Raw genomic sequence first — 144179 nt, 5'->3', positions numbered from 1 at the left:
CATCAAGAAGTCTTTAACACTCTCTCAAGCACATCCAGAATATAGGGGAAAAGTGGACTTACGTTTAGACAACACATTATTTAGGGTAACTCACAGCTTTTGGATGGCGTTTTGTTAGGATGTTCACGTTGTTGTCCTTAGATAGGGTGTAGTCTCTCAGCTGACTTCCAGTCTTGCATCTCCAACTTTCAGACTTCTTGAATTGCTGTCCAGTAGACATCTTAAACTCAGTATATCCTAAACAAGGACTCAATATCTTTCTCCTTATGCCCTTCTCCTCTCCTACCTTCCATATTAGTGCAGAAGACAAGACTCAGGTTCACAGTCTAGGAGTCATTCTGGACTCCTCAACATCTTTAGCCCCGCCCCCATCCCCATATACAAGTTGTTGCCAAGGCCTTTGATTTCACCTTTTCTCAAATACACCTCTTTCTCTCTTCTGACATTGCCACCACTTAGTATAGGCCCTTATCACCTCATGCCTTGATTACTGCAATATCCTGCCAGTGAATCTGCCTTCCTCAAGTCTCTCCTCATTCCGTTCCATCCTCCATTCAACCACTAAAGTGATTATCCTAAAACAAAGGTCCAACCATATTACCCCCCTACTCAGTAGGCTTCTCTGGCTTCCTATTGCTTCCAGGAGCAAATACAAAATGGTCTGTATAGCATTCAAAACCCTTCATAACCTAGCCCTCTCCTACCTTACCCACTTTCTTCCATCTTACTTCCTGCTACATATTCGGTAATCCAGTGACACTGGCTTCCTGACTGTTTCATGAACAAAACACTTCATCTCTTAGCTCCAGGCATTTTCACTGGTTTATCTGCATTTCCTTCTACCACCCTTTCTTCCTTGAGAGGGAAAAAAAAACTTAGAGGCTCAAGAAGAGATTTGAGCAGCTGTAGTTCTTTGGCTTTAGGGAACTCCTTGTCAATGAAATAGCTTAAATCTGTTTCAATTCAGCCAAGAAACCAATCTGAAAAACTACAGACCTCTCAGACTTTGAGTTATTTTACCGAAAGAGTACAATACTCCTGCTTCAGTGATCCCAGAATAGCAGAAAAATGACTTCATTCAACAAGAGAGGTTCAGAACACGAGCTGGTAACATATGGTACAGATTGTTTCTTAGAGGAATCCATTGGAAGGAAACAAGCATTTGTTAAGTACTTATTTATAGCAGGAACTATGCTGAGCACTGGGGGAAACCAAAACAGGTAAAAAGATAGTCCCTGCCTTCAAGTTGCTTACAGTCTGATGAGAGGAAGACAGCACACAAAAGGGGATTGAAAGAGATGGGGGAGATGAAGAAGACAGAAGGGCAGAAAGTGGCCAAGAACTTAAGTTCATGAACTCCTTTCAGTACCCCTGGGCAAGAATAGGTGGTGTTCCATGTGTATCTTCCTTCTAGCAGTTACCATTACTATATTGTTTTTAGTGAGTAGGTATTTCTCACACTCTAGTTAGATTTCTGCCTTCTCCTCACGCCTTACTATATTTGATCTGGCAGGAAAGGGAAGTTATCACTTCACCTCTCCTTTACATAACATGGAACAAAGGCACCTCTTTTGTCAAGAGCCTGTCTCCTCTAACTCTTCATTGGCAGTCGTCTTGGAGGTGGTCAGTCATTGAGGCACCTCAGGACTTACTTTACATGTAAATTTTCTCATTTTATTCTCACAACAGCCTCACAATTCTCAGTTACCTAGGTAAGAAACTGAAACTCAGAGACAAAGTGAATCACCTGTGTTCACACAGCTAGTAATAGGATAACTTGGACTCATGACAGAGATGTTCTCTACCTGCAATTGATTTGATCAGTGTTAATAAAACTTCATTCTTCTTGATTTGATCTGAAACATTTTGGTTGCTACAATTAATTGTTGTTCAATTGTGGATAACTCTTTGTGGTCCTGTATGAAGTTTTCCTGACAAAAATACTGGAATGGTTTGCCGTTTCCTTTTCCAGTAGATTGAGACAAACCAAGGTTACATGATTTGCCCAGGGATATGCAGTGAGCGTTTGAGGCTGGATTTGAACTCAGGTCTTCCTGACTCTAGGTCCTGCTCTTTATTCATTGTGCCACCTAGCTACCATAATAAATATACTTGAATATCTGTCATTTCATTTGTGTAGGGGACTTGAGGGAACTCCAAGTACAGGACTTTCCTCTGCTTATTCAGATTGCAACCCATCTACAACTTGATATGTAACAAATTGCTTCATTCCTTTATCACTCAGTTTCCCCATGTGTAAAATTAAGAAAGTGGACGAATATTCTTCTAGCTTTGACTGATGCCACTTCCCTTGGCCTTCTTTGCCTTCAGATTGGATAGCCAGAGGATGAACTACTAAACTCCTATCCATTACTTCCTTTATAGAGTGTAGAAACAGGACTTTGGTCTCATTCCACTCTGCATTTGCTTCACTGACTGGTTTTAACTCCATGGAACAAGATGGTCCCATAACTTCAGGATCTCCTCCTCCTTCTTGTCTCCCCCATTAGACTGTAAGCTCCTTGAGAAATAGGGACTGTCTTTCTTTTTTATTAATTGTATCCCCAGTGCTTAGCATAATGCCTGGCACATAGCAGGGACTCAATAAATGTTCATTGGATTTTAGATCTAAATTCTACAAGATTGATCTGAGTCTGGATCAGGGTTGGAACTACAGATGGTAGTGAAGTGGCCCATGTTGTGAAGGTTAGAGAAATCTGGGGAAGGTCATTGCAATGTAATCCTCTAATTTACACATAAAACATTTCTCCAATACTAACTAAAGTGTGCTAATATTGAGAACATGGAAGGCTTCTTAGATCTGTGTGTCCCACTCAGAGTAAATCCCATGTCCCTGTGAAATTGTTTTGTTTTTCTGAATATCTCTTGTTCGTCTGATAAATTTAATGTATATTATTGGGCTGCTGAATTTGGTCTTGGAAACTCCTGAAATGCTGACTTGCCTATGCATCTTATTGGAGACACTCAGCTCTTTGGAAATACAAGGTGATTTGCTACTGAATCTGGCTTTGCTGGTGAGCACAGAAAGCTTCAACTTCTGAACTTTGTGGTGTCAAGAGGTAGAATGGAGAAGTGATTGAGAGCTTGAGATTTTCTGGACTTTATCTTCTTGCAGATAACCAGGAAATGAGTAAAGGCTTAATTTAGCCTTAAACTTAAACTCACTCATATTCCATAGTGTGTGACCACAAATCATTTTTATATAGAAATGCCTTTGGGGGCCTGATGGCTGGACTCACAATGCTTACATAATGCTTTATTTTTTTTTTTTAAATTTCTGTGGCTGGAGATCAGATCTGAAACCTTTGTATGCTACCAGGTGGTACTGGGAGGAAGAAACAAGCTTGCACAAAAGGAAGAGGAAACCATTAATTTTTGTCTATCATTCTTAAATTATGAAATCCTGCATGTCTATAACTTAGTCTTTCCATATGCCCATGCTAAGTGCTGCAAAGAAAAAAAATACCTCGTTTTACAATCCTAATTTCCATCTCTTATCTAGAAAACTTTCATTTCTAATCTCTATAAATTAAGTGTTTTCCTCTTTCTTCTTATTAGGGAGGGAAAGGGAAGGAAATAAGCATTTATATGGTGCCTACTATGTGCCAGACATTGTCCTAAGTTCTTTTTATAAATATTATCTCATTTGATCCTTTCAGCAACCTTGTTGAGGTAAGTTCTTGTATTATCTCCATTTTACAATTGAGGAACTGACGCAGACAGAAGTTAAGTGACTTTCCCAGGTTCACAAAACTAGTGTCTTAGACCAGATTTGAACTTAAGACTCCCTGACTCACAACAGCACGTACCTCTTAAAAAAGTTAGACTCAAGTGAGAGTGAGATATATGCATCAAAGTATCATCAGGATCCAAAAAGAGAATATTACTGGCATGTGGAAACTTCAGATTTTTTTCTTAGTATATGTTAATATATTGTGTAATTTCTGTTTTGCTATCTTGGGATTTCTTTAGTTTTTGGCCCTTAAGCTTTGCAAGGTATGCCTGCATAAATGGCATTTCTTATCTAAGGAGTATTTATATGCATCATTCCTTGCTTGGATATTTGAATTTCATATGCTCTATAATGAAATGAGAAGTTAGATCATCAAACACTCTTTTTAAAAAAGCCCATAGTAACAGTTTTACATCTTTGGGAATGGAGATTAGCATCCTTTTATATGAGAATCACATAGATTCACAAAAGAGGGCTTCAGAAACCACCCAGGTCAACCCATACCTGAAAAAGAATCCTTGCTAAAAATACTCAGCAAATGGTCACATAGCCTTTATTGACAGACTTTGGTGGCAGTGAAGGGGAGTCATTGCTCACTTGGATCCAAGTAAGAACATGTTGAATGCCCCATCCACACTAGAGCATTTAAATCCAGGGCGATTTTTGATGTTGCACCTCTTTGTGAACAAGTGAGCCAGGAAAATATTAAAGGATTCCAAAAAGCTACAAGCCAGTAACTTTCATCTATCCAGGATTGCCACTCTGATCAACCACTGTCAATGGAGCTCTTTACATCAATATAAGAACCCAGTGCTGTGTGATCTTGGGAAAGTCACTCAATCTCAAAAGGCCTCAATTCTTATAAAATGAAAGGATTGGATTTAGATCAGGGGTGGGCAAACTATGGCCCATGGGGCAAATCTGGCTACCGCCTGTTTTTGAATAGCCTTTGAGGTAAGAATAGTTTTTATGTTTTAAAATCCATATTATATTTAAATACAGTAATAGACCCCTGGACTAGATGATCTCTCAAGTCCCTTCCAGCTCTGAATTGATTATTCCTAGGTTGCTAATTTATCTAACTGCTTGTCTTTAGAGCATAAGATGTGGTCTATCTTATTCATAAGATATAAATCTTCCTCTTAACCCTACCACCCCCCATTCACCCTCTCCCCCAATACAACTGCTAGATTTCAGCACTTTGAATTACAGATGTCAAACAGGACCAGACTCTCACCACTTCATTTAAAGGGCAGGGTAATGTGATAAAGATCAGATGCTTTTAAGGGTTTATTGCTTTGCCATTTTTCCTTTAATTTCCCCCCAAATAAATAAAAACACTTGTGTAATCAAAGTAACGATGTGAAGAAATGAATCAAATTAAAACTGTTGTCAGAATCAGTATGTGAATAATGGTGTTTGCTGTGACCTCAAGTTTGTTTACCCCAGGATTCAGAAAAGCTTAGCTCACAAAGGCCAGAACCAGTAAGAAATGATTGTATGCAACGTTATACATTTTTCCATTGTGGTCCTTAAAGTAGTTGACCTAGCGGATCTGCTAATATAATGGGTAGATGCAGAAAGTGCTTATTAAAGACATTGAAAATTTACTGGGAAATATTTTAAGATGTTTATCAGCTTAGCACTTTAAAAAGGAATTATGTTTGATATTTTTGTGGGCTACTTGAGTGTATAGGATGAACTTCAAAGCATACTGGGGACAATGCAGTGGAGTGGAGAGAGGCCAAAACTCGGAGCTGAAAAATTTGGGTTTTGCCGGCTCTACCACTTACTAGTTCTGTGACCGTAGGCAAGTCAATGCATTTCTCAGGGCTCCAGTGTTTTCATCTGTAAAATGAAGGAAGTGATCTAGACAAACCCTAAGGTCCCTTTCCACTAAGTCATTCTATGATTTGCCGAAGATTCTGTAAGTAGAGGAGGTAGCATAGGAAAGAGCAAAAAGAGTCTCCAGAGTCAAAGGACACAGGTTCAAATTCCATCCCTATTGCTTTAACCTGCCCCATCTTCAGTTTCCTTATCTGTAAAATGCGGGAGTTAGAATGGATGGTCTCTGAACTTAGTCCCTTCCAAATCTCCATCTGTGGTCTTATGGGGGGAAAAACAGCAGAAAGGAAATTCTTAATGGGTTTGAGGACTCCACTCTGCTATAACCAGTTGCCTGCTGGATGTCTATGTGGGTGTCACATAAGCTTCTTAAGCTCAATATATCCAAAACAAAACTTATTGCATATCTCCCTTCAATACTCCATATCCATTCCTCCTCCACATTTTCTTGGTTTTTTTTTCATTAGCACTACTATCATTTCAGTCATCTATCTTATTAACCAAAGGGAAGCTAGTTGGCAACATGGATGGAGTGTCAGGCTTGAAGTTAGGAGGACTCATCTTTCTGATTTCAAATCTGGCCTCAGACATTTACTAGCTGTGTGACCCTGGGCAAATCACTCACCCCTGTTTGCCTCTAGATAAGTTTCCTTATCTAGAAAATGAGCTGGAGAAGGAAATGGCAAACCATTCCTTTATTTTTGCCAAGAAAATCCCAAATAGAGTCCTCAGGAGTCAGGCACAACAACAACCAAATTTTCCCAAAGTGTTATGCTTGTCTCTTTCTGTTTTTTCAACTCCCATATCCAACTAGTTGTTTCTTAAAGTTTTTTTTTCTTTGACCTAGAAGCTTTGAATTTTGGCTGTGACATTTATGGAAGTTTTCATTTTGAAGTTTCTTTTAGGAGGTGACTGGTGTATTCCATTTTCACTTTGCCCTCTGGTTCTAATAGATTTAGGCGGTTTTCATTTATGACTTTTTTGAAATATGGTATCCAGGTTTGGTTTGGTTAGGTTTTGTTTTTGATCATGGGTTTTAGAGATTTTAATGATTCTTTTCATTTTTTATTCAGAATTTAACCAACATCAAATAAGATGAATATTTCCATATACAAAGTAAAACAGGAAGAAAGGGATTTTATATGAAGCTGTGAATCTGTATTGTGAACAGCTTGCTTTTCTTTTTAATTACATAATAAATTCATCATGCTACTATGTAAGCTGTCCTTATTTGTATTTCCTATGGATCCTTTTCTGTTCCCTTCTCCACCTTTTAAAATACTTCAATGACCATCTTTTCTTTTTCTTTTTATATTTTGGTAATTTTCATCTCCAGCCCTCTACCATCTTCCCAAATCCTCTCCCAATGACAGAAAATTAAATTATTGAATTAAATATGCATTAAGCAAAATAAATACTCTCACATTATCCATTTCTAAAAACTGTCTCTTTGTGTTCATCATCTCTTCATGGAGTGATGGTAAGATATTTTCTCTGTTTTTCTTTTAGAAAGTGGGGAGTTTATGATGCACTCAAGCGTCAGACACTTCTGCCTATGCTGCATAGGCATTGTGTATTTTATCACTGGTCTTTGTGAATCATGTTTGGTTACTGCATTGATCAGAGTTTTAAAGTCTTTCAAAGTTATTTTTTTTTTTTTTTAGAATACTGTTGCTATAAATTGTTCTTCTAAATCTCACTTAATATCATTTCTTAAAAGTCTTCCCAAGGGTGTCTGGTCATCCCTGTCATTATTTCTTACAATGCAACTTTATTTCATTATTTTCATATGCCATAATATGTTCACCTACTCCCCATTTGATGGAAAGCCTAGTTTCTAGCTTTTTGCTATAACAAAAAGAACATATACACATTTAACATATAGGTCCTTTTTGTCTTTCTTTGATCTTTTTGAGAAATAGCATCACTAGTCATATTGATGGATTAAAGAGTATACATAGTTAAGTGATTTCTTTTCTCAGCATGGTTCCACACTGCTTTCTAGAATGGCTAAACCAATTCATAGCTCCACCAAAAGGGTATTAGGGACTGTTTTAGTCCACAGCAATTGTCCTCTAGCAATTGCCGTTTTTCTTTTTGTTGTCAATTTTGCCTATGTGATAGGTGTGAAGAGTAAAATCAGAGTTGTCTTAATTTATATTGTCTTATTGAAGTGTCTTAATTTCTCTGATTATTAATTAGGTAACATTTTCATGGGGTTGTTGATAATTGGAATTTCTTGTTTCAAGAACTAGCTGTTCACGTTCTTTAACCATTCATCTATTGAGGAATGACTCTTCTTTTTATAGCTTAGTTAGAGTTTCCTTTATGAATTTGGATGCTAAGGCATTTGGAGCATATAAGTGTGGTACTGTCAATGATTTGTTATCTATCTAGGTGCTTTTCTTGTGTATCTCTTTTCAGTTTTTGAATGTTTGTTTTTGTTTTGACATAGCATGATTTCAGCTCTTGCTTTTTTTAAAGATATGTGTATATATGTATATGTCTCTGTGTGTATATCTGTGTGTGTATGTGTGTGTGTTTTGTAAGCAACAGATTGTGTAGTTCTGTTTTCTTATCCAGCTTGGAACTATTTCATTTTATTGTATCATTTAATCCATTCACATTTAAAGTTACAAGAATTAGGTTAAATATTTTCCTTCATTTGTCTCTAATATTATTTTTTCCAGTTATGATTTTGCCCTTTCTTTTATTATAGGCATAACACTACGCCTCTTCAGTCACTTTAGCTCAAGTTTTTTTAAGCTGGTCTTGTCCTACTGGCTCTTTTCTAGAATCCTGATGTCCCACTTCCCAATTATTATCCTTTTATCTTCAGTTCTATTTATTATGATACTGGACACCTTTGATGTACCTTTTATCTTATTGGTAAGGCATCTTATGTATCTTGATTATATTCAAGGCTGGCTCTTGTTTGTAGATAAATACTGTTTACCATATTAAAGAAAATTCTGTCACTTTTTGTGCTTTTCTGTTTTTACCCAAGTTCACATCCTGGACCTCTGTTATATACTATTTGTATGACTTTGGGAAAGTCATATTTCCTTACAATTATATGGCACTATTGTAGAGGGTGTGTGTGTGTGTGTGTGTGTGTGTGTGTGTGTGTGTGAGATGTGTATGAGTGATAGTGGTTGTAGTGGTGGCATGGTGCTACATATAAAATGAGGGAATTAGAGTAGATCAGTTCTTAGCTTCAGGTTCCTGAACCTGGTGGTAATTTTTTTCCCCTAAGGATTTTGGTAACTATATTTCAATACTGTTTCATTAGTAAACTTATGAATTTTGCAATATATGTCATATACATGACATATATAATATATAACATATCATATGTATAATATACAATATATATGACGGATAATATGTATGATATATGTGTATATAAATACACATATATACATATACATACACATACACACATATAGAAAAATAAAAAGCACTATTCTAAGAGGTTCATAGGCTTCCTCACATTGCCAAAGGGGTCAGTGACACGAATAGATTAAGAACCCCTCTACTAAATGATGTTCATTGTCCCATTAAGTCAGAGATATGTTGGTGTTTTACAACTAGTTCTCTAGAAATAAAAAAAAAAAGTATGTATGACACAGTTTTAAGTTTATTCTGCATTATTAACTTTTTCTCCATCACTTTTCTTTTTTTAAATATGTAGTTTATTTTTCAGTTCTTAACATTCACTTCCACAAGAATTTGAATTCAAAAGTTTCTCCCCATCTCTTCCCACCCCCACCCCAGGACAGCATGCCCCATCCATTCCTTCCTCTAGTCTGTCTTCCCTTCTATTACCCACCCTTCTTCCATCCCCTTTCCCCTCTATTTTCCTGTAGGGCAAAATAGATTTCTATACTCCATTGCCTTTATAGCTTAATTTCCAGTTGCATGCTTAAACAATTTTTAACATTCATTCTTAAAGCTTTGACTTCTGTATTCTCTCTCTCCCTCTTCACCCACCCTCATTGAGAAAACAAGCAATTCAATATAGGTCATACATGTGTAGCAATGCAAAACACTTCCATAGCAGTTACATTGTAAAAGACTAACCACATTTCCCTCTGTCCTATCTGGCCCTTCATTTATTCCATTCTTTCCCTTGACCTGTCTTCCCACAATAGTGTTTGCTTCTGATTATCCCTTTCCCCAATTTGTTGTCCCTTCTGTTATCTTCCTTCTCCTATCCCTTTCCCCCCCTCCCCCTCCTTTCTTCAGGGTAAAATAGATTTCTGTATCCAACTGAGTGCGTGTTATTCCTTCGTTAAGCCAAATCCCATGAGAGTAAGACTCAATTATTTCCTTTCATCTCCCCCCTCTTCCCTCCATTGTAAAAGCTGTTTCTTTCCTCTTTTATGTGAAATGATCTGCTATATTCTACCTCTCCCTTTCTCTTACTTCTAGTACATTCCATTCAACAGTAAATTTTATTTTTGTAGGTATTCTTCCTTCATATTCAGCACACCCTGTGCCCTCTGTCTATGTGTGTGTGTGTGTGTGTATGTGTGTATACATATATATACACATATATACATATATACACACATATACATATGTATATACATATACACATACACATACACTCACCCATATATATATATACATAACTACACATATAATACACATGAATACATACCCATACACACCTACACATACACACACACACACACACATACACATATATATGCATATATATATATTCCCTCTAACTACCCTAATACTGAAAAATGTCTCATGAGTTAAAAGTAAAATCTTTCTATGTAGGAATGTAAACAGTTCAACTTTAAGGAGTTCCTTAAGGCTTCTCTTTCCTCTTTACCTTTTCATGTTTCTCTTGATTCTTGTATTTGAAAGTCAAATTTTCTATTCAGCTCTGGTCTTTTCAACAAGAATACTTGGAAGTCCTCTATTTCATTGAAATTTAATTTTTTTCCTGAAGTATTATACTCAGTTTTGCTGGTTTTAATTCTATCTCCTTTGACCTCTAGAATGTCATATCCCAAGCCCTTTGATCTCTTAGTGTAGAGGCTGCTAAATCCTGTGTTAATCCTGATTGTATTTCCATGATACTTGAATTGTTTCTTTCTGGCTGCTTGTAATATTTTCTCCGTGACCTGGGAACTTTGGAATTTGGCTACAATATTCCTAGGAGTTTTCCTTTTGGGATCTTTTTCAGGAGGTGATTGGTGAATTCTTTCCATTTCTATTTTACTCTCTGATTCTAGAATATCAGGGCAGTGTTCCTTGATAATTTCTTGGAAGATGATGTCTAGGCTCTTTTTTGATCATGGTTTTCAGGTAGACCAATAATTTTTAAATTATCTCTCTTGGATCTGTTTTCCAGGTCAGTTGTTTTTCCAGTGAGATATTTCACATTGTCTTCTATTTTTTAATTCTTTTGGGGTTTTTTTTTTGTAATTTCTTGGTTTCTCATAAAGTCATTGGCTTCCATCTGCTCCATTCTAATTTTTAAAGACCTATTTCTTCAATGAACTTTTGAACCTTCTTTTCCATTTGGCAAATTCTGCTTTTTAAAGCATTCTTCTCCTCATTGACTTTTTGGATCTTTTTGCCGTTTGGATTAGTCATTTTTAAAAGTATTATTTTCTTCTGCATTTTTGGGAGTCTCTTTTAGCAAGCTGTTGACTAACTTTTCATGATTTTCTTGGCATTGCTCTCATTTATCTTCTCAATTTTCCCTCCATCTCTCTTACTTGATTTTCAAAATCCTTTTTGAGCTCTTCCATGGCCTGAGACCATTGTATATTTTTTTTGGAGGTTTTGGATGTAGAAGCCTTGACTTTTATGTCTTCCTCTGATGCTATGCTTTGTTCTTCCTCATCTCAAAAGATGGAAGAAAATACCGGTTCACTAAGAAAGTAACCTTCTATAGTCATATTTTTTTTCCCTTTTTTGGACATTTTCCCAGTCAGTTACTTGACTTTTGAGTCCTTTGCGAAGTGGAGGGTATACTCTAGGGAACTGTAAGTTCTCAGTTCCACCAAGGTGACACATTCAAGGGAGGGGAGTTTACTCCTCTCCTGACCTGTGCTCTGATCTGTGAGCAACCACAAGCATTCTTTTCTGCCCAGGATCTGCGAATAGGATTCTCTCTCCAGAGCCTCACCAGCTCCACCATGCCAGTCCTCTTCCTCACTCCAGGACCACTGCTCAGAACTGAGAATCAGTTGCTTGATTCCCCCAGGGTCTTTAGGCCAAGGGCTCCAAAAGTGGATGCTGCTGCCTCAGTGGCTGCCATTGCCCTGGGCCCAGGGCCAGATGGCACTCCCCTCTCACCCAGGTGAAAGAGCTGTCTTACTGACCTTTGAAGCTGCCTTTGGTGTTTGCAGGTTGAGAAATCTAGGAACCACAGCTGCTACCTGTGATTCTGAGCCCTGAAGCCTGCTCCAGTCCTGTCCATGCTGTGTGGCCAAGGCTGGGCTGCACTCTGCTCTGAGCCTAGTGCGATAGATCTTTCCTTTTGGCCTTCCAGGATGTCTTGGGCTGGAAATCTCTTTTACTCTGTCGTTTTGTGGTTTCTGCTGTCTAGAATTTGTTTAGGGTCATTTTTTTACGGGTATTTTATGGGCTATGGGGTTGGAGGTGGGGAGAACTAGAGTAGGTCTGTCTTTCTACTCTGCCATCTTGGCTCCACCCTGCCCCCCCCATCACTTTCTTAACAAAACAATAAATCAAGCCCTGACATGTAGATTTGCTGGTTTCCAAGATGTAAATTCTCGCGCTGAAAATTAAGTAATCTGTTCACCCCTGTTTGAGCTGACACCCCTGTTTCCAGCTCAAAACCCTGTGACTCAACAAATATTTATTACAGAGTTGCCATGTGCTGGGCATGTGCTAGTCACTAGGTCTGCAAAGATTAAAAACAAAAGGTCTTGCTCTTGTGGTGCTTATAGTCTTCAGTAGCCCCCGATTCTCTACATGGTACCCTTTGGCTATCTGACCATGACAAGTCACTGGCACTGAATGGCTTGTTGATCTTTGTTAAGTCACTTAACGTGTCTATAAAGTGATTGTAAAAATACTAGGGAGACTCTGGAGTGAAGATGGAGGGTCCTTTTCTCCCTCCATATTTCAGGAATACATATTCCTCAAAATGAAGGGAAGAATCAGGTGTACAGTTGGGTTTTGTTTTTGTTTTTTTGTTTTCCCCTCAGTGAGGCCAGCTCTATGTGGAATAGAAGCTGTTTTGAAACTGATAGTTTTATGTTTTGCACTTGTGTTTGCATTCACTAAGGAAATAAATAGTCCTAATATTTAACTTATAATGGGTTGAAAAATTCTGAACTCTTCTCAACAGTGGTACCAAAGATTCAGCTTTCACAAGGAGAGAAATGATTTGTCATTCTTCTCTTCAAACCCTCCTTTCTACATTGCTGCCTAGTTCCCTCTCTACCTGCACAATCCCTCTAGACAATAGATGTTTAACACAGTCAAATTCTAAGTTTTTTCTGTGTGAAGCTTCTCCCCTCTATCCTGCCCCCCAGGCTCCAAATCCATTTTCTGAATGTAAACACTGGAATTTGCTCCCAGGCTCACACCATTTATAGATTTCCCTAGGAGAAATAGATCAGGAATCTACTTTTCTTTTTTAGGGCCTCATCACCATTAATCTCTTTATTGAAGTTTTCGTAGTTATCCTAAATGCCCCTCCCCCTCCCAGAGAACCATCCCATATAACAATTTGTTCATTAAAACTGATTGACATATTGAAAAAGCCCTAAAACATATGCAATGTATGATATCTGTGTATCTTCTGCCTCGAGGAAAGGATGAACTAGAGCTGTCTTCTTATATCTTTTCAATCTGGTCCTTCCTGATCTTTATAACTTTCATTAACTTTTGAGTTTTTGGTATGTGATTGTTCTTTTTGTTTACATGATTGTAATTATTGTGTATATTGGGGACAGTTAGGTGGCACAGTGGGTAGCATGCCGGACCTGGAGTCAAGAAGACCTGAGTTCAAATTCAGCTTAAGACACTTAACTCATTGTGTGACAGTGGTTAAGTCACTTAAACCTCTCTGTGCTTCAGTTTCCTCATTTGTAAAATGGGGATAGTTAATAGCACCTTCCTCCCAGGGTTTGTTGTAAAGATCAAATGAGATAATTATTAAGCACTTAGCAAAGTGCCTGGCATATAGTAATTGTTGGCTATTATGATCATCATTGTTTTCTACTTACTTCACTCTCAATAAATTCATATAGACCTTTCCATGTTTCTCCATGCTTATACATGTCATTTTTTACAGCACAGTAATATTTTGTTATTTTCATTTTTTATTAGTCATTTCCCATTGCATGAGCATTTACTTTGTTTCTGTTTTTCTGCTGTCACAAGAAGTGCTACTATAAAGGAAATAGCCTCTTAATTACTGCCTCCTGTGTCTTCCTGCTCCTATTCCTCCTCCACATAGCTGCCTTGTTCAGAAAGTTTCAGTGGCTCTTTTTTGCCCCTAGGATAAAATACAACATCCTCTGTCATTTTCATCTTTTTACAATGTGGCCCTGGGCTACCTTTAACATTTTTTCTTATTATTCCCTTTACCTCTTCATTCTAGTCAAACTGTTCCCCTTTATGACATTTCCTTTCCTATAGTAATGCCTTAAGGTTGTCCACCATGACTGGAAGACTGTGCCTTCTTGCCTGTGTCTCTTGGAATCCCAAGCTCCTTTTAAGACTTAGTTTATGTCTCTTCCTCCATGGCCTTTGTTGACCATCCCAGTTCCTTAGTGTTTCTCCAATCTCCTGGCTTTGAAATTACTTGTAAGTACAATAAGTATGAATATATATTCATGTATATACACATGTGTGTATGTATGTATATGTATATATACACACTACATATGTATGTATATATATACATATACACATAATCAACTTTGTATACGTAACAGATATTCTGAGATGACTGTTTCAACTTCTACTTAAGCTGACAACCCTGGTTTCAGAGCATGGCTAGTGTATGACCCTTAGGTTCTAGGTGTAGCCTTAAGATCCTGGAGGGCTGTTTGTTTAGTGGTGTATAGCTCTAGGAGTCCTCACCAGTGTGTTTCTCCTCATGATTCTTCATTCTTGTCCATTAGCCAGACTTAAATAACTTTTAGAAAAAGAGTATTTTCTAATATGGCATAGTAAGGATAGTTGATTAAAAACATCCCTCCCAAAAATCTATGACATTCTTCTACAAATGTACCCAGAGGTCAGGAAAAATGTAGCTTATGCTAAGAGAGCACATATGAAAAAGAGGCAGTTCTCTGCCCTTAGAAGTCTATTTGCTGGACTCTGAAATATTTCCCTTAGGTATGGTGCAGTTTTCTGCTTGGCTCTTCGTAGGGCTATGAATCTTTATCCAGTTCAAGTCTGTCCTTCATTCCTAATGGAAACAGATTTTCAAAGGACGCTCTTAGGATATGTATGTATATATGATGGGATATTCATGAAGTTTTCCTCTGGGCCCCTCACCAAGTGATTCTTCTCATAGGTGGTTTTCTGTCTTCTTTGCCATCAGATGATCACTTGTTAGACTGTCTGGTTTGCTGTTGTATTGATCGCTCTTAGGGTATGGCCAGGTTTCCTCAGCTAATTCCACCTGATTGTGCAGGACAAAGCATTTTATCATTTACTCTAGGTGACATGGGGCCAATTTGGTTGATTTACTCAAGTTCCTATGCATTTACACACACACTCTCACACACACATGCTTGTGTGGATACACACACATAAATACAAAAACACACATATGTGTGTATATCTACTTATCTATCTACACACTGTTATTCTCTTTCCCCCTTATAGGAATATAAACTTATTAAGGACAGTGAGTGTATGTTATTTATACTTGTGTACCTAGCACATTATCTGGAACATGATAGGAACCTAACAAATACTTGTTGATTCATCCATTAGCACATAGTATGTGTTTTAAAAATGCTTGTTGACTTAAAGAGTAATGGTTACTTTTTGCATATTGCTCTGGTTTTTCCACTGTCCTTTACTCATCTTTCCATTGTTGGTAAGGAAACCTTCCCTCAGCAACCACCCTTTCTGGAAAAAGCTTTGTAATTCTGCCCACTGGTTTCTATTCTGTTTGAAAAGTCATCCCTTTTTTATTGCCCCTCTATTTTCTAAATTGTCTGTTTTGGCATTCTTATAGTTTTACTAACACTAAAAATTAATATGAGGGAAGAAGTTTGTATATAAAGACTAGCAAAGTTAAATTCCTAAGTATCTATTTCATTGGAGGGGGAATCTGGTGAAAGCTGGGTAGAAAGAACAGTAAAGGTCATTTGTCTGTTTCCCAAAACATTCAGTCATCCCTTTCACCTTTTAACTTTACAGCAATCTTTCACAAAATGTGAGAGTGAGCAGAGCTGAGCTCGGTTCTGCTCTACTCTCCTCCTGTTTGGTAAATGGCAGAGCAGCATAAACTGAGATTTTTATGGTGTTTGGGTGAGCAGAGGATAAGGTTGGGGAAGGAGAATTTCTTCCAGTCCCTTGCAAAGATACTGTGGCTACCAGAGCTACCAGACCAGGGCATGATGGCTGAAACTTCTTTCTCCTGTGCCTATGTTAAGAACTCATTATCTAAGGGGATAATTATTGAATTTTTTTTCAATTTTGCTCATTTATTTTTTAACATTCATTTTCTTTATTTTGAGTTACTAATTTTCTCCCTCCCTTCAGCTCCTCCTCTAGCAAGCAGTATGATACAAGGGGGATAATTAAAACTGTTGAAGGTTTCACGTAGGAACACACCATATGGACACTCTCCTAGACAAATAGGAGTTAGGCAGAATGGTGTAGTAGATAACTAGACTTCAAGTTAGGAAGATATGGGATCAAATTCTGCCTTATACACTTACTAGCCATGTGACTCTGGAGCAAGTCATGTAACCCTTCTGACCTTAGTTTTTTCAAGTATAAATTGAGAAGAGTGTCTCAGATGATCTCTAAGGTCTTTTCTAGCTATAAATCTACCATCCTGTTTCCTACTCCCTCCCATTCAATGTATTTCTTTTAGACACAGTTTCATGTATGCATGTCAATCAGTGACATCCTTCACACTGACTAAAATGAAAGTGCTTTCTTCCTCAGGTGCTTCTCTGACAAAGGAGAGATAAAAGATTCTTTACAATTATAGTCAAAGGCAAATCAGCCTCACCCTGGATTAATTCTCATAAGCAAAAGCTGTAATCTGACTGACTGTGGTTTGCTCTTCATTTTTCTCCAGCTACCCAATCAGAAACAAGGTTGCCCTGGGATCTCAGGAATGACTGTGGACCAAGGCCAGAATTGGTGAATTCTGGGAGAGTCGCATTAATTCACATGAACGGGTGGTAAGAGTCCTTTCAAAGCTATAGGAATGGAATCTTCTCACTTGCCCAGTGGCACAGGTCTTCTCCTTAGGCACCCTTATGTTTCTCAACAACAAGCACCTTTCGTATTAGTAGAAACAGGTCACACAATCAATATCAAAATATAGTAAGTGAGCTATTGAGGTGAACCTCATGTGGGTATCATCTTTAGGTTTGATGTTGGGATGAAATGATGTGCTCAGAGGTCATCAAATAGTTAACAAAAGGAGCTTTATTTGACCCTAATATAATAAAGATATTTAGCTTTGGTAAGTAAGCTCCTCCATATGGATGGAAGTATGTCTGGTAAGCAAGGTAAAGTGTGACTCATGGGATGGGCAATGTCTCTGACCCCATGTAGGATGATCTTTTTATGTCCATAGGTGACCAGGAAACCACACAAACAGCCAGACTACTAAGAAATTATATCAAGGGAGGTAGAGTTTAAAGCTTGCCCATTCGTTTGGCCAATTAAGTCCAACTTTGCTTTTAGGGGAAAATCTAGCCTAATTTATTATGGGGGGAGAATCTCTAGTGGATATGGATCCTATTTCATTATTTATCGAATCTTAGAAACTTAATGTTAGAAGGAACCTCAGAGGTCATTTAGTCTAACCATTTAAAAAATCATGAATGTGTTTAGAATATCCCTAACAAATGGTCTACCAATTCTGACTTAAAGACTTCTAGAGATGAAAAACTTACCATTTCTTGAGGCATCCCACTACATTTTTGGAAAGCCTTAATTTAAGGAGTTTTCTTCTTATTTTGAGTAAAAGTTTGCCCTCTCCAAAACTTCTACTTAGTTCTACTACTTAGACCTTCCAGGGCAATGCAGAGTACATAGTAGATACTTAATAAATGTTTATTGAATTGAATTCTATGTGATAATATGTCAAATGTTTGAACACTACTATCTTGTCACCCACTAAATCTTTTCTTCTTTTTTATTGCTCTAATAGTCCTCATATGCTATGGTCTTAGGTCATCACTTCACTCTCCTAAGGACACACTCCAGCTCATCAATATTCCTTCTCAATAGTGATACCCAGAACTGGAAAAGATACTAATGTCTTGGTCAGACCACAGAGGAATGTTATTTTCATCTTAGACAGACTACAGTAGGAAGCTTATTTCCCTTGCTCTGGTCACTATTCTGTTAATGCAGCCTAACATTGCATTAGCTCTTTCAGCTATGTCTCCATATTGTTGATTAAATGACTTGTAGTTCACTATAGTCCCTTATCTCTTATCACAAAAGAGTGAGTTGCCAGTTCAGTTATTGAGAATCCTTTTCAGCTATATGATTAGATTGTGCCCCATTAGATTTGTGAACTCTTTTGCCTCTTATGTGTCCCCAAGCACATAGCACATTGTTTGTCATGTGGTGGACACTCAATAGATGCTTATTGATCGATGGACTGATTTCTCTTCTCTCCCCTCCTCACTCACATGTTCAAACTTTCTTTGTCCCAGCATGTGTAGATAGCTCCCTCTCTAGTTTGTAACTATGTAGAATGCATCACTAACAATCATCCAGTTTCCAGAAAGGCAATGAAAACTTTTTCTTCTCCTATGGAGGTTCATGAAGATGTGGTGTCTGGGTGGGAGAATTGATACTACAGAGTACCCTGAGACCATAACATAATCATATATCCATAACAGATATCTAAGAGGAAAAAGCTGAATGAAAGACTGACTTTTCCTCCATGATTTTCCATGATATTCTTAGGATCCTAATTAGTGGAGATGCCTCTTTGTGTAGAGGACCAGGGATCTCCTCAATAGTGTTTTTCTCCCAATAAAGATTAGTTTTCCCTAAAAGACAACACGGCTATCCCTGGGCTTGATTTACCTCTGTTTCCCTTCAGGTAGCATCCCAGTTACCAAAGAGCATTAAAAAAATCCCACCCACATAGTGGGGCTTCTCTGACAAGTTAGATTTCTGTAGACCTTTTTAGTCACTATATACTGCCCAATTCAACAGATGTTTCTGTTGAGAGACAAGGGATACTCAATACATAGGAATTAAGTGCTACTGGATCCTCATTGCATATCCTTGCTGTATGAGGGCAATGTAAAATTCCTTCTGTTGACTGTTCAGTGTCTTGTGAATGTTTCATTTCATCTCAACATCGAACTTGAACATGGTGCCAGCATGAAGCCCACCTGTAACAAAGGAGTAAGCAGAGGCCATCCAGAATTCATGTTTCACTATGTTATTATGACACTCCACAGGGAAAAGAGAATCAGGTTTCTCATTTTGTAGGGAATTATAGAAGGAAGAAAACTATATTGTTCAGTTTTCTGTTTTTTATGGGTGATTAGATTTCTGACATACTAAAAATGATCGATCTAGTTGGAATGGACCTTAAATATCTCTTAGTTTAATTTTCTTGTTTTACAGATAAAGAAATTTTAGACTTATGAAGGTTAAAAGACTTGTCCAAGTAAAAGAATACTAAGTGTCAGCGGTAAGACTTGAATTCAGGTCCTCTGACTCCAGACTCAGTGCCTTTCAGTTATGTTATACTGCCTCCCCAGTTCTGGGAGGATAGGATAAAACAGAGAGCCACAGAACAATACCGTTCTTTTCCACTTCTATACTTCTGGAATTCTTTCTTACTAGAGTCATGCCTCCATGACCCAAGGAACACGGAAATAGAAAGGTCAAGGCTTTTTATTTCCATGCCAGGAACAAACTGAGAATTTAAAAAAACATACGATTCTTAATAGTAAACCACATATTTAATGATATAATTTATTGTGCAAAATGTGCAAATGTGCAAAAAGAAAAAATAGATTCTGCTATGTTCATTGTTTATTGATTATGTATATGGTGACTGGACAGGGTTCATTCTCTGAGAGGGAGTTAAACTCCCTTTCTTTAGAATCCTTAGATCTTTATATCCCTACCCCAGAACCCTAGGGATGATATACTTAAAACTCAAATTTGGAATCATATCCAAATTCTTCCCAAAGAGTATAAAAAGAAACTGTATGAATCAGGTATGGGACAGGTATTTATTTTCTATAGACAAATGAAAGCACTCAACAAAAACCCTTGCAGTTATGCATTGACAGAAAGACAAAACAAGATTCAGTAACTCGTTATATCTACTGCTATATTCTCCCAGGAGCCTGATACCTCATCAGAATATAAATCAGTTTGTGTAACTGCTAAGTAGACATGGTTACATTTCGCCTAAACTCATACACTGTCTCTTCAAAGTCTATGTCCATTGGCCAGACCAAGACTTAGGCTCCCTCTCTTATCCGTGGTTGTCTTCTCTGATGCTGAATCCTTCCTTGTCACCCTTCAACTCCACGAGATGGACCCAAGACTTCTGGACCCCTCAGTCTTTCAAAGTTGCCTCTATACTTGGACACATACATGTTGAGGTCAATGTTTTGTCACCTACCCAGCAAAGGAAACACAAAGCAGAAAAGACAGTTAGTGCCTAAGTCGTAAGCCTTGAGTCTCTTTGCTCTAACTGCTACATGGGAATGATTACCATCATGCCACCATCGACATGTTCAAAGATTACTAACATGCTCCAAAATTAGGAGGAGAAGAAAGACTGAGGACAGGTCACTCATTTTAAAGGTCTACTGGGTCACTGGCTTAATGGCTAAGGAAGTGATTGCTTCATCATCTCAGAGTAACAGGATACTTCAGTGCTCGGGCAGAGAGCCAGAAGTAACTAGGGGCTTCATCACCCCTAGAGTATTGTGGAACCACTCATGGTTTTCTGGAATCAGGAAGGGCAGCTCTGTTTATGCTCTGTTCAACAGCCAGTAATGTATGATTGCAAAAGGATGTAGGCTGGTCAAGGATTTGGAAAGAGTAAGGGATGACGAAAACACAAGCTGAATGTTCTTTTGGAACCTACAAAATCTAAAGAGATCTAGAAAAAAGGGTTCTAGGACATTGGGCTCATTATATGTATAGGATCTTTGAAAAACTATGGACAAGTATAGGTCAGAGTGAGAAGGCATGGATCAGTTGTGATCTGTATTAAATACATTAAAGAAAGCTCTATGGGAAGAAAATTCTTAACCCCTTTAACACCAAAGTCATGGGATTTGAAGCCAGCAGCTGTCTGACCCAAGGAATGGAGAACTGGATGGAGTTTGTTTTCACACAAGATTCAGATTAACTTCAAGTGTTCTATGTAGTTTATTCCTCACTACACAATGTTGTTGTTATTATTGTTTGCATCATTTTTTTCCTGTCTTAATCCTGGTATTTTGATTCCCGTATCTGTTTACTAAACAGTGAACTAAATGTCTGATCTCTTATTTCTCCCCACTTCCTCCTCCTTCTGCATACTTCCTCAAGCAAATTAAAGCTTTTTTTTTGTGTGGCACATCTAAGTTGCCTGGAAATTACAATTTGCAGAATTTTACAGACCTTGGTATGAAGTCATTTAGAGTTTCAATGATTACATTTTCTTTCTTTTTGAAAAAGTTTCAATTTCCCATAAAAAAATTTGCAAGCCAAGAGACTTTCTGTCTGCATTGTTGTATAAGAAATAGGTAAGCCTAAAAATGTGGTTACTATATGAGCATAAATTTCATTTCTTTCCTGTTGTTTCCTTTAGCACATGGAGCATGGCCTCTGCTGTGTCATAGCAGAGTTAATTAAGAACTTGGCTATTAAGTGTAAATCATGTTGTCTGACCATGAGGTTCTGTAATCCTTTTTCACTTATATCATGGCTTTGCAGCATTTTAAGCAACATAAAAACAGCAACTAAAGTTAATATTACCATAAATAATTCTCTTACATTAAAGTTATATTGTGGGTGTATGCTTTGAAGTATTTTAAGGCTGTATATGGGTCTATAGTCTGTTAATCCTTTTCTGACTAGAACTTTATGGCTATATAACAAGGCAAAATCACCCTGAAAAAGAGGTTAGAAACTAAAATAATAAAGAAGATCATAGCTAATTGAAAATTCAAGGGGCCTGTCAGAGGGCAAAAGGGAATTATTTGAGTTGGTAGACAGCCAGATGTTGCCAACTCATGCCTGCAAATGGCACCATACAGGCTTTGATGGTTATCACCATGCTGCTAGTGCATTATTGATTGTTGCTTTGGTAGCAACATTTCTGTGGTCACTGGCTCTCCTTCTGTGATCCTTCCTTCTCAGACTGACCAGGTCAAACATTAACTTTTGACTTACAGTTAATCTGACTGTCCTCTCTAATAAATAGGGAGTTAGCTGTCTGAAAATCTCAGAGTCAATGCAACAAATTCTTCTGTCACATTATGGGGGAATGAATGGAGGCATGGGAAAGGTGTTGGAAGTAGAGTTAGGAGAGAAATCACAAGCCAAGTTATTCGCAGGTGCCACATATCTTGATCTGCCCCAGAATGAACACTGTCAAAAGGATGGCCTGTACATCTTTTACAACAGAACTCTTGTAGCTGTGAAGGGGATTGGGTAGGTCTTTTTCAGCTCTGATGGTCTGTGACTTGGGGAATGTTGTGTCATGCATATAACTGTCATTGGCTGGCTTACTGGCAAGAATTTTTGTCCCTGCACCCTGAAGGAACCATCTCAAAACTTCTCTGGCGGCAGCCATATTGGTTTCTTTTAGTTAGACTACTAAAGAAACACAGTGAAAGGCTGAAAGAAGCTGTTTTGAGATGCCGGCATTGCTAGTGCTTCTCCTGGGCTTCAAGGGGAAAAGAGAATTGCATCAGTATGAAGCATGTAAAGTGTACATGTTAAGAATTCAGGTCAGATGCTAATGTATTAGACTGTTTTTCTGCAATAGTGAATCTTTAATTCAGAATTTAAGCAGTAATAAAAACGGGCATGAATTGTCTATATCAACCACATCTCTTCAGAATTCAATCACTATCAGTTGTCCTCAGGGACTAAGAGTGGAATAAAAAGGCACATTTCTTGGAGTTCTAAGTGGTTTGATAGACAGTGAAGAGGACATCGCTTACTTGTGTATGCATAGACTATGAACAAGCAGGAGATTAAGGAGATCTAAAGCTTCAAACTTTAATGAGGAAAAAAGTCTCCTGTTTAGCCTGGGGTAAAAAAGCTATAACAGGAAGACTTCTTTTAAAAGGGAACTTTAAAAGTATAGAACAAGCAAAAATAAAAAAAATTACTGCCTATAGACAAATAATAATAAACAGAGGAATGCCTTCTTGCCATCTTTCTTGTGTTAGTAAATAGCACAAGAACCACCATCTTTAGCTTTGGGTTTTTTTAAGTAAAAAATAATGAAAAAAACATTGTGGTATATCTTTGCCATCAAATTGATTACCAAATTGAGAAAAAGAGGATTTCCTGAGTAGATGACAGAATCCAACTCAGCAAAACAGTTTTTATTATTTTGAATTCTGATTTCTGATTAACATGCATATTTAAGTTAAAGTCTGCTTTAGAGGATAGTTCAATTATAAATGAGCTGACCAATAAACAAAATGATAAATGGGAGCAGCTTAGATTCAGAGAAAATCTTGATCCAGGGTTTGAAGCACACTAATTGTGAGTTTTAAAATAGTGAGTCCAGAAACAGTTGCCTGGTTTGGAAGGAACTGGAATACAGACTAAAGGGTTTGAACTTCTTCTTTAGGAAGAGGGAAGCCAGTAATGGTTTTTGAGTGGATGATATATATGTCTACATGTTTATACACATGTGTGTGTTTATACATGTGTGTATGGGTGTATATATATGAGATATACACACATGTGTGTGTACATGTACACACACATATATATGTATAAAAACACGTTGCTTTGTTATCTGCATTCTTAAGTTCTGGGCATTTTTCTTGTTTCCTACATTATGTGTGTTTCTGGGCAAGTCACATTGCCTCAGTTTCCTCATCTATAAAATGAACTGAGGAAGGAAATGGCAGACCACTACAGTATCTTTGCAAAGAAAACTCCAGAATAGGGTCATAAAGAGTTGGACATGACTGCAACCACTGAACATAAGACATTATGGTATTTAGAGTTTTTTATCTATCATGTTTTTCTATAGTGTTTCAGTTATGTCAGTAAATCTTGTCTTCAAGTTCTTAAGATCATAGCATTATAGATTTTGAATTGGAAGGATTGTTGAAGCTATCTAGTTCAATTGCCTTATTTTACATATGAAGAAACTAAAGCTCACAGAGATCACTACTTGCCCATCATCACCCACAGAACTAGTGGTTTTCAAGTTTATCACACTATCTATCTACTAGGCCATTTTGTCTTTCCACTTTAGCTTTTATAGAATTCATGTTTTCCTTCAAAGTTAATGATTTTGATTTCTTTTCTGCCAATTTTTCTTACCTTTGTATTTTTTGAGTTCCAAATTTCTCATTCTTTTTTTCAGAACTTCTACTAATTTGGAAAGATTCTCTACTTTTTTGTATATCTCCAATTATCTCCTGATGTTTATTTCCATTAATTCTGCTTTGAGGGCTTGGATTTACAAACTAATTTCTATCCTTATGTCTTTCTATAAAAGCTTTATTTCTCTTTTGAACCATTTTGAAGTTTTTTGATATTTAATGATCTCTGGAGGATCCACAGAATTCTCTTTTTCATTGAAGAATTTGGTTAATTTTCTTTTGTTCAATCTTTTGATTATTTGCTTATTTCTTTTTTAAGGAATCTTTGTTGGTTTGTCTATATGGGGAACAAGTCTTAAACTCAATCATTCTCTCTTGGACTTTTTGTCTTTCCAACTCTTTAAAAAAATTCTTAGTAGCCTCTCTCTGGCTTCCCTCCTCACTCCTAACCCCTCCTCTTTCTGCTTCTGTGATGTCCTTTTTCACCATACAGACCCCTGAGTATCCTTATCCTTGAGCCATGGTGAGAGGACTGATCTTAGCTAGGTTTCTAATCCCTTTCCCTCAAGCATCGAAGCCCTTTTTTTGGTCTAATCCACTCCATATTGCTATGTTTTCCATGCATCCCAACCTCCCAACACAGTTAGACTCTCTTTTCTTCAAATGGCTGGGCAAAAATCAGTGTTTTCTCTTTCTTATAGCTTGCCTATGTTGGGAAAGAAGAAATCAGACTGAGTCACTGCAATAGGATAACCTCACAGGGACTTGGGTTTGGATTCTGAAACACACATTTGTGAAGTTATATTGGATGGACTCAGAAATGGAAATTACTGAGGATGGGATTAATGACTGGAGCCTTTAGGTGTTTAAGTTCTCTGTTGTTATTGAAGTAGGCTTTTTATCTCATTTAATAATTCTTATTTAATAAATTTAAGAGGAAACATGGGATCTAGTCTATGAATCTAAGCCCTTCCTCTGATATACATATTGACTTTGGGGCCCTGGGTCATATGAATTGGTAAAGGGAAGTTCCTGAATGGGAGCTCCTTATATGGATGAAATCACAGGTACAGTTTAAAACAACAACAATAATAAAGAAAAAACAACCCTGGATTCAGAACCTATATATTTTGCTGTTGTCGTTCCTTCTAGCTATCAGTAGTATACTAGGCTGCTTTAGTCTGGAGACAAGACTTTCTGTGTAGTGCCATGGAAAGAGTCAAGAGACTTGGATTAGGAATCTGTTTTGTTAACTGTGAGTTACATGACCTTGGTCAAATCACTGAGCCTCTCTGTGTCTCAGTTTCCTCATCTGTAAAATGAAGGGATGGAATTGGAATACCTAGGTGATTTCAAACATCCCTTCTAACTCTTACAATCCCATGATCCTGTGGATCCCAGTGACTTAAGACCACACATCATGAATTGTGGGTACAAAGTAGCACAACATTTTCTGATTTGATAATCTTCAGGAAGGAAATGAAAGCATCATTTCTGGATAAATTTAACAGGACCTCTGCCTGGCATTTTCTGTACACTTCGGTATTGTCTTTGGGACAACTCCTCTTATGTCCGCCATTAAAACATTTCAACTTTGTGAAATTCTGAGTAAAACTACTTAGGTCTCTTATGCATGAATGGCTTTTCAGAGCTTTCCACATGAAGTGTATCCTACCTCTGCCGTAATTATCCTTGTCTGTTATGATACCATCTCATTCAAAACATCAGTCTTTATTGAATCTTTCCTTTTCCTTACCCCTCTCCACCCAATCCAGGCAGTCATCAAGTCCTGTTGAATAATTTGTTTTCTATATCTATTGACTCTCTGCTAACTAACCTTTTATCTATCTTTTATGGTGTGAATGCAAATTGCACACTTGTCAAAAAGACTATTTTATGGAGAACTCACATAGGGTAAGTGTTTTCACATGGTGGTCAGAAGAAGTGATACACGGACACTTTCAAGGTCTCTTAAGAACTTTGGAATTGACTGTGTGACATAGGAGACGTTGGCACAGGACTGCTCAGCATTGCGTACCCATGTCAGAAAAGTTCTATGCTTTATGAGCCAAGCAGAATTGAAGTATCTGAAAAGAGACATAAGATGTGCAGATTTAGAGGATCCACCCCAAATGCTCACATGGACTATTTGTGGCCAACCTGTGGTAGAGCATTCCAAGCTCATATTGGTCTGATCAGCCATAGTAGGACACATTGCAACTTGACTCTAGTATGGTGATGTCCTTATGGTCCTCTTTGAGAATAAAGGACAACCACCAACCAATACCAGATGAATCTACCAAATTCTTAGCTCTGGCAATGGCATTCACTTGCCCCAACGTCTGCAATGATTTCCTCCTGCTTATTGGAAAAGTGCAAACTCTTTTACCTTGATGTCCAAGGTCCTTTAAAATCTGGGCCCAATTCATTTTTTGAGCCTTGTTTCCCACCAGGCTTTATGTAAATCTTCAACTCTGGACAGCTTACTTCACTCCCTGACCTTCACTTTACTCACTGAAGTCCACCTTTATATTTACTGCTTCTATGTTTTTGCTTATGTTGTTTCACTCTCTTAGAATGTCCCCTGCTTCCCTAAATCCTATTCATCTTCCAAGTTCAATTTGTCTCACCTCTTTTTTACCTTATCTCACCTCACTTTACTCTACCTTACCTTACTTTTTATTGACTCACTTGACCTTCTCATCTCAACTTAAAGCTCCTCTTTTTTTTTTTTCCCTTTCTCTTCCCTTGGGTTAACAGTTTTCTAACTCCTTCCTTAGAGGCCATCATGGATTGGTAAAGGTTTGGTGGGGTTTGTAGTGAGGAGGTGATGAGTTAGTCTGTCAACAAACATTTATTAGGCACCTATTACATATCAGGCAAGCACTGTTCTGAACTCTGTGGATATAAAGAAAAACAAAAGACAGACTCTGCTCTCAAGGAGCTCCCAGTCTAATGGAAGAGACAACATGTGAAGGACTACATACAAACTTACCATATACAAGATAAATGGGTTATAATCAATAGAGGGAAGGCACTAAAATTAATGAAGTTCTGAAAAGCCTTCCTGTAAAAGATAGAATTATAGTTGGGACTTGAAGGAAGCAGAGATGAGGGAGGACAAATGGAAGAAAGTGATAAAAAAGGTTAAAGGGAAGAGTGATAAAATGGAGGATAGAGAACTGGAAAGTATTGATTAACTAGATCTAATAACTGATATAAAAGTAGATATGGACAGGATGATTTGGAGAAATAGAAAAGAGCTGATCCCAAGAGAAACTGTAGAGGCTATATATATATATATATATAGTACAATGAAAATTTTCACTTAAAAAAAAAAGAGTTATCCTGTGCAGCAGTGAAAGATGATGTCACTGGATCCAAGAATAATTTCAGCACTGACTAATAGTGATATGGAGTAGGATATATTCTCAATGAACAGCAGATTTCCCAGGGCAGAAGCTGTTCTAGAGCTCCACAGTTCCACAAATGGGTAGCAACCTTAACTGTATGTGTATCATGGTTCTAGTAATTGGATAATTACATATTCTCTCAGACTTCTTGTTCCATTCACTTGGTGGGACATAGTACTCTGGGACCCATGCCAACTTTCATGAACTTTCCAGTGTAGGCTTTGATCAAGTACCACACAGCTCTGCCTTATCATTAGAAAAATTATATAACACAAGTTTTTCACATGCCATGTGTTAGTCACAGTCTGCCTCCAGTATTACCAGAGCTAGAGTCTCAGGTTATAATTTTGAACTTCTAGGACCACATACAATATCAAGGCTATAGTGCTTGGGACTAAACAATGTACCAGAAACTCATAGTAATGAGTTTGTAATGGCATGTGGCTAGACTTTGAAATCTTGACTTTTAGAGTTTGTGGATATCTAACAGAACCTCAGTTTTTGTTTCCTTCAAAGTTCCTTCTCAGCTAACTTCATAATGCTCAATTATCCACTGAAGAAGAATTAAGGGTTGAGAATCTTTGCCTGAGGAATATGCTTTTGTAAGACCAATGCTTACATAACTGAACTGTTTTCCTTCATGGCTGACTTGATTGCTGTACCCTTTGAGCTTGCCTTTGAAGTCATAAACCTTATCTAGTAAAATACTATAGTTTAAAGATCTATTAAAATTCCTATAATATATGATTTCATTCATGATTCAATCAGCATGAAAATCCTATGAAGTATAAAATGAAGCAGGATTTTATAACATTTTGCACAAGTAGAAGGATTTTCAACATATCTTTGTTACCAGATTACCATGGGTTCCATCTACTATTTGTTTTCAAAGATGAAAATCAATTATAATCAATATTTAGTGTAAGTGAACAGGAGACAGGTCAAGAAACTGTACAAATGGATTCTCTTATAAGGGAAAGATTGAAGCCCAATTAGGCTTTCAGTTCTGCATCTTAAGTGATATATTTTGTGGCCAAGGGGCTATTGGACATTTCAAAGGGTCTAAACTTTGTCTTAATACAGAATCTTAGGGTAACTTGATGTGATTATGAGATTATTTTCTCTCCAGGTTCAGTAGAGTGTGTAGCTCTCCTCTTCTGTCCCTTTTTCTTTATTCTGTACATAGTGGGTCAGATGAGTTTAAAGAATTGTGTTTTGGTCTGAATTCAGCATTTTGAGAAGCAAAATGTCTCTAAAGTAGCATTTCATTGTAGTTAGAGGTCTCTATTGAAGTTTTTGTATTATCATAACTTTAAAATACATATTGTATTTTCCTGTAGCCTGAGCTCTAGGGAACTGTTTATATTCAAGAACACAAAGGCATCACTTTTCTAAGGGGAAAAAAAGCCCCAACAAATACCCTAGCCCTGCCTTCCTGCTAAGCCTCCTTCTTGTTCTCCTCAGGTTATACCTGTAGCTATCTCAAAGAGATAATCCATTTCCTAAAGCTAGACACTCATCTTCCTTAAACCACTATGGATCATAAGATCAAAGGATCTTAGATTTATAGCTGCAAGGGCCTCCAAAGTCATCTAAATCTAATCCTTTTATTTTGCCTCTGAGGAAACTTAAGGATGGAGAAATTAAATGTCTTGCCTAAAGCGACTGAGGTACTAAGTGGCAGAGGTGAGATTAGAACCCTGGTCTTCAGACTGTGTAGCAGCAGAGGTGGTGATATAGGCAAGAGAGATTTGCAGTACTGAGAGGTCCACCACCATTGCCTGTCCCTTTCTCTGGAAAAACTGGATCCACTTCTTGCTACAAACTGATATTTAAATTTTCAGTGTAAGCATTTATACCTCAAAAATGCAGTTTTTAAATAAAAGCTTAATTTATTGTTTCATTGGTTTCCTTATGAAACTCTTAATAATACAGCTTAAATTTAGAAATGAATGTGCATACATTTTTTTTTCCTGGAGAGCCCAGTTGTTAAGCATTTACTAGCACACCTCTGTATTGCTTTATAAACACTGTTTGAACTCAGCAGTAGGACAGTAGAAGGCTCAGGAAATAAAGCCATCACCAGAATGGAGGCCTTGTAACTATAGGTTGATAATAGCAACAATTATTATTATTCTATTACATCATAATGTAAAACATTATGAGTATAATAAAAATCATCCTGATTGGCATTTGTGTGGCACTTTAAAGTTTGCAAAGTGATTTACATCCATTATCTCATCTGAACCTTCCCAGATGCCTGGGCAAAAGCACAGGCTGTAGTGTGATTTTAGGGGTAACAGGGAAGTCATTCTGTCCTCCAAATCCTACCCCATTAATAACCTACCCCTTAAATTTTCACTCGCAGGGTTTCATCTCTTTAATTTAAAGCTTTGTTACCTGCTAAAATGCAAACACCATTGGGAATGATATTAGTTTATTTCAGTTAAATTGAGTTCAATAACTATTTATTCAGCACTTAAATTGTGATTCATTGAAAGCTAATATGAGTCATCTGATAAGGTCAGAGCTTTGCTTTCTTCAAATAGATGATTCACTGTGAATCCCAGCTGAGGAGTTAAAAATGTAAAGAAAGGCTGATGCTGGGAAGAAAAAAAAAAGCAAACCGTGAAGGAAGTTTCTTTGAAGGTTGTGACTTGCATCTTATGTGCTGAACAGAAACAGCAAATACTTGTTCCGCTTTTTCAAGGGAAGTTGAACAAAACAATGGGCTTTTGATGAAAATAGTAACGTGATAAAATGTGGTTTTTCCAATATGACTTGGAAAGAGAATGCCAAAGGATGCAATGGAAAACTCCAACATTTCCCAAACCTTAGATAGCATATGCAGAAATCACAAGTCAAAGTCACAGGTAAAGAAGGTGGATTTGTTTCTTTGACATGAATGGCATTGCTTCTGCAGAATTCATCCTATGTGATTATTCAGTCCAGACATTTTGAAGCATCTGAGACAATGCAATGTAACCCCACATTCCAACCCCCCCCTTTAGCTTTTTTGAAATGACAAAGCAATATGGAATTTTACAGGCTTTTGTCCTTTTATGCTATATTTTCCCTACTAATTTTAGATGACCTACATAGTGCTTGTGAGTATTGTCATTCTTATAAAACTATTCCATTACAGCTGTACAGCATCTACATTTTCTTCGTTACTTTTTCTAAAACAGATTGCATCTTCACAGGCACACAATTGGCTGATAGGTAAAGAGAATGCAGGATCTTTCTGTTTTTATTGCTTGTTATTTATTAAAAAGACAACAACCTTGTCAAGTGGAGAGCTTTGGTAGCCAATGGCACAATGGATTCCAATACAAACTTTAAAAAATCATGCAGAGGATAATGATGATGATGATAAATTATGATCAATAGTATCTCATAGAGCAATGAGGTCTCTTCCTTACTCTACTCCAATTGAGGTAGTGAAGCTTTCAGAATGGAGTTTGCTTTCTATCCTGCATCTGCAATGGGCCCCACCTGGAAAGCCAGATGAACAGAAAGTGGACATAAGTTTGCTTTAAAAAAAAAAAATCAAAGAGTAGCTATCATGGAAATGTAGTCATGTATTTTCCCCCCAAGGAAAAAAGGAAGAAAGAAAAAAAATAGAAGATAAGATGACTACTGAGATTGAGACAGATTTCTCTGGTTCTGCAGCCATGCCATTCTTCTGTGATGAATTTGGAGTTATGAGACTGTGCTTATGAGGCCTGTGGGGAGAGCTTCTTCCTTGAGGCATGACAATTTTTAGGGCTCAAGAGATTAATTCTAAAGTTATATGGAAGAGATATCATAATAAAAGCTTGGAACAAATCATGGATCTTATTAACACTAAAAAAAAAAATTGAGAAAATCTCTGTAAATAACAACTCCTATGCCTCCTTTGCATTCATACAAAATTTTTATGAGAATCATCTAAATATGCATCAAGAACATACTTAATGAGAGTGTGAGAAGTGATTAGGGAGACTTTTACAAATGATATTCTATGGCCACATCTTTTAAAAAAATTTTAAAATTAATTTATTTTTAGTTTTCAACATTCACTTCCACAAGATTTTGAGTTACAAATTTTCTACCCATCTCTCCTCTCCCCCACCTCAAGACAGCATGAATTCTCCTTACTCCTTCCCCTCAATGTGCCCTTCTTTATATCACACCCCCCCCTTCTCTTACCCCTTCCCCTCTATTTTCTTATAGGGTAAGATAGATTTCTGTACCCCATTGCCTGTATGTCTTATTTCCCAGTTGCATGTAAAAACAATTTTTAACAGTTTTTAAAACCTTGACTTCCAAATTCTCTCCTTTCCTCCCTCTCCACCCACCCCTATTGAGAAGGCAAGCAATTCAATATAGGTTATACATGTGTAGTCATACAAAACACTTCCATAGTAGTCATATTGTGAAAGACTAACTATATTTCCTTCCATCCTATTTTGCCCTCCATTTATTCTATTTTCTCTTTTGACCCTATCCCTCCACAAAAGTGCTTACTTCTGATTACCTTCTCCTCCCATTTGCCCTCCCTTTTATCATCCCCCAATTCCATTCCCTCCTGCTTTCCTAGAGGGTAAGATAGATTTTCATACCCAATTGAATGTGCATGTTATTTCCTCCTTAAGCCAAATCCGATGAGAGTAAGACTCACTCATTCCCTCTCACCTCCACCCTCTTCCCCTCCATTGGAAAAGCTTTTTCTTGCCTCTTTTATGTGAGATAATTTACCCCATTCTATTTCTCCCTTTCTCCTTCTCCCAATATATTCCACTCTCACCCCTTAATTTTATTTTTTAGATATCATCCCTTCATATTCAACTCACTCTGTGGCATTTGTTTATCTAGCTATCTAGCTAGCTAGCTAGCTAGTTAGCTATAGATAATCCCTCCAACTACCCTAATATTCAGAAAACTCTCAAGGGTTACAAATATTATCTTTCCATGTAAGAATGTTAACAGTTTAACTTTAGTAAGTACCTTATGACTTCTCTTTCCTGTTTACTTTTCATGCTTCTCTTGATTCTTGTATTTGAAAGTTAAATTTTTTATTTAGCTCTGGTCTTTTCAACAAGAATGCTTAAAAGTCCCTATTTTATTGAATGTCCATTTTTTCCCCTGAAGTAGTATACTCTGGGTAGGTGATTCTTGGTTTTAGTCTTAGCTCCTTTGACCTCTGGGAATATCATATTCCAAGCCCTCTGATCCCTTAACATAGAAGCTGCTAGATCTTGTGTTAATCTTATTGTGTTTCCACAATACTCAAACTGTTTCTTTCTGGCTGCTTGTGATATTTTCTCCTTGACCTGGAAACTCTGGAGTTTGGCTATAATATTCCTAAGAGTTTTTCTTTTGGGATCTTTTTCAGGAGGTGATAGGTGGATTCTTTCAATATCTCTTTTACCCTCTGGTTCTAGAATATCAGGGCAGTTTTCCTTGATAATTTCTTGAAAGATGATTTCAAGTAGTCCAATAATTTTTAAATTCTCTCTCCTGAATCTATTATCTAGGTCAGTTGTTTTTCTAATATTTCACATTGTCTTCTATTTTTCATTCTTTTGATTTTGTTTTATAATTTCTTGATTTTTCATAAAGTCATTAACTTCCATCTAAGTTTTAAGGACTTATTTTCTTCAGTGAGTTTTTGGATCTCCTTTTCCATTTAACCAGTTCTGCTTTTTAAAACATTCTTCTCCTCATTAGTTTTTTTGGACCTCTTTTGCCATTTGGGTTAGTCTATTTTCTAGGGTGTTATTTTCTTCAGACTTTTTTTGGGTTCCCTTTAGCAAGCAGTTGACTCATTTTTCATGATTTTCTTTCATCACTCTCATTTCTCTTCCCAATTTTTCCTCTACTTCTCTTACTTGATTTTCAAAATTCTTTTTGAGGTCTTCCAAGGCCTGTGATGGAACCATATTTTTCTTGGAGGCTTTGGATATAGGAGCTTTGACTTTGTATTCTTCTTTTGGTTCTCTGTTTCAATCTTCCTTTTCACCAAATTAAGATTCTATGGTCTGATTTTTTTCCTGGCGTTTGCTTATTTCCCCAGCCAGTTGCTTGACTTTTGAGCTCTTTGTCAAACTCATTCTCTGCTTCCAGTGTGTGTGTGTATCGGGGGGAGGGGTACTGTCCGAAGCTTCAGGGATTTGTGCAGCTGTTTTCAGAAATACTTCTAGGGATCTGCAAATTTTCAGCTCTTCCAAGGTTGTGTGATCAAAGGACAGGTGTTTACTCCTCTTTTAGTATGTGCTTTGGTCGGTGAGTGGCCTCAAGCACTCTTTTCTGCATTGGAACTTTGAGGATTCCCTCTCCACTGCTGCTATAAGCTCCACCAAACCAGCACTCCTCCTTGCCCTAGAACCACTACCTATCACTGCAACCCAGATCCAAGCAGGGAAAAGCATGAGAATCCTACTTCAGCATTGCAAAGAAATCATTGCTATCCCCCTCTGAACAGCAGCTCTATCTACCTAGAATCTGTGGGCCTAGAGCTTCAGAAACAGCTGTGCTGGTGCTGCAACTGCTGAGAGCTTCATAGCCCCCTCTGACACCTTGGGACTGGAGCTGGACTGAGCTATTCTCTCACACAGGCCCAACAGACTTTTTCTATTGATCTTCCAAGTTGTCATTGACATTTTGGGGTTGAGATATCTGGAAACCATCACAGCTGCCAATGATTCAGTCCCCTGAGGCTTGCTCCAGCCCTATATGTGCCAGTGTGGCACACACTAGACTGTGGTCTGCTCCCAGCCCAGCATGACAGACGCTTCCTGTCAACTTTCCAGGTTGTCTTGGGCCGGAGATTTGCTTCTCTCTATCATTCTGTGGGTTCTGCAGCTCCAAAATTTGTTTAGAGATTTTTTTACAGGTATATGTAGCGGTTTGGGGAGAGCTCAAGCAAGTCCTTGCTTTTACTCCACCAACTTGGCTCCCACCCCTCTATTGCCACATCTTTACAGTTGAAGAATTCAGTAGAAGATGTAGAAAATGCAAAATTCCTTTGTGTATATTATTTTTTTAAACAAATTATATTATTAGGTATTCAAATATATTACCCATACATTAGATATTAGACAATATTACCTTAAAGGCTCCTTTTAAATGAAATGTCTTCTCTTCACATGTTAAAATTTTATTTATATATGTATATATGCACACTCATATACATACATACATATGCATAGGCACATATATACATATACATATAAACATACACACATACATATATACATTATATATGTTTAGCAGAATTAGCACAAGAATTAGCAGAGAATTGATCCATACTTTGTTGTATCTCAACTTCAGAGGCTGTTTTGAGTGCACAATCATTGCAAACAAAAAAATCATGCACCAATACTAGCTCACACACACACACACACACACACACACACACACACACACACACTAAAATCCTTCAAAGCTGTATGATGGTTAGTGGTTCTTTCCCCTCCAGAAATTTCTCATGGGGAAAAATTCAACGAGACACCAGGGAAGAAAAGGTGCTTGTTGTTGGCCTTTGCCCTTGAAGAGGACCGAAATGACATCAATATGTTAAAGCCAAGTTGCTGTATGATTGTGGCTGATTAGACCAATACGAGCTTGGAATGCTCTACCAGAGGTTGGACACAAATAGTCGATGTGAACATTTCAAGTGGATTCTCCAATCTGTACATCTTGTGTTTCTTTTCAGCTACTTTGCTTCTAGTTTGCTCACAGAGCACAACACCTTCTTTGATGAGGGCATGCCATGCTGAGTGGTCCTGTGCCAGTGTCTCCCATGTCACACAATTAATTCCAGAGTTCTTAAGAGAGGCCTTGAAAATGTCCTTGTATTTCTTCTTCTGCCCACCATATGAGCACTCGCCCTGTGTGAGTTCTCCATAAAATTGTCTTTTTGGCAGGCATACATTTGGCATTTCAACAGTGTGGCCAGCCCATCAGAGTTTTGCTTTCTGCAGTAGAGTTTGAATGCTTGCAGTTTGGTTCTAGAAACAACCTCAGTGTCTGGCACCTTATTCTGCCAGGTGGATCTTCAGAATTTTATTAAGGCAATTCAAATGGAAGTGATTCATTTTCCTGGCATGGTGCTAGAATACTGACCAGGTTTCACAGGCATATGACAATAAGGTCAGCACAATGGCTCTGTAGACCTTCAGTTTGGTAGTTGGTATAATACCTCTTTTCTCCCACATTTTCCCTTGGAGCCTCTAAAACCCTGAGATTGCTCTGGCAATGTGTGTGTCAGCCTCGTCATCAGTGTGTATATCCCCAGAAAGTATACTGCCAAGGTATGTGAACTTATCCATATTATTCAAAACTCCATTTGCTATAACTGATAGTTCCACATATGGATGGTATGGTGCTGGCTGATGGAGCACCTATATTTTCTTAGTGTTGTTAGGCCAAAATTAGCACAAATAGCAGAGATTTGATCCATACTTTGTTGCATCTCAGTTTCAGAGGCTGTGTTGAGCACACAGTCATCTGCAAACAAAAAGTCATGTGCCAACATTTCCTCCACTTTAGCCTTGACTTGTAGCCTTTTTAAGTTGAATAATTTACCATCAGTGTGGTAGTTGATGATGTGCTTGTCTTCACTGAAGGCCATTTGACAACATGGCTGAAAACATCATGCTAAAAAGCATGCGAGCAGCACACAGTCTTGTCGCATTCTGTAGGTGACTGGGAAAGGACGAGAGCATCGTTCATTCTCCTGAGCCTGAGCAAAGATGCTATTGTGAAACTGACATACAATATTGATGAACTTCTCCAGGCAACCGAATTTTGGCATAATTTTCTATAAGCCCTAGCTACTGACAGTATCAAAGGCCTTGGTCAGATCTACAAATGTTGTGAACAGAAATCTATTCTGCTTCTGGAATTTCTCCTGGAGTTGTTGGGCAGCAAACACCATATCGACCGTCTCTTGGTCCTTTCTGAAGCCACATTTGCTCTCAGGTAGCTGACAATCTTCCAGGTGAAGAAGGATCCGTCTATTGAGGAGGACTTTGGCAAAAACCTTGCCCACAATGACTAATAGAAAGTGATCTCACAGGACAATCTACTTCCTTTACCTTTTTAGAGATGGACAGCGGAGGTGTCCTTGAACTTCTGGAAGATAACCTCCTCTTACCACATAACCCAGAAAATTTCAGTCAGCTTTTGTATGAGCAATGAACCCCTCTCCCCCTTGTAAATCTCAGATGGAAGAGAATCAGTGCAAAACCCTTTGCCAGATGAAAGGAGGCTTTTGATGGCATTGGAAATCTCTTCTTCAGTTGGAACTTCTGCTCGGGAAGGATTAACTGCAACCTGAGGTAAATGGTCAGTGACTTCAGCATTGATTGATGATGGTCTCTTGAGAACTTTATGGAAGTATTCAGTCCAGCTTTCCAAGATCGTGTTCTTATCATTAATCAATGTAATTCCATCAGCACTGAGTAGTTGAGTTGTATCATAGGTCTTTGGCCCATAAATAGCCTTCAAGGCATCATAAAAGTGCTTTGAATTGTTACTATCAGCATAAAACTGAATTTCATCTTCCTTCTTACTGAGCCAAGAATCCTGCATCTCTCTAAGTTTTGCTTGTACTTTACTTTTGATGAAATTAAATGCTGCCTTCTTAGAGATGGATGAACAATCCTGCTGGTAAATCCTGTGTTCTCGTTTTTCATTTAGTAGCTTCTGAATTTCCCCATTATTTTCATCAAACCAGTCTTGATGTTTGTGACTGTTCTGACACAGATAAACAAATGCAGTGCTGTACACCAAATCTCTGAAAGCTGTCCACTCTTTTCATGTTCCACTGTTCTAACTATGTGTTGGCACAACTTTCCTTCCAAGTTAGCAAAAAAAACTGTTCCTGCACAGAGAAGCATTATAATCTATTGAAATGAACTCTTCTTGTGGTCATTTTGCCTTGGGGTTACTGCTTTTGTTGAATATGAATATTCACTTTGGAGAGGCTGTCTATGTTCATTTCAGCACTCTGTGCCGCATATACTTTGCCTTCATCATTTTCACATTCTGTCTGTATTTTCTTCTTACAATTATATAATCTATTAAATGCCAATGTTTGCTGTGAAGGTAGATCCATGAAGTTTTATTGTATTTTGGTAAATGGAAGACAATGTTGGTGATGAGGTCATCAAATGCACATCTTTAATTGTAAGTGACCATCCTTGTTGCTGTTTCCAACTCCATTCCTCCCAAGGACTCCTCCTGTAGTCTGAGCCTACTCTAGCATTAAAGTCACCCAGAATTATAAGCTTGTCCTCTTTTGGCACATTGATGATAAGGATTTCAAGATCTTCATAAATTTGTCTTTGACCTCATCAGGGTCTGTGCACTGATGATGGTGGCATAGCATTTTCTTTCAAGTGGCAATCGCATTGTCATGAGCCTGTTATTCACTCCTTTTATGGTAAACATACAAGGTTGTTGACTAGATTAGTTTAGATTGCAGAACCTATACCAGCTTCATGTCATTCACTTTCACATTGGCCACCCCATAAAAAATGTGTATTCATCTCTGATTTCAGTTAGCTGGACTTCATGTACCAGCCTTGTTTTATTCAGGGTTGCTATTGGGATATGATACCTCCTAGATTCTCTTGCAACAAGAGCTATTAATCTTTCAGATCTATTGGATTTTGTATTGTCTATAAATCTGCACACATTCCATGTACCGATGGTGAGTGGAATAGTCTTTGCAGAAGTTTCTATACTTTTTTTGTGTGTTTCAACTGCAAGGTGGGATCTCCACCTGCCAAGGTAATTAGGCTAGGTTAGGTAAACAGATGATTTTTAGGGCACCTTTTCTAGCCCCCTTCCTCACCCAAGGAGATAAGGAGTGTGATCCTTAAAAGGATGCTCACACACCCAGGGGGCTGCTGGACCCTACTACTCCTGCTTCCAATGAGAAGGCAACCCTATGGCCTGGGCTTCCTGCATGCAAGGTTGTGACTGCAGTTCCCAGCGTATCCACACCTGCTGTTTTGTCCCTTGCTTATCTCCATAGGACTTTGAGATAGGTAAAAACAGTAAAATGGTATGGGTGATGTTTTTTGACTTGTGTGTAAATTGTATTTAAGTGAGGTAGTGTTGCATGAAGTTGTTGGTCTCACTCTTTCTTCCAGAGACATTACACACCAGTAGCAGGACAGTTAAGATGAGTGGTGATGACTTGAGATGCAGTGGATAACCTCAGTGTCTTTGATGTCTAACCAAGCTCTAAGCACAGCATGGCTCCTGCTTCAGCTGCCTTCATGGCTATTGGTACAAATTATGCTCGTCAGTGGAAGTCTTCATATGCTTGAGGTAGACACCCCCAATCCATCAATGGGTTTGAGACACCTTAGTTGCCTTCAGCCTGATTTAGCCTGTCTGCCTAAATGAGCTTCTTGGAGTCACAGGTGAGAGTTAGGTGGATCAGGTAGACACCAAAGATGGAAACAGCCCTGAAAAAAGTTCAGCAGCCCTTGCATAAAAGGTGCTAGTCTTCCCTGAACACACCCTACATCCCAGAAAAAGATCAGTGAGACACCAAGGAAGAAAAGGTAAGTTGTGTATGGACACACAGAGGCATTGACTGAACATTCCCAGGCTTGCTTTTCTTCTTATCCTCCAAGAGAATTATGGTCCACTGTTCCAAGCTTTTCCTTCAACATGGTCTGAGACAGAGAGGTTCTAGGTGACGTGGGCTGCTTGCAGCTGCTTACTGCTTTTGGCTCCTGACACTGCCATAGAACCAAGACAGACCTGGAACATGTCCTGGAGAACTGTATTGACTGAGGAAGAGATCATGAGTGGAGAATAGCTGAGGCATTGCCATCCCCAAACAGACCATCACTTCATGTGAGACCATTTTCTAGAAGAGTTCAGACTGAGTGCTGCTGTGAAACCTGAACAACTACTGAAATTGGGCTGGGAAATAATCTCATCTTGCTGAGGTTTTCTTCTGTTTTCTCCAACTCTTTGTAGGTCTGAACCAAAATTCATCCCTCTAATTAGTTCATCATTTTAGGAAAGGAAAAAAGAATGTGCTTGTGTGTATGTGTGTGTGTGTGTGTGTATGTGTGTGTGTGTGTGTATGTGTGTGTGTGTGTGTGTGTGTGTGTCTATGTCTATGGGGAGGGATGTTAGATAAAGCAGTTTCCTATTGTATCTATTGATATATCAGCACTTTAAATGTTACCTGGGATGGTCACCAAGTATACACTTACCCCTTCCACTTTTAATTTACTTATTTTTTTTTGTTATTCTGAATTTGATCACCAACAACCATGATAAAACAGAATAAGAGGATTGTACACGAAACCATGAATCTCTACTTCATACAACTTGAAGGGTATTCTTAAATATATATATATATATATATATAAAATTAATTCTACATTTTAATTTCAAAGCCAGTTATCTTGTCTGTTTCCTTCTAAACTCCATAATCTCTTCTGTGCTTCTAAAATTCTATAATTATTTTCTTCCTTCATTCTTTTCTTCCTTTATTCCTTTCTTCCTTTTTCTTCCTTCTTTCCTTTCTTCCTCCTTCCTTTCATCTTTTCTTCCCTCCTTTTATTTTCTTTCCTTCTCCCTCCTCCTCCTCCTCTTTCTTTTTCTTCTTTCTCCTTCTTCTTTCATCTTTTCCTTCTCCTCCTCTTCCTTCTCCTCCTTCCTTTTTTTTTGTATCACTATTGGTAAATATCCACACAAGAAAAAAAAAAGAAATGAAAAATATCTATTGTCTAGACTATAATATACAATTGGATAGCTCACTGAGTTGGTTTATCACTATGTACATCTTGTACTGACATTGCAGGTGGACAATGACCTAGACTATAGGAGGAAAGAAGAGGGCTTCATTGCTTTTGAGAAGAGATTATTAAAGAGAAGAGCATAATTGACTGTGTTTTGGGCAGCAGAGAGGTCAAGAAAGATAAGGACTGAGTAAAGGGCTTTAGATTTATCACTTCAGAGGTCATTGGTCACTTTGGAGAGAGTGATGAGTTTGGAAGCCAGCCTGTAGAGAATTAAGAAAAGATAGAAGGCAAAGTACAGTCAGAGCAGTTTCATAATTTTCTCTAGCTTCACTTAGCAGCATGTATGCAGCAGCAAAAGATGATGGGAGTAATACAAGACTGAGCCTTGACAGGGCAAGATCTTTGATAGAATAAAATTGATTGGTTGTTGTCCTTCATTTTTGAAGAGGACTAAAATGACATCACCATTATAAAGTGAAGTTTCATTGTGTCCGGCTGTGGCTGATTAGACTAATACAAGCTCAGAATGCTCTACCACAGGTTGGGCACAGATAGTCCAAGTGAATATTTGGGATGGATACTCCAAATTTGCACATCCTACATTTATTTTGTGCTGTCTCAATTCTGCTTTGCTCATAGAGCACAGTATCCTTTCTGATTTGGGCATGCTGAGTGGTCCTGTGCCAGTGTCTCCCTGTGTTACACAGTCAAATCTAGAGTTCTTGAGAGAGACCTTGTGAGTGTCCTTGTATCGCTTCTTCTGACCACCATATGATTGCCTGCCCCATGTGAATTCTCCATAAAATATTTTTGGCAAGCTTATATTTTACATTTGAATAACGTGGCCAGCCCATCGGAGATGGCAATTCAGATGGAGCAAGGACTTTAGTGTCTGTACCTTATCCTGCCAGATGATCTTCAGAGTCTTCTTAAGACAGTTCAAATGGAAACAATTCAGTTTTCTGGCATGGTGCTGGTAGACTGTCCATGTTTCACAGGTATACAATAATGAGGTCAGCACAACGGCTCTGTAGACCTTCATTTTGGTAGTCAGTCTAATACCTCTTCTTTTCCAAGCTTTTCTTTGGAGCCTCCCAAACTGAGCTAACTCTGGCAATACATGCATCAAACTCATTGTCAATGTGTACATCCCTGGAAACTACACTGCAAAGGTAAGTGAATTTATCCATAGCATTCAAAACTTCTCCATTTGCTACAAACAATGATTCCACATATGGATGGTGTGGTGGTGGCTGATGAGCACCTGTGTTTTCTTGGTGTTAATTATTAGGCCAAAATTACCACAGGCAGCAGAGAATTGATCCATACTTTGTTACATCTCACCTTCAGAGGCTGCATTGAGTGCACAATCATCTGCAAACAGAAAATCATGTACCAACACTCTCTCCACTTTGGTTTTGGCTTGTAGCCTTTTCATATTGAAGAACTTACATCAATGTAGTAGTTGACCTTGATGCCATGTTCATCCTCATTAAAAACATTTGACAACAGGGCTGAAAACATCATGCTGAAAAGCATGGGAGCAAGCACACAGCCCTGTTTCACTCCATTGGTGACTGGGAAGGCATGAGAGCATTGTCCACTATCCAGAACCCGGGCAAACATGCCATCATGAAATTGACATACAATACTGATGAACTTCTCTGGGCAGCCAAATTTTGACATAATTTTCCATAAGCTTTCACAACCAACAATGTCAAAACCCTCAATGACCAACAATGTTGGTCAGATCTACAAACATTGTGTACAGACCTCTGTTCTGCTCTTGGCATTTCTCCTGGAGTTGTTGGGCAGCAAACACCATATTGACTGTTCCTCAGCTGTTTCTGAAGCCACACTGGCTCTCAGGTATATGGCCATCTTACAGGTGAAGGATCAGCCTATTAAGGAGGACTCTAGAAAGAATTTTGCCAGCAATGATTGAGAGAGACCCCCCCCATGATTGTTGCAGGACAATCGATTCCCTTTACCTTTATAGAGATGGACGATGAAGGCATCCTTGAACTCCTGGGGGATAACTTCCTCTTGCCATATAACTTGGAAAATTTCAGTCAGTTTTTGTATGAGCAGTGGTCCCCCTACCTTGTAACTCTCAGCTGGAATAGAATCAGCACCAGGTGCTTTGCCACATGAAAGAAGCCTAATGGTCCTCAAAACCTCTTCTTCAGTTGAAAGTTCAGCTAAGGAGGGATTGACTTCAACATGAGAAAAACAGTCAGTGGTCTCATCATTGATTGATGATGGTCTGTTGAGAACACTATGGAAGTGTTCAGACCATTTCTCTAGGATCATGTTCTTATCCCTAATCAATGTGACTCCATCAGCACTGAGTAATTGTGATGTGCTATAGGTTTTTGGTCGATAATTAGCTTTCAGGGAAAGCGCTTTGGATTGTTACTATCAGCATAAAACTGAATTTCATCTTCCTTCTTACTGAGCCAGGAATCCTGCATCTCCCTAAGCTTTGCTTGTACCTTGCTTTTGATGGAATTAAATGCTGCTTTCTTAGAGGTAGATGAACAGTCCTACTGGTATATCTTGTGGAGTTCTCATTTTTCATTTAGCAGCTTATGAATTTCCCCATCATTTTCATCAAACCAGTCTTGATGTTTGTGAGTGTTCTGACCCAGATGAGCAAATGCAGTGCTGTACACCAAATCTCTGAAAGCTGCCCACTCCTTTTCTGCTCCACTGTTGCCAACTGTGTGTTGGCTCAACTTTCTTTCCAAGTTGGCAACAAACTCTTTCTGCTCAGAGAAGCATTATAATCTGTTGAAATGAATTCTTCTGGTAGTCACTGTGCTTTGGGGGAGGCACTTTTGATGAATGCAAATATTTAGCTTGGAAAAGATAAGTCTATGATCAGTCCAGCACTTTGCACCACACATTGCCTTTGTCACTCTCACATCTTGTCTGTCTCTTCTCCTTACATTCACATAGTCTATTAGATGCCAATGTTTGCTGTGAGGGTGCAGTTTTATTGCATTTAGGTAAAGTAGTAAAGAACTAAAGAGAGGGACTAAAGCTTATATAGTCATAGTGAATGATGGAGGTACTATGTGTTGTCCTAATTTTCACAAAATATTAAAAGAGTCAGAGGAAAGCATCTAGTGAACAAATAAATAAATAACAAAACATTTATTTAGTGTTCAGTTGATCCAAAGCACTGTCCTTAGCACTGAGGATAAAAATAGAAAAATAAACAGTTTTTGCTCTTATGAATCTCACATTCTAATGAGAGGAAACAAATATATGGAACTGTGCATTTGCATATCAATTATAGCCTATGGTGAGGGTCTGTCCAAAGACACAGATAAAAATCACACAGGATTCATAAGGCATGAGTGAGTTTAGATATTTCCTGGTAGTGGTATTGTCCATACTGATGAGATCATAAATAAAAAGTTAAATTAAATTATGTAGTTGAATTACCCATCTTCACTTGATTTGACTGTAAATGATATTTGTCTGTTTCTTAAAATCAAATCTATCCTAAAATTATGAAGACATAATACTTTTGTGGATATTAAAGCTAAAGTGATATTTTCTGAAGGCAACTCCTAAAATGTGTAGAGCAACACTGGAATAAGTTGAATAAGAGGACTCTCTGGAGAAAATGACATGCATTTGAATTAATAAAAATCTGTCTCTGTTTAAAATCTAGTATTTTTATTTTTTAGTGAAAATTTTTACAAGTAAGTGTGATTTAAGTATGAAAAATATATTTTGGTGGTGAGGATGGGGTAGTCAGGAAGAATATAATATAATGGTACTGGGGAATGAGGTATTTGAAGGGTGAAAAGGCACTAGAAGAATACAAAAGGGAACAAAAAGGCTGGAGTAAAGAAGAAAAAAATAGCTTACTTCACGTTTTTTTTTCCCCTTTTTCTAGGAGCTAGTCATATAACTCTTGTGCAAAGAAGCTCTATTGGTAGGGGAGGAGACTGATGGTGCCATATTGGTGTGAGTGAATCACCTCTCTCCCCACATAGTGAGGAATTAGATTCTGAATTCTTGATTGTTAGGAAAAGAGCTTAGTTTACACAATTTCAAAATTGAAACTAAATTTATAAGTAGGGTCTCTTATTTAACTTCCTCGGATTACATTTATTTATTCTCAAGAAAGGTACCTGAAAAATCATAATATATTTTTTCTAAAAGTGACAACATATGCTCCTTTAATTCTCATTTCCAATACTTACCAACTTACTGATTATGATATAGTAAAAAATGTGCTACAAAATTACATCTCCCCTCACTAATTTTATATTGGCTACATACTTATGAACAATATCAGTCTTACATGCAAAACTGATCTACCCTTAATACAGCCACATAGCTTTTAAATTTTCTTTTGTTAATTTACCCAGCAGAGTTTCCATTGTTTTTCCAATGAAAAATTAAGCTTTTTTATGGAGTTCAGTCATAGTAATTTCCTTGTTCCAGTTCCATTAACTTCCTGGTAGTATTGTTTGAAGCATCTAGACATTGATGTGTAATCCAACTGTTTCCCTAGTATGTGGGAAGTAGCAAATGGCTTGTTTATTTCACAAGCAGTTATAGTGCAGAGGTTTTTTGTATGTGTTTTTAAAAAAATACTTTCCCATGAAAATTCTGGTCAGACTAAGATTGGCATAGATTGCATTGCCATTGGCACCAAAGAGCTGGAAAGGAAAAAGAGTACAGAATTATTCTCTTGTTGACTTCCTTTATATTCCTTAAACCTCTCCCACTTTTCTCAAGTCCTTTGACCTGCTTTGGACTTTTAATTTTGGCAAATGATCTCCCCTACCACTTTAGGAAGATCATGAGGTCATGGAATTAGAGTTTTACACATTCAGAGCATTTGACATTTCACATTCATTTTACTCCCAGGCCCTCAACTTTTCTTTATCTCCAAGTATCTCTAATTTCATAGGATTTAGATCTGGAAGGGACATTAGAGGTGTAGTTCCATGTTCTCATTATACAGATGGTGAAACTGAGACCTGGAGAGGTTAACTGATTTATCCATGGTAAGTTGAATTCAAATCCAGGTCATTTTCTCCAAATATAGCATTTTTTACACTATAACACACTCAGTGGCATTGACTTGACTTCCCATAATCTTAATGACACTCCACTTTAACCTCTGTCTTATTTTATTTCTTTCCTGATTTCCTCCTGCCTCAGAGAAAGAGGTATCTTTTCTTATTTTCAAGGTGAACCTTGTACCATGCACTCTATCCTTTCCCACCTTTCACTCATTAATTACCCTTTCACTTTTTTGCATCTTTAATATGTCCCCCTCTAATTTTCCTTTTTGAGGAATATGCTCAGATCTTTTATAATCTGAAAAATCCTCTTTCTGCTTTAATATTCCTCAATTCTGCCCTTTCATCTTTCTCTTTCTGTTCACTGTCAAACTACTAAAAATAATCTTTTTCTTTTTCCCCTTCCACTCCCTTAGCATCCAGTGACTGGTCAATTTACTGAAAACTAACTTCCATCCTCACCACCTTACTGAAGCTGTTTAATCAAAGGTCATGCGTAACATCCCAAATGCCAAAGCTGATGTCCTTTTTTCAGTGTTCATCCTTCTTGACTTCACTGCTACATTTGACACAGTTGGAACTTCTGGATATATTGATTTCCTTGGCTTCTGTGACATTACATCTTTCTGTGTCTCTTCTAACCTCTCTGACTGATGAATGTAATTCATAATAATGACTATCAGTTTTCTCAGGGAAATATAAGGTTATTTGCTGACAGAAGGGTAAATGAGATTGGAGATTTGAGGAGAAGAGAAAGTATAAAACTAGGGCTGTGGGGAGTGTAACTGATAATCAATAAAGGATGAAAATAGAATTACCATGAAACAATGAAGGTCTAGTGGAAATTTAGGTAGCATGAGTTTGTCCATGTGTCCATGACTGGACACAGTCAAAGTGATTTCATACCCTGTTCTGGAAAGCCCTGGGCAGTAGTATCAGAGAGGGTAGAGGGTAGAGGGATGGAGATTAGTAGGGTAAGAAGAGCCAAATGTAAGGGAACAAGAGATTTTATTAGAGGAAAGTTCATTATTTAAATGACCAATCATATTGGGTCAAGACCTTGGCAAGAATTGTAGTTTGGTAGGTTGAGCACATGATTTGGAATTGGAAGACCTGGAAATGTATCTTGTCTCTGTCATTTGCTGTTGGTATGCCCTTGGGCAAGTTGCTTCATCTCAGTTTCTTTGTCTGTATTTAAGGGGTTTGTACTAGGTGATTGCTAAAGTCTTTTCCAGTTCTAAATCTGATGAACCCGTGAAGCCAGAAGAGGGAAAATAGGAAGAGATTAAGGTCACTGCAGGGGTTGATCAATTATCAGTCAACAAATATTAAGTGCTTACTATGTGCCAGGTATTTTGGAAGATGCTTTATTACAAAGACAAAAATGAAATAGTACCAGCCTTTTAGGAGTTTATACTACATTGAGTGTATATATATATATATATATATATAGACATATATATATAGATATAGATATAGATATATGTATATATATAGATATATATATGTATATATAGATATAGATATAGATATAGATATATATAGACATATATATATATAGATATAGATATATGTATATATATAGATATATATGTATATATAGATATAGATATAGATATAGATAGATATAGATATACATAGATATACTAAATACGTACATAATATGCAGTTATCCCTTCCACATCAAGAGAGTTAGGGGAAGCGCCCCATTAGGAAAATCTGAGTAAAATTTTTTGGCCTTTCCTTCATATCAGACAAGTCTGAGTAATTATGGTGTTAAAAATGAAATATGTTGATATCTTATAATACTATACATACATTGTATGCATTTCTGAATTTCTAAACTTTTTCTGTGTCATCTGCTGGCTTTCATATGTCATCTGTGTTTTCCACAAAACTTCCCCCAAATTCACATTTATTTTATTATACTGACCTACAATATATCCATATATCAAAACTGATATGGGAAAAGTCTCAATGTGGAAGGGATAACTGTATACACATATAAGAAAATACAAAATAGGACAGCTAGGTAGAGCAGTGGATAGAACTCATCCTCCTGAGTTCAAATCTGGCCTCAGATACTTACTAGCTATATGACCCTGGGCAAGTCACAACCCTGTTCACCTCAGTTAAGTAAAATGAGCTGGAGAAGAGAATGGCAAACCATCCCAATATCTTTGCCAAGAAAGCCCCATATGGCTTCACAAAGAGTCAGACATGACTGAAAACAACTTGAGAACAATAAAATACAAAAAGTAAACAAAAGAAATACATACATTTAAGATAATTCTTCTGAGGGTCGAAGGTGAGATTTAGGGTTGAAAAACTTATGTAGAAAGTGATATTTGAACTAAGGTTTGAAGGAAACTAGGGACTTTAAGACATGGAAGTAAGGAGGAAATCCATTCTAGGCACGAGGGACTGCCAATGCAAAGGCATGAAGACAGAAGATGGAATGTAATTGAAGGAGGAGAAAGGGAAGGAGAAGGAAAAGAAGGAGAAGGAGGAGGAGGAGGAAGAGAAGAAGGAGAAGAAAAAGAAGGAAAAGAAGGGAGGAGAAGGAGAAGAAGATTCCCCAGTGGGAGAAGGGGGTCAACATTGTAGGGGGATGTCCCAGGGTGAGAAGAGCCCAGACATTGTCAGAAGTTCCAAGATTAAGATAACAGCTGAGGTATAGCATTGAGACTTTGAGAGTCAGAAGTCAGAGCAACATGTCTTACAAATAGTTGGTGCTTAATAAATACTGGTTGAATCAGTGAATGAATTATAATGCTACATGTGCTAAATGAATATTTTATTTTACTTGACAGCAAGATAAGATTAAATAGTATTTGCTAGCTAAAGGTGATTTAACTGGAAAATTTATTTCAACATTTCTGTCTCCAGGATTTTTAACAGAATGAAAATAGTTTAATAAAATATCATAAAAGCATGCTCCACGTTGAGAAAAAGCAGTGTATAAGTATTACAATTCATGGCACAATAAAGATGTGTAATTCTTGTTAAAATGATTTTTTCCCTTTATAAATATAGTCATGACAGAGTTTCTTTAGTTCTAGTTAATTTAATTTATATAAATTCAACCTCTCAGGAACACCTCCTTCAAGAGGTCTTTCCTGATTCCCCCAGTTATTAATGTCCCCTCTTTTAAATCATTTGTCTTTATTTGTGTATGCCTTGTTTTTACTAGTTTTTGAATGTGCTTTTTTCCCCCAATAACTCCTTGAGGGCAAGACCTGTCTCTCTTTTTTCGTCTCTCAGTGAGTAGCACAGTTCCTGACACATAGTAATAGCTTACAAAATGATTATTGATTGATATATCTATTTCACAATTCATGACTTAGTGGATTGGCCATAGAGAAAATTCAGAAATAAGTGAATTATGTGTGAAATTCTCCTTTACTATCTCAGCCCTTCCCTCTTCCCAACATTTGCCTTCTTTTCAGCATCTTCTTTCTCAGCTCTCACCCCCAGTCATCAGCATAATTCTAGATCTCCCTTTCTCCACCTGGAGCCAGTTTACTCAGGGTTTTTTATTGTCATACCCTCCTCCAACAATGAAACACATCTGTCCAGTGTCTAATTATTTTAGAATCCCTGGTGTTACTTGACGATCTGATAGACTAGTTTGTTCTAATAGATGAAGGCCACGGGTTCATTTCCAGACAACAGGTGCCACTCACTGGAGGTACTCTGCATACAATGCCACCACCTTTATGGTCTAACCAGGGATGGGGAATTTGCAACCTTGAGGCCACATGTGGCCCTCTAGGTCCCCAAGCTCTTTGACTGAATGCAAACTTCACAGAACAAATCCCCTTAATGAAAGGATATGAAGTCATGGAGGAGTGAAGAGTAGTTTACTTTTAGGGGAAATAATTAACCTGATTGAATCAGACATAGAAAAGAGTAAAGCCACATGACCATTATGAAGTGCTGTGGGACCAAGTATTGTCCAGAGGAGAGTGAGGATCAGATGTAGCATGTATATGGAGAACCTAATGAGGAAATACAATGGATGCTGGACAGGTAGCCATGAGAGCAGAGTTAAATTCAACCACAAATGATTCAGGGAATATTTGTTAATTACCTCCTACAGCCAAAGCATTGTGGTATGTGCTGGGAACAAAATGATAAGGGGGAGTGGGGAGATGTTACAAGAAGAATTCTGGGTTGGGTGCAGTCCTGCATCCCTTCCAGTTCTCAGGCTGCGTGTGTGTAGTTGATAATCATAACTCACAATAATATAGCTTTTTAAAAAAATTAACAGAACACTTTCCCTAAGCGTGCATGAAGCAGGTCCTATGTTATTATCTCTATTTTGCGAATGAAGAAACAGAAAGTCAGAGAAGCTAGGTCACATAATGAGAGTCAGGGATAGGATTCACACTCAAATCTTTCCTTACTCTTTGACTAGCATTCTTTCTGCTATACCAAGGTGTCTCTTTTCAAACACAGGGAGTCACTGGAATCTAATTTCACAATAAAGAATTCAAGACTTATTTTTTAAAAAACAAATTATTATTATTTTTGTTAATAATCACTTAGTTGACTTAATCACTCATATTTCCGAAATGGATTCTTCTCTCTATTCATCCCTAGAGACCAATTACTTTTTTTTTTTCCAGAACAATGCTATTTATGGAAATGTAAAATCTGGATCCAACCTGAATGACAAACAATTGAAAAATCAACTAACAAACTATGCTGTATTAAGTGAAGAGTAATACTGACTTACTGAAAACTCATATGTGAAAAATGCCAGCATGTAGAAATGATTAGAGGCATACTCTATATGAAGGCTGCGCCAACCAACCTGATTTTGAAGTAAAACTGTTTCTACATCACAACCTTGCTATGTTATTTGGCTAATCCACCGTTTATAATATTTATTGTTCCTGTGAAACTATTCCCTGAGACTTTTTTTTGCCTAACATGTTTTCCAAGAACAAATCAATTGAAGGGGGGTATACAAGTATTTAAACCAATTACTTTCTCAAAGAGCAACAAAGGGGGAAGAAAAAATAGCTCAGCAAAACTAAACTATAAAAGTAAAAGTGTGACTTACATACAGATCTCCACACTCATAGTCCCCCCGCTTCTGCAAAGAAATAAAGAGAAGGTACCTATTCATATGCTTCTTTGGGACCAAGTTTGGTCATTATAATTCACAAGCATTCAGTTTCCATTGTTTTCAGCAAACAATTATTAAGCACCAGCTATATATAAGACACTGGCTTAGGCACTAGCTATATAAAAGGAGGTTTGACATAGCTCTCCTTTGCAAGGAGGTTACAGTTAATAGTGGTGGCTGGGAGCCAATACAAAGACAATCAAAATGTATACTGTTATGTTTCATTTTTCCCTGCTACAGAGAATGGTTCCTGTATTGGAAATGAGAGAGCAAAATGACCAACGGACAACTGATAACCAAGACAATTAAGGTGATAATGAAAGAGCACTTAATTATCCTTGATGAATTCAATCCATCTGGGCCAGAAGAAACAGATTCTTGGGTTGGGAAGGAGGGGGAAGTTGTGATTGATGAGCTCTAATTGCTTATTTTTCAGTAATATTGTAAAAACCTGAAATTGAAGAAGGGCAAATACTGTTCCAAACTTTAAAAAAAGGTAAGAAAGAAAAGAAAAACGAAGAGAATCTTCAGATCTCAAGCTATAGGCCAGTGAGCTTGACTTCCATTACTCAGAAAACTGAAGAACCAATCGTTAAAGAAAAAGTTGGCAAATCTCTAGGAAAGGAAGTGGTGGTTACCAAGAGCTAGCATGGTTTCATTAAAACAGATCATGCCAGGTTAGCTTTGTTTCCTTTTTTTGTCAGAATTACTAAACTAGTAATTTAGATGGGAGAGTACTATGGATGTAATTTACCTAAATCTTAAGGAAGCTTTTAAATAAATTATCTCATACTATTTTTATGAAGATGATGAAGTGATATGGATTAGATAATAAAAGATTCAGAACTGGTTGGATAGTCAGACTCTGAGTAGTTGTTAATAATTCACTTCCAACGTGGCAAGTGGTCTGCAGTGGACTACCCTAAGAATCGGTGCTTGGCCCTTTGTTGTTTAACATTTTAAAGAATAACTTAAATAGGTCTAAATGGCATGCTTATCATATTTATGGATAACTCAAAGCTGAGATGGATCGCTTATAATGGTAGACAATAGAGTCAGGATAAAAAAGATCTTGACAGGTTAGACTAGCACTGGGTCAAATCTAATAAAATAAAATTCAGTAGTCATACATATGTAAAGTTTTACACTTGAGTACAAAAGCTCAACTTCACAAATATAGGAGGATGAGGACATGGTTAGACAGCAATTGTTTTGAAAAATACTTTGGGTAATTTTAATGGACCACAAGTTCAATGTGAGTTAGCAGTGTAAATTGGCAGGGAAAAAAAAGCAATGCAGTTATTGGTTGCATTAAGAGAAGCAAAGCTTTCAGGATGATGAAAGATGCAGTTCTTTTGTTTTCTATCCTTGGTCAGACTTCATTGAGATTATTATGATAAATTCTGGGCACCATAGTTTAAGAAAGACATAAATAACTTGGAAAGTATCCAGAATGCCACCAGGTTTGTGAAGGGCCTTGAGTAAATGTCATATGACAGGCGAAGGGGTTGGGATTGTTTATCCTGAAGACGAAAAGACTGGGAGTGGAGGGGAGTGGAAAGGGTTGGATATTATAGCTGCCTCTAAGTATCTTTGAAGACCTGTCATGTGAAGGAAGGATTAGATTTTTTGTATTTGATCCCAGAAAGTAGAACCAACAGCAATACATAAAAGTTACAAGACAAATTTAAGTCTGAAATAAAAGTAATAATTTTAGAGCTAATAATTAATTATTATTAATTAATGAAATTAGCTAATTATTTAATTGATTAAATAACCTAATAATTAGATTTTGAAAATGGGCTTCCTTGAGAGGTGGTGCATTTCTTTCTTGGAGGTCTTCAAGCAGAGACCGGATGATTACTTGTTAAGTATGTTATAATGGGGATTTCTTTCATGTGCCATCTGGACTAGATGGTCACCAAAGCCCATTCCAACTCTCAAATTCAGTGATTCTGAGATAAAAGGGAGAAATTAAAAAGAAAGAATGAAAGACCTAGGCAAAATTCAATAGGAAAATTGAAGAAGGGTTTAATTTCATTTGAGGAGTCATATTCTATGGGAACCTAGAGTCAGTCTGGAGGTGGGTTAGTGGTTATATATTTTATCTATATGTATGTATGTGTACATATTTTGTATATATAATCAGAAAGTAATACAATAGCCTATTATTGTGGAAGTGTGGTAGTTTGAGGCAGGACTGTTACACTGACTAAAGTGAAGAATTTGTGCCATGATGATTAGGCAAACCATACAAACCACTTCACATGTAGAATTACATATTTAGAACAGTGATGTGAAACTCAAATAGAAACTCAGAGGCCAAGCTGTACATAAGGATCCCTGTAGGTCACATATTGACTTGGAAAATTACACGTTTTATTGTGTTTTTATTTATTTTGTTAAATATTTCCAAATTATATTTTAATCCGGTTCAGGTCAGTGTTGTAGGATGTATTAGTCCTGTGAGCTGCTGTTTAACATTTCTGATTTAGAGCTGGGAGGAATTTTAGAGATCCTCTAGGCCAATTCTTTCATTTTACAGATGAAGAAACTGAGACCCAGAGAGGTGAAGTGATTGGGATTCAAACTCAGGTTCCTAGACTCCAGTCCTCACACTTTATCCTGGGCTATTGATTTTTACTTTTTTTTTACCATGTAAATATATATATATATATATATACACATATATATATACATATATATACACACACACATATATATATATATATACACATATATATATAGTAGTAAGAGGAGATGTGTTGAGCAGACAATTGAATTATCAGTTATCTTTTTGTAGTAAAGACAGTGACTAAATCGATTGTTGACAGGCTCATCACCTTGTTTATGAATTATCTTTATAATTCTGCAAGCAATTATAACTTACAATGGGCCAGCAATTAACTGTATGTTGGAGATAGAAAGATGAATAAAACACAGACCTTGGTTTCAAGGAGCTCATCATTAGTAGAAGAAATAAGACAGCTATTACAAGTAGCTATAACACAAGAGAGAAAGCGGTAAGTGTCATAAGAAAGGTATAACGATTAAAGGGCTGAACAGGGACAGATTATTTTTACCTAGGGGAGATTAGGAGAAAGCTTCATGGAGCAGCTAGCACTTAAGTTGGTCTTGGAGGGGAAAGATTTTCAGTGACAGAGATGTGTGTGGAAAGGAGAGTGCATTCCAGGAATGGGGGGGGGGATAGGGAATAAGCAAAAGCATGGATGCAGGGAAGTTCAGAGTACATTCAGGGAATGGTGAAAATTCTAATTTGGCTGGAACACAGAACATATAAAGGGAGTAAACTGATCTCCACCTGGATATCTAGGAGGACTTTGAATACCGGGTTATGGAAGCTGGATTTTTTTGAGAAGGTAGCAGAGAGCTTTGAAGATTTTTGACCAGGAGAGTAACATACATTCATAGAACTGAAAACTAAAAGGGATATCTTTGGTCATTTTACAGATGAGTACGCTTATAAACCAAAATCATGCATATGTTAATAACTAGGAGAACTGGGATCCAAATGCAGGTACTGTGACTCCAACAAGTAGGGCTCTTTACATTATTTTATAAGAACTGTGCATAGGAAGAATAATCTGGCAGTAGTTGGTTGTTTGGTTGTTGACTTTCATGCTCAAAGAGGACCAAAATGACATCTCTACGTTGGGATTAAGGTACAGTGTGTCCGACTGTGGCTGATCAGACCAGTATATGCTCAGAAGGCTCTACCACAGGTTGGGCACCAATAGTCCATATGAACATAGACTAGTGTAGGGGTGAGCCTGGAAGTAAGATGACTAGGGAAAGAAGCTAGTGCAATACCATAATAACTTTATTATATATTTAAAAGGAATAGTAAGTTGTACATAATAGATTTACAGTTTCATGTGCAGTTATCTTTTTTTTATTATACTGTTATGAACATGCTTGTTTTATTCCATAAATTAAAAATCAATTTAAAACTACCTTGGTAATAGCTAGTATGGATCTAAATTTAGAGTGGTGACAGAAGCGACAGATGGGAGGAGACAAATGTGAAGGATGTTTTGGTGACAGAGTGGACTTGGCATCTGACCAGATATAGGGGTCAAAAGATGAATGTGAAAGATCCTTCTGAAATTTGGGAGAATAGGAGTGGTATCAAACAGAAATAAGTAAGTTAGGAAGATTGATGAGTTTATTATTGATATTCTTCTTTCCTCTTCAATTTACTGGCTTGACAAATGTGTCCAAACAGAGGTCATTTTTCCCTATAGGTGGAGTAGGCAGACATCTACATGATACAATAACAGTGGTATCATAAAGGTCTTGAAATTCCTTTAAGAGGACAAAGTCTTTTATTCTATACTTAGAGAGAAATGTTAAAGGAAGAGAGATAACATACCTAGATATAAACCAATATATAATTTGCCTCATATCAGGGTCATTTTAATTGGAGGAAGGAGGTGGAGTTGGCACTGAGTACCCAGAACAGAGAGTTTTAAGGAAGGGTGAGAGGAGTATAAAAAAGGGGATTTGGTGGCCTCCATGACAAACTTTTCATATTTTGCAATTTTCTTATACCAAAGGGCTAAGGGAAGGATAAATAGAACTCCAATTGTTAATTTTGCTGTTTATTAGCAATTCTAGTAAAAATGATTTGGTGGGGAAAGGAGGTTGAAACTAACAGCTAAAAGGACATTTTAAAATTGTCTGTGGATTTAAATTACTTATGTTATCTTGCTTACTCATTAACACATGTAATAGAGAATAGGTGGTATCGATTGGAGAAGTGACAGGAAGACAAGACTTCAATAACTCATTCTATTTCTCAGTCTGCCAATGATGAACTAGATGCCATGTTGTAAACAAGTCATTCACCTTGGTGTTCCCTTATGTTTTCTAGGAATGAAATGAGAATGACAACATTGGCTCATAATCACAAAGTGATCATGGGTTTTAAGGAATGTTTGTGAAGTGTTTCAAGGTCACTAAGTGGATGTTTCCAAATGAGTAGAAACTGGAAAAAAATAAAAATTTCTCGTTTAAAGTTTCACAGGGGATGTGAGAGTCATTAAGCAGTTGTAATCTCAGCATTATGTAATGTTCCTTTTGGAGCATTACTTAAAATTTTAAATGCCAAAAGCAAACAAAAAAACCCAACCTCACAATAGAGAACAATTACAGATGTCTGCTACTGAAGGAACCTAAACCATTCTCACAATCTAGTCTAGTCTAAGCTTTGGACTTAGTCCTTGGTTTTTAGCTTAACATATATACTACAGAAGGTGCTAATTCAATTTGCTTCTAACAAAGATATGTGGTACTAAGATGTCTAAATTTTCATTTGATTTCTTTTAAGAGAACATATTCATTAGAAACTTCCATCCAATAATTGGTCATAGCCCTCAATGTACTACTAGAGAATTTCATTTTTTAAATGACCTCAATGACCATTTAGTGCAATTATTTCCTGAGAAAGAATTCCCACTTTAGCACACCTGATAAGTGCATATAGCAATTTCCGTTGTTTCATTGTGTAGCAAGTACCATCTTGTTTTGAAAATAAAAAGGAAAGAAAACAAAAGAAATAAGAATTGTTTTTTCAGGTGTATTAGATTTAAATGTAAAAGTTTTATGCAAAGTATTTGGTACATTGTAAAGTTATTTGGATACCTATTATATAAAAATAGTAACTAATCCATGACTCATTATTATATAGCAACTTTAGTAAAATGTTGGTATTAAAAAAGATGGACCTTTGTTTCTGTGGGAAACTTGGGATCATTGAAGGAGAGACAGAAATAAAACATGGATGGTCCCTATTCTCATGGAGTTCATGATCTTTGAAGCTGATGGAGGAGGGCAGGAATAAAACATATAAAACAACCCCCCATATATATATATATACACACACACATTCCTTACTTCTATAATGAGTTGAATACTATTCTCAGGTCCTTTCTGGCTCTAAATCCTATGGCCATCTAAAGTTCTTCCTTTCTTACCTTACACATTACATTGGGTCTATGTCCTGGCACTCCTTTCCCCTCTTTCTTTCTGAAGTATGACCCAATCTTGATGAGTCATCCTTGATGGGCATCTTGATAGCCATCATTTGCCAATAAAAACACCCTGGGCCTTGGGTACTCCATGGGAATGAAGTCTCTAACAACGATGTTGCCTACTCTGCATCAGAAGCTGGTTACTCAGAAAACTCAAAACGCCATTAGGCAGCAAAGACTAGCCAAGCCAAAACAATTAGTAGAAATGCCAGACCCCTAGGTTACAATGTCTTATTCTCAAGAAACTTTTTATAGGAGGAAAATTGAGAGCTAAGAGGACAAGGGGGAGTTACGTGATGTGATCATCCCTGCTAAATGGAATGAGAGTAGCGTGTAGCTTCTTCAGTTACTACACAGAGCCACCTAGCTTTCTAGTCCAAATCTGGTTTTTGAATCTATGGCAGACTAGAACAAAGTGACTTTTCAATCAGACTAATCTTCCCTGTGCATAGAGCTGGTCATGTAAACAGAAATCGGCCTCTTCAAAGTTGGCAATGGTCTCTTAATTGCTAAATTTAACGGCCTTTTCTCAATCCTCATCCTTTTTGACCTTTCTTGCAGACTTTGACACTTGATCATGATATCCTCCAAGTTTTCATGACACTGCCTTCTCCTGGTTCTCTTCCTATCTGACCTTTATTTCTCTATTTTCTTTCCTGGATTTTCATCCACTTAATGCCTGCTAACTGTGAGTATCCCACAAAGATCTGTCATGGACTTTCTTTTATTTTCCCTGATCATAAAACCACTTACTAAACTCATCAGCTCCCATGGCTTCAATTGTCATCTCTATATAGATGATTCTCAGATTTAGATGCTTTCCTGTTTCATTGCTTTTTCTTATACTGCTCCACTTGCTGGAACTGCCCTTTTGATTACCTTCTCACTGTTAAAATATAGCTAGTCCTTTAAAATCCAATCTATAAATACTCACCTTCTCTATAAAGTCTTCGTTAACACCCCAACTTAGTGATGACTTTACGTCTATCAAGGTCACCAGACACTTTGTTACTCCTTAATGCATTCATCATATAATTTTATAGATTTATATATAATATGTAAACATAATAAATAGATTTATAGATTTATATATAATATGTAAATATAATAAATATAATTATATATTACATAATTTCTCTATTTGTGCTATCTCTCTATTAGAATATAAGCTCCATTAGGACAGGAATTATGTCCTTTTTTTTCCTTCTGGTAATGGACCTATGCTTTCATTGGTATAAGGAATTACCAGTGAGGAAATCCCCTTTACCAATGCAGGGAAACAGTTTCTCTGCAACTTATAGTCTTAGGGGAATTGTGGCACTGAGATATTCACTGGTTTGCTCAGTGTTACATAGTCACTATATGTAGAGGCAGGATTTGAACACAGGCCTTCGAGACTCTAAGGTCAGCCTTTAAGAATTGTGTCATCCCATTTTGCATCTCCCTTAGCAACTACTTAATAAATAAGTATTTATTGAATTAATCAATCAATCCTGTCCCCTCCTGCTTCCTCCTTAGTCAACCAATCATCTTCTCTCTTGTATCTTCAATTTATACCTCTAGCTTTTTCCATTAACTTAAACTATTGGTCTTCATTAAGAACTGCCTATACGCTAAGACATTGGACCTAAAAATCCCTCTTTCTTTCCAGTGTCTGAGGGGAGCTGATGAATTATTTTAACACTTCCTCAAAACAATTTCTAGTAACGTGTTGGATAATTTGAATAATGCTGCTCAGTTGCCTTTGGGGATGAAAAGGGAACAATCGGGTAGATACTAAGGGTGTTCCTGAGCCCTCTGAGACTGACTTGGGAAGGCTAATTTGAATGGGAGACATACCTCCCTGGTACTGAGGGAGAGAAGGCAAACCAAAGGGTACGGTTTCACTGTAGGCTTGCTAGGGGTTGAAGACAGGGATTTGACTGAGTGGTGTAAGAAAGTAAGGTTTCTGTACTTTCTCACTATCCCGCTACCCTCCCTGACTGAAGTGAGGGGAAGGAGCCGTGGAATGGTAGAGGAGGACAGTACATGGGAATACTGAAGGATTGTTGTCGTTAGGTAGAGATACCTAGTGCAGTGGCTCACCAATGCAGTTAAGCTTTGATTTCCTTCTAACTAAACCTTGGCTTATTGTTATATTATATATGTCACAGGGATTGTACAGGTTTGATGGGAGGAGGGATTGGGGAGTGAGAATTATTGCGGGGGGAGTGGTGAGGGAGGGAAAGTGTCATTTTTTTCCAAGTGCTAAGATGCAAATTTTATCATTTTAAGTTGTAAAAAACACTGTTTCAATTTTGAGTTTTGTGAGCCTGTGTGCTTATAAGGGGGTGATGGGTGACTGTTGTAAAGAAATGACAGATATTAAAGTTCCTAGACCATCTGGTAAAGCTGAGCCAAAGAAGTAAGAGGTCCCCAAATTATTCCTGGTTCTTTAATGTTAGTTGAGAGCTGCTGACACAGGGGTTATTTGTATATCTCCAACAACCTATTCAGCTGCTAGCTCAGTTTGGTAATTATGAATTTAACATGTCTAAAACAAAAATCATTATCTTTTCTCTGAAAACTTCCCTTTATTTTCCTACCTCTGTTGGTAGAACCACTTTTGCTTCTCTCCGGGCTCTAAATTTGAGACATCTTTGATTCTACTTTCCCATGGTATATGTTCTCTTAACTGTTTAATTTAATTGAATTGAACTGATTAATTCTTAGCTGCAATCTTAAAGAAACCTAGTTTGAGTGAGGAGAGTAGGTGTGTTTCTACCATTCCTGGTATGGAGAAATAAATAATATTACATGATTTAGGATGAAAAAAACACAGTAATGTGCTATATAGATTGTACACACTCATATATACTTATCTATATACATGTCTAAATTATATTTATCATACAAGTGTATGTGTCCAAAAAGAACTGAAGAACAACTTCAGTTTTCAGTCATCATCAGATGATTTTCCAGAAGTCATAAAGGTCACAGAAAGTCACAGACGTATCCCTTATTTTACAGGTAAGGAAAACCAGGCGCAGAGAAGTTGTGTGATTTGCGAAAGATCACACTGCTGCTTTGCAGTACAATGAATGGTGAGATACTACTATTCAAGTTCAGTGTTCTTTCTACTAGCTCATATACATTTGACTCTTGGAGATGAATTTATTGTTGCTCCTTTTTTTAACATTTTATTTTAAAAAATGGATTTACTTCCTAGTTAAAAGGGGAGGAAAGTTTATTGTTATTTATTGATTCTAAGAAATACAATAACACAACTACTTTGCATGCAAGCAGACTGTTACCAATAATAGCTAATGTGTATAGAGTTCTGCAAAGTTTACAGAACACAATACGTATTATCTTGATCCCCATAATAACTCTGTTAGGTTAGTACTATAATTATCTTTATTTTGTAGACAGTGAAACTGAGGCAGCGAGATGTTAAGTGAGTTGCCCAGCTAAAAATATCTGAGTCAGGATTTGAACTCAAATTCTCTTGATTCCAAGTCCTGTTCCCTATTCACTATATTATTTAGCTGCTTCTAAAGATAAAAAACCAAAACAAAACTGTTATTGAAATTTACAGTGTCAGTAGGGAGTAGCCCTAGTATTAGAAGTATTGAACTATTAGATATCATATATAAACTTTTATAAAACCGGTGAATGTCTATATACGGGAAACTACCAGGAAGCAATGGAGTCGCAATGGCATGTCCTAGTGCAAATAAATAAGCAGTGACTTGGGTTTAGTTACCCAGGAAAAGCACAATAACAAACTCTTGATTTCCCATGACAGTAACTGATTGGAACCACTGAGAAATGAAACTCATAGGTAAATTTCAATGCTAATTATCACCAGGGCAGCTAGGTGGCCCAGTGTGTAGAGCAGAGTCAGAAGGATGTGAGTTCCAATCTGGTTTCAGACACTAATTTAGCTGTTTGGCCTTGGATAAGTCACTTTATACCCTCTTTGTCTCAGTTTCCTCATCTGTAAAATGAGGTGCAGAAGGAAAAGACAAACTACTCCAGTATGTCTGGCAAGAAATACCCCAAATAGCATCACGGAGAGTCTGGCATGACGGACATGACTCAGTAACAACAAAGAATTTATATAGTTCCTTAAGGTTTCCATAGTGCTTTACAAGTATCGCCTCATTTTTATCCACCACAGTCCTGGGATGTGGATGCTATTATTATCCCTATTTTCCAGTTGAGGAAACTGAGGTAGACAGCAGTTAAATGACTTAGGATCCTACAGCTAGTTAAGTGTCTGAGGTCAGTTTGAATTTGTCTTCCTGACTACAGGTTCAGGGCTCTGTCCCTTGGTCTAGATGCCAGTTATAGGAACACGTTGGCTTGTCTTCCTTCCTTCAAGGTACTTATCGTCAACTTGAAGAGAGGGAACTATATGGAATCTGATAAGTGAATGGTACAGTAAAGAAAATGCTGTGAGAGATCTCAGAGGAAGAGATGACCAATGATTCAGACATCAGCAGGAAATAGCTCTTGACAAGGGCTTTGAAGAATTGGTAGAATCTTCACCAGTAGAAATATGGAAGTAGGACATTTTAGAAATAAAGATGGAAAGGGAAGAGGGTGAGATGAGTATTTCCACGCAAGATGGCAAAAATGAAAGTTTGCAGCCCAGCTTTCTCCACTTTAACCTAAAAAACAGCAAGAAATCTGCCCAGTTTAGGAGAAAGAATAATAACTAAAGAGAAGAAATAAATAAAATAAATTAGGACAATGTAATATTAAAAAAACAGGTTGGGGGTGGGGGAGAGGAATCAGCAAAGACTGCGCTGTCCATCCCTGTCCCTTTATCCTGGAAGCCTTTTTTTTCTCATAAAACAGTGCTTTGTTTTGACTTTTAAACGACTTACCTCAAGATTAGAAGTGAATTCTGCTGACGTACTGATTTTGATCCGTATATATCTGGGGATCACATTATTTGGTCTCCTTTTAAGTTTGAATTATTTCTTCAAATATGGGTTGCTGTAGACTTACCTGACTACAGCCACCTTTTGAGACCTGACTTCTGGTAGACTCTATCTTTACCTTCAGTTTGCTATATTTTAGTTATTGTGACCTATATATTTTAATCATGTGACCTCGGCATAATGGAATTCTCTCCCTACAGTGATGGACAAGTATGTTTGGATACTATATATAGTACTTTACTTTTGGCACAAAATCAATAAAAAACAATAAAACTGCATAATGGAATATATGCTGGTCTGAGCCCTATAAGCCTCTTCTAGAGCCTGGCAGTCTCCAGATAGTACATAATCTGCATAATAAGTTCCACTTTCGTCCTCTTAGCCAGCCCTTCTCAAAAAAGGGTACAACATTGGAGCTGATATTTTGCATATGCATTCATTAGAATTAGGCACTAGGTGAAAGATTTAGGAACTCTGAATCCAGGCATCTGTGGTGTAGAACTTTGGATGTCATGAAAATGAACTTCTGAAGGTTAGTGCTTTCCCCAGGTCTCAGGTGTCCTCTCAATGGTAGCAACCTCTAACTAGGTCTTGATATGAGCAGTCCTTGTGCTTGTTCCAGCTTTGATATTCCTCTGATTCCTTTCTGTCTCCTGCAGCCATGCTTGGTCATTTCTTATAGGAAATGATTCACTTCCTCTCTTGCTTCCTCTTGCTGAAAGCAAGACCCAGCCTCATTTTTATAAGGTAACACCTGAACTTTACTTTGAAAGAAGCTAGGAATGCTATAGGCTGGAAGTGAGCAGGAGCGCATTCCATATAAGAAGGACCATTTGTGCAGAAGTTCAGCAGCTGGAGATGTATTATCATCATCATCATCATCATTATTATTTTTGTAGAGGGAACAGCTATGAGGCCAATTAGGAATACAGAGTTTGCACAGGGAGTGTAATATGAAAGAAGACTAGAAAGCTAAGTGAGAACCAGGTTGTGAGGACTTTAAATGTGTGGCTGAGTTACTAGAGAAAAGAAAAGGTAATTGAAGGTTTTTGATAAGTGGGTGATATAGTTCAATTTGTGTTTTAGGAATATTCTTTCTGTCCCTCCCTCCCTTCCTCCCTTCCTCCCTCCCTCCCTCCCTTCCTCCCTCCCTCCCTCCCTCCCTCCCTCCCTTCCTTCCTTCCTTCCTTCCTTCCTTCCTTCCTTCCTTCCTTCCTTCCTTCCTCCCTTCCTTCCTTCCTTCCTCCCTCCCTCCCTCCCTCCCTTCCTCCCTTCCTCCCTCCCTCCCTCCCTTCCTCCCTCCCTCCCTCCCTTCCTTCCTTCCTTCCTTCCTTCCTTCCTTCCTTCCTTCCTTCCTTCCTTCCTTCCCACCCCCACTCCCTCTCTCATTCATTCCCTCTGACCAGGGCTTTATGTCCTCATTAACATTCAGCACCAACAAACATTTACTGATATTTAAGGCAGGAAAACAGTGAAATGCCAACCCCAGGCAGTTGTCAGTTTGGTTTATTTTTCCCCTTTAATGTCAGGTTTTTGCAATCCAGCAAGTATTTTTTCATTGTTCCGTATATACATATGTGTGTGTATGTTTGTAGTTCCTCCTTAAAACTTGTGACTATAGATAGATTTGTTAGCTCAGGATTATAGATTTAGTGTTGGAAGGATCCTTAGAGGTCATCTAGTCAGCATCCAGATTCTGCAGATTAAAAACCTGAGACTCAGAGAGAAGCTAAGTGACTTACCCAAGATCACACAAGTAGAAAAGACTAGAGTTGGGTTTTGAATCCACATCCTGTGATTTCAAATCCAGTATTCTTTCCACAGGACCATGTGTTCTCCTTTAAGGATCTGTCATTTGGTTGATATAGCTATTCCCTTCACTTCTGCAGATTATAGCCCTTGTGTGACTGTGTGGACTGTCTTTGAGAACTACTATGCTCAAAAAAAAAAATTATTTTTTACTGCGCAGCCAAACTGGTGATGGGATTCTTCAAACTTGACTAAGCTAGTCCCTGGGCAAGAGACACGCAGACTATCAACAGGCTTGTGCTCAGAATGCACCTTGCTAGGACTTTTTAGAGTAAATGCTTTGCTGGCATAGCTTTTGAGAGTCGAAGGTCATTTCCTGACCTGGATGAGACCTTTGAAATAAGACTTTAGTGGAGCTTGTAGATATGTTTTTTAAATTCTGCTTTCTCATATTCCCCATACTAGGGATTAAAAGATAGAATGATAAAAAGTAGCCAGAATTATACAGGACTGAAGGATCTGAGACAGTCAAAAGAGTGTGAGTGGAATAGGTTTAGTGAAGACTTCTCAGATTGTAATTCTTCTCCCAGGGGTGAGATAAGACCAAGAGGCTCAAGGTTACAATATTTTTAGAGTGGAATAATTCCATGTAAGGATATAAAACTGTGCAGTACATTAGGGTCTCAGTGATTGGATGAAACTTACATAATTCTTCGATGTCTTCATTTCAAAAGGGATTGGTTAGATTTCGTGTCTAGAATGTAAGCTCATCTTCTCAGCCAATGAGGATAATGGTCAGTGGAGGGAGGTGGGTCTTGCGTTAGGGTCTATAAATATCACTGCTTCTCCTTTGTCTTTGGCTTTCCTACTCCAGGTGAACTGGTACAGGATTATCCCGCTTCTTGAGAATCGAATAAATAAACTTTCTGTCATCACTCTGAGAGGCCTCTGAGTAATTAATTAAGTAGGGATCCGAGCCATCCCACACAAGTGTGACAAACTGGACTATTAATCCTTTAAAGAAAAGCATTCCTCTAAAGAATATAAAATTGTAAAAGCAGTAGTCTTCAAAAAATACTATTTTTTCTCAATTGCATGTAAAATCATTTTTTAACATTTGTTTTTTAAAATTTTGAGTTCCAAATTCTCTCCTTCCCTCTCTCCCTTCTTCCCTCCCTTAGACAGTAAGCAATTTGCTAAAGGTTATATATGTGCAACCATATAAAACACATTTCCATATTAGTCATGTTGTAAAAGAAAACATAGACAAAAGAAAAATCATGAAAAAAATAAAGAAACTGAAAAATAGTATCCTTTGATTGGCATTCAGACTCCATCAGTTCTTTCTTTGGAGATGGATAGCATTTTTTTATCATAAGTTCTTTGGAATTGTCTTGGATCATTGCATTCCTAGGAATAGTGAAGTCACTCAAATTGGATCATCATAAAATGTTGTCGTTGTGTACAATATTCTCTCTCGCTTCAGTCTGCATCAGGTCAAATAAGTATTTCCAGGTTTTTCTGAAATCATCCTACCCATCATTTCTTATAGCACAATAGTATTCATTACAATCATATACCACAACTTGTTCAGACATTCTCTAATTGATGGGCATCCCCTCAATTTCCAATTCTTTACCACCACAAAAAGAGCTATAAATATTTCTGTACAAATAAGTCCTTTCTCCATTTTTTGGATCTCTTTAGGAGTAGTGATATTGCTGGGTATGCCCAATTTTATAGTCTTTTGGAGATAGTTCCAAATTGTTCTCCAAAATGGTTGGATCAGTTCACAACTCTACCACCAATGCATTAGTGTCTTAATTTTCCCACATTCCCTCCAATATTTGTTACTTTCCTTTTCTGTCATATTAACCAATCTGATAGGTGTGAGGTAGTACCTCAGACTTATTTCAATTTACATTTCTCTAATCAATACTGATTTGGAGCAATTTTTATATGACTATTGATAGCTTTGATTTCTTTGTTTGAAGACTACCTGTTCATATCATTTGATCAATTTTCAATTAGGCAATAGCTTGTATTCTTATAAACTTGACTCAGTTCTCTATATATTTGAGAAATGAAACCTTTACCAGAGATACTTGCTATAAAATTTCTCTTTTAGCTTTCTACTTTCCTTCTAATTTTGGCTGCATTGCTTTTGTTTGTGAAGAATTTTTTGATTTTAATGTAGTCAAAATTATTCATTTTAAATCTTGAAATGCTCTCTATCTCTTGTTTGGTCCTGGATTCTTCTCTTATCCATAGATCTGACAGGTAAACTATTCTGCAGTCCACCACTTTGCCCATGGTATCACCTTTTATGTCTAAATCATTTATCCATTTTGACCTTATGTTGATATATAGAATTACATATTGGTCTTTACCTAGTTTCTGCCAAACTATTTTCCAGTTTTCCTGGCAGTTTTTGACAAACAGTGAGTTTTTGTTCCAAAAGCTTGGATCTTAGGGTTTATCAAACATTAGATTACTATGGTGATTTACTGTGTATTGTGTGCCTAATGTATTCCACTGATCCACCACTCTATTTCTTAGCCAATATTAGATAGTTTTGATGATTATTGCTTTATAAAACAGTTTGAGATCTGGTACAGCTAGGCCACCTTCCTTCACATTTTTCCCCCACTAATTTTCTGATATACTTGACCTTTTGTTCTTCCAAATGAATTTTGTTACCATTTTTGTTAGCTCTATAAAATAGGTTTCTTTGGTAGTTTGATTGACATGGCACTGAACAAGTAAATATTTAGGTAGAATAAGAGCAGTAGTGTTAATAAATGCTTCCTCTGATACTGAAAAGCAAACAATACTAAATTGAGTTAAGGAAAATTTAGATCTCACAGCCTTCAGAACATAGCTCTCTGTGAAAAGTGTAAAAAGTTAAAATAAAATAAGGCAGCTACTATCTGAAGTGATTAGGATTGTAATTATTGATGGCTTGGTTTTTAATGACAAAGTCTTTCTTATTGGAATAGAGTGCAATCTTTCATTCTTAAAGGTCAAGATACTTACTTGGTTTACCACTTTTCCAAGTTTGAAGCCAAGAAGGTCTTTACTAACAAAGTGAAGTAATTCTGATTGCAAAAGTAATTAAAATAAGAGAAGCATTCTATCTTCCCTACCATGCCCTCTTTCCTCCTTCTTATTGTTCAGTAACTCTTGATTGCTGTCCATTTGTCAGCTCTAACTTTCTTTATGTGATCAGTTCATGTTCTTTTTAAAAGGTAGTATCATAAAAGAAATGAAAGAGAGATGGAAATGACAAAACTTTCAATTGCTTTTGGTGTTCCATTTAATAAGTTGGTTAACCCATCTTTCCCTTCACCTCCTCCTTCTACTCGCTCCCTCACAGATAAATTAACTACCTATGTTTTTTTAAAAATCACTTTTTTTAGTGACTTATTTGAAATAGCGTGATCATTTGAGTATAAAGATGAATTTGAGAATGACCTGAAAATAGCTACTTACAAGGCAATTGTGAACTTGAGGGAAGGATTGACAGTAGCTACCTATTGAGAGAAAGAAACTTGGAAAGGACCTTCACAGAAATGAGGGAATCAGGGTGGCATTGGAGCTTTCTACGTATGTTACTATCAGGAAGAGCTGTTTAAGCCAGAATGGTCAAGATTGGAAAAGAAATAATAATATTCTCTTCGAAAAGAACTCCACAAAAAGAGACCCCAACAAAGGACATTGTTATGAGAAATAGCTCTGAATGATTGCATGTTATTTTTTTTTAAGTGCAAGAAAATATCAGAGGTATGGCTTTCAAGGGGACACAGCAGACGGTCTTCCAAGCCAAAGTAAAACATCAACACTTTCTTGAATAGGAAGGAATTTAAATTCTAAACTAAGTGCTTTAATGAGGGACAGATAATAAGTGTGAATTGAAACTAATTGGTGTTTCAGATCACTGAGTTGTTTGAAAAACCATTTGTGATGAGGTCTGTATAAGTTAACAGTCACTTTTAAATGCCTAATTAAACACAGTTCTGTCCCTAGTGAGGGTAAAAAAAAATGTATTGTCACTCATTGCACTATACTTAAGCAAGTAATTAAAATGAACAGATTTTTTTTTTTAATGTGGCCCTAGTTCTGTCTCTCTCTCTCTCTGTCTCTCTCTCTGTCTCTCTCTGTCTCTCTCTGTCTCTCTCTCTCTCTCTCTCTCTCTCTCTGTCTCTCTCTTCCTCCTCCTCCTCCTCCTCTTCCTCCTCCTTCTTCTGGTGAGTCTGATGTAGGTAGCTCTTGGACAAAGAAACATTATGTCGTGTGTAGATGGGAACAAGGCTTTATCACACACAATGTATAATTGAAGTAACATGAGAGAAAAAGTGTGATAAATGGGGAACAAAGGGAAAACTAAGATATGAGAAGGGAATGAATTTTATTGAAAAGGAGCTATGTCATGTTTTTTTTTTCCTTTATGCTGGGTGAGGAATTAAATGTATGGTATTAATAAAAGAATATTTATAAGATTCTTGGACCTTGAAGATCAAGGAAGAAATGTATGGAATGAGTCCACATGCATGAGAGAAATTGTAAATTTCATATTATTGTCAGTTTCAGACTATGGCATTTCAAGGAAGGGGCATGGAGTGAGTAAGGAAGGAAGGGACAGGCAGAGGGCTGTCTGGCTGGACTCTGGTGGGACAAAGAAGGGATTATAATCCCCCAGGTCATTCATTGTCTGGTGAAGAATATTAAGGGGGATGGGTACCATTCTGGAAGACAGGTAATTTCCTAATTGAATGAAGGAATATTTCTTGAGAGGGAGTCCTGAGGAAGTATATCATTTTTGTTTTGTTTTACTTTTTGGTGAACTGTATTATAAAGCCTGGGTGCACTAAAAAGGGGGAGGAAAAGAGGAAGGTGGGGAGAGGAATAAGCATTTATACAGCACCTACGATGTGCGAGGCACTGTGCTAAGAGTTTTACAAATATTATCTCATTTTATCTTCACAACAACCAAGCAAGGTAAGGTTGCTCTCATTATCTCCATTTTGCAGTTGAGGAAATTGAAGCAAATGGAGGCTAATTGACTTGTCCAGGGTCACACAGCTAGTAAGTATCAAAGTCTCATCTTGTTATTTTGCCCTAAAGTAAGAAGAGGATCTATGCTAGTGGGGAAATGCTGGTGTTTATCCAGAGAGAATTGAATACCTTCTGACAATTGATCTGATTTTTTCTACTTCATCAAAGTAAAATGAAGAAGTCAGGATAATTCCAGGAAAAAACTGCATCCTTGACATGATGGGAAAAGAAAGGGGAACACTTTCCTGAATCATACAAGTTGATTCTAAAATAATAAAACAGTGGCTATTGCATAATTTTCATGTCAGATTGTTTTTTTATTGGTATTATTTACTCATTTCTCCCAAATGATGTTGAATGACTCCATTTTATTTTACAGATAAAGAACTCTCAGAAATATTAATTAACTTTATATGGTCTTGCCTGTTAGAAGGTCAGAAGTGATTAAAAAGGTCAAGAACAAGGGAAGAACGTAATTCAAGTAGAATGATTAATCAGAGGAGGCTACTTTGTATCCTTTCTATCATATCTGTCCACTCAACTCAGAAGCACAAGTGGGAAGGAGATTCAGGAAGTCTCCCTTGGAGATTAGAATATAATTATTACTCAATAATGAAATGAACTTATTATTTCATGTATTTGGGAATTCCCTCCAAAGATTTGGCTTGCAATCTGTCCAGACCTTCTAAGCCTATGTGACTCTTGGCCATACTTTCTCATAAGTTCAACACAGAGGTTGAGAACCACCTCACTGATTAGAGGGCATTTTTTACCAGTGGATCACTCTGACTGTTCATATGTCATTACCCACCCTTGTGACATGACTAGCCCACCTTTTCTTCCCATCATACATTTTCTTGTGTCCATAATGAATATGGTGTTATCAAAGATGTCATCTTATGCATTATGGACAAGATTTATTTAGCTCGTATCAGCACTCACTTGGTATCACATAGTTGTATCTATTCATAGCATCTGCCTATAGGGATGGATCCAGGGGTGTGCTACAAAAAGCTCACACTGGCTGGCAAAAGGCAGTTCTTAAATTTTAAATGTGATCATGTATACCTCAAAAATCGGCAAATGCTACAAATCAGGGCTGTTAATTGTCTAGACTTAAAGTAATGGAGAAAACATCTATAATGCTCATTAAATATATAATAAACTTAAACATGTGTCATGTGTATGTTTCCTCTCCCTTCCCCCAGCCAGTTGTCAAACATTTACTAGCATATCCTATTTCTTTCACACTTTCTTCTTTTTTCCCCTCAGAACTGTATACTCCAAGTAGAATATAAAAACTGAGAGAAAGTACCCAGGATTGAAAGCAATGGAAACGTTGTGAATTATCACACTGAATAAGACTCTTTAAAAAGTGAGCCTGAATTACTTGGCAGGGTTCATTCAGACCTGGATCACCACCCAGTAAACTTGGAGAAAGAGATCAATCAGTGGTCACTTTATTTGGTGGAGAATTCCCTATCTCTCTTTAGTTTTCAGGTGCATAGAAATCAGAGGTTTTGGCAATTTGAGATGCTAGAGATACAAGAGAGGCCTGCTGTAGCCATACCTGACCATGGTATGGTAACAATACCAGGAGATGTTGGAACTCCCTGTGTGAATGTGGGGGAGGGAAAGGAAGATGCTGGTATCGTTTGGATTATAGAGCTCACCTGGTTATTGTTCATGAATCAGTGCTGCATTTACAGAAGTCATAGTGGTGTTACCATTTAGACTATGGGATGAAACCATCCCCTTTCCATTATTTATGACTAAGATATTGGAGGAAGGAATAGTTCTACTCTGCCAAATGCTTTTGCCCCCTTGGGAAGGGTAATTGTGTGAACTGAGATCTTTCACAGCATCAACAGCATTGGAGATGATGGGGAGATGGCTGACCCTTTTCATTTCTGCAGCATGGAGCTAGTTGGGAGTCTCAATCCTATGCTTTTTGTTATCTTTCTACTTCATAAAGTAACTGTATTTTAAACTATAAGGAGGAGTGGGGTTTCTTACATGTAGGTGGAAAAAGAAAAGACATTCTTAAAGTAAAACAATGTGTAAATTATACATGACTTGTAGCTGGGGATTTCTTGGAGTAAACTCCAAGTGGGGACAAATTTGTGAGCCACATCTGTGATAAACTTATTAAACTTATTAAAAATAAAGTCAGATGATTCCTCATAAATTGAAAAACCCTAGGCTTGGTTTGGAGTAACAAACATAGTGGGTCAGAGGCTTACTGTGGTTAGGGCAACTTTCTAAGCTGTATAACAGCATCATTATTTTACCTACGAAGGTCACTTAACTGCTCCTTCTCCAAGACAGGTAGGATATGCCCTCTATTCTCCTTATCTACCTTTACAAAAGGAGGAAAGAGCCCTCATTTGATATTGGGTTTCATGCTGAATTTTTTTTGTCTCTGACCCCACTCCAAAATTTATTGATGTAAATATCGATCCTTGGCTGACTGCTAGGAATCCTCTGGAGGCAGATAAGTATTAGGGCTCCATTAGAGATTTCTGGCATCACTTGACTTGGTTGCCATAATGGTCTAGTGTGGTTCCTGCAGGCGTCTCTCAGCATCCTGGATGGCCATGGCATCTTAAGGAGAGAGAGAGAGAGAGAGACAGAGAAAGACAGAGAGAGATAAAGAGACAGAGACACAGAGACAGAGAGAGACAGAGACACAGAGAGAGACACAGAGATAGAGACAGATAGAGAGACAGATACACAGAGAGAGAAATAGAGAGACAGATGCACACACGCACACACACACAGCAAGAGAGACAGAGAAAAGAGAAGTAAAGTAAGTGAGAGAGAGAGAGAGAGAGAGAGAGAGAGAGAGAGAGAGAGAGAGGGAGAGGGAGAGAGAGGAAGATGGAAGGAGGGAGAGAGGAAACAAGGTAGAGTAGGAGGGATGATACAATAGATAAATTGCTAAGCCTGGAGAGAAGAAGACCTGAATTCAAGTGTTCAGATCTAGTTTCAAGCATTAGTTTGCTATATGAGTGAGCAAGTTACTTAACTACTTGTTTGTCTCAGTTTCCTGAACCATAACATGGAGATGAAAATAATAGCGTCCACCTCCAAGGGTTGTCATGAGGATTAAATGAGATCATATTTGTAAAGCACTTAGAGCAGTGCTTGGCACATAGAAAGCGCTATCTATTTATTCCCTTCCCTTCTACCAGGCAAAGTGACCCGTCTGGCAATTTTTTCCCTATGCTGTGCTGCATTGTAGGTAGGCATGTTCCACCAACCAGTTCATCTTCTTCTTTTTTTAATCTTGCCCTGTTCAGTGCGATCATTCACAAGGTTCCCATTGTTTTTACTCCCAGGTATTTCCTCTCAGTATGGAAAGTATACTGCATGTGCAATTTGGGAACTTGGGTTCAAATCTGTGATTTGCCCCTTATTCATGTGACCTTGGTAAGTGACTTTATTTCTGTAGACCTTAATTTCCTCATCTATAAAATGAGGAAGTAGGCTAGATGGACTCTAAGGTCCTTCCAGCTCTAAATCCATGATCTATGATCAAAGCAGAGCCCTCTGATTCTACTTCGTAGAGTGCACAGATCTGGGTTGAAATTAGAGAAATCTGAAGAAAAGATACTTCCATATAGGAAGGCATTTGTCTATTTATTTTATCTTATCTTACCTACCTATCTTATTTTTCTATCTATTTTATCTATCTAATCTCTGTAGCATCACTCTGTCATTGTCATCTTCATTTCCTCCTCCTCCTCCTCCTCCTCTTCCTCCTCCTCCTCCTCCTCCTCCTCCTTCTTCTACAAGAGGGACAGGTGGAGTGGCCTATCCTGAGGGAGTGTTCCCATTGTCACTTACCCTTCCCTTAAATGCAAGTACCAATGATAAATACCCCCTTGGCTTCTTCCAAACAAATTTAAAATACCCTTTGATCCAGTAATACCACTACTAGGTCTGTATCCCAAAGATGTAATAAAAAAGGGAAATTGATGTACGTGTACAAAAATATTTATAGCAGCTCTTTATGTGGCAGCAAAGAATTGAAAATTGAGGGGGTGACCAGTTGGGGAATGGCTGCACAAATTGTGATATTTGAATGTAATTGAATACTATTGTACTATAAGAAATTATGAGCAGGTGGATTTCAGAAAAACCTGGAAAGACTTACATGAACTGATGCTGAGTGATGTGAGCAGAACCAGGAGAACACTGTACACAGTTTCAGCAATATTGTGTGATGATTAACTATGATTGACTCATCTCTTCTCAGCAATACAATGGTCTAAGACAGTTCCAAAAGACTCATAAGGGAAAATGCTGTCCACATCCAGAGAAAGAGCTGTGGAGTCTGAATGCAGATCAAAGCAGACTATTATCATTTTTGTTGTTTTTTGTGGCTTTCCCTTTTTATTCTCTTTCTTCTTTCACAACATGGCTAATCTGGAAATATGTTTACATGAGTGCACATGTGTATCCTCAATCAGATTGCTTGCCATCTTGGGGAGGAGGGATGGGAGGGAGAAAAAATTTGGAACTCAAAATTTTATAACAAATGAATATCAAAAACTATCTTTACATGTAATTGGAAAAAGTAAAATACTATTTCCAAAAAATAAATAAAATTTTGGAGCAGCAGAGCCAATAAATGGCCAGAGAGAGACATTTTCTCCAGCCTAAGAAATCTGCAGGAGAAGTCTATAACACTAGGGTGCGCATAGGTACTGACCATGGCAGGAGTACCAGCTGTGGGTCTTAGAGAGAGGCACAGCAGCAGCTTTGGGAGCTCTCAGTTCCAGAGATGTGTTAAGATATTAGGAGACACCGTGTTTTCCAGAGCTAAGGCCCAGCAAGCAAGCTGTGCCCTGAGCTTGGCATAACAACAGTCCTTTGTGCTCACCCTCTGGATGATCTCAGTCACAGCAAAATCCCAGACTTGTTTCACGTAATTATTGTTTTGCTTTGACCAGCACCAGGTGTTCTTTGAGCTCAGAGCAGCACCTGCTGTATCTTGTCACATTGTTGCAGGACCTCAGCTCACTGTAGGGCCATTGGTATAAATCTTGAGATCTCCCCATCCGGCCTTGGGTGCCTCCCACTAGGGGCAGGGCTCTGGCACATACATCCTTGCTTACAAGACATTTTCCTGACTTTGAAATTAAACTTCTGTTTGATTCCTATTTATCCCATTTCTAGTCTGCTTTGTTTGCCTCTAGCCACTCACAGGTTAAAGGGTGGTTCTGTCCAGTTGACAAATGGTAAGGGGGTCGGGCAATTGATCAGAAAGAGATTATAGGGGATATTTTGTTGGCATCGGATGTAGCTGGTGCTGATAGGCAACTCAGTTGCCCATAAGCAGTTCTGGATTGCAATTGCAGGGAGGAGAGGAGCCTTGTGATCAGTCACAAGGGATCCGGGGTCCTGGTCACATTCCAGGACCAGGAAGAATATTAGTTCTTGTGGCCTCTGGGGAGCAGAGACCCTTCCTCCACAAGAGTGGTGACCATACCTTTTCCAGGATCACACCACCTGAGAGTGGAAGACCTGATCTTTGGAAGTACCTCATAGTATATAAACTGTAGCAGCCATCAGGTCAGTGTCGTAGTCTCCTGATTTTAGTGTTCATGAAACTGAGCTCTTATGATAATCAAATCCATATGAACAGCTAAGTTAAAAAATGTCCCAAATCATAAAAAATCAAGATTCTCTGCTCATCCTTTTATATAATATCTTACCATTTATGCTAGTAATAGAAAGGGACATTGGAAAAGAGGGAAAAGACAACGATGAAATTTTAAAATTCCATTTGAGTTTTGTTTTGTTCAAAGTGAATGGTCAAAAACAATTACCATCATTGATTAGTAGAACCCAGGCAAGGAATTTCGGGTATTTGGGTTTCATTATCAGTTGCTTAACATTTGCTAAGTATCCACTATTTCACATACTGTACCAGTTACTGTGTTTGAGATGAAAGAAGAGGAGCTTACATGGGTCCTGTCATTGAGGTTCTTCTTGCCACATGGAAAAAGATGGAATAAAATGGAGAGGGAAATACGTAACAGTCATCTTTACTAATTATACGATAGCTTGCCCGACATATCTAGGCACCAAGATATATTAGAAAGAACACAGAGTTCAGAGCCATAAAGCATAGGCTTGAATCTGGACTGAGATCCAGACTTAACCAGTGAATAAATACACATTGAATTAACGAGTTCTTATTAAGTACCCATTAGATACATAGAACTGTGCTAGATGCTGGGGATACAGAAATAAAAGGAAGACAATTCCTTCTTTAAAAGAGTTCCTATTCTGCTTTGGGAATCTTCTCTCCTTCCTCCACCCTGTCAGCTGAAGTTCTCGCCTCATACTTCCTTGAAAAATTTTCCTCTCCTGCTCTTTCCACAGTCTTTTAATATCAACCATCACTATTTTCTGATAAAGAGAGATGTATCAACCAGTGTTCCCCACACCCCAGGGCTGGGTTAATTCTTTTCCTTAAAAGATATTGAAACTGTCCTTGAGACTTGACTGATTTAGGGGATTAAAGCTTGGGTAAGTGATAGGATTTCCTGGTCACTTAAGGACGTTAAAAAAGCCCTTCTGCTTAGAGTTAGGTCTGGTGGTACTAGATGACCCATAGTTGCATGAGTTACCACACCTTGCCCTTTTGGTGTTGCTATGTATGGAGGCAATATAGAAGGGTTACGTGCTATATCCTTGGTGAATATACCTTTTATGCTATAGTAAAGTAAAATTCCTTTTGTTAACTTAAATAGTATGCTGTTGTTCAGTCATTTTCAGTCCTGTCTAACTCTTTGTGGCAGGCACCATGCTGGATTTTCTTAGCAAAGATAATGGAGTGGTTCACCATTTCCTTCTCCAGCTCGATTTACAGATGAGGAAACTGAAACAAATGGGGTTAAGTGACTTGCTCAAGGTAACATAGCTAGTAAGTGTCCGAGGTCAGCTTTGAACTCAAAAAGATGAGTCTTAATTACTCCAGGCTCAGCATGCTCTTCACTTGGCCACCTAGTTGCCCTTAAATAGTCTAACAGCATCTTATTTCATTCCATTTCCAAACCAGAAGCTACAGATTGGTGTTGGCCCACCATACCTGGAATTAGACTTGGTCTCCTATTGCTTGATTCGCTCCCTCCTGTCTTCTCCAGCAAATTGTCCCTATTTTCATGGTCCCTTCCTCTCTGCCTGTCCCTCTATCCTCTTTTCTGTTCTCTCCACCTGGAATGAGGAAGATCTGATTTCAAATCCATTTAACTTAGTAGCCGTGTGATTCTTCATCTGTAAAGTAGGGATTATACAGCACGCTTTTTATTATTATTATTATTATTTTTTAATGTTTAACAATCACTGCCATACAATTGAGATTTTATCCCCCCCACACCTACCCCCCACTACCCCCCTCCCTCCCCACGACTGCATACAATTCTGTATAGGTTCTACATATACTTTCCTATTGAGTATATTTTCACTATAGTCATGCTATGTAGTCAGACTAAAATAAATGAAAGAAATCATATAACAAATCAAAACATGATACACAAAAACATACACATACACAAACATGATCTGCTACATTTTGTGAATGACTTCCATATTTCTTTCTCTGAGTGTGGAAGGCATTTTGCCTTGAGAACCACCTTTGGGATTTTTTTTTTTATAAGAAGATTTTGCGTTATTACAAAATTCCAAGTCTACCAGAAAAAACTCTCGCACACTGTGGTCGTTGCTGTGCACAGAGTTCTCCTGGTTCTGCTCCTTTCACTCAGCATCAGGTCATATAAGTCCTTCCAGGCCTCTCTGAAGTCTTCTTGTTCATCATTTCTTATGGCACAATAGTACTCCATTACATTCATATACCATAATTTATTCAGCCATTCCCCAATTGATGGACATCCCCTTGACTTCCAGTTTTTGGCAACTACATAGAGCAGCACGCTTTTCTTGATACCTCCCCCTCCCCCAACTGTTAGTGTACTTTTGCTCCATACTACCTTGTATTTTCTATGTATTCTGTAAATATTTATTATCGGCTTGCCTCCGTTTTCTCATCTATAAAATGAGGTCAATAATAGCAATTGCCTCTTAGGGTTGTTGTGAAGATAAAATGAGATAATATTTGTTAAATGCTTCACAAGTCTTAAAGTGCTATGTAAGTGTTACCTTCTCTTTCTCCTCCTCCTCCCCCTCCTCTTCCTCCCTTTTCTTGTTCTTCTCCCTCTTCTTCTCCTCCTCCTTCTCCATCTTCTTGTCCTCCTTCTGTTTCTTATTCTCTTCCTTCTCCCTCTTCTTCTCATTCTCTTCTTCTTCTCTTTCTTCATCTTCTTCATGTTTTCCCTCTTCTTTTTCTTCTTCTCTTCCTTCTCCCCCTTCTCCTCCTCCTCTTCCTTCTTCTTCTCCTTTTTCTTCTCCTTCTCCTCTTTCTTCTCTTTCTCCTTCTCCCTCTTCTTCTCTTTCTTCTTCTTCTCTTTCTTTGTCTTCTCATTCTTCCTCTTCTTTTTCTTCTCCTCCTCCCCCTCCTCCTCTTCTCCTTCATTATATTCTTTCCTCTGTTAGAATAGAAGCTCTTGAGGGCAGTACCCCTTGTTTTTTGTACCATACCCAGAATGTAATAGATGCTTAGTAAATGTCTCTTATTTGTTCTTTTGATTGATGACTTTTTTCTTTGCTAGTTCCTTTCATCCAGTTCCATTTCTTTTTGCCAGGACTGGATTATTCGTGATTTCTATTTTGTATGATGTTAGTTTGAATATTTTTGTAGGTAATCTGATATTTCTTTTGTATTTTCAGTACAGGATATATACAAATTAAATGCATAATGATGTGATTTTAGGGGGAGTATCAACATCTAGGAGAATCAGGAAAGACCTCTTGAAAGAGGCATGTCTGATAGACTTATTGGGAGGATTAAATGAGATAATATAGCAAAATCCTTAGTATTTTGTAGCATTAGTATAATACTTTAAACGAATTGATGAAAAAACTTTCATATAATAGCTAATACTTTGCAATTCTTCTTTTGAGAACTGAACATTTATATCCTTTGACCAGTTAAGTATTGGGGAATGGTTTTTGTCTAGTTCTATAAAGTAACCTCTTGGTCGTTTAACTGGCATATTCTCTAAATCTATGGATTTATTTCAGTAGTGTTTCTATTTTTATGATATTGGCAAGATCCATCCATGAGCACCAAATATTTTTCCAGAGATTCGTGCTGTTATTCCTTTCTCTGAGCATCATTTTGTAAGTGAATCTTTATTGGTATTGTGTAAGCTTTAGTAGGGGGACTCTCAAATATTTTATGTACTTTGTGGTTATTTTGAATGAAACTTTCTTTTTGATTATTTTCTACTGGATTTTGTTATTGTCATAGAAACACTATTGATTTTTGTGGCCTTATTTTATAGACTGAAACTTTACTGAATTGATTAGTTATCTCATTTTATTTTTCTGGGATTTTCTAAGTCAACCCATTTGTCATCAGCAAATATGGATAGTTCTATCTCTTGTTTACCTACTTTATAGAATCAGCTAATGGCACACAAGTACAAGTACTGGATGTGGAGCCAGGATAAACTCAAGTTCAAATCTTGCCTCAGACACTTGGTAGTTGTGTCATTCTGGGTAAGTTACTTAACATCTGTATACCTCAGTTTTCTTATCTCTAAAATGGGGATAATAATAGCATCTACCTCACTGGGTTTTTGTGAGGATAATGTGACAACACATGTACAGGGCTTTGAAAACCTTGAAGTAGTATATAAATGCTAGCTATTATTACTATGCCTTTTGTTTTCTTTTTCCTATTTCTGGAAGTATGTCAAATAGTAGCAAAGAAAAGGCACGTCTTTGCTTTACTCCTGCTTTATTTTTGAAGCTTCTAATATGTTCCTACTGCAAATGATGTTTATTTTTGGTTTTAGATAGATATTTTTATGATAGTGAAAAAGATACCTATATTTTTTCAGGTTTTTTTATTGCATAAGTAAGTGTTATAGTTTGTCAAAAAAAACTATTATGTGGCTTGGATATTTTTGTTTTTAATATGATTAATTATGTTAATTATTTTTCTTATTATTGAATGATCCATTCCTCATATAAATACAACTTAGTCATGCTGAATGATCTATTGGATAAACTATTATCTGACAAGAATTTTATTTAAATGTTTTTGAATAGTTATACTTTTTTATCATTCATTTATCATTTATCACTTATCATTCATCATAGCATTTATCATTTAGGTATAAAGATTATATTTGTCTCATAAAAAGTATTTGGTTTAATGTTTTCTTTTTAATTTCTTTGAGTAATAATTGTCATTCAAACATTTAATAGAATTCTCCTATAAATCCATCTAGACCAGGAGCTGTTATTTTTTTTCTTTGCTAGTTCCTTTAATCCAGTTCCATTTTTTTTTGCCAGGATTGGATTATTCATGATCTCCACCTTGTACGATGTTAGTTTGAATATTTTATATTTTTGTAGATAATCTGATGTTTCTTTTATATTCTCAGCTTTGTTAACAAATAACTGTGCATATTAGGTTCTGCTAATTCTTTTCATTTCTACTGCTTTTTGTGAGTTCATCTTGCTCATTTTTTTCTTGTGGTGATTTGGTTTTTCTATGTTCATTTTAATCAGATCAGCTAAAGCAGTGCTTCTTAAACTGTGGGTCACAATTTCATTTGGAAGCGTGTAATTGAATGTGGGGGGGGTCACAAAAAATTTGGTAACTAAAAAGCACCCAGGAAAGACAGCAAAAAAAAAAAATCAGTACACATTGCTCAAAAACAAAAAATTAATTCAAAATCAAATGCATATTGAATCCGAGGTGTTTTTGGCAGCACTTGCCTGTGTTGCATGGTGCAACTTCACTGCAGTCTTCGTTCTGAGCACACAACATGCGCACTTTGCACTGTGCATGCCATCATGCCACGTAACATGAACGAACGCTGCCAGAAACACCTTGGTTTAGATTTGAGACTATTGTATGCTATTAATTACAGTGTTTATACTATACATACAAAATTGTTAAATGAATTTTGACTTGGGGATACAACAGAATTTCCAACAGTTTCTGAAATGATTCTGAACATACTTCTACCATGTTGCTCTACCTATTTATGTGAAGCAGTGTTCTTAGCACTGACGATTATAAAATCGAAATATTGAACAACTCTGAAAAACACTGAAGATGCTCTGCATCCTGCAGTATCAAATATTCCACAAATATTTAATTTTTTTATCTAAAAATAAACAAGTACATCCAACTTAGTAGCATGCAAATTTGCTTTCATCTTTAATCAATGATAAAAATTATAGCTATGTCAAAGATTGTTTTAAAGTAAAAAATTTTTATGTTTTGTTATCAGTAAATGTTTGCTTTCTCTACCTGTTTGATATACCTATGTGCTTATGGTCAGGTAAAAATTCCTAGGGCCAAAAGGGGTCATAAGTGGAAAAAGTTTAAGAAGGCCTGATAAAGGTTTATCAGTTTTCTTGATCTTTCAAAGAGCTCATTATTAGTTTTGTTTATCATTTCTATGGACTTTTTGATTCCCAGTTTTTCTATTTCTCCTCTCATTTTTAATATCTTCTCTTTTGTGCGTATTTTAGGTTCCCTTAATTGTTGGCTTTCAAATTTTTAAAATGCAAATTCAGTCTTTTTTAAAAAAAAATTGTTAATGTATGTTCATAGAGAACCACATCCCAGAAATCTTGTCATCTTGTCTCATTATCATTGTTTTCTTTTAATCTTTGAACATTTCTTTGGCTGTTAACAATATTCATAAAAATTGCTCTCATCTGATGGAAAGAGGCAGGAAAGACTGAAAATCAGAGGTATTTTAAATTTGTTTTTCCTTTTCTTGAAGTAACACAAAGACATTCAGTACTGTTGAGATTTGGATCAAAATGAGTCACTTTTTAATTCTTTTGTAAGTAGAAATTCCCTTATCTTAAATACTAACTCTAATAATCAGTGCCCAACCTGTTTCTGAAGGACATTACATTTAAACTCAAAATTGCTATGATCCTCAAGACAATTAGTTAAAATTGATTCATAGGGAGGTGAGGTGAGTGCTATTAAATAGTGTTCAGGTTTTGTATAGCTATTGTAAAAGTATCAAAGGAACTACATTTTTAAAACCTTATGAAATTTGTTCAAAACCTTAAATAAAAGAGAGGATTTGATTTAATCAAGGCAATTCTAATAAAAATTAATAATTTCTGTATTTCATGTTTGAAAAATGGGAAGTTTCTATTTAATTATTAACATAAATTCTCCAACACTTGTCTCCTTTGAGATGTGAAGCTTATTGTCAAAATTTGATCAGAATACAGTTCTCCTGAATATTTCATCTTAATGATAATGTGTGCACTAAAAAGGTTTGAACTTTACATCAATCTCTTGAACATTTCTGTGTGTGGGTATGAGAGAGAGAGAGAGAGAGAGACAGAGAGAGAGAGAGAGAGAGAGAGAGACAGAGAGAGACAGAGACAGAGACAGAGAGACACAGAGAGAGACAGAGACACAGAAGAAGACAGAGACAGAGATGTGCTAAGGTTATTTTACTGGGGGAGGGGGAGGTGCTTACACTGATTTTGTGCCAAGAGCAAGTGTTAATGCTAGAATTTAAGTAAAACCTTTTTTTTTTTTTTTTGCCATTGGTTATTGATCAAAGAACTGCCTTAAGATGGGAAAAAAAAAGTCAGTTTGCTCAAAAGCTACTACTTAAAAATTCTTTAAAAAATAAGTATCTAGAAGACATTGAAAAAATGTAGACAAACTTTTGGACAACAGATTGTCTCTCTCCCTCTTCCTCCCTCCCTTCCCCCCATCTCTTTTTGTGTCTGTCTATGTCTCTGTCTCTGTCTCTGTCTCTGTCTCTCTGTCTCTCTGTCTCTCTGTCTGTCTGTCTGTCTGTCTCTCTCTCTCTCTCTCTTTCTCTCCAATTTGATGAGCTTCAAAATAAATATATTGTGTCTAATTTTCTTTTTCCTTCTAGTGTTATACAGCTTTCATGTGCAAAGAAGAAAAGCCTTATTATATGCTTAGGCTGTCACCTGTGACATCCCCAAAATGGTAGGGGTGTGTGTGTATGTGTGTGTGTATGTGTGTGTGTGACTACTGAATCTGTAGCAAGACAGCATCCTTTCCTGTACAGTATACAACTTGGACCTATGTAAAGCATGTGATATAAGATCAAAGCTTTGAGAGGTGTAAAGTATTTCCTGTTTCCTAACAATTGTCTTTCTGTTATAGTTCAATTTAACAAATGCTTATTAAGCACTTATTATGTGTAAGGTGATTGGTATGCTTGGCAGGAGGAAGAGAGCAGGGCAGACCCTGATGTGACTGGGTATACTGGCACATCTGGGGAGGATATTACTGTTGGCTCTCCCCTTTCTGCCCAAGGGAAGAATCAATGGAAATGCTTGTCCCAGAATGTGTCAGCATACTTGTTCCACATTCTTGCATATTAGGTATGCCTTTGTATTGAGGATACAATGTTAAACAAAAGGAAGAGAGAATAAGAAAGAAAAAGAAAAAAGAGGGAAAAGGAACGAAAAGAAAAGAAAAAGAACCAGTCCTCAAGAGGCTTATATTTTAGTGGAGCAGCTTTACAAAATAATTTTTTTTTTGCATATTTCATTTTGTCTCATATTTAATTTGTGATTTAGAAAAGAACAGTTGGGCTGTTTCCTTTGTTGTCCAGTTCCCTCCCTCAAGTAGCCCTATTCCATATTCATTCTTGCTGTCTCATATACTGATATCTGGGATAATAGAGCAGACATTAATGGGTAGATTCTCCCAGTCTAATTTGAAGGACAGAATGGGCTTTGATCTGGAAGAAAGGTCTCATTTGATTCCAATATCCTTTAAAAATATGTCTGAAAACTTTATGCACTCCATTTACTAGTATATAGAAAATAGACGTTTTTGTTTTTCTTTAAAAAGAAACTCTTATGTAAGCTAGAAAACATCATCTCTTATGATTTGGAAGGTTTATTTCACCAGTGATAAAAGAATAAGTTGGAGAAAACATAATTTTGAGACCACTGAGAGATAAATTCTTGAGATATCTGAAATAGGAAATAATAGCAAACCTTTGGAAAAAATAATGGATGCTATTTCCAACCAACAAAAAGCCACTCAAAAAGATATCGATAATTCTAAATCATGTGTCTTCTTTCCTATCTCTACAAAATCTTTATGAAAATTAGTGACCATGTTTTAGGATGTCTTCAGTGAAAGTATGAGAATGGAGTAGACAATCAATAAGTCAGCAAGTATTTATTAAGCACTTACTAAGCCAGGCACAGGGCTAAATTATAAGGGTAGAAAGAAAGGCAAAGGTGCCATCCCTCTCCGCAAAGGGCTCACGTTCTAACGGGGAAGATAGCATGCACACAACTATGTAAATACAAGATGTATACAGTGCAAATGGGAGCTAATCTCTTCACAAATAATATTGTGTAGTGAATTCTACATTTACAGTTACAATTAATTAAAAGGCGAAGAGAATACAAAGTCTTGCTCTATGTATTATTAACCATAAAAAGTATCTAATTCATAGCACAACATGCTTCCTTTCAGGCTTTCCTGCAACAAGTTTTCTTCCATACATATGTTAAAGTCACAGAACGTCCCTTGATATATATAACAATAGAGAAAATTTCATTTGAAGATCCTTTAACAAATGTATTGTATCCTATGTTTTTTACATAATCTATTTTTTCTCATTGCCATCCTTCCCTCTATCTCATTCTAGAGATGCATCCTTTATATTTAAAATTTGAAGAAAGAAAAAAATTTTGCAAAACTAACCAGAATGACAAAAGTTTAATGTTATTTGTAGCATCCCACATCCATGGTCTCCCAGTTCTGTGGAAGCCAAAGGGGTGATGTCTTCCTCATCTCTTTTTTTGAGGTTAAGCTTGATCATTCTAATTCCACAGCATTGTTTCATTCAATTTTTTCTTTTCCATTTACAGTCATTGTGTTTCTTGTTCTCCTCATTCTGCATACTCTACTTTGTAACAATTGAGATTGTTTGATGATTTTCTAATGATAAACGTCAGAAAATTAGGAGAAGTTTGTACACCAAAGGGGTCTTACCATTGTCATATAATATGTCCAATGCAGAATCTCAGTGGAACAAGGATTCCCTGTACATGATAAACTCCTCATGCTTGTGCATGACCTTGTGTGGCTTTATCAAGACCCAGAACATTTCAGAGCTTCCTAAATTAGATTCATAATTTCTCTAAAGATTTTGGTTTAACTATCTGTATAAGAAAACAACAAAAAGAATTAGATGATGAACATACAGACTATGATATGCTGTTGGATAGACAAGTTACTACTTGATAAAAAAGCCCATTGTTTTAAAACCACTTTTCCAGTGATGCTATATGGCTACAAATCTTGGAAGAGTTCAATTTAAAAAAACAAAAAACCCAAAACACTACATTACCCAAAGGGCAATCAAGTGATTCATGATAGGTATAAATAAGTTGCAGACAACAGCCCATGAAGAATTAGGTATAAGACATGATGCAAAAGATGTCATTAAGGAAATGCATGACCAGAAAAGAAAGGTCAATAATTGAATGAGAACAAAGGACCATAGATAGAGACATCATATTAACAACCCTCTCCTCCCCCCATATCAAAAGAAAGAATACCAGCAATTTAGATGTAACCTCCTGTGGAAGATTTATGGTTGGATTTGGACAGGAGTTTCATGAGATGAGAAGGCATGAGTGGGTTATGATCTGCCCATTGAAAGCAGTACCCACATTGATGAGATCACAGTTCCATTAAGTACTAAAGTATGAGACTGAAACAATAATTTGTACTTTACAGCTGTTCCTAATAACATAAATTTCCATCTTCAATAAGTGTCTTTGACCTGACTACCACCCCTATCCTCCCTCTCCCCTCCACCACACACACCTGGAATGCTTTTTCCTTTTTCCTTCTTGACTTTTGGAATCCCTAGCTTTTTTCAAGGATCAGCTCTAATGGTACTTCCCACACTAGGCTTTTCCTGGTCCCTATCCCAACCCCCAACCCCAGTTGTTAGTACTATTTCTTGCCTTCCATATTACCTTAAATGTAGTATATATTTTATATACTGTGTTTTGTATACTATAAAATAGTAATATTAATTCATATTAAATATTAATATTAAAATATATATTTACATAATTTAATATGTAATTTAAATTTAATATGTATTTTATACTTACCTGTGTCTGAAGTATTCCCCCCCTTAATAGAATGTAAGATCTTTGAGGCAGGAACTGATCCATTTCCCCCATTTCTTTCTCCAAAACTTTGCATAGTGCCTAGTTTGGAGAACAGTATAGTGGTCTGGCCAAATGACTTCTTTCTATGAGAAGGGAAATGTATTGGAGGAATACCTCTCACTCTTCAGGTTATCAGGGAGTATGATGCATACCTTAAAATGAAGAAAGACTTCAATATGAAAACAAAAAATGAAAAAGAATCACGCAGTTGAGGAAGAAAACCTGACCTGTGTCATAAGGTTGGAGGATGAAAGAGTGTCTCTAAGAAAGAAGAGAGAAGAAGGCTACTGAAGACTTGTTAGATTGATAATGTGAAGATTTTCCTGAAAAGGAAAAGCTCAATTTTCTGAAGAGGAAATATTTTTCTTTCTAGAAATCATGATGTGAATTCATAGGTCATGTCAAGTGAAAGAGAAAGACAAGTAGTGTTGGTTGCTGACTCAGGGGTAGATGTTATAACAGCAATAGAGGGGCTTACTGTCTTTCTGGAGTGCATATCCAAGATAACACAGAGAACTTTCCAAGACATGTCAGACTGGATGATCATTGCCAATTTCAGCTAGTTCACATGGGTACAATGGTACTGACAGAAGGAATAAAGGAAGCTTTTCCAAAGATTATAAAGTCCATTGTATTCAATTGAAAGCAACATCTTTAGAAGAGAAAGACAGATTTGGGAAGTGAACAACTGGTTAATACTATGGTGTCCAAGAATGAGATTTGGATTTCTTGTGCTACAGCTTAAAAACAGAAATGATGGACTCCTGGCCAGGAATAGATTATACCTAACAAAGGTTGATGCGAACACATTTGCTTGGAGACTTGCACATTTGATTGAAAGTGTTTTAAACTGAAAAAAAGAAGGAAAAGGGATAAAATATCCTACATATAGCTACCAGGTAGACAGAACACAGGAAGCAACTACAAGAGTCACATAGTGATGGATGCAGCATGGTATATAGTAAAAAGAGTGTTTGCAAAACCTGACTCAACTCTCACTTTGGACAATTACCTATTGTGATGTCTGGCAAGTCCTTCAAACTATCTGTGACTTAGTTTCCTCATTTATAAAACAGGGATAATTCTTGTAATGCCTACCTCATGGGATTCTTATGAAATTCTAGTGAATATATATTTGTTTATATATGTGCATATTTATTATATACATACACACAAATATAATACTTTGGAAACTTTAAAATGCTATGTAAATGTCAGTATTATTTGAAAGAAGCTTATTCTGATTCTGCTTTCTCTTTCAAGGAGAGCTATCTTTGGAAAGGAAAGAACAGAATTTAAAAAATGGCTAATTGGGAATTGATACCCAAGATGAGAAAAGAGAAAGTAATTGTGCCTACTTGAGTTAGTTGGTAATCTTTGAAAGATCCTGAAGATCAGGAGAGGTGTCACAGAAATTCAGAAGGACAAATGTCCCAATTTTGAAAAAGGAAAAAAAGGAATCTGCAGACTCTGGCCCAATGAGCTTGACTTGGATTCTGGTAAAATTCTAGAACATATCATTAAAGGGATAGAGAACATCTAGAAAAGGAAGGGATGTTCTTTTTTTTTAACATTCATTTTATTTATTTTTAGTGTTCTACAAACACCACTATAAAACTTAGATTTTTTCCCCCCTACCTACTACCCACCACCCCCCTCCCTCCCCAAGATGGCATACAATTCTATATAGGATCTACACAGACATTCCTATTGAATACATTTTCACTATAGGCATGCTGTGTAGAAGAACTAAAGTAAATGGGAGAAATCATATAACAAATCAAAACATAATACACACACAACACACACACACACAAAATGATCCGCTACATTCTGTGAATGAATTCCATAGTTCTTTCTCTGGATGTAGAAGGCATTTTGCCTTAGAAGACCACTGGGAATTTTTTTTTATGTCCTTGCCTTGCTCTGAAGATCCAAGTCTACCAGAGAAAACTCTCACACACTGTGATCGTTGCTGTGCACAAAGTTCTCCTGGTTCTGCTCCTTTCACTCAGCATCAGATCATATAAGTCTTTCCAGGCCTCTGGACTATTTCTTATAGTCTTCCATTACATTCATGGACCATAATTTATTCAGCCATTCCCCAATCTATAGGTATCCCCTTGATTTCCAGTTTTTGGCCACTACAAAGAGTGCTGCTATAAATATTTTTATGATCTCTTGGGGATACAGTCCTAGAAGTGATATTGTTGGGTCAAAGGGTATACACACTTTTGTAACCCTTTGATTTTAGTTCCAAATCACTCTCCAGAATGGTTGGATGAGCTCACAGCTCCACCAACAATGAGTTAGTGTTCCAACTCTCCCACATCCTCTCCAACATTTATCATTTTCCTGTTCTGTCATGTTTCCCAATCTGATAGGTGTGATGTGGTACCTCAGAGTTGTTTTGATTTGCATTTCTCTAATCAAAAGTGATTTAGAGCATTTTTTCATATGATTATAGATATCTTTAATTTCTTCCTCTAAAAATTGCCTGTTCATATCCTTTGACCATTTATCAATTGGGGAATGACTTGTGCTGTTGTACATTTGACTCGGTTCTCTATATATTCTAGAAATGAGGCCTTTATCCCGGAGATTAGCTGTAAAAATTCTTTCCCAATATACTATATCCCTCTGAATTTTGGTTGCATTGGGTTTGGTTGTGCAAAAACTTTTCAGTTTAATGTAATCAAAATTATCCATCTTGCACTTCTATAATGCTTTCTATCTCTTTTTTAGTCAAAAATTCTTCCCTTCTCCATAAATCTGATAAATACACTATTCCTTGCTTCTCCAGTTTGTTCATGGTATCAATCTTTATACCTAGATTGTGTACCCATTTGGACTTTATTCTTGTGTAGGGTATCAGGTATAGGTCTGTGCCTAGTTTCTGCCACACTGTTACCCAGTTTTCCCAGCAATTTTTGTCGAACAGTGAGTTCTTATCCCAGAAGCTGGGATCCTTGGGTTTATCAAACAGGGTATTGCTATGTTCATTGCCTACTGTGTCTTGAGTACCTAGCATATTCCACTTGTCTACCCTTCTGTTTCTTAGTCAGTACCAAGTGGTTTTGATAATTGCTACTTTATAATACAGTTTGAGATCTGGTAGCACTAGTTCACCTTCCCTAGAATTTCAGAAGAGGTGTTCTTGAAGAGCCAGCATGACTTAATCAGGGACATGCTATGTCAGGCTAACCTAATTTCCCATTTTCAAGAGGGTAACCAAACTAAGGCAGCTAGGTGGTACTGTAGAGAGCTGGTCTTGGAGTCAGGAAAACTCATCTTTCTGAGTTTAAATCTGGCCTCAGACACTTTCTAGCTGTGTGACCTTGGGCAAGTCACTTAACCCTGTTTTCTTTCACTTAATCTTAGTTTCCTCACCTGTAAATGAGCTAGAGAGGAAAATGGCAAACCACTCCAGAATTTGCCAAGAAAACTTTGAATGGGGTAATGAAGAGTCAGACAACTGAAATGACTGAACTGAGTTTTACAATAATCAACAGTGTTGCAACTAAGAAAGGCAGTGTACCCTTTGGCTTCATTGTGACACATAATATCTAGGATCAGGGAGGTGATAGTTCTGCTATCTTCTGCCTTGTCCAGAGCACATATGGAGTGTTGTGATTAGTTCTCGGTGCCATATTGTAGGAAGGACTTTGATGGGATGAAAAGTGCAGATAAAGGCAATTAAGATGATGAAAAGCCTGGAGATTTTGCTAGATAGAGCCAAGTTGAAGGAGTTGGAGATGTTTAGTATGGAAATGAAAGGATTTCAGGGGAATATAACAACTCCCTTCAAATGTGTGAAGGATGGTCATGAAGAAGAACAAAATTTGTGCTTCTTGGCCACAGAGAGAGAACAGAACTAGGAACTATGGATCAAAGTTGCAAAGAGGAAAAGTTAGGGATCATAAAATGATAAAGTTCCTAACAATTAAAACAATCCTGAAGTGCCACAGATTGCCTTCAGAGGTAGTTGCTGGAGATGTTGGAGAGGGGATCCTTGTTTGTTATGGGTTGGACTAAATGACTTCCAAGGTCCCTTCCAATTCTGAGATTCTGTGAAAACTAATAGCAATATGCTAAACATGCTGGGTTCCTTGGAGAGTCTTGTTGTTCAGTTTTTCAGTTGTATCTGGACCATAGCATGCCAATACTTTCCATGGGGTTTTCTTGACAAAGATACTGGAATGATTTGCCATTTCCTTCTCCAGTGGATTAAGCAAACAGGTTAAGTGACTTGCCAAAGGTTAGACAGCTAATAAATATCTGAGGACAGATTTGAATTCAGACCTGATTCCAAGCCCAGTGCCTGTGTGTGTTCATCCTTCGTTGCTGAAGAAGATCATGCCATCAGAGACATGATGACATGACTTGCACTTGACCTTGTTCTGAGTGAGAGAGGGCAGTGCAGGTCACCAGCCTCACTTCTCCAGAGCCATCTGAATCCAGTGACCAGATATTCATCAGAATGACTGGAGATGACCCAGGATGAAGCAGTTGGGGTTAAGTGATTTGCCCAAGGTCACACAGCTAGTGAGTGTCAAGTGTCTGAGGTGAGATTTGAACTCAAGTCCTCCTGACTGCTGCACTGGTTCTCTATCCACGACACCACGTACTTGCCCCTTCTATCCACTGAGCCAGCTAGGAGATGGCCACTGCTAGGAGATACCAACTCATAAATTGTCACTCATGCTTTGTCCTGGTGAATGAAAGAGAATCAGTTATAATGCATCTAGACAATGAGATCAATCATGGCTAATTAGAATATCCTTGTATGCAGTGCTCAGGAAAGTTTTGGAGCCAGTGATACATTTGAACCTGTGACTATTTCAGAAGTTTTTTCAAAACCTACTATGAATCCTGATCACAGTAGAATATCTTGGGGAAGGAGCAGAGAGTGGATTTTTTTTCTTTTTTGCTTACAGGGCTCCAGAGCTTAGCAGAGCTGGAAGGGAAAATTGAACTGACTATTTATGTATGTATGTATGTATTTAATTTTGTCCAATCATAGTCTTGACATTTGTAAAACCTGAAGGAAAACATTTGTAGGAGTTTACTAGAAATTGTTAAAAGAAAAGGCAGCAATCATATTCACCTTTCCTATTGAATTAACTTGAGAGAAAAAGTTTGATTAGAACTCTTGCTTAGTTTTAGGGTTTCCACTCACACGGAGAACCATCATTTTGACTCCAAATTCAAGATTCAAATCTGCTCTTACTTAAGGTGAGGGCACCTCTATGAGTTTATATAACTGTTCATAGAAACATTCCATTAGTACGAGAAAGGTCTTTAGAGGCTAACTAGTCTAATCCCTTCACTTTACAGATGAGAAAACTGAGTCCCATGGAGGATAGATGACTTGGTCAAGGTGGCCCTAAGTGTCAGAGGTGAGATTTGAATGCAGGACCTCTGATTTCACTGCCAGTACTCTTTGTGCTGAACCAGTTCGAAGGGATGCCATTTTTTATAAATGAAAAAGAAAAAACTCCATCAACCAAACTTTGTCTTTTACTATATTGAGTCTGCTTTATGCAACCCTTGGAAGGAAAACTAGCTGTATTTATAAAAGAAAGTAAATAAAACCCCCTCTAAAGTGGACATGTTGTAAATTCAGGTTTCATATTTAAAATTATGTGTATTGCAACCCAATAATTTGGCAGCCCAGGACACTGTAGAATAAAGAAAAATAGATAGAAAAAACCCCTGCCATTTTAAAGAGACATAATCAATACCATTTTTGGAAAAAAGAAAAACAGACAATAAATCATTTAAATAAATACAGAACACAATCTGGATAGAATTATCTCAAATGAGTTAATAGGTTAATTCAAAATAATATTTTAGGCTTTAAGCCACGGGCTCACAGTTTCACCAAATCTATCCTCAGCATCAATTTTCTGAATCTGGTCTGTATTTATTTTAGTGGAAATGAGTGAAGTATCGAGACATAACTAAATTACTTTTCCATGAACATATGCTGTGCTGGTGCCATAAAAACACAAAGTTTCCTAAAGTTTAATTTATCAATTGCAGAGCAAGATTAAAAAGAGGACATTCCATATGGATATATCTAAATATGTATAACATAAAGATGTAGATTTAACCATGAAGACACTCTCAATATTAGTATGAGTATGGCAAAGTTGTTAAGATTAGTTTTCTAAAGTGAGTTTTCAATTAAATTGGTGCTAGAAAATATTACATTGACCTTCTACACTATTTCAAGCAGGCAGAATTGGTACTTTCACATATAAATCAAGCTCAGCTCCATTCATAATCAGTGGTAGGATGCAAATATTAAATCATGCTGCAAATATTTGCTAGTGAATGCAGAACAATGTTTCAGATAAATAAGGGTAGTTTTATGTTCAACCCTGATAAGCAGAGAATTCTTTAGCCCTAACAAAACACTGCCATAGCATTCTTGGCAAATCACCCCAAAATAATAACTATCTGACTCTACACAAAATATTGATTTCTCTCTGTTTCCGCTAACTAATTGAATAATGGATATAGGAATGGTACCTGTGATTTTGTTGATAAAGAAAGTTTCTAGCTGAGTTAACGCTATCAACGTCTGTTAGCCTGGTCTCTGCAGCTATTAGTTTTAGAGACTTGCTAGAGTATTAAGGACTTAAATGACTCACTCAGTGCCACACAGCCACTTAGTCACTCAGTCTCAGATATGGGACTTGACCCTGGGTCTTCCTCTCTCTGAGCGTAGCTCTTTATCCATTATGTTACACTGCCTTTCAATTGAACAAAAACACCACAAATTAGATGTGGCAAAAACAAAGACAAAGTATAACAAAGTGGTCATGTTCACCTTACTTGTCCACCTTATTATCTGTTTCCCCTGACCCCCCAAACTTCAGTGCAACCTTTGAAATTTCATTTGATTCTGTTGTGCTTATATAGACATGACTTACTCTGCTGAATTAGTACATGGAAAATAAACGGTTAGGAGCTGTGTTTTAGTCATTGGGTTCCCTTGGACTTTATGTCCTCCATGTTGCCTTTTAGCTTGAAATCTGTGATCCTTTGAACCTAAGATCTGCATATACATGTATATGTGTATGCATGTATGTATGCATGTATGTATCTACATATGCGTTTTCATAATATAAATGTCCATTGATTTATAGCTAGATAAAAGAATATTTATGGATATATTTGCATATAGCGTATAATTATATGTTGATACATACCTCATATATATTGAAAATCACATGATTTTCCAAAAGATTAATGTTCTTATTTTCATTTAGCAAGGCTACAAGATGTACTGAAGGGTGACAGTGAGATAAATATGAACATTTAGAAAGTAAGTTGACAGTTATTTGTATGTTCAAAAATATACTTGGTATTTAAAAAAGAAGGCTTTCATTCTCTTTGTTTCATATATTTATAAAATAATCAAAATAATGAAAAAATGGAAGCATTTCTGTAGATTTATTATTTATGATCCAACTTAAAATTGAATAAATCTGTATTTCCTTTTGTGCCATTTGACATCTGCCCAGTGATATACTTAGCTCCATTCTATAGCTCCCAAAGCCATCCATGAGATCAAGTCTTCTAAATGCAGCCATAGTGTTCCCTTTCACTGCATATCCAAAGGTAAACAAGGATGGAAGTTTCTCCTTTGAAGATTCTGCTCCAGCCTGTTGCTTGTTAAATTTTCCTACAGGAATCAAAAATGGTTTCCTGTTGCATGTTTATTGAAACCTTTTTCTCAGTAAAGAACAAAATGCAATGCTACAATTTTCCTATTTGTTAATTTTTTCCCATTGAACTCATGCCTTCCTTTTAAATATCTTCTTTCTTCTAGTCTACCTCATTTAGCAGTAAATACAGGGGATTACAAACATTCTTGTTAGATATAAAACATTCCAGGAAATTTAATTTCTTTAGTCATGGATTTCAGAGGTAATGATACTTTGCATTTGTATAACCTCTCTCTTCTGAGGAATTCAAACCGCTAGAATCATTTTCTGGAGACGAACATTATTATCTTCATTTTTCATCCCCGGAAACCACAAGTGAAGAAAGAGTTATAGAACTAGAATAGTCATACCTGGAAACCTAATATGAAGGTAAATATAGCAAGGAGAAGGGCAGCTTATCTAGTGTTTTGTCCATTCTCACACGGGAGGCCAGTTAATAGTGCTCTTGCTCTTGGAGAATTGTGATCTGGTCTTGGGTGGACCTTGAAAGGGGAACAATTCTGTTGCTCTGATTTGCAGTGACCCTATAGAGACTGACATTGTTGGTCCAAATGAGTCCCAAGTCCAAGGAGAATGAGTCAGTTCTAGGCTGACTTCAGGAGTTAGGTCAATCTAGAATCCAGAGCTGAAAGGTACTTTAAGGTCATCAAGTCTAACCTCTTTATTTTAAATATGAGAAAACTGGGTCACAGAGAAAATAAATGATTTTTCCAGGGTCACGCAGTTTTTTAAGTGTGTGAGGTAAGATTTAGAACCAGGTTTTCCTGCCTCCAAGTCCGATGTCTTATCCATAATACCTCTTTCCCTTTATAATTTGAACTCTAAGAGGGCTTCAGGGTCTCATATGTTCTAGAATACCAGTGCTTTATTGAACTTGCTGAAAAATAGACTCTTACTCTCCATTGTCTTTTGTCTAGAAGATCCAGGTGCAGGTCAGAACCCCAGGATCCTTTGATGCCTAGACTTTCATATTCAAGGTTTTGACATTGTTAGACCAACTTACAGAAGTGGAAGAAAAGGACCAATGAATGAAAAAAAGTTCTTATTACATGCCAGATATATATGCTAAGCATTAGGACAAAAATACATATAAAAGTGAGACAGTCTTTACCTCCAATGAACTTATATTCTAATAGAGGAAGACAATACAGGTAGGAAAGTAACATCCAAGGAAGAGAATTTTGTCTTTTGAGTCACAGATATGGCCAGCTGACCAATAGGGCAGTCAACTAGCATATTCCTCCTAGTGGTAGTTATGATTTGATTACAATGTGCAATGTAAGGGGAGTAAAACTGAGTAAGAGAATATGTTTTAATGCCTATACTGGGCAGTGGAGATGACAAGATTGCTTGGGTGGAAGTCAGCGAGGTAAACCAAAGGGTGATGGTCTGGTCTGGGGTCATCAAGAACATGAAAGTAAATGAGAGCCTTATTCCTTCTGTGAAATAAAGCCAGAAATCCCCCTTGTCCTCTACTTACTTTCTGCGGTGTAAAGTAAGGGGTTCAGTGAGATGATTTCTAAAGTTCCTTCTAACAGTAAATACTATGAACATGTACTTGCTTAACTACTACTCATAAGACTCTCCATGAAAGCATGATTGGCTGCATCATGTTACTCCTTTGTTTGTCCAGACTGCTGTACTTGTAATGAGCAAACTTTCACTACAGGCAGGAGGAATAAGGGGTGGATTGTTAAATGACTCCTTCTCCGCCCTGGTCTTGCCTTGGGCTTGTCTGGCCAACGTAAGGACCAATTGACAGTGATAGGATTTTTAATGCCAGGCAGCACTGTATGTGCATTCCTTTTTCCCCTCCATGTACAGAATCAAAGCATGAATGTCTTACCAGAAAGAAAACACTTTATGAAATATTCCCCCCCCACACACAAACTGACATTCTCCACTGAAATAATCAAATAGAGAAAATAGGGAGAGACTGGGAGGAACTGAGTAAGGATTAAGAATTATCTGGGACTGAAAAGCAATTCATTTCACTTAAGTAAACACTACTGCCTTTTGGCCTCAAGTCCCCTGCTAAGTAGAGCTTCACCAGAAAGAGAATATGGATAAACTTTTTTTTAAGGTTTGAATCCATGAATCCAACCATGATTCAGTGATGTGTTCACGTACAGTGAATTTAGAGCGAGCAATGGTCATTTTGAGTGGTTTTCTCATTCCACATCCAAACATTTTTAGGCAATTAGCAACAGTTTTGCATGAACAGGTTTTAACAAGAAAAGATGTGAAAAGGAATCAAAAAGGGAGAATTAGCCTCCCTACCTCAATACTCCCCTCCCTCAGATATGTAGTCTTTTCTGTATATATTGAACATAGCACAAAAAACCCTCATGAGAACTTGAAGTTGGGAAATGCACCATGTCTGTCACTGAGAGGGGGAAAAATGTCGTTGGGCCAGTAGCATTGATGGGAACAATAAAAACTTCCTGGTGCCAACAGTCAGAACAAATGTGTGAAAAGCGATGAAGGGACATTACCATACTGTGCCTTTCACTGGAAAATGCCAAATAAACCGAAGGATCCATGTCAATATTTGTATAAGGAAACATGCCACAGTCTGATTCTAGAACACTCGACCAAAAAAATTTCTTGAGAAACTTTATACAGTATTAACAATAACAACAAAAAATAATACACTAGGAGTTTGGGGCAGGCATTCTCATGGTAATGGAATGTGTTCCAACACTGGTGTTTTTTTTCATTGTGAGTCCTCCGTCTCCATCCTTTGCAACTCAAGTCAATGGGAGGCACAGCTGCTAGCCCCGCATCTTGGGGTGGCTGTGGGTCTTTGTGTAGAGCAGCTGTGGAGTTCTCAGGTCCACAATGCACAGCCAGGGCACAGTAAATTAGGAAAGAGTATTGTTTCATTTATTGACTATACAATTTATAAACTGCAAGTATATTACTGGTTTCACATTTTATTTGTTAGGGTCACTTTTAGCAAAAGCCGGCCACACAGATACACATCTAGGGCAGCTGTACCTCCAGCCATCCCAGTAGGAAGAAAATTGCAAACATTATTGAAATGAAATTGGATGGTTGGTTGCTTTCTAGGAGCACAGCCTCCCACCTGCCTTCTCAAAAACCACCCATTTGGGAGAAGCCTTTTTTTTTTTTTTTTAAGTTCTGCTGGAGTTTCCTGATTTGAATACACCTTTAAAATATACATTTTACTCCGGAATCCAAATGCAGTACTGCAATTCTTGATCGCAGTGTCTTATCTATCTCTGTTATAGTAGGGATTGCAGAAGAGGAAAGCAGAAGAATTCAGCTGAAGAGGAGGAAAAAAAACTTCTTTTTTCTCTTTAGCAATAGAGTGATAACAGAGAGAGAGAGAGAGAGAGAGAGAGAGACAGAGAGAGAGAGACAGAGACAGAGACAGAGAGACAGACAGAGAGAGACAGAGAGACAGAGACAGAGAGACAGAGAGACAGAGACAGACAGAGACAGAGAGACAGAGACAGAGAGAGAGACAGAGAGAGACAGAGAGACAGAGAGAGAGAGAGACAGAGAGACAGAGACAGAGACAGAGAGAAAGAGACAGCAGCAAGATTTTTTTCCCATTTAACACTTTAGTGTATAATGGCATTTGAATAATATCATCATTTTTCTGCCATTTATTCAGATGTGAAGGAACTCAGTGAATAATAATAGCTACTGTCAAAGATATTTATATTTAAAAGGTCTTTATGTAAAAAAAATTGTCAGGACTGATTTTTTTTTTCTCCCAGAGAATCCTACTATCTCCTAGCAACCAATATGGCTATCTTTTTGAATAGATGCTGCATTTACAGTGGGTGCATAACCTTTATGTGGAAGCATTTGCAAATTTAACAGTCAGGACTCATATGAATTCAAAGCAAGTTGTTAAACTGATCCAAGAGCCAGCCTTGTGATAGAAGTCTCAGGGGGTCTATTCTCCTGGCAAAACCGCACACATGTGATGTGCATAATTCCCCTTCATGTGTTCTGAGAGTTTCACGTGTTCATCAGATAGAGAATGGACCTGCAAATGACCTACTCACAAAACTTTTTTTGTTAAAAATACATATTAACCAAGAGAGCCACTGATTTCTCTCTTGAAATTACTCTACAACATGGAAAGAATGATCTGTCAAAAAAGAAAGAAAAGAAGTCTTAGCAGAAACACTCTTCTTAAAATTAGTAAGATAAAAATTCTACCGCATGGTAATTATTTGGAATTCATTACCACTATTTAAAATGTCCTTTAAGCCTTACAACAGGAGGTTTCCAAGCATTTTACAAACAATGGCTAAGCCTTAGAGCTACAGCCCTCAGAAAAAACATTGTAATAATCAGACTACAAATGAACCATCTACGATACTGACAACAGAGTGAAACGAAAGTGTTTTGAATAGAAATAATTATCTACAGTTCTTAGCTCTCTGAGGCTGTGCCATTGCAGAATTTATAATATTATCAAATATTTCTTACAATATTCCTTGATATCATCTTGCCCAATTGGGAAAGGTGGAGAATGATACTTTAACAGGACTAATTCTATACAATGATTTCAATCGATGAACTTTATATAAAATCAGCTTTGCTAAAACACATATGGATACTTACACACAAAATTTCATAATTCACACACATCAGAGTTGCTTGTGTTTTGTAGAAAAAAAAAACCCAACTATCCTTGTATAGCTTCTGTTTGTTTAAGGCCAGTTGGAAATTAACAGGAGTGACCCTAGGTAAATGTGTAAACTCAGTAAGACTTTATTGCAAAGGTATATTGTTTCTGAATCTTCCCCTCCACCCCTGTCCCATGTCTGTCGTCCAGTGCACACATTCTCTCTTTCTTACCTCTCCCCCCATCAAAATCAGGCATTTGTATTTTTAATTGATGGATTTATTACACTTGAGCCAAAATTCGTTCACATTGAAGTGTTACCTCTATCAGACCTTTTATTTATAATTATTGATTGTAAGATTTTCCTCTTTAAAGCAGCGGGAAGTGTAGGAAAGGTAGGGGCAGAAGGGCCCCTGAAATCACATTGGACCTAATTGTTTGGGCAGTCCACGTGGTGAATCTTATCCAGTAATTTAAATGATGATATTAATGATAACAGCCATAATAGCTAGTACTTAAATAGTACTTTAAGATTTTCAAAACCCTTTACTCATGCACCTAGGTGGCTCAGTGACTAGCGAGTTAGGCTTAAAGTCAGGAAGACCTGAGTTCAAATAGCACCTCAGACACTTACCATATGTGCGAGTCTAGGCAGGCCACTTAACCCTTCTTTTGACTTAGTTTCCTCAACTGTAAAAATGGGCATAATAATAACATTTATCTCATTTGGTTCTTGTGAACATCAAATGAGATAATATTGATAAGCACTTAGCATAATGCCTTACATATAGCAGGCACCAATTATAATCATTATTGCCATCTTATTTTATCCTCACAACAACCCTGGGAAGTAGGTGCTATTATTATCTATTATTATTCCCATTTTAAGTTAAGAATTAAACGACTAACCTATAGTCAAACAAGTAGTTATTGACAGAGGGGAGATTTGAACTCGGGTCTTCCTTCATTGCTTCATTGACTACACCACCTAGTTGCAACTTTTTAGGGTGATGGGTGGAGAAGAATAGTCAAAGAATGGCTTATTTTTGTTACTCCCAAGGAGGGTCCCCCTTTTTCCTGGGAGCTTCTGAAACTCTTAGTGTTGGCTTTTGTCCACAACACTGGGAGTGGAAGGATTTGTGTCTGTCTTACCTGAGGGTTGCTTTCTGGACTTGAGTCTGCTTCTCTGAAGAGCAGGTCTGCCTTCTGGCAGGTCCCCTGCCCCCACCTCCTTCTCTGTCACTCCCCAACCCCAACTCTTGCCTTTGTTTACTTGAAAGAGGCCTGTTTCATTGAAAATGTTTCAGATGACTTTAATCTGCCAGTTCTTTTTCCTAAACTGGATGTGGGAAAGTGGAGGAAAAGGTAAAATAAATATAATTTGGGAGTTTGGTGGATCAATGATTTCCATTGCTGTGGCTACTTCACAGAATCATAGACACTCACAACTAGAAGCTACCTCAGGGGCCATCTAATTTAACCTATACCTGAAGAGAATTCTCTTCTAGAAGATCCTTGAGGGATAGTCATCCAGCCTCTGCTAAAAAACCTCCCGTGATGGAGATCTTATCTCCAAGGCCAGTCTAGCCCATTTTGGATAGCTCTAATTATTAGAAAGATTTTCCTTTTGTCTCCTTTGCAACGTCTTCCAATGTTTCTTCATCTTATTTATGTTTTCCTATAAATCCTTCATGGAGAATCTAATAAATATGCTAGTGACTTTTCTCTTATTTCCTTTGGGGTACCAAGATGCCATTTAGGCTGACCATTTATTGTCTCTCTTTCAGAATACATGACCCAGTCAAGCTCTTTTTATCATCATATATGTCCTTGATAATTTACTTACTACCACTTCCAATGATAAATTTGTAGGTAAAATGTTGCATGGAGGCAGCTAGGTGGCTCAGTAAACAGAGTGCTGGGCGGGAACCCAGGAAGATCTTAGTTAAGATCTGGCCTCACATACTAGCTATGTGACCATGAGCAAGTCACTTAATCCTGCTTCCCTCAGTTTCCTCATCTGTAAAATGAGATGGAGAAGGAAATGGCAAGCCATTCCAGTATCTTTGTCAAGAAATTCCATAAACAGCATTGGCATGCTATGTCCACAGGATCAGGAAGAGTTGGACACGACTGAAAGAGTGCACACCAACACCAACGTGGTGGATACTACTCATGGCCACCTTTTGTCTTTTCACTGCCCTTTCAGTGGCTTGTAGTTTTAATTCTTCTACAATCAGGGGAGAGCAAACGATGTAGTCCATGGACCAAATGTGGCCCACTGCCTATATTTGTAGCCTGCAAAGTAAGAATGGCTTTTTGCATTTTAAAATTGTTTTATTGTATTTAAATATGTAAAAACCTCATTCTTATCTCAAAGACAAAGCTGGATTTGGCTTGCAGGCTTTTGTTTGTCAACCTCTATTCTAAGATCATGGTATTCCACGATTTACATTTACATAGAATTACCAGGTGAATGTTGGTATTCAGAGATGGACTTGTAGCAGCAAGCAGTTTGGGCTCATTTAATGCACAGGACAACTCAAAGGTGATCTCAGAAACTCTCTTTCTATTGCTCAGTTTTAGCTTAGCTCATTTTCTAGTTGGATGGATACATACCCACACATACACATAAAACCATATTTTCATGTGTGTATCTTGTCTGTTTTGATGGACTGCCCATTCAGCTACATGCTGTAGTTTTGAAAATACACGTTTTCATGGACTTTGTCTTTCTAACTTGGGTATTTAGATTAGTCTTTCTAAGAATATCATAAGCTTCACTGATAAAGTTTTTAGTGTTTCAGTTTCAAAGATTAGAGTTTTGGAAAACATCATCATCCGGGTATACATTTTTATTTGTATTTTCACAGTGTCTGAAACATAGTGGATGTTTAATTACTTTGATAAATTGAATTGGGTTGGATCTTACATAGGATATCCTTTATGATCTGTTTAAGATAATGACAAATACCTTAAGTAGACACATTCCTCTCTATTTTCTTCATGCTTTAGGTCAATATTAAGTTATCAAATAAATTACATATGATATAATATTAAATAATTTTAGTATGCAGGTCTAACACGTCTTACATACTATATTTTATTGTATTGAGTCAAACATTTTTTTAAAAAAATCAAGTAACAATAAGTAGAGTGAAAGCTTATATTTTTATACTTTTCATTAAAGAAATTCTGTCTTGTAGACAATTTTTTGCAAAAGCTTGCTCTTGTGTTTGTGAATATGTTTATTGAGGATATTTTGTTATCTGTATAAAGCATTTCCATTACATTATTATATATCACATATATGTGTATGTATGTATGTCTCTATCTATCTATATATGTGGAGAGAGAGAGAGAAAGAGAGAGAGACAGAGAGAGAGAGAGAGGGAGAAAGAGAGAGAGACAGAGAGAGAGATGAAGAACTTGACATAGCTTAGTAGCAGTCACCTTTTTCTTGTTAGTTAAAGTACCACCAGTGACCTTTCCTTTCGTTCCCTTCTTTTGGGATCTTGAGAACCTGTTTGTGAGTACATTTTTCATTATGACCCATCCAACACTGATTTCTTTTACATACATTTTTTCAGGTACACCCACTCTTCCCAGATTCATCTTCCTGAATGCCTTTACTACTAACTCCTGTATTGGGCATTGGGGCAATAGAGTTCAAATACAGTACTTCCATTATTATTGTCAATGAGATCAAATTGCTGTAAGAATTCTTAGAAGATCTGTTTTATTTCATATCTGTTTGTTGGATTCCTTATCGTTTCACCTACAAATTTCCCTGAAGTAATCTGGCTTGTAGTATCCTAGATCTAGAGACAGAAGTCTTTTTTTCAGGGGCTATTTAGTCAAACTCCTCATTTTATAGATAAATTAAGGCCCAGGGAGAGTAAATGATATGCCTAACAGTATACAGGTAGTAAACATTAGTGGTAGGGTTTGAACCAAGGCACTCTGACTTCAGAAAAAATATTATTTTTGCAATACTAAACTGCCTTCCACTAGCTGGATCTGAGACCATGTTCACTAAAGACTTATTTTCTACTAAACATCTTTCTGTTCCTTTGTGATATATGTATGTGTATGTGTATATGTATAGGTATGTATGTCTGTGCATGTGTGTGTGTTACGTATACTCTTTTACAATTCTCTTTCATAATGTTTTGAATATCAGTATGTAGCCTAAACCCATGTTACCCTTGGCTGCCATAGCTCTCAGCTTGACTTTTACTCTAACCCAGGGGTGGGGAACCTGAGATCTCAAGGTCACATGTGGCCCTCGAGGTCCTCAAGGGCAGTCCTTTAATTGAATGCAAACTGAACTTTGACTGAATCCAAACTTCAGTTCAGTTTCACGTGTGGACTTGAGGCTGCAGGTTCCCTACCCCTGCTGTAACCAGTCAATCCCACTGCATATAGACAGACAGATAGGGAGGGAAGGAATAAGCATTTATATAATGCCTGATATGTACCAGGAACTGTGCTAAATACTTTTTTAAAAATTCTAAAATTATTGCTAAAAATGTAGTCAGTTGTTCATAGTCTAAGTTAGATACAACTAATTTATTTTTTTGTGTGACATTGGTATATGCTACATCCAATGCTTTTTGGCTCTCTTTTTGAAGAAAGTATACATGATGTATACACAGGAAGATTTCAGTAGTTTTGGCCTTTCATTTCTTGATCTCAAACCATTTTCCTCAACATGATTTTCTCTGTTTCCATTGTGCTCACTTTAGCACTGTTGTCACTGAGTGTACAATTTTATTTTGACTTGGATTGCAGGTTTTTGTCATAAAATTTCCATGCTCTTTCACCTTTCACAACATTCATGTAACTTGAAATTATTTTGATGGTGGCCTTTTTGTTGATGTCTCTCATGAGCACTATAAGGTGAGATGACTAAGCATTATTTCATGAAATGATATTTCTTGTTGCCTTTGTGCTTGAAACAATATTAATTCTGCCTACTCTTTCACTTGCTTCTGTGCTCCATCATCTTATTTAGCTGAAAATTTCTATATATGTTTTTTTGGTTTCATTTAACATGAGAAAGTCAATACAGATGTGATTTAAGTCCTTCAGTAGAACATCAACTCATTAGTCATTGGACAAAGATCTCACAAATAACAGTTAAATTATTAATCATTATTTTGCCAAGGAACTACGAACTGTCTGATTCTTGCTACCCTCTGCCTCTTTTTTTTTTAACCACTCTGCTGTGTCATAGAATATAGAGATATTTTATATTTCTCTCTGGTTCATGGATTGCCATCATCTCTATACCCCTCAAAAATCTTTATGGTGCAGGCAGTGTTCTATTCTGGTAATTAGCTTTTCTGAACTGAGCTTTTAGGTCCTCGGACAAATGGACTTATGCAGCAGTCTACTGCTGGGCTCATGCTCATAACCATTCTGGCATGGTACAAACTGCCATGTCTGCAGGCCCACTTGGCATTGCCTTTGAGAATCCATGGTCACTTCCACTCGATTAGAAGGCATGAGAGTAAGATTTTAGTGTAGGGGAAAATATAATGAAAAAGAAAAATGTTTTTGAAACCTGTCTTAGAAATTGATATTGATTTGCCCTTGGAGCCTCAGTACAATTCTTAAGTAGGGTACTAAAATAGATATCCTATCTGAGACTCTTATAACCATCACACTGTTTGTCTGGGTCTGTAGTACAATGAAACAATTGGCCAATTCAAACAACTAGTCAGTTCAGTTAAAAGGAAAGCAGCCGCTATGTTATTCGGTGTTATATAAAAGCCACCCAACCCCTCTCTTACACTTTTGAAATGTTCACTTTTCAATTGGTTGTATCAGCATCAAGTAGAAATGGTTTTTTACTTCACGTATATATATATATATATATATATATATATATATATATATATAATACATACATACATGTGTATATGTATGTATGTATATATACACATATGTATATATGCATGCACACACATATATACATTCAAAAAAAGAAATGAAGAAATTCTATTTTTAAAAAGGCATTTTTTAATCTGTGCTGTTTACTTGCTGAAATAGAATACATATGGACAGCAGATATTCTTTTACTTCTCACCCAAACTGTAATAAGGTTTGATAAAGTCATTCGAACATTTAGAAAAGTCAATATATTTGTTACTATATTCAACCTGCCTTTCATCTGAAGCACACATTAAAAAAAATGTCTTTTTTAAAAATAGAATTTCTTCTTATCCTACTTAGCAAATACATTCAACGTCCTTGCTTTATACTGGAGGGGAAAAAAGAACGTCCCTTACATCATCTTCCTTCCTCCTAATCTTTCCTTCGTTAATGTATGTGCACAGGGTAAAGCCAGATGTAATAATATAGAGCATTCAGGATAGTGGCCACTTAAAGCACACTTAAAGAATGCTTAGCTCGACTTCCTCTTGTTCCCCCTAGAGAGTGAAGTGGGACTGGCTAACACCCCCAACTGTGCTCTCTAGCTGTGCCCAGAAATCCCCATTTCTGATAATAGAAGGTGGGGGAGGGTCTGAGGGGGAAATGGAAATAGAGAGGGACAATTTTTAAAAATTCCTATTCAAACAAATGACAGTCTTTAAGCTGAATATTAATTAAACTTTGGCGACAACTTAACTCATTGTTTCTACATTGTCCTATTTTAACAGCTCCACAGAGAGACAATAAAGCAAAATGACAAATAGTTCCTTTGTTAAGTTTCAGTGTTCTCTTTTGATCCCCATTCATTCTCTTCTGTCAGGTTACCGATCCCATACCAAAATTTTGCCTCCAATTGATAGTCTCTGAACAAATACATTTTTCATTTATAAGTAACTGGCAGTTTATCTGGAAATAACGAAGCTATTTCTAAGAACTTTTTTTTTAAAGGTTTTTCTTTTCTGGGGGAGGGGTTGGGAGGGTACAATAGGAAAGGGAACTATTGACTCAACTGGGATGTAACAATATGGATTTTTTTCTTTACTTTTATATGTGACAGGTTTTTCTTTTACTCTTTTTAGCATCCATTACAATTTCGTTTTTAGTTCTGAGACAAGTAACTCTCTTTAGCTTCATGTTGACAGCTCTCAGCCAGCTTCTTAAAATTCAGGCAGCTTTTGGGGCACTTTTTTGTGTAGTCTTTTATCTTGATTTTCAATAATTCTGGGACTTATTTTTGAAGGAAGTAACTTGAGATATTTTGAATGAATTTTATGGGAGGTGGTGATCTTTCAGATTCCTCAAAATCTTCAGGAATTTTTGAAAAGTCTTAATTGGTGTGCTATGTTAGCCATGCAAATGGCCATAGGCCCATATAGTTCAAGAGTCTGAAAAAGTGAGGACTGGGGATCTAAGAAATCATTCTGTGACAAGCAATAGTTTTGATATTTGTAATGTAAATATAGTATTTCTTTGGACTACCAAGGATCTTTGCTGTCCGGTGATGGAAACATAAAGCCAGGTAGAACATTATGAAGCAGTCTAGACCTTTCCCTTGCCTCTCCAACTCTGTCAAACCATCCAGGATAGGATCAGAGGACCATAGATTTGGAAGGGATCTTGGAGGTCATCTAGTCTAGCCCCAGTGTTTTACTGATGAGGAAACAAACTGGGAGAGGTTAAAGAGCTTGAATTTCTATTTTGTTCTGGAAAAAAAAGCTTCTGAAATTGGGAGTTCATAGTTTCTGTCAGTAATTATTATTCCCAGGAAAATCTTCCTGTCTCACGTTCTGAACTCTTTCACTTTCAAACATGTGAGGTAGCGTGATAGAATGGAAAGAATGCTGGATTTACCCCCGAAGACCTGGATTCAGACTCTCCCTCTGATATTTACTCTTTCTGTGACCCTGGGGAAGTGACCGAGCTTCTTATCTGTAAAGTGACAACGGATGTCGTCTGATGTTTCTTCTGGCCTTAGAACTATGATCCTACTTTATAGACGTATACATAAGTCCTAAGTGGTGTCCATATACATGTTATAATTTACAAGCTGCTTTTCCCACAGCTCCATGAGGTCCACTAGTCACATCAGACTCTTTGTCTTTGTTTTCTTGGCAAAGATACTGGAGTAGCGTTCCATTTCCTTCTCCAGCTCATTTTACGAATGAGGAAGCTGAGGGAAACAGGACTAAGTGACTTGCCCAGGGTTAGGCAGCTAGTAAGTGTCTGAGGCTGGGTTTGAACTTGGTCCTTCTCTCTCCAGGGCCAGTGCTCTATCCGCGGTGCCACCTAGCTTTTCTAGCTGTGGAATTGGTAGTATATGTATTATTACTTTAATTTACAGATATTGAAACTGATGCACGGATCAGTTAAGTTACTTGTCTAAGATTACACAGCTCATGCTGGAGCAAAATCCCAAGCCTCTTACCTCCAAGGTCTCTTTTCACTGCATTATTTTTGAACTTGAATGTGAAATGGATTGGCTTGAAGCTTCCATTCTTTTTTTCGGACTCCTTTGAAGGACATACACCAAAGTGAGAAAAACAGGAAACAGTCATCAAAAATTGTGTTATCTATTTCCAGGAAGTTGAAATTTATTTACATATACATTTGGCAAGTATAGGGGGAAAGGTTTCTGGCACATGAGACTAGATGAGAAGTCCAAGGTTCTTAATATTTCTTCAGTAGTGGAACTCAAGAGGCACAGAACACATAAGGAAATGAAAATCCATGGATGTTTCTCTTAATTTATATCATCACTTAGACTTGGTATGTACATAGATTTTTTTTTTATATACCTAATAGGGATAGTCATGTACTCTGTAGCATAAATGAAAACTGAAATGGAACATTTGAATGGGACAAATACCATGCCTGATTTATTCAATATTTTAAGAAGAAATATAAACAAAGAAATAAAGCAGAGGCAACCAGAAAAAATAAGTAAAAAAATTAGCTAGTGATTTTAAAAAATGAATGTAAAATATTTTTCAGCATATAGATTAGAGAGTATCACTAATGCTAATTATTAACAAAATTCCCTTCAATATTTCAAGGTCTTCACAATCTGACTCATATTTCTCTTCCCTGACTAATTTTTTGTTACTACCCTTCATGTACTCTACTTTCTAGTCACATTGGCCTTCTCACCATTCCCTCCATAAGACATACCTTCTCTTGACAGTAGGCCTTTGGACAGGCTGTCTCCCATGCCTGGAATGTACTTCCTCCTCATCTAGATCTAGAATCTCTAGGTTCATTTAAGCTTTAGTTTAGGTACCATCTCTGTCCGAGAATCTTTCCTGATTCCCCCTAGTATATATACTTTCTCTTACTTCAAGCTATTTTCTGTATTCTTGGGATAATAGGATTATCAAATCAATTTTAGAAGAGAGCACAGAGGTCAAGTAATTCAACCTCTCCACTTTATGGGAGTCCCTCAACCCCATTTCACAGATGATGAAACAGAGTTAAGTGACTTGGAAGGGCACACAGGGACAGAAGAAAAGCCATCAGATGCCAAATTTAGTTCTCTTTTCACTGATTGTGTATTTATCTATCTGTTTGCATTTTCTGTTGCCCCAGTAGAAATGCTTTGCACATAAGAGTTGTCTTGCTTTGCTGAAATGAATTGTCCAAAAAAGGACTGAGGGATGTGATATTGGATTAGGAAAGTGGTGAATTGCCTAATTAATTCTTAAACAACAATTTATTTTTGAAAGGAAGAAGTCTTATCTTTCAGTTAAAGAGATGTGTTTTACATTTTTTTCTGAGAGTTTTCTTGCTATTATTGTAAAATTTTGGAGGAAATTCTGAGACTTACTTTAAGAAAAATCAGGCTGCCCCCAAGTGCCAGTTCAAGGTGATAATCACTGAGGTTTGAAAGGTGGAAACATTCAGGTTTTAGCTGACTGTGGCTAGAATAGTAAAGGATGACATGCAAATTTTGTAAGGCATGTGTGTAACCCTTGTGTTAACTTCTAAGGCTATATAACTTTGTGTATAACCTTTAAAAGGTAGAGGAGGCAACAAAAGGAACTTGATTCTAACCAACAGAGAACAACTGGTTGCTGAAACAGAAAGGCCAGGAAGAAAGGCCAGTAGAAACCAAGTGACTGCCCTATCTTAGCTTTTGTGAGAGAGTAAAGTCAGTATCAGAGATGTGTTCAATATTTGGAAAGAGTAATTTCAAGTGGTTCAGACAATGAGCTAATCCTTTGCAAGGGAATGGAAGCCAGCCCAAGAAGGATAAGAATCTTCCAAGAATTACATTCAGAAGGCACAAGCAGAAATTATTCTGATTGGGACAGAAAGAAGCTGATTAAAGAAGTCTAGGTGGATATACAGGGAATGAGGGAATTCACTGACCAGGAGAGAGAGAGAGAGAGAGAGACAGAGAGAGAGACAGAGAGAGAGAGACGAAGACAGAGAGAGAGAAAGAGAGAGAGAGAGACAGAGAGAGACAGAAAGAGACAGAGACAGAGAGAGACAGAGATGGAAAGAGACAGAGATGGAAAGAGACGGAGATGGAGAGAGGACAAAAAAGAATGAGAGAGACTGAGGGAGAGTAAAAAAGCAAGAAAGAGATGTGAAAAATATCAGAATCAAAGATGAATGAGAGAAGATTAATTTAAAAGAATAGAAGAGTACTGCAAAAATTGCGTCCTAATGAACCAAGTCTGGCAGAGGATACCAAGGATGCCAAAAAGGACAGTTTTTTTAAAATTAAATTTATTTATTTTTAGTTTTCAACATTTACTTCCATAAGTATTTTTTTTAACGTGGTGAGATGGAAAAGTTAGAATGTTGCTTGGGTTGGATATGGAAATGATGATGGATGACCATGAGAAAGGCTTACCATGTAGCTTGCCTTTGTTTTCTCTTTCAAGGAGACTGTTGGGGGGCTAGAAAGAACAAAAATAGCCAGTAAGGTGTGAGAAACAAAAGGTAAATAAAAACAACAAAAAAATCAGACAGCATCTAATAGCCTTTAACGAGTTCATGGATCAGACTGAGAAGGGTTATACCCTAACAAAAGAACATGCATGTTTCATTGCTGAAAAGTCACAGGGAACAGGAGAGTTACTATAGGACTTGAAAAGGGCAAACATTCCAATTTTCAAAACAGGGAAAGAGGGGAACCTGCAAACCATACAGTGATGAATGTAGGCATGTTTAGGGAGTTGGCAGATAGGCTCACTTTGAGTATATGTAAGCCAATAGGTTTGGCTTGATTCATGGCAAAATTCTGGAACGTACTCTTAAAGGGACTATGTATGAACATTTAGAAAGGAAAGCAGTGACTATTAAAAGTAAGCATGGTTTTATCAAGTACAAATCATACTAGATTGATCTCATTTCCTTTTTTGACAGGATTACTAGACCAGTAGACCAGGGAAGTGCTATAGACTTGGTATACTTAGGTTTCTACAAGCTTTGACAAAGTCAGTCATGCTATTTTTGTGGACAAGAAGGAGAGATAGGTGCTATGTTAGAGGCTGTTGAATGACTGGATCCAAAAAGCAATTAATTGACATCAATTTGGAAGGAATAGAGTGTCCCAGAATCTATCCTTCACCCTAGCTTTTTGGATTAAGGCATAAATGGGGTGCTTGTAAAAAACAAACTAACAATAGATGGCATGAAGCTTGGAAAGAAAGTTTCCAACAGGATAGAATGATGGGCTAAACAAATAAGAAGACCTTTAATAGAAATAGAAATGTAATGTTTTATATTTGAGTTGAAAAAATCAACTGTATGACTCCATGGCTAGATTACGGATGTTGGAGCTTTAGAAGACTTCAAGCTCTATATGAGTCAACTGTGTGTTTTAATGAGTTGAGGGAACTTGGGATGTTTGCCTGGAGAAAAGAAGATATCGCAGTGTTGTTTGTTCTTCATTTTCAGAGAAGACCAGTGACATCATGGGTTGATGTCTTGATTCACACATGAACTGGATTTCAATGAAGCGGAGTTGCACAATGTTGTTACCCTAACTCTCTGTTGCAAAGTCATCAAAGTCCAGTGTCAAGACAAAATTTGGGATGAGTAACGATGATTCAGGATGCAGTGGATGACCTTGGCGTCTTCAATGTCTGATCAAGCTCTAAGTACTCCACAGAAACTGCTTCAATCACCTTTATGAACATTGGAACAAACTGCTGTTATCCGCCCATTCTACTCAGAGATGTTTTGGGGTAGATATACTTGGGGTAGATACACCCCTACTCATTGACAGATTTGAGGCCTGTTGGTTACCCTCTACCTGGTTTAGCCTGTCTGCTGAGACAGGTGTAGCTGCTGTGCATGTTACAGTTTTTTAGAGTCACAAGTGAGAGTTATATAACCATTGTTAAGTATTTGAAAGATTGTCTTGTGAAAGAATTATTAGAAGGTAGAGTCAGGAAAGATGGGCAAAAATTAGAGAGAACCAGATTTAAGCATGCTGAGGGGATTGTCTCAGGAAATTGCGTTATCTCCCCTGCTCTTTACCTCCCTCCCTGAAGACTTCAAGCAGAGGCTGGATGACCACTTGCTGAGAATTTTATAGGAGAGAATCTTGTTTCAGCATAGCTTGGTCTAGGTGCTGTCTGAAGTCCCTCAAATTCTGTGATTCTCTGATTCCATGTCAGAAATTTCCATGTTACATGAAAAGTCCAGGGGAACTATGGTAGACTTTCCACTTTTCTATCTCATTGTTCCTACCTGAATAATCTGGGTCCTTTGGGATATTATATCCTCCTTTTCTCAATTGTGTATGTAGGGTGGTAGGAGAGATATAACTCCCAGCTTCTTTTTATAAGCACATGCCTAATTATGCCTCTGTCTTTCCAGTCTCTAGCAACATGATCTATACAGACATTTAATAAATATTGAATTGAATTATCATCAGCCTTTCATCAGGACTCTAGTCTTTTTATCTACGGTTTGTTCCCAGAGAAGATCTGGAGGACCAGCATTGTGGTTCCATTTTCTTATCAATTAGAGGCTGGTAATAGTGATGACTATTTGGGACCCAAAAAAGAGAATGTCACTTCTCTGCTCTTCCCTTCCCCCCATATTCCCACTTTGCCACTGGGCATGAGGTGAAAGGAGGCTTACAATCTTTCTTCAGCCCTATTATATCTTCCTTCCCTCCCTCCCTCCCTCCCTCCTTCCTTCCTTCCTTCCTTCCTTCCTTCCTTCCTTCCTTCCTTCCTTCCTTCCTTCCTTCCTTCCTTCCTTTCTTCCTTCCTTCCTTTTTTTTAGGTTGGGGGAAATGGAAAAAAAAGCTCACCTTATAGAGTAAATGGTATTACTAAATATTGCTATGAGGTAATTGTCACAGGACTTGAAGCATCTCTCAATTTTCCCATGAAAAATGTAGCATTAGCAGAAAACAAATGGTTTTTAAAAATTCAGGTACTTAAAATTTTTATGAACCTTGTACCACTGAGGTAGGTGTATATCTGCAAATTGTTACAAAGACTGCTATATTTATATTATTCTTATCACTGCTGAACAAATCTAAATACCAGCGGGAAGAAATCTAGGGTTCTTTAAGAGGCAGCAGTTTTCCTGTTTACCATTTCAATGCCCTTTTCAATCTTACCCTAAAGAAATGTAGCTGGTCTTGAAAAAATTCTAAGAAACAGAGAATTTAAAAACATAAATGTTAAGTGACATGGAACTCTGAACTATGACTTCTGAAAATACTGCCTTGGTTTTGGAAAAAGAGCCCTGGAGGTTCTCAAAAGAAGCTTGAGGCCACAAAGAACCCTCAAATAGATATATCATACACCATGTCTCCGATTGTGTAGCTCAGTGTCTTCAGATAGTACAGTGCCTAAAAAGTACGTGCAGCAGTGCAGTAGATAGAACATTAGACCTGGAGTTCAAATCTAGCCTCAGACACTTACTAAGCTGTCTTACCCTGGACAAGTCACTGAACTCTGTTTATCTCAGCTTCCTCATCTATAAAATGAGCCAGGGAAGCAAATGGCAGAGCACACCAATATCTTTGCCAAGAAAACCCTAAGTGGAGTTACAAAGAGCTGGATACAACAAAAACAAAAAAGTATGTGCACCTTCATTTTTTTTTTAATGAAGCTGGTGAATATGTAGGTAGGCACTTTCCATTCAAACTTCCGACCTCTCATTAATTTGTAATACAGTCGATAGTTGTCACTAAATATAAAACTCTTCACCTGCACTTAGGGAGGGATTTGCTTAATACATTACATGACCACAGGGCATTTGTCTATCCTACTTCCCCAACAAGCTCTCCTTTCTTGTCAAACCTTCCCCCTGACAGACATAAAGAGAATGTACAATAGGTTTTTTAAAAATCCAGCAAAGTAAGTGAGTAATGTGATAGGAGCTGGTGCCACTTACTTCACTGCCTACCTTCTCCTCCTCCCTATCCCTCTACCAATCTACAGACTACAAAATTGAAGGAACAGGACATATTCATGGGTTTCATGCTATCTCTATATCACAAGAACAATATATTCTTAAGCACTACGTGCATCTGAGATTTGTCTCGATGTGGTCCATTTATTTTAATTTGGGACTGTCAGTAAAAAAAAAAGAAGTAATTAAACTTGTGACTAGCATGGAGAAACATTTTAAGTTCTAACACTGTAGCCCGATACCCAGTAGTTTCACCATATTTCTTTTAGTTGTCAGATCAAAGTCTCAGCTCTTAAAACTCAGCCATGCTTTGATTAATTGCTTCATACAATGAATTTGCAAATTATAGTTCTATGTGATTTATGTCATTTTTAGCTTCAATCAGATTTTTTTTCCAAGCTACTCTATTCACTGAGCCAGTCAGCCTTCACCTTGAAGAAAGCATGTTTTAAAATTGCATTACAGTGTTTTGTGCCTAGAAAATGGAACTATGTAGGGGTTTCCAATAAAGAGAGCTGCATCTTAACTAAAGAATGAAATAAACCTTCCACTTAGTGTTCAGATTTGAAAAATTAAATTAAGTGGTTAAGTTATTTCCTTAACCACTAGCACTAGCCACTCTCAGTTGTAATTAACTTCTATTGTCGTCTTTTCTCTTCTACTCCTCATTTTCTCTATCTGCTCTCAAACTTTCTTTTACATATGCACAACACTGAGTCACTTCTAGACTTCTTTCCATAGTCTTTTTCTGAGAAGGACATAATTAAAAGATAATAGATAAACCTCGTATTTTTCAAGCATTAAAGCTGAAAACTTGTTTTCACTACTTTTTCATCACTCTTCAATTTAGTCAAACAAACATTTTGCTTTTCTAATGTATGCTTCTAATATTATTGGACCTTTTTTCACTTCCCATCTTTTTTTACCCATTCAACTTAAGGTTTTCCTCTTTTTAAGAGAATCTAGGCACTTCCAGGTCATATGACCAGCAATATGGGAGATTAGACACTTTCTATAGACCCCTTTAACTCTTTAGCCTTCAAAAAAGAGTAATAATGCACCATATGTAGAGTAATTCCAGCAGAATCCATAGAAAAAAGGGAGAACACTGAGAAGGCAAAATCGCTATGTATTAACAGGTGAGAATTATAATCCTTAAAGCACTCACTTACCACCCAACTCCCACATTCTATGCAATAACAACCTGACTTCAAGGTTTGTGCCAGATCCCATCCTGAGACTTCTCCTGTTAGACAGATTCTGTAACCATACCTTTCACCCCCCCCCCCCCCCCACTGTGACAAGCCGTGGACAAAGTCTGAACAGTTCAACTCAATAAGAATTTATTAAGTGCCTACTATGTGCCAGGTATTGTGCTTGAAAAAAGGAGAGGAGGGACTAAAATGTCTTACCTTTGGATTAGGGCACTTAGGTAGGGAACCCCCCCCAAATGTAGAAAATTTCCTCGAAATGTTATCTTCTCCCTCTCCCTACCCTGAAAAAAGCAGTAAACACTGATTCAGCCAAGCCATAAAAAGGAAAGGAGGAAAACAAAGGGAAGGTGCCAATGAGCTGGATTATGCCAAGCCTAAAAAAAAAGAGAGGACTGAAGCCTAGATGGGATCAGTGCAATCCCGCAGGAGGAATTTAGGGGAGAGACCTAGTCCAGCATAACCTAGATCCCTCGTTGCACAGAGGTTAAGGCAAATTTGTAGTTCCAACAAAGGGGGAGGAGTCACTTGTGTGACTGATTGGGGAGTTTTTTCCCAAGATTATAATAATGAAAACTTTAAGATGAAAAGTCTTTAATAAAGCTGAAAAGTCCCTAATAAAAACCTGAAACACAAGCAGATAAATCAACAAGAAGGATGTTAAAACCAGAAGGAAGGTTGAGTACTACATCGTTCTGCAGGTTACAAAGTCCTCTTAACAAATATTATGAAACAAAAGAAAGTGAAAATATTTCTGATGAAATACAACAGCCTTTAGACTTCCAAGAAAACGTGGAATAACCAAACAGAACTTCAGAATGATTCAAAAGAAAAATGAAACACACACACAGAAATTAGGAATGAGTATAGGTTAGTTTTCACTAGAGATTTTTAAAACCCAAAGACAAATATGAACTGATCACTTGATCACTTGAAATCTGTTGATTTCAAGAATGAATGACTCAGTTTTGTACACCTCAACTCACTCTCACTTTTCCCCTCTGACTAGAGAGCTAGAGGGTGGAATACTAGACTCCTCCCAAAACTTCCCATTACAGAGAACTCACAACCTTCCTGGTAACTCAATTCTCCATCAGCTTGGCTTCAGCTCCATAGAACAACATGCCCTTACACTAGGCACCCTCTGTTTCCCCACAGTTTCCTTCCTCTTATCAACTTCCTTTTGTGTATTATCTTCTCCTATTTGAGTGTAAGCTTCTTGAGAGCAGAAACTTGTCTCTTCTTCTAATTTATATGCCATAGGCCCCTTTAACTCTTTAACCCTAAAAAAAAAAGTAATAATGTACTCTATGTAGCACGCTATTGCAGGGAATCCATAGAAAAAAGGGAGAACACTGATAAGGCACTTAGCACAGGGCCTGGCACTTAATACATATTTATTAAATTGAATCAGAGAAGAAAAAATGAATCCTCAATAAAAAGTCTCTCTAAAAAATGAAAAGAGATAGTAACAAAATTTCAAACATAAACATTCTGAAGTTGAGAAAAATCTGGCAGAAAAGAAGCAAAAGGCAGTAAAAATGAAAGAATCCATGAACACTGTACCAGCAAAATGATTGACCCTGAAGATAGGATGTGCAGAGACAATTTAAGGATCATAAATCTCACAGAAGAACATAAACTTAAAAAAACTTGATTGCTATAATGCAAGAAACAATACTGGAAAACTGCCTACAATTTTATATATAGAAAAAATAGAGAGGGAATTCAAATTGCCACTAGAAAACAAAAAAAAAATAATATAAATCAAAACCCTGTGCTTAAAATGCAAAATCATATAGTTGTTAAATTCAGTTTCAGTAGCCAACAAGAAATTCTGCCAGTGGCCAAGAGATATACCTTCCAGTGTAAAGAAAAAGATGTGAAAATAACACAAGGTTATTTCATACCTATAAGAAATCAGAGGTTCAAAAAGTTCTGAAAATAAAATTCTGAAAAGTAAAGGAGCTCAAGCTACAACCCAAATGACATATTTTGTAAACCTGGGCTTAATCATCAACAATAACCAAAATAATGCAGTTCAATAAAAGAGAATCATTTGAAATATTCCTAAGGAAAAACAATCCAATATACCGGACTGAATAGACTGTTTGATATGCAAATATTCTGAACAGCACAAGAAATGTAAATCACTTCCTAGGAAAGAATAAAAAATAAATTGATTGATGTTTAGAATTTTTTTTTAGAACAGAAAGACTAACTTATGAGTTAAAAAAGAACAATGGGAGATCTTGAAATGATAAAACATGCATATAAGACAATAAGTACGTAAAGGAGTACTGGGGAAGAAAAGATGGAGAAGTAGAGCTGGAGAACTATGTACAGCTCCACAGCTCTCGTAGTCAACATATTTTGTGGGACAGAATTGCATGGTAAGAAAGAATAAAAATGGGGAGAAGGGAGATGAGGGGCAAAGGGCAATGAACTTCTATCCAGGTCCATAGGTAAACAACAAAGGACTGTTGCCTCCTATAGTTCCTCAGAAAGAGAAGAGTTGTAGGAGAATAGGAAAGGGGGAAGACAGAGGAATTGATTTTAGAGACACGAAAGGGAAATCCCAATGCAGGGAAGTTCCATCATTGAAGAGCACTCTTTTGGGGGAAGAGGGATGTGTGTGTGTGTGTGTGTGTGTATGTGTGTGCGCGTGTATGTGTGTGTGTGCATGTTTTTGGGTATGAAGAGAGATGGTGACTTTAATTAGGATAGAGTTGGTTCATTGTGTTGCAGACTTGGTATCACTTTCTTTGAAAAGGTATTCCCTTATGGATGCCATTCATGTCCACAAAAAGGAAGGCATGAGCTCCTGGGGAAGCTGAGACCTAAAAGTGGAAAGCATGAATTTAGAAATGCAACTATTTCTTTACTAGGTAAGTGGTGCAGTGAATAAAGGACCAGTCCTGGAGTCAGAAAAACTTGAGTTAAAATCCAGCCTTAGATACTTTCCAGCTGTGTGTCCCTGAGCAAGTCACCTAACCTTTGTTTGCCTTAGTTTCTTTGTAAAATGGGGATGATAGTAGCATCTGCCTCTGAGGGTTGTTGTGAGCATCAAATGAGATATATATTTTAAAAGCACTTAGTACAATGCTTTTGCACATAGTAGATGCCATATAAATGTTAGTTTCAGACCTGATGAATATCTGGTCACTGGACCCAGATGGCTCAGGAGGGGAAAGTGAGGCTGGTGACCTTGCACAGCCATCCCTCACTCAAAATCAAGTCAAGTGCAAGTCGTGTTATCATTTCTTTGATGTCATGGTCTTCTTCAAAAACAAAGGATGAACACAGACCCATATTGCCTAGTAGATATTTCAAACAAACTGTTCTGGAAACATTTCAAACTTAACTAATATAAACAGACTCATTCTTGTTCCCACAAAAACACTTTCTCTGCTAAACTTCTATTTTTTTTCTGCCGAAGGCACCACCATCTTCTAGTCTCTAAGATTTATAACCATGGAATAATTTTCAAGTCCTCACTTTCCTTCACCCAAACATATCCAGTAAATCCCCAAATCTTGCCATTTCAGTGTCCATAATACCTCTTGCACTGGACTCTTCTCTATTTATATGGCTTGAGAAAAGAAATAGACCCAGAATAATGTAGGGAAAGGTTTCCTAATTTCAACAAACTAACTTTACAAATAATTTTTAGAAAATAATAGAAGAGAGTTTTAGAGCCAGAAGGGACCGCAGAGATCATCTTAGTCCAATGACTCCATTGTACAGGTGAGGAGAGAAGTTCAGAGAGGTTAATCAATTGTGTAAGACTCCACATCTACTTAATGGCATCAGTGGAATTAGAACTCAGTAACCGAAACTCAGGTCAGGGCTCTTTCCATTTTATCACACAGTTCCTTTTAGTCATGAGACCTGACCCCATCCGTAGTCCCCAATATCTTCTGCTCGACATATCCTTATGCTGAGGGACCATCAGCAAATATACTTAATTCTCTTTGGTCTATTACCCAATTAGGTGGAGCTAATTTCTTTCAAGCCTTTACCCCAAGGGCTGTCATATTATATTTTGCAAGAAGTGCTAGTCCAAAACTGGAGTATTCTTCCTTTTCCCCAATATAGAATTTTTTCTACCTTGTGTATGGTTTAATCCCCAAAGCCAGTGATCCATATTTCAAATGAATTAAACTTAGTTGAAAGAACTATTTAGCATTCTCATTAATGACTTAAATTATGGAATAAAGCACATGCTCAATACATTCTCAGGCAACCTCAGATGGAATGGAAAGGTTTGAAACTTGAAAGAATGAATGAAAATTCAATATGGCTCTGACAAGTTTTAGAACTAATTAGACTAAAAGAAGAGATCCACAAGGGACAAGTATAGGATAATTTGCTCATGGGGGAAAACAAGTTGAGTAAATTTAAGAAAGAACCAGACTAACGTTGCATAAGAAAGTCCTAAAAAATTCTTAGGGATGTGTGTAGAGTACAGCATAGTAAACAAGCTAAGTATGAATCACAAATATGTAGTAGGGAATTAATTTGAAAAGGGTAATGGGATATTTAATGCAAGGTAACACAATAGAGTAGAAAGATTGTTCTGTTTTGTACCAGAGGGTCTGAATTTTAATCCCACCTCTGTCACTTATTATCTGTATGGCTTTGGGCAAGTTATTTAACCTTGGTGGGCATGAGTTGCCTCTTCAGTAGAGTGAAAGGCATTGGCCTAGATAACCTATAAAGTCACTTCCATATCTTAATCCATCATGCCATCATCTTATGGACATCTGCACCTTGATTTCTTTCTTATTTAAAGATGAGTGAGTTGTGAACCATATAGCTGAATGTGATCAGAGGTCCTTTCCCTTGTATATATATGTGAAGTATGCCTTTTGTTTTGTATCTTTAGACATTGTTCCTAGAGATTATACCTGTCATTTTGCCACTGCTTTCTTTCCTCCTATCTCCTTCCTAATCCTTTGCCATCTGTCTTCTGTCTTTTCTAATCCTCTCTGACTACATTCTAATCAAATCCAGTGAATTTTTTCTTTATTCTTGTCCTATCCACATTTAACATTTTTCTATGTGCCACATCCTTTAAAAAAATTTATTCTCTTGGATTCCATAACACGAAAATAATTCTCTTCTCCCCAATCCAAACAACATTGCTAATGGCTCTTCTGACTTCTAACTGTGGGAGGTTCTTAACTACTCAATTGTTTGCTCTTTCCCCATTTTATTTACTACTTTCTCCTCTACTCTAATGGAACAGTCCTTTAAAGAATTCTTTATTTCCCATTTCAGTGTAGGTAACAGCCAGATCTGTATCTCTAACTTTCAACTCACCCATGTTATAATCCCATAGTTCTCAATAACTATAAGCCACCTCCAACTGAAATTTCTTACAATAACTGCACACTCAACCTATTTAAATCCAAACACATATTCCAAGATGTCTTTCATGTTCGAATTCCTTACCTCATATAGCAAAAGAACCTTAAAGCTGAAAGGAATCTCAGCTGGAGGTTATTTAGTTCAACCTACAAATGTAGGAATCCTTTCTTTTTATCCCTGACAGGGGTAATATAGCTTCTGCTCCATAGCTGACTTAGATTCTTATTAACTGTAGAATCATAAACAAGTCACTTAAGGAGCCCCAATTTCCTAATCTGTAAAAATGGGTATAACAATAATTTACTAGCTACTTCACACTCCATAAGCATTTCATAAGCACTTCATAAACATTAACATGCTATAAATATGTGAGTTATTTTTCATTTTTATTGAATACTTCCAGGAAAAGTAAATTTGTCATTTATAATATTGAGCATTTTTTTTCTCATGTTGAACCCAAAGCCCTTGTCTGCATTGCCAATGCCCTCCCTGGGCAATGTCCCCTTCACCTCAGAGCCCATCATACCTGACATACTAGTGTTAATCTACCCCACCATGGCAGATTGTTCACTTGCTAGCTGGCCTGAGGAGTCACACTATTTATTGTCTGTAATTTACACCAAATTGTGCTAATTCTACCTTCTGAATCAATATAGAACAATTTTTTTTCCCTTTTTCATCATAACTCTTCATATGGTTGAAGATCACTGTCATAGATCCTTACTGTTTTTTCTTCTTCAGGTAAACAATTCTCTGTTTTCAGTTGCTTTGAATATGGCATGTTTTCCATTCTTAGCCACTGTGATCAGCTTCCGATGACAAAGCACAGATTGTTAACAAATTTAGAATTTAATATTTGGCCTGACTATCACAGAGAACAATGGAAGGACTTTCTTCCATGGTTAGGCTACTTCAATACCATTAAATGCAGCTAGACACTGTGTGAACATTTTTTTTGGAAATGGTATTCTTTTACCTCATATTGGGCTTCTGGTAAAGGAAAACTGGATCTTCTTTCCCTTCATCATTTTCTCTCAAAGGACATAAATATAATTTCCATCCCCCCGAGCTAGAAATCTTAGAATTCACTTTAACTCCTTTCTTAATTTAGTCCTTATGTCCAAGCTGTCATTAAGTTTGCCGAATCTTCCTTAAAAATGTCTCGAGAATTTCCCTTTTCTTATTTATTGTCACTGTGGTCATCCAAGTTTGGACCCTCATCACCTGTTACCTCATCACCTCTTCTTGGGTTTGCCTAATCTATAGTCTCTGCCTCTTCTGATCCATTCTACATATTGCTGGCACACTAATCTTCCTTTTTTATAGAAAAAAAAGAAAAACACTTTTTCTTTATATTATTCTACTGCTCAAAAAATACATTAACTTTCTATTATGCACATAGTCAAGTCTAATTCCGTCCCTCACTTTTATGACCTTTTATAATGTCTCCACCCTACCTATCTAATCTTTCTCACTACTCTATTGCGTAGACCCTTTGGTCCAAACACCCCTGAGTTGCTTATATCCATCTTTATGCTTCAGTAATCCAAAAGTGATCTTCTCCTTCTCTCCTCCCCTCACCAAATAAAACTCAAAAAAAAGCAAAAAAACCCCCCAAATCCAACAAAACAAACAAACAAACCCTCATTCTAGAGCCAGGTTCAACAAGCACTTATGTTGTGTTTACTATTTGCAGGTTGGGGTGTAGCTCAAGAAGAGCTAGTATCTCTGGTGAGCCCTTTCCAGTGCTACTCATACACCTTTGGTGTCCACTTGGCACTCAGCTCTCACCTGAGTCTCCAGGAAGCTGTAGCATGTGCTGCAGTCACACTCTCTTGGCAGATGGACTAAACCAGGTTGAGGGTAACTGACCGGCCTCAACCCCTTCAGCAAGTTAGAAGAAGGTCTATCCCAAGCATGGAAAGACTTACTCTGGAGGAATGGGTGAATAAGAACAATTTGTTCCAATATCCACAAAGATGGTTGAAGCAGACTCTGTGGAGTTCTTAGAGCTCAGTCAGAGTCAAGATGCCAAGGTCATTCGCTGCATCCTGGGCCACTGCCAATAGTCCTAACTTTGTCTTACCATTGAACTTCAATGACTGAAAGAGAGAGTGAAACTGACTTTGTCCAACTCTGCCTCACTTAAATCCAGTTCACATACAAGTCAACACCTGTGATGTCATTGGTCCTCTTCCAAACAAAAGACAAAGAATTAAGTGTAGGTACTGTACTAGACAGTGAGTATACAAAGACAAAAAGGCAATGCTTCCTGTCCCCAATGAACTTACTTTCTATTGGGGGATACCTGCTGATGAGATTCTGAAATCAACTTTTGTCCTTGGATAAGAGACATAGTCTGTTCTAGAAGCCTTTCTAGCTCGGTAGGATCTGCCAAAACTGGTGCTCATTTGCAGTCTTGGAGAACCCAAGGCCACTTGCATTCCAGGATAAGAGTAGGACAAGAATGGAGGTTTTCTTTAGTCTCCTTTTAATTTCTAATTTAAGCTCATGCTCTTCCCAGAGTCTAGCCCTCTCCTTTCCTATTTACTGATCCAAATCTTACCCATACTTCAAGATACAGTACAGTTTAACATCTGCTAATTGGCATGTTTATGACTTATAAGACCAAGGCAAATTTTGAGGGCTATTTTAAAAACATTGTAGCATGAATACTTTAAATCATTTTTTAAAAGAGCTGCATGGTCATTAATTTATTAAACAATTATTGAGTGCCTTTTGTGGGCAAGCCATTATGTGAGTGTAATTTTCCTTAGCTATAAAATGACAGTGCCTTTCCTGTAAACAAGTGTAAAAAGGGAAAGTCAGGTAACAAATCTAACATTTCATCTCCTTCCAGAAGCTTTTCTAGGTTTCTCCCATTTCCAGTGATGTCTTCCTCCTCTTGTCATTGCTATACTTACTATAACAAAGTCATAGCTAACAGACTGTATCTGGGGCAATTTCAACTGGGAAAGGTAGCAGGGGGTAAGGAAGATAGTGGATGTGTATGCAGAGGAAAGTCCATGAAGGTCAGGGGAGACAGATAATGGCTACACAGAAGAGAAGAGCATGGCTGCTTAGAGAACAGTCCCACAGCAGATTAAAGTCTCAGTGGTGCCCAAGACAGTGATCTATTCTTCAGTTAGATTCTAATTCCTCAGGATGACTGGAGATGACCCAGGAAGCACTGGGAGACCTTGGGCCCTTTAGGCCAAAGTCTTGCAGGCACTCACTTACTGTGAGGCAACGCCCATTCATTGAATAGACCTGTTTAAGAAGTAGCCAGGGTGGCCCCTTGAATGAGGTCAAGAAAAGAAAGACATCAAGCTGGGTGGGAAACAGCAACAGTTACTCTAGATAATCACTGTAAAGCTAGGAGGATCTAAAGGATTCAGATGGCTCTGGAGGAGAAGTGAGGCTGGTGACCTGCACAGCCCTCCCTCACTCAAAACAAAGTCAAGTGCAAGTCGTGTCATCATTTCTCTGATGGCATGGTCTTCTTTGGGAATGAAGGATGAACACAACACACAAGACTCTAAGAAGGTGCCAACCTGCTGTGGTAGGGTGAATCTCAGATTCAGGTATTCTATACCAAAGAAATCACAAGTCCAGTGTCTATATCCTATCCGTAGCACTTTGCTAAGGATACTTAAAAGGAATACTTAAAGTAGTCTTACTTAAAGCTCCCTTGCTGTTTAATGTTTATCAAATTGTATCATCCAGAACATCTGGAAAGTTCTGGTAAGAAGGAGATCCTTGGTGACTGCTTGTTTGTATCCTCATCTAATGTCCTACAAGATGAATGTCATGGCCTTTTGATATCTTCTCGTAAGGACCAGTAGGAATGGATGAAGCTTAAGAATGAGCAGTGCAGAAACTACTGTAGTTCAATTTGGGGGTTTTAATTTGTATTGCTTTGTAAATAGATCGTAGGTTCATAGATTTAGAGCTCAAAAGGACATTGGAAGCTAATGAATTCAGCACCCTCATTTTACAGAACTAGAGAGGTTAAGTGACTCAACCAGTGTCACATAGCTAGTGTTGAAGGTGGGATTAGAACCTGGGTCTTCTTGATTCCAAGTCTAGCACTCTTTTCCAGCTAGAGTCTGAGCATGTCTCTCTATTTCTACAACACTGCGTGGCATCTTCCCAGCAAGAACCAAACTTTCTCTGATGCTGTCTTAATGCAAGTCACAATTCTATTGATTCTTACTCAGCCACATGTGAACTTCATTACTTCAAGTTGTATTGTCGTATTTCCTAAAGTTTCTGCCACCCACCAGCCATACTATATAGCAATGATAAGAATGTCTTCTCATTTTGTCTCAAAGAAGACCACAACCTCAGGAAGATGATACCGTGACTCACAAGTGAATTGGATTTAAGTGAGGGTTGTGCAAAGTGACCAGTCTTGTTTTTTCCTCCAGAGCCATCTGTGTGGTCCAGTGGCCAGATATAGATCAAGACAACTGGAGATGACCCAGCCTTCTCCTTTTATTCAACTATTAAACTGGGGAGAACTAAAAAAAATGTGAGGAATTTTTTTTAGTGGCTAATATGTATTAACATGATGACAGGTTTATATCTACTATCCACCAGGACATTCCACCTTGCCTCAAGGAGCTTTCTATTAAACGAATACAAAATAAGATTCAGCAGAGCAGTGTGTGATAATTACCCATCCAACTCAAGAGAGTTATATGCCTCCTGTGTCTTCAAAGTCCATGAAGCACACAAGTATATATATATATATATGTACACATACAGTTACATATATACATACATATACATATGTGTATATATAATATATAATAATTCTAAAATGGATTAGGCTACAGCTAAATAAAATCAGGTTGTAGATGATTTAATCTAAATTGACAATCCAGCCAAGAGTTCTGCAGAGTCCAACCAATTGTTCTGCAAAGATATTCCCCGGTCTTTTTTGTTATGAGGCATATTGGGCAATGCCACTAGGAAATGTGGGAAGGAACACAGTAATACGTAACTGACTGATTTAAATCTCTCCACTGACTTAACTATTGAAGGAAGAGATTTGACAGGGAGTGAGACCGAGGGTGGGGGGTGACAGAGGAGGGACAACTACCTATTGCTGAAGCATCTTGCCTGAATCCAATCCACTGAAATATGTTAGTGTCCTTTAGTTATCCTTGATTGGATATTATCACCATCTGAACAGGCCAAGGCAGGAAACAACAAATTCAGGAAGACTCTTAATGATCAAATTCAGAAAAAAAATATATCCCATTTCCTCACAGCTCTCAAACTCAGAAAAACTGCTTTCCACTTCCTTGCTTGGTTTACAGCTGGATATATTTTTAGAAGAAATAGGTGCCAAGTCAAAGGGAAAGCATCACTCCAATATATTGAGAAGGACATAGACTTTACTGACTCTGCACCAGTGATTTATAAACATATAGTCACACTTTTATGATAATAGTGGTAGAAATGGGCAAGGCACAACTGAAACTAGCATGAGTACTCTGGGGCTTTTAGTGAAGGTGCTGACATCTAGCTGGGCAAAATGATTCTTTCTCAGAGTGCTTCATAGTGTGGTGGTCTGGTGGAAGAAAATGAGGTGCAGAGTTCCAATGCTGGGAAGAGTTCCTCCCCATCGTCTCACTCTCTAGATTCTGCTCCTCACCCCACCCCAGAAACTACTTTACCCAACATACTAATGACTGTACCCAACCACGGCAAATTCTCCCCTTGCCAGCTAGACTGGGGAACCACACCATTCAGGATACCCAGGATCAGGGGTGATGGTATCATGCACCAGCCTCCAGCATCCTAGGGTTTTTTCTCTCCCCCTTCTCTCAATTAAGTTGACCTAGATGTCAGTTTCCAGCTATGGCTAGACTTAGTTCTTGTTTTTGCCATTTCATAGTCTTTGTATATGTGCGCATTCTACCAATATGTACTGACAGGACTATTAACCAAATTACTGGTGGAGTGAAGTTTAGTATGTACCTATGAGTTAACATACATGACTTGAAGTTTCAGTTTAATAAATGCAACCTATTGTCATAGTTACTACTTTTAATCAATTTTTAAAAAAATACGATTCATTGACTTATTCAACTACTATACCAGATACGTAAAAGAAAGGTACATTGCTGTACTTTCTTGTATGGGAAGAGTATATTGAATATAAGCAGATTTAAATAGAACAGCTAATAAGCCTATAGAGGCATCCTAGAATTTTAGAGTTGTAAGTGACCTTAGAAATTGCCTTGTCTAGGTCCCTCATTTTTTAGGTAAAGAAACTGAACCTGAGAGAAGTCAAGTGATTTTCCCAAGGTCATAGAGTGAGTTAGCAACAGAAACACACTTTCAAACCCCAATCCTGTGATTCCAAATTCAGCTTTTCTCCCCTCATGCACAAGAGGCAAATCCTTCACACACAGATTTAGGGGGATGCCCAGTAGCATGTCGGGACTCTTAGACCTATGGTTCTCATGTCATCTGAGCTTGTCCTCATCCATGCCACCTGTGATTGCTGCACATCAGCAGATTCTGCTTCTTGCTGTCATCTGGGAGCATTCAACACCCACGTTGAATGACTTTAGAATGTACTTCCCAGAGTTCTTGAAGCATATCTTTTGCCTGACTTCTGTCTGACTGACTCACGTTAGTTAGCCTGCTGTACCTCTTTGGGTCCCAAAGACAGTATACCTGTCAAGTTGCTGCAAATTGGTTTCCAAATACCTCACATTGACAGGCTCAACATCCCTTTGTGAAACTCACGGTGAAATAATGTTGTCTTTGGTATAAAAGTGAATGTAATATTACCTAAGGTCATTGTGACTAACCTTTCCCTCTCCTCCCTCCCCCAGAATTGCTGTGACTGCAGAATAACATGGTTAATAGCATTAAGATTGAGGTTTCGATTTTGAGATTTTGAAATGACCCACAATCACGCTGTGAGAAAGTATATCTTGGTGGCTTTGTTCTCTCACTTATCAGAACCTCCTGTGCATCCATTCATTCCTTCCTCCAATTCTCCCATATTCTGGGTGTCAAGCTCATTGTTTGAGTTCATGAATTATATTGCACAATATATTAAGTGAAAGGACAGTACTCCACTACAAAAAGAACAACAAAATGATGAACAATTTCACTAGGAAGAGGAAAAGTTTTTTTTAAAATGTTTTCTTTCCTTTCAGCTGGGTCAGTTTAAGATAATCTTGTCACGCTCAGCTCACCAGTGTGGGATTTGCTCAGGAGGATGGCCCTATCAGAGAACAAAGAGGAGGCAGGTCAGTATATTTGGGCAGTAACAAAAAGTCCACAGTTCTTTAGGGCTGGTGTCTTCTTGGTACAGCCAAATCAGATGTGACTGAAAGCTCCAATTGGTGGTCCCATTCTCCCATGGTGGTATTGACCCAGTTTTTAACCCCTCCAAAGGCTTTGATGGTGATCCAGCCCCCAGGAGTAAATGGCTATATTGTATCCAAAAATGGGGTAAGGGACATGCTGATTGAAGCAGGTTAGCAAAGGGGAGGTTCTTATTATCCTTTTCTATTTTGCATGGTGGATTTGCCAAGGGATTATATGGAGGGTGCACAATTGGAGAGAAAGAAAAAATCTCCAAAGTAAATAAAGAATGCATATGCTTTAGCTGGGGCTCTCTTTTGTGAAAGGCACAGAATATCTTTGATTTGAGGAATTTCATATCCTATAACGGGTCTTTGAAAAATTCAATAACACACAAATGTTTGCAAAGGTGCTGAGGGGGATAAATTCTCTCAGTCCACTGCTGAGTTGACATGAACCTCTGAAAAGTTGTCTTCGTGAGGAGACAACAGCAGTGGACCATCTGGGCCTTTGAATCAGGTTCCCTGTTTATTTGGTGAGTCTAGTGTTTCAATTAAATGAAGGATATTGGGCGACAGACCCTGGGCACGATTATAGGGTGAGTCATTCTTCAAGTCACAACTGAACAAGTAAAATTGGAAGCTGCCTTAATGCTCCAAGGCCGCTAGGGGATCCTTCAGTGCAACGAGGCTGTGTTTATTAAATTTCGGTTCCTGTAGTTTCTGAAAGTGCTTAACTTACTCTCTGGGAGTAGTTTGTGCCCTAGGAAACCTCAGCTCATTGGATTCTATTTTCTCATAGGGGGAGGCTGAAGACAGGCTGGATCTTTTATTGTCCATCTGCTTCAACCAGGGCAGGAAAATGCTTGTTACAGCAAGTCACGTTTTCTCTTGTTTACTTGGCTTGGGCTGCTTCTGTTGCGTAGTTCTTTTGTTTTTGCTGGGTGTAATCTCTGATGCACATGGAGTTCAGACAATGTAGATGACCCTGTCTTAGCTGCAAAGAGTTCCCTGTCAAGATACAGTTGTTCCTTACTGGGCTGAAGTCCCATTTTAGTACAGGGAGAGAAAAAAAGAAACAATGGAGATAAATTTAGACACCGTTGGGAAAAGAAATGTAGTACACTGTCCATCCCAAGCCTTTGAAGCTACACCCACAAGGCAGTTTTCCTTAATTTTCTCAGGGATTCCCAGCGATGGAAAGGCAGCTTGTGTAAGCAAAGGCAGACACCAGATGATTAACATTTGGCTCACCCTTTCCTTGTTAAGTTCAAATCCCAGGCATCCCTTCCCTGAAAACAATCTGAGTCATATATAGCAAGGAGAAGCAGCGTTAACTTTTCTGTGGAGCCTATGGACATGATCTTTATCAGCATTTCTCAACCACTCAGTATCAGGATTAACTTTTGCACTAGAAATATACACCTCCTTTCCCTATTCACTGAAAAAAATTCTCTGCTTTCCTTCCTTGCACAGCTCTTTACATCAGTGATTCTCAAACTGCTGTTTGAGGGGTCATGCTTGGGGGTCAATAAGTCTCTTTCACAGGGTCCATAAGGTCAAAACTATTTTCACCATACTACTAAAACATTTTAATTTCTAATAATGGTAAATATCAACAGCTATAACTCATATAAAAAAAAAATCTCTTTTTTGGGGGGGAGGGGGGAAGTCCTCGATAATTTTTAAGCGTGTAAAAGGATTGTGAGACCAAAAAAGTCTGACAACTGCTGCCAGTGTTTAGGGATTTGCTCTGTCCTCTATGCTTATTTTATCTCCCCAGTGGATAGCTTTTCCTTGCCTGTTCATCTGTCCCCTGCTCACCCCAAGTCTAGACAATGCAAATTCACTCAGTGATGCAAAAAGACATTTATCAGCATGTACAATGGATGGCTGATTCTGAAGGGATTGGAACAGTATGGTATTTATTTCTGAGATATATATGTCCACTTCCATGACCAGGCGAATAAGAGTAATAAGTAATAACTGTGCAAATCTCCTCTTCCACTATGTTAATGAGCTGTAAAACTAGACGGATGCAGCTATAAATATATAATGCTATTACACGTGGAAATAATGTTAAGGGTCTGACATATAAAAAGATCCACCATAGGATCGGAAGTTCTTGTATTTAATTACTCAACTTTACATAATTTTATGCCTTGGATAATTGTAAATGACTCAGTAGAGGAATATATTAATTTTAGGTGCTATGGTGACATTTTATCATCATCATCATCACATCATCATGAAAACAGTCTCTTTTATTTCTTGAGGTACATTAACAAATCCCTCAAGAAAGATTATTTGCTTTTGTGCAAGACAAAATTGTATATGTGTCTATATGAGTGATACAGCTTCCCGCTTTTCTCACTGGAAGCTAGTATTATAGCCTGAGTAGCCTTCTCTCATTCTTCTATGGTTTGGAATGTGGAAAGAATAACTCAATTTACCTCCCCCACATGTAGACATGCTCATTAGATTTTCTATGGTGAATTCACCAAAGGATTAAAAATTAAGTAAATAAGAAGCAGGGAAAGGAAAAGAAAATTGAACATAGAATTTAGGTCCTTGATATGATTCTTTCTGACACCTTGTACAGCGTAGTTAGCATAAATTAAGAGGAAGGCGTTGGTTAGTGTAGTACAGTGTAAAGATCAGTGACTTGTGAGGCAAAGAACCTTGCTTCAAAACCCATATCTGATACTACTCGGGCCAGTCACTTAACTTCTATATGCCTCAGTTTCCTCATCTGTAAATGAGGCTTTTCTCTCTGTTAGAGGTGGGAGGGGAAAAAAATGTTCTTGATCATTTGAATCCATTTGAATTCCACCTCAGATACTTCCTAATTTTGAGGAATGTAACAACCTTTCCAGACCTTAGTTGCTTCATCTGTAAAATGATTCTCTCTAAGGTCCTTTCCAGCTCTAAAACAAAACATGACATGGGATTGTGGCGAATTTTCATTTTCAAAATTTTATTTAAAACAAGCAACATTACACCATAAGATCAATTGTAAGCAAACTAACTTGCATTTATTGATTTTTCCCTCCCTAAAACCAAAAATCATTTCCCCAGGTACTTACAGAAAATTATATTTCTACTTGAAAAATCTCTTTCATTACAGAATTGGGCACATTTTCACCTGAATCCATTTGAAACACCATATTCATGGAAAATGAAGTTTTTACACTTGAATTTATCCACTTCCTTTTTCCTTCCTTCTTTTGGTGTAGATATTAGTGGTTCTTGTCCTTCAACATAATCTTGCCAATATGGCTTAGAGATACCTTTGCTCCGCATCTCCTCCTGTCATCTGTAACAGAATGGCTTTCCTGAAACTCTTCACCTCACTAACTCTCCATCTCATTTCAAATCTCTGTGGAATATATTTTTTTCTTCTTCTCCCAAACTTAGTGGCTGTTTTTTTCTATCCTGGTCTCTCTTTAGTTCTGCAACCGAAAAATATAAATCTGCAAAATCTTTAGGATGCAGTTTGCAAATAAAGACACTAATAATCAGGACATAGTATATAAAACAAAGTCATACTGATATGGGAAGCAATGAGGAAAATCCCATTTTTGAATTCCATTGATGTTTCTTAATATAATACGAAAAGAATATGGTGGGAAAGGTAATAACGGAAAAAAATGTCTTTCATCATATGTTTTAGGTAAATTATTTGTATTGAATTTGTATAGTGAGAGCATATTTAGTTTGAGTTCCCCTTTTGCACATTGGGAAGGCTGTAAACTGTTTGTGGACAAAAGTATCTGTCAGTTTCCCATACCCCTTAATTCTCTCCTCAAGCAGAATAGTCCAATGATGACTGATAACAGGAAAGTGCAAGTATCACAATATCTACATTTTTAAAGTGCTTTATGGATAATAAAGTGCTTTCGTATGTGTAGGTGTTTATTCATTCTTGTCATTTTCAGGTCAGTGAGGTAGTGTAATGTATAGATTTGGACTTGGAGCTAAGATAACCTGAGTTTGACACCTGCAGCAAATCACTTCCATTCATTAGCCTCAGTTTTCTTAGCTGTAGAATTGGGATAATAATAGCACCTGGATCACAGAGTTGTTCTGTGGATCAATGGAGATAATAGATGTGAAGTGCTTTGCAAACTTTAGTAACTATAAATGTCAACTATTATTTTTTTTTCATTTCATAGAATCTGAGAATATTAGGGGACTGGAACTGACTTTTGGCATCTTTTAGTTCAGTTTCTTCATTTTACAGGTGAGGGAATTGAGGCCTAGAGAATAAGTTCCTCAAAATCTGATGAGTGGGAGACCCAGGAGTTCAACTCAGGTTGTCTCCCTCTAAATCCAATATACATTTCCTTGTAGGATGCTTACACAAATGATCTAAAACCGAAGCTTTGATCTAGCCCTAGAAGTTAAAAAAAAAGCACCAACGATGGAAATATCATACAAGCACATTTCAGTTCAAAATAAAGAAAAATTTTCTAGCAGTTAGCAGGGATTCTTAACCTTTTTTGTGTGTCATGGACCCTCTTTGGCAGTCTAGGGAAGCCTATGAACTCTTTCTAAGAATAATGTTTCTAAATGCATAAAATAAAATACAAAGTAAATAAAATTACCAAGGAAGACTATTACATTATATCATATTACAGTTATAAAATTTTTTAAGTTCTGAGACCTCAGGTTAAGCACCCCAAAGTCAGAGATATATAGGAAAATAATGAATTACTTGAAAGTTACTAAGGTCCTTACCACCGGAGATCTCTAAGCCAAGGCAGCATAACCAACCACTTGTTAGGGATAACATTAAAAGGATTAGTATTTCCAATATGGGTTGGCCTGGATGATCTATAAGGTATACCCTCTCTCATATATATATATATATATATAAAATATGTATATATGTATATGTATAATATATATTATGTATAATGTACATTCTACTATTCTGCGTTTACAGTACTCCCCCATTTCCTAGAAATTTTTGACTCATGAAACTTCATGATTTTTTCATGCTCTTACTGAATTTAATTCTCTCTCTGAGTAGAAATCCTGTGTGGGAGCAGGCTGGTACAAAAATGAGGTGGGGCTTCCAGAACTCATTTGCATATGGGGGGGACTTATTTTGTAAATGCATTCACTGGTCTTCTGCAAATAACATCAGTGCTTGTGTTTAACTTCTGTCACATACCTGAACATTGGATGGGACTATGGAGAAGAAATGTGGAGCATGTAAAAATATTTTGTCAGGTCTCCAGGGAATATTAACAGGCTCATTCCACTGCCACAGAGGCTTTAATGTTGCACCATTCAAATATGTATAGCTCTTTATGGGATGATGAACTCAAGTAGAGCAGTCACATGGCAATTTTTTGGTTCATTTGGGTTCACATTTGACTTGAAGCTAGCCTGAGAAAAGGAGAAAGATTCTTCTTGAGTCTGTGCCAGCAATGATGCAAAAGAAGGGGAGGCTCAATTTTTAGGGAAAAACCAGCTCATAATAAGCTTGTCTCCTATTTTATGGGGGGAGGGATGTGTATAATCAGTTGAGGGTTATGTGGCACAAAGGTGATACAAACTAGACTGATAGAAAGTAGAAAATTCCACTGAATTTGGAATGAAGGATTGCTGGGTCCACAGAGAATTTTCTCAGCTTCAGTTTCCTTATCAAGTCAAAGTTATGTAATTAAATCACACAATTTTTATGTTCAAATTGACTGTATTTAACAAACAATACAAATTTTAGCTATTATTATCTTCAGTGTATTGCTTTTACTTATATCTTGCCCTGTTCAATCCTAAAGCAATCTAAATACAGAGCTGAGCTTAACATTTGTGCCCTTGAAAATGGGAAAGAATAAAAATGGATATTAAACTATATTTCTATCCAACCTGAAGTGTAATCAGCTGAACTATATTGTTTAGATCTCTTTTTCTTCCTTTACACAACAGGCAACATAATGGTAGGGGAAACAATTTTATCTTTAAAATGTAGTACTGTCTGGGGACCAGCTTTGGCAAAGTTGATACCCAGCTTTCGCAAAGATGGGTATCCTGGATCATGCCTAAAGATACATTGAACCATTTCTAAAATAAACCCCAAAACAGAACAAAAAACCCCACTAGGGTTTCAGAAAATGTTTTCTCTAGTGTGTCAGCAGTTTATTCACTACTTTTTTTTTAATTTAGTAAACTCTGAGCTCCTTCTGAGCACCAGCAGAATTACTTGAGTTTCTGCATGCTGTACACAAACTTGGACTTGGAGGCATCAGTAGGACCTTCCTTTGAATCATCACACATACCTGTGGATGCTTACAATTGAGAGGGGGCAAGGCAGTCGTATTATTTTTGGTAATAGCTATTCATCAAGCACTATTTCCATCTCTGTTAACCGAACTCAAGTTAAAATCAGTTCATCATCAAATTAATTTACTCTCTGCAAATCCATAGGTGTTGTCTCCTTTAAAACTCAGTTTCTTTAGGCATCCTTTTCCTTGTTAATTCCACCTAATTTCGAGCATTTCTTTGCTCCACATCTGCTCAGAAATTATAAATCTTTTATTCATTTCAACTTATTGTAATGCTGCTTTACAAGTGTTCATATATATATATGTATTCATATGTCTGACTTTGTTTAGATCCTTTAAATATTCAGAGCAACAACTTGGGTTAAAATTCAGCCAAGTGGTTTGGAGTAAGTTGTTTTTTGTCTTCATTTTCAAAGAGGACCAAATGACATCACGATGTCAGGATTAAAATATAGTATGTTTGACTGTGACTGATCAGTCCAATCTGAACTCAGAAGGCTCTACCACAGGTTGGGCACAAATAGTCTGAACACTGGGATGGAGATGTCTCCATATTTGCACATCTTATGTTTCCTTTGTGCTACTGTGATTCCACTTTACTCATAGAATGCAGAGCCATCTTTGATGTGGGCACACCATGGTGGGCAGTCTTGTGCCAGCCTCTCCCATGTCTCACAGTCGATACTAAAGTTCTTCAGAGAGTATGCACTGCTTTTTCTGACCTCTGTGTGAGCACATTTTGTGTGTGAGTTCTCCATAAAACAGTCTTTTAGACAGAAAGTTTGGCATTTCAGCAGCATAGTCGGTCTATTGGAGTTTTACTCTCTATAGTAGTTTGAATGCTTGCTGGTCCAGCTTGAGAAAAGACCTTGGTGTCTGGTACCTTATCTTGTCAAATAATCTTCAGCATCTTAAGACAATTCAAGTAGAAGTGGTTTAATTTTCTGGTATGATCTTGGTAGATTGTCTGAGTTTCACAAGCACACAATAATGAAGTCAGCACAATGGCTCTGTAGACCTTCAGTTTGGTATGCAGCCTAATAGCTCTTCTCTGCCACACTTTTTTTGAGAGCCCCCAAATGCTGAGCTAGCTCTGGCAAGCGCTCAACCTCATCATCAATTTGGACATCCCTTGGAAGTATACTGCCAAGGTAAGTGAACTTATCCACAGTGTTCAAAGTTTCTCCATTTGCTGTAATGGACAGTTCCATGTATGGATTATGCAGTGCTGACTAGTGGAGAACCTGTGTTTTTTTGGTGTTGATTGTCAGGCCAAAATTAGCACAAAGCAGCAGAGAGTTGATCCATACTCTATTGCAGCTCAGCCTCAGAGTCTGAATTGCGTGCACAATCATCTGTGAACAAAATTTCTACCTGAGCTATTCCTCTTGAAGAAGAACTTTCCCTACCTTTTACTCTTTTTTTTTTTTTTTTTTTTTTACAAAAGCATTGTTTACTCATAGTTATTCATGGTTTACTTCTGCTTTTTGACTTCAGATATTAGAGTGAAAATATTAGAAATATAGTTTGTTACAATTATCTTTGCTCTGCTTCTCCCCATTTGGATAATCTGTTTTCTTGCTTTTCTGTCAGTACCCAAATGATTCAGCCAAGAACCATTTGGATCAGATCACTCTAGCTTTAATATATGGGAAATTACAGTGAATTGAAAATATATACATTTTATATTGTACAGATGTATCAACTATTTCCACTGAGATAGGAATTGGTATATCTTTTTTTTCTCCTGCCCTATCCCCTGTCCACTTTTTAATGCCGAGAAATTTCCAAAGCACCCCTGTGACTCACAAAGTGAGGGTGGGGAGAGTGTTGTCCATCCTTCATTCTCCAAGGGGATCAGGGACATCAGGAGGATGATGTCTTGACTTGCTCACAGATTAGATTTAAATTAGGCATAGCACAGCAAAGTCATCAGCCTTATTCTTTCCTCTAGATTCCTTGAAATCCAAGACTTTGGGGAGAGTGTACTTTTGTAGTGTTATTCGTTGACAAAGAAGGTTGGGTTGGGCGGGAGGACAGAGTTTCACTGGTTTGCTCACTACAATGTTAGTTGGGATTCGTCGCAGTTTATGATCCACAGTACACTCTGAGTAACAACTGATGATGATTTCTCCCCTTATGATTTGATAATCCCCATACAGTGTTCCTCCTCTCCTCCTGACCTTGATATCTCCCCTTCCTGCTGTATTAGTATCTTGACTCTCCCTGAAAATTGTAAAAGGACCATAAATCATAGCCATCTTACTGTTTTCTTCCACAGATTTCCCTTGTAATAACCTCCCACCCTAAATCTCCAACTTCTCCAAATAGATTCTTCCCTTCTGACTACAAGTAGCACCAGTCTCCCCCATTCTTTTAATTCATCAATCAATCAGTCAATTAATTTTTAGTTTTCCAATTCACTTCCACAAGATTTTTAAGTTCCAAATTTTCTCCCTTTCTCTCCCCTCCTCCCACCCTGACAGCTTGCATTCTGCTTACCCTTTCCCCTAATCTGCCCTCCCTTCTATCACACCCTCTTTCTTTGTTCTCCTTACCCTCTGTTTTCCTGTAGGGCAAGATAGATTTCTATACCTCATTGCCTGTATATCTTATTTCCCAGTTGCATGAATAAAAATTTTACACATTTGTTTTTAAAACTTTGAGTTCCAACTTCTCTCCCTTCCTCCCTCCCCACCCACCCTCATTGAGAAGGCAAGCAATTTGATATGGGTTATACATGTGCAGTTATACAAAACACTTCTATAACAGTTATGTTGTGAAAGACTAACTATATTTCCCTTCATCCTATCCTGCCCCTCCATTTATTCTATTCTCCCTTTTGACCCTGTCCTTCTCAAAAGTGTTTACTTCTAATTACCTCTCCTCCCTTTTGCCCCCCCTTCCATCATTCCCCCCTCCCCACCCACATTTATCCCCTCACCCCCTACTTTCCTGTGGTTTAAGATAGATTTTCATACCAAATTGAGTGTGCATGTTATTCCTTCCTTAAGCCAAATCTGATGAGAGTAAGATTCACTTTCCCTCTTTCCTTCCATTGAAAAAGCTTTTTCTTCTTTTTTGTGAGAGATAATTTACCCCATTCTATTTCTCCCTTTCTCTTTCTTGCAATATATTCCTCTCTCACACTTTAATTTTATTTTTTTCGATATCATCCCTTCCTATTCAATTCACCCTGTTCCCTCTGTCTATAGGTATATATGTATATAATCCCTCCAACTACCCTAATACTGAGAAAAGTCTCAAGAGTTACAAATATTATCTTTCCATGTAGGGATGTAAACAGTTCAGCTTTAGTAAGGCCCTTATGATTTCTCTTTCCTGTTTACCTTTTCATGATTCTCTAGATTCTTGTGTTTGAAAGTCAAATTTTCTATTCAATTCTAGTCTTTTCATCAAGAATGCTTGAAAGTCCTCTATTTCATTGAATGACCAATTTTTCCTCTGAAATATTCTACTTAGTTTTGCTAGGTAGGTGATTCTTGGTTTTAATGTTAGCTCCTTTGACTTCTGGAACATCATATTCCAAGTCCTCTGATCCTTTAATGCAGAAACTATTAGATCTTGTGTTAATCTGATTTTGTTTCCACAATACTCAAATTGTTTCTTTCTGGGTGCTTGTAATATTTTCTCCTTGACATAGGAACTCTGGAATTCAACTACAATATTCCTAGAAGTTTTCCTTTTGGGATCTCTTTAAAGAGGTGATAGGTGGGTTCTTTCAATATCCATTTTATCCTCTGGTTTAGAATATCAGGGCAGTTTTCCTTGATAATTTCTGGAAAGATGATGTTTAAGCTCTTTTTTTGATTATGACTTTCAGATAGTCCAACAACTTTTAAATTGTCTTTCCTGTATCTATTTTCTAGGTCAGTTGTTTTTCCAATGTCCACTATTTTTTCATTCCTTTGGTTTTTGTAATTTGTCATTATGGTTGTTTTGTAATTTCTTGATTTTTAATAAAGTCATTAGCTTCCATCTGCTCTATTCTAATCTTTAAGAAATTATTTTCTTCAGTGAGCTTTTGGACTTCCTTTTCTATCTGGCTAATTCTGTTTCTTAAGGGAATCTTCTCCTCTTTGGCTTTTCGGACCTCTTTTGCCATTTGGATTTGTCTTTTTTTTTAAGGTGCTATTTTCTTCAGCATTTTTTGGGTCCCCTTTAGTAAGCAGTTGACTTGTTCTTCATGATTTTCTTGTATCACTCTCATTTCTCTTCCCAGTTTTTCCTCTACTTTTCTTACTGGGTTTTCAAAATCCTTTTTGAGCTCCTCCATGGCCTGAAATCAATTCATATTTTTCTTGGAGGCTTTGGATGGAGGAGCTTTGACTTTTTGTTTTCTTTTGTTTGTATATTTAGGTCTTCCTTGTCACCAAAGTAAGATTGTATAGTCTTTTGCCCCCCAGTTTTTGCTCATTTCCCCAGTCATTTATTTGGCTTTTGAGGTCTTTGTCAAAATAGTTCTCTCCTTCCATTGGGTGTGGGGGAGTGTACTGTTAGCTGCTTGATCCCCCCCACAATCCATGGGCCTAGAGCTCCAGAAATGAAGGCTACTGCTGCCCCTGCTGCTCTTGCAGCTGCAGTGGACTCCTCAGCCACCTCCACCTTTACTCTCAGGTCCTATAAGTTTTTTCTACTGACCTTACAATTTGTCCTCAATGTTTTGGGATTGTGAAGTCTGGAAACCACCACAGGTACCAGAGATTCAGTACCCCTGAGCCCTGCTCAGTTCCTGTCTGTGCCTGTGCCACCCACATGAACTGCTCTCTGCTCCCAGCACAGTGTCACAGATGCTTCCCATCAACCTTCCAGCTTGGGCTGGAAGATTTGCTTCACTCCATCATTCTGTGAGCTCTGTAGCACCAGAATTTGTTTAGAGTCATTTTTTACAGGTATTTGACTGGGTTTTGGGGGAGAAGTGTAGCAAAATCTTGCTTTTACTCTGCCATATTGGCTCTGCCCCCCTCCCCCATTCTTAAGACAAAAAAAAAGACACAAAACTAGACCCTACCATTTTCCAAAGCTATCACCCTTTTTCTCTCCTGTTCTCAGCAAACTTCTTGAAATTGGGAAAGGGGATGAGCATCTATATAAACAGCACCTACTATGTTCCAGGCACTGTGCTAAAGAAATTGAAATGAACAGAGATGAAGTGACTTGCCCTAGGGTCACCTAGCTAGGGAGTGTCTGAGGTCAGATTAGGAGTCAGGTTATCTTCATTCCAGGCCCATCTCTCTATCTGCAGCTCCCCCTACTCATCCTCATTTCCTCCCCTCTCTTCTTAATTTCTTCTAAACTCTTTGCAAATTGACTTCTGGTTTCATTACATAACTGAAATTGTTCTTTCAAAGTTATCAACTATTGCCAAATCTGGTGCTTTCTTCTAAATCCTAATAAGAGGATTTCAGATTTCAGAGAAATTGAGACATGATTGACTTCATCTGGTCAAACAGCCAATCACCTCTCCTTCTAAATAGTCTCCCATCTCTGGGGTTTGTAATATCACTTTCATTTGATTCTCTTCCTATCTCTGACAGCTCTTTCTCAGTCTCCTTTCCTGATTTTTCATCCATATCATACCTTTTATCTAATGTGCTCTAATGCTCTATCTCTTTTCTTTCTATACTCTTATTTGCCAACCTCATCAGCTGCCATAGGTTTATTTATTACCTCTAAGAAAATAATTTTCTGATCTATATATCCAAGCCATTCCTGCATTCCCATACCATATCACCAATTTCCTCTTGAACATTTTGAGCTGTATTTCCCAGAAGAGATACATTTGCTATCTACTTGACCTTGGGCAAGTCACTTAACCTGAAGAAAGTGATCTCTGTGCAGAAAAAGACTGCTTACCCTCACTAAGCAGCTCTTCTCTTTTACTTCCATCAATTTAATCCAAAGACTTTGGGGTTAAAATCATTGTCTTTGTTAAAATACAAATGTGGTTAATATGGACATATGCTCTCTCCTGTCACCTTAAGTGGGCTTAGTTTGTCTGATGCAGTGTGATATAGAGGAAAGAACTCTGGACTTGGAATCAAGAGAGAAACTTATTTCGAAATCCAAATCCTGAAACTACCACTTATTAATCACACAATACTGGGCAACTCAGTGAACCTCTATGAGTTTGGGTTCCTCATCTATAAATTAGGAATAACAATACTTCTAGTGCTCTGAGGCTTATAATCTTTGTAATATTGTAATCAAATGAGATAATATATGTAAAGTGCTCTCTACACCTTAATGTATTTTGGCCATTAATTAGCAGAGATCTGAGGAAATAGGATTCAGGACTGATTTTTTTTTTTTTTTAATGTCCAAAGGTGGATACAACCTATCCCCAAAGCAGGAGGCACTGCTACCTCCAGGCTTTCATAGAGTGCTTTGGGTAGCTAGGGCTCAGTAAAATGGTACTGGTTCTATATGTGCTTGTAAATACTAGGAACAGGTTGGAGCTCTTCTACAGCAAGGATTCTTTTTTTTTTTTTGTAATAGTATTTTATTTTTTCTTAATTACATTTTAAGACACTTTCTAACATTCATTTAAAAAAATTTTGGTTTTCAAATTTTCTCTGTCCTTCCCTTTCTCACCTGCTCCCTCCCTAATAATGTAAGCTATTTGAAATAGGTTACATATGTGCAATCATGTAAAACATATTTCCATATTAGTCTTATTATGAGAAAAGAAAACTACCAAAAAAACCCATGAAAAAGTAAAGCAAAAAACAGTGTGCTTTAATCTGCATTCAGACTCCTTCAGTTCTTTCTCTGGATAGAGTAAAGTTTCTTAACCTATGGTACATGAACTTCATTTAAAGATACACACACACACATATTAATGTAATCAGTTTCCTTTGTAATTCTATGTATTTTATTTCATGCATTTAAGAACATTATTTTGAAAAGGAACAAGAAATTTCACCAAACTGCCAAAGGGATCCACGAAACAAATAAAGAAACAAGCAGAATGTTAAGAACCCTTACTCTAGCTATACTTCAGGCAGCGTTGGTAGAGAGTAGAAGTAGATATGTCCCTAATGCAGCATGGTTTGTTGTAACAGTAAAAATTACTGCTCTTCTTTCTTCCACCCTCTACAGCATCCAGGCATGGAGATGGTTGGAGAAAAGAGTGTTGGGCCACAAAGGGAGAAAGTCCTCTTTCTCTAACACTCAGAAGTATATGTAATTAGTGCCCTCCTCAGTTCAGAGAGGAAATCATGCTTATGATGTGAATGATTTCAAGCTACCCTGAGCTCCAGAATCCCAACCAAAAAGGGTCTTTAGTCCTAAAATGAAAGTCAGAAAACAGTTCAAGAAGGTGATTCAATTTTTTTCATATGAAAGAAAGCACCAGAGTTATTATTTAACTCTCTCTCAAGCAATTGAAGAAAAACTGAGAAAGGGATGGGACGTAAGAAGTTTGAAAGTGGGAAAGAAGAAAATCTGAATGATATGAAGAGAAAAATATTTCTAAGTATAGAGAAAAACTAGTAAGAAGGCTTGAAGAAAGGTCAAAGAGGTCAAAGACAACTGATAGGATAAAGAAGGTTAAGGGAAGCATAAGGCAACCAAAAGTCACCAAAAAGACTTAACATCAATTGACTTCCTCAATACAACAGGCAGAAAAGTCTTTATAAGGAGGCATATCACCGTAAAATGTTTTGCATTGAGCAAAGTTGGGAGAGGGGGGATGGGAGAAAGTTATCGTTGTCTCAGCTACGATTTCACAATAAGGACACATTAGGGAAGACGTTAGTTAAATGATAACTAACTCTTTAAACAACACCCACTTTGAGTAAGCAATACACTTTGAGCTGTTTTCCTGACTTTGTGTTGCTTTAAATCAAAATCAGTGTTTCGACTATTGCTAAGAGGTTGGCCATGTTGTCTGCAAATGAATAGGTCTTTTGCCAAGTAACTGGATCTCACTCTTGCTAAAGGAAGAACATTGTTCACTAAAATAGTTTGTCTTTTGATGCCAAAGGAAATCAAATTGTAATCAAGGGCTGAGAACGGACTGAAGTCATAAAGGCTGTCTTGCCTCAGATTTTGGCAGCCTTACATGTTCCCAGGCATATTAAATATAATTTACGTTTACAAAAGGGAGAGGCTTTATTGCATTGGAAATTTGTTTTGAATAATGCTTAAGTGGACCACTGATAGAACAGCCAGCTCCATAATCTTCTAGAGGCTCCCAGGAAGCTCAAGGGCATAGAAAGAAGAGCTTAGATAAAGATAAATTTGTTCTGTGTTGAAACAACCCTGCAAGGAGAGAGCATCTCTAAGGACATTGTGAAACATTTCTATAACAGTATAGAAAACGCCTAACAGGCAAATAGCCTGATTTGCCCCATTAACTTGTGGGTGTATATTCCTACCTTTGTACAACTATATACTGTCTCTGAGTTGCCCTCAGTACATTGGTCAAGATGAAATGCCATGTAGGTTAGGTCACAGAAGAGATGTCGTAGAATGAGGGGATTTTAAAACTGCTTTGTATTACTTTCTTTGAGGGCTATGGTTCCATGCACAAAGGCCATACAGTATCAAGTAAGGAATTGGGACAACTGATTCAATTGTACCTTACCCCCACAAAAAAATGACATGGATAATTCAAGCAAAGTAGTTATGTATGGAGAGAGGGGAAACTGATGCTGTCTTGAACTATTGAGATAATATCTTTAATTCTCCACTTCACTTGTTTCATGTAGGGAGACACAGATTTTAGAAATGGGGTTATATCATTGGGGCCAAATAGTACAGAATGACTGAGGCATATTTTTACTTTTCTACATCATGAGAATATGAAGATTTGGATCTCTATGTCTACCCAGCATAGCTGAAAGTGGTAACTGAACCAAGTTCTGTTAGAGCAGACTGGACTGTGGAGTGTATTAGAGAGAAATTTTTGCCCCTTCTGTTCTCAAGGACAACATACATCTGTCAGTTTCTGGACTTATGGGGAGAATTGAGCCAAGTTCAAACTGCAGACTATTCAGCATCTTCCTCCTGCCTTTTTATGCAGATAAATAATTGATTCCCCTTTGATTCTTCCTGGTAGGCAGCTCTATGGGATTATTTGCCTTGGTCCTGGTTTTAAGATGTTGTCAAACCATTTAGCATTTGAATTAATTCAGATAATGTTCTCAGAGTTTATTGGGCCTTCACAACTAACAAATAAAAACCTAGATCATTTATTATCAGAAAGAGACCTTGCTGGTCAAAATTTAACTCATCCAATAATTTGGGTACATAGAAGCAGTAGGGTAGTTTGAAAAGCTTGTAGTTATTATCTCTAGCTTTATTTGTTTCTTTTAATTTAATTCAGTTTAGCAATGAAGTTTACCATTCGGGTCTATCAGGAGCTGGGCTAAAAAAAAGACAAGGGAAAAAAAATGTTTAATGCTTTGAGGACTAATGGACCAGGATGTTTCATTATAACATTATAACAAAGTTTATATATGAAGCTTGTTTTACACATTGGCACTGAATCATGAATGTAAGAACCAGGCCAGTACAAAACAAAAATCTTTTTACATAAGCCTCTGATTGCCAAACTGTCCCCTATTCACTCAGCAGCTTGGTAGTATTTCGGTGAGCAGAGCCAGCATCCTTCAGCCTGCATTAAGAAATTATGAATCTGGTGAAGGCTCAAAAGAGAAAATTAAAGTCATCAAGAAATCTTCTTTGGGTAGGCATTTTCTTTGAAAATTTGAAGCATGTTTTGATTCTTCCTAGTTGCCTGCTGAGAGGGCCACGAAGACCAAGAGTTCAACCCTTCGATACAAAAGAATAACTTACATGATCTCATCTTCTCCTCTGATCAGGGAAGGAATACATTTCTCTTTTCTTATCTTTTTTTTTTTTTCCTTTTGGGGCTTGGCAGGTTGGAGACCAAAGAGGAGGGAAAGCGTAAGTTAAAGAGAGCAGAAAAAAGGAATCTTGTCTAGCTGTTCTAATGTGGAAGAATAAACATCTTAGAAAACATGGCAACCGAGGAAGGAAAGGTCAGATGTGAGCAAAAGAGTGCTGTTGATCCAAAGGGCTTTGGTAGTAAATGGAGGAAGCCTGTGTCCCTTGGAATGACACCTCTGGCATATACTGCATGGAGAAAATCAGGATAATGTCAGTTGGCATGTGATCAGACAGTAACATCGTTTTGGTTACAGTTTTAAAGTGAGCCTCTGCCAAAATTTGGGGCCACTTTTTGAGATGTAGATGAGTAATATCTCCCTAGTGACAGAAATGTTCTCCCCGTGTCTTCTTTTAACATTTATGGACAATGATTGCACTTTATGATAATGTGAACAAAGTGCATCATGGCTAATGTCAATTTTTTTTTCCTAACAAAGGAATTGTTCTACAAGTTTCCATGTATTGCATCCTCAGGAACTATATACTGGCATGGATCTCCCCAAGAAAAATCTTATTCAGAGAATTTTCAGTATGGAGAATTATGCCACCCAAATAATCTGATTTTATATACTCATTTTCAGAGCTTTACTGGTTAAAAATCTTAGCAAATCCTTCTCCTTGACAACAAGGACACATTTCCTTTCTTTTTTCCCCTCTTGCTAAACAAGGAGATCCTGGGAAATGATTTAATCCCCGTTATTGTGTTTCATTATTCATTTAATAATAAATATGACATAGTGAATTTAGACAGAGAATCACAGAATCTCAGAATTGGAAGGAACCCAAGAGACCTCTCAGACTAACATAAACCTGCAAATAAAATCCCCACTAGAACTAACCTTACAAGTTAGTTGTAAAATTCTACTTTTTCTTAAAGACCTGCAGTAAGAGGAAACCTACTTCACCCCAAAGCAGTGCCTTTTACTTTTGGAAAATCCAAATTGATAGGGAATTTTTCCTTGCGTCAAACCTAAACTTGCTTTTTCATACCTTCCACTCATTGCTTCTGCTTCTGTACTCTGGAATTCAATAAAGTCAATTTAATCTCTCTTCTGCATGATGGCCCTTTAGATACTCAAAGATGATATCAAATCTCTCCTGAGTTTTCATTTGTCCAGCTATCTACTGCTAGTTCCAGGGACTTTCATACGGCATGGAACCAAGGCTTTTCACTGTCCTGGTTGTTTTCCGACTTACAATTTCCAACTTATGATTGTCCTTTCTAACTGTGAGGCCCTAAATTTGACACAGTACTATAGATATAGTCTGATTAAGGCAGAATACAGAAGTGCTGAGATTTGATTATTGAACGTGATGCCTCTCTTAACAACATAGACCAGAATTGCATTAGTTTGTTATTTGTGTATGTGTATGCACAGGTATTTACTGTATGTGTGTGATAAGACACTGTTGACTCACACTGAGCTTGAAGTCCACTAAGGCATCAAGATTTGGGGAGATGAATTGTCATCTAACCGTGACTTCCTCATCTTATATTTGTGTAGATGATTTTTTTTGGAACCCAACTCTGTGATTTTGTACTTAGTTCTGTTAAATAACATCTTACAAGGCTCAGCCTGACGTTCTAGACTTTCAGTAAATTTTTGGATCTTGACCATCATCAGTTATGTTAGCTATTTCTCCCAGCTTTGTGCAACTGATGTGCAAGTCATCTATGTTTCTTTCCAAGTCATTGATAAAAATGTTAAACAGCATAGTGCCCTGGGGCATTTCATTGGAGACTTTCTGCAAGTTGACAGGGAACTACTAATGACTACCTGTTGAGTCTACCATCGGAAACAGTGGCAAAGCTATCTAATTATATTATAATTAGATACAATGGCAACAGTGGTAAGGGACAAACCTATCTAGTCATACTATAATTAAGCTCTATTTTTCCTGAATGAGATATTAAACTTGACATTTTCCTAAAATCTAGGTGGGTTTTATATGGCATTCCCTGACTTAACAGTTTAGTGAGACTGTCAACAACTAACTAAAATTAATCTGTCATGATATGTCCTTACTGAAACTACGCTGGTTCTTTCTGATCAATCTCTTCATTTTTAGATGCTCACTAACCATCTCTTTAATAATACATTCTAAACTTTTGCTCTCACTCTCTCTCCTCTCTCTCTCTCATCTGGACAATATTTTCCCTTGTCTACACTGGCAGGATTTCTCTCATACTGCATCATTGTTCAGATATCACTGAGAGTTGTTCAACAATCACCTTCCTTCTATTCTTTCTATGTGCGTTTAAGGATATATAGTTCATCTGGATAAGGTGACTCAAATATGTCAAGGTTGGTTGCATCCTTTCTTGCTTCTGACTTATTTATTTTGGATACCAACTCATTAGCTATGTATGTTCTGTCCTTTTAATTCCAAAGGTCATTCTCCTTGGCAGAAAAAATAGACGCAAATAAGAGTTGAGCTGCCCTGTCTGCCCTTTGTTTCTAGTTATCATTTCATCCCATTGAAGCAGTCATATCCCTTCTTAGATTTTCCTTAATATAGCTTAAAAAAAAATGTTGC

Source organism: Notamacropus eugenii, chromosome 6, assembly GCF_028372415.1.
Source record: "Notamacropus eugenii isolate mMacEug1 chromosome 6, mMacEug1.pri_v2, whole genome shotgun sequence".
NCBI lineage: Eukaryota > Metazoa > Chordata > Mammalia > Diprotodontia > Macropodidae > Notamacropus > Notamacropus eugenii.
This window is presented reverse-complemented; position numbering follows the sequence as displayed.